General features: G+C 37.2%; 4 protein-coding genes, 2 long non-coding RNA genes and 1 pseudogene across 7 annotated transcripts; 6 read left to right on the top strand and 1 right to left on the bottom strand.

Annotated features, from left to right (window-relative positions):
- Positions 1-8,619: 8,619 nt before the first annotated feature.
- On the bottom strand, positions 8,620-9,923 carry LOC311624785 (CDK2-associated and cullin domain-containing protein 1-like; annotated as a pseudogene). Its single transcript has one exon. The product of its transcript is annotated as a CDK2-associated and cullin domain-containing protein 1-like (transcript).
- An 18,490-nt stretch (positions 9,924-28,413) lies between these two features.
- LOC311624355 lies at positions 28,414-33,736 on the top strand. The gene is made up of 3 exons (XR_014795296.1): positions 28,414-28,488; positions 31,953-32,091; positions 33,692-33,736. It is a non-coding gene; the product is annotated as an uncharacterized lncRNA (long non-coding RNA).
- A 27-nt stretch (positions 33,737-33,763) lies between these two features.
- Positions 33,764-40,132, top strand: LOC311624354 (utrophin-like). Its single transcript, XM_084887425.1, has 3 exons — positions 33,764-33,867; positions 38,034-38,169; positions 39,423-40,132. Exons 2-3 carry the CDS (start codon positions 38,059-38,061, stop codon positions 39,609-39,611), a joined length of 300 nt encoding a protein of 99 aa, XP_084743551.1. The 5' UTR covers positions 33,764-33,867; positions 38,034-38,058; the 3' UTR covers positions 39,612-40,132.
- A 4,272-nt stretch (positions 40,133-44,404) lies between these two features.
- LOC311624784 (utrophin-like) lies at positions 44,405-61,453 on the top strand (the record flags this gene model as incomplete). The annotated part of the gene is made up of 8 exons (XM_084888401.1): positions 44,405-44,416; positions 45,429-45,557; positions 48,020-48,211; positions 49,689-49,861; positions 53,270-53,408; positions 55,009-55,184; positions 59,355-59,490; positions 60,744-61,453. 8 exons carry the CDS (start codon positions 44,405-44,407, stop codon positions 60,930-60,932), a joined length of 1,146 nt encoding a protein of 381 aa, XP_084744527.1. The 3' UTR covers positions 60,933-61,453.
- Positions 61,454-69,690: 8,237 nt separating this feature from the next.
- On the top strand, positions 69,691-88,344 carry LOC311624783 (utrophin-like; the record flags this gene model as incomplete). The annotated part of the gene is made up of 7 exons (XM_084888400.1): positions 69,691-69,874; positions 73,347-73,485; positions 75,086-75,261; positions 79,431-79,566; positions 80,820-80,969; positions 85,527-85,655; positions 88,114-88,344. The coding sequence occupies exons 1-7, from the start codon at positions 69,855-69,857 to the stop codon at positions 88,342-88,344; spliced, it is 981 nt and encodes a 326-aa protein (XP_084744526.1). The 5' UTR covers positions 69,691-69,854.
- A 1,427-nt stretch (positions 88,345-89,771) lies between these two features.
- LOC311624118 lies at positions 89,772-95,214 on the top strand. Its single transcript, XR_014795257.1, has 3 exons — positions 89,772-89,955; positions 93,431-93,569; positions 95,170-95,214. It is a non-coding gene; the product is annotated as an uncharacterized lncRNA (long non-coding RNA).
- A 27-nt stretch (positions 95,215-95,241) lies between these two features.
- Positions 95,242-101,614, top strand: LOC311624869 (utrophin-like). The gene is made up of 3 exons (XM_084888456.1): positions 95,242-95,345; positions 99,516-99,651; positions 100,905-101,614. The coding sequence occupies exons 2-3, from the start codon at positions 99,541-99,543 to the stop codon at positions 101,091-101,093; spliced, it is 300 nt and encodes a 99-aa protein (XP_084744582.1). The 5' UTR covers positions 95,242-95,345; positions 99,516-99,540; the 3' UTR covers positions 101,094-101,614.
- Positions 101,615-144,179: the final 42,565 nt, after the last annotated feature.

Here is a 144,179-nt window from a genome sequence, read left to right as displayed (position 1 = left end):
CTGACGCCCTATCCACTGAGCCAAACAGGTTAGGGCTCTACAAGCAATCTTGTCTTGTGTACCACAGCCCCCACAGCTGTTTTCTCTTCTCCACTGATTCTCTGTTGTTGACACCTTCAGAATACCATCTCAGGCCAGCCTTTATTACAGCCTTTATTACGGCTAGACCTGTCCTCCCACAAGGCATGCCTTTTTTGAAGATAGATAGCAACCTTGTCTGCCCTCCTGCCGGGAAGCAGGTGTGAATGTAACTTCTTTGAAGGCGCCTTCAGACACCTTAGCCATTGTTCCTCTCTAGTGAGGTTGGATCTGTAAAACCTAAATGCCTGGTTGCCTAAATGGCAGGACACCTGTGTAGTCGCCCAATTTCCTCAGTGGCTGAACAGGCACAGGCACACAGTAAACAGACTCCATGCTGTGCTCTGACCCAGAGGGTGGAGGGGCCGTGCTGGCGCTCTGAGACATGCAGAAGCTCTGTCATCGCTTTGGGAGCATTTTAGGGTAAAACACAATGTGAATTATGTACTTCAGCAGGGCAATGCGCAGTATGGTTGATTTAACTCTCTCTAGATAATATATAAATGAAATAATTATTTCAGAAGGTTTCCCCCCTCATTTTGAATACATTTTACTTCATTCTCTGATGCATTCTAAACCTTAGATTTAGGAGCTTTGTTAGTTTCAGATAAGAAATGTAGCAATGTCATGGCTAGTCTTCCGCACAAAATGATTCATTTATGTTTTAGAGGTTAATGAATATTATAAAAGCAAATAAAATACAAGTCTTCTTACCTTAAATTACTGTTTTAATTCTGGTTTCACTTTTTTTTTTTTGGGCGGGGGGGGGGGGCTATGTCCTGGCTTAGAAATTGACTGCTTACAAGCTGTGGAGACTACAGAAGATGGGGGAGGAGCAAAGGAAAATGCCAAGAATTTCGCTGTAAACAAAATCTCAGGGCGGTGGCTGTGAACCTTGGAATCTCACTGTCTTCCATCCAGAGCTGCCAAGCTTCAGAGTTCCTCTGCCCTTGGCTCCGGGGCTGGGCTGGGCGAGGCCGTGCCAGGGAAAGGGATTGGTCCAGTGACCTCACATTCCTTTCCCCTGACCCACAGCAGGCGCTACCATCCACATGCTTACGGATCCCTGCTTTTGAGCAGTAATGGTCAATGTAGAATTTTGGCCTAAATTCTTTGATGCTTTGCTTTTCAAAACTACCATATTAATCATTCTATATCTGAGAATTTGTAAGTGTAAATAGGAGTGGGGAAATGGCTATTCTAGATAGTGCTTACAGTTTCTATGTCTTATTATAGAGTTTAAAAAATTTTCAATTACTGTTTATATTCCATATTATTCTGTATTAGATCCAGGTGTACAGCAGTGGTTAGACAATTATATACTTTACACAGTAGTCCCCCTGATTTTTTAAGTACCCACCTGGCACCATACATAGTTATTACAATATTATTTGACTATTACAACATATTCTCTATGTAATTTGCATCCCTATGACTAGTCTGTGTGACTTCCAATTTGTATTTCTTAATCCCTTCATCCCTTTCATCTGCCAGCCCCCTCCCCTCTGTCAACAATCAGTCTATTCTCTGTATCTATGAGTCTGGTTCTATTTTGTTTATTTTTTTCTTTAGATTCCATATATAAGTGAAATCATAGGTATTTGTCTTTCTCTGTCTTTTTCACATAGCATAATACCCCTGCTGTCACAAAAGGTAAGATTTCATTGTTATTTTTTTATGACTGAGTAGTATTACATTATGCATATGCACCACAAGTTGTTTATCCACTGATTTATTGATAGGCACTTTGGGTTGCTTCCATATCTTGCCTATTGTAAATAATGCAGTTTACAGTTTTTTGCATATGCAATAATGATAGACATTTATTTTAGAAATGCACTAATACGTTTTCAAAGGACTGAGGTCCCCAAAGAAGATAGAAATTAGAAATTGCCTAATTTAAGATATATATTCATATATTCATTGGTTCAATGAATATGTTCATATTTTAAAAAATATATATATTTTATTGAATTTTTACAGCGAGGAAAGGAGAGGGATAGAGAGTTAGAAACATTGATGAGAGAGAAACATTGATCAGCTGCCTCCTCCACACCCCCCACTGGGGATATTCCCAAAACCAAGGTATGTGCTCTTGACCGGAATTCATCCTGGGGCCTTTCAGTCCGAAGGCTGATGCTCTATCCACTGAGCCAAACCGGTTGGGGCAATATGTTTGTATTCTTCAAGTGGATGGAGGTGGAGAAACATCCAATTCTCCTGGTGCATTAGAAGCTCACAGTGCATCAGTGCAGTGATGTTTAATGACAGAAACTGCATGTGAGTGCTTTCACTGTCTAGGTCACTTCTTTACTGAATGATTGAATGAAAGGTGAGCTGACTTTTGGTATTTCTAAAAAAATGTTTTTATTGACTTTTAGAGAGAGAGGGAGAGAGAGGGAGAGAGAAACATCGATGTGAGAGCAGAACATCTATGATAGGCTGCCTCCTGCTCAACCCCACCTGGGATGAAGCCTGAAATCCAGCCACGCTCCCTGGCTCAGAACTGAACTAGCCACGTTTCAGTGAACAGGATGACGCCCAACCAACTGAGCCAAACCAGCCAGTGTTTGATATTTTTTAAATCTCAGGGGACGTTATTACAAGTGAAGTGAGACAATGTTTTTTCTTCCAAGGAAAGAGGAGCTGCTGGAGGGCGGAGCAGAGCTTCCTCTCTGGTGTTAGCAGCTGGTCATAGTGACCCTCTCCCTGGTGTGGCTGGCAGGGGCAGTTATGGGACGCTGCTCCAGACATTTTTAACGTTGGGCCTTTCCTTATTTATCTGGCTTCCTTCTGCTGCACTGGATTCAGTTCTTCAAACTGTTATTTTTGAACAGTTACTTTTCTTTTCTTCTTCATTTTTTTTTTTTTTTTGTAAAAAGCATGGTATAATCAATGCAAAAAAAAAAAATCAATCAGAAGTTTTGATTAAAAGTCCACAATGTATCCAGTGTCTAAAAAAGAAAAGCTACATATATATGCACATCTGTGTATATATATATATATATGTATATATATATATATATATATATATATATATATATATGTATATAGTTACATACACATACATTGTTTTTCATCACTGGTAGAGAGGTCAAGGTGGACACCCACTGCAGGCTAATGATCATGGCAGAACAGACGTGTGCTAAGTGTGGTTATCACTTAGGAGGCATGATGAATGTGCTGTGAGCAAAATCATGAAGTTCTCTACTATAACAAAGTTCCAGTGAGCCAGGTACCAGTAGAACAAGGCTGAGGACACCTGTACAAGATTTCATTAACCACAATGCTTTAGAGTGACAGTCTACACCCTCACACAGGAGGACTGATTCAAAGCAACCAAGAGCTAAAGGTCAGAACCCAAGTCAGTGGCTTTGAAACCCGGTCAATGGGAGTTTCACCCACCAGTTCGCTTTGCTTGGATCTCTAAGAGCTGATGGGCAGGACGTCTTGTTCTAAGCTCTACCATGCTTTCCAACAAACAAGCGCCACCGGGGACTAGACGTCAATGCTTCACCCTTGCTCTGGCCATGCTGGTGGGCTGCAAAATCTCCTGTCTGCCCTGACCTACCATTCATCATTAGCATTCCGTTTCCAGCCGTATCTCCCCACCACTTCACATGTGAATGATCTCCCCTGGACTGCATGGCTGTAACAGTGACAAACAGGACTAATGACAGCAATTACACTGCCATCTGTTCAGCAAAACGTGCCCTTCCAGGAGAATAGCCACAGCCTTAGTGCATTTAGTTCACAGCTACGAAATTAAAATGACATGAGGGAATCAATACAAAATATTTATTTTTTTCAAACCACAGAATCTGTCCCAGAGCCACACTATAAATTTTCCAGAATTGTAAGCTGTTAACGTTTTCCTAAACAATCCAGTCCAACCAGAAATGAAGATAATTCCCAACCAGGGTTACAGAGGCTTAATGTGCCTCTGGTAAGCATTTCCTGTAATTCTCCCACAGCCACATCAACAGAAGCAGAAACGGTGTATGCACTTGTGCCGCTCGGCTGTGGAAAGAGGTTCAAAACAGGGGCTTGGCCAGTGGAGGAGGGAACATGAACATGGCAATGACTTAGTTCGTAAACAGCAGGGGCAGATGAAAAATTATTCTCCTTGGAAAACAATAGGGGTTCTTTCACATTCAGGGTGGGGCAAAAGGAGGTTTACAGTTGTGAGTATGCGAAAGAATTTATTTGTAATTAATTATTGTAGTATTTATTAATTATTTGTAGTATTTTCCATACAAACAACGGTAAACCTACTTTGAGGCAAATTTCAACAAAGTAATAAAAATAATAAGAAACCCATTTCTCCATCAACTACTGTGACCTCTATTTTAACTTCTGATAAACATAAACTTCATCTTATGCAATCACACTGAAAACAGTAACACAACCAAAAAGGTCTGATCTCTTACAGGTGTCAGTCACAGAATTCACATTCTGATCTTCAATCTCAAGAGGCCTAGACTTGGAGTAAACATAATACTCTGAAGCTCAATGAGACACCATAAAAAAAATCAACTGAAAACATCCAAACAGTGACTGGATAGCTAACGTGGGTTATCTTGTGTTGGTTTTTTAGTTGTAAAGTTTTTTAGTATCTCAGATTAGTGTATATCCCTAAAACAATGTTCAGTTATTTTAACAATAGCTGCTTATTAAACTTCTAAAGGCCCGATGCACAAAGATTCATGCAAGAATGGGCCTTCCTTCTCCTGGCCACCGGCACTGCCCTCTCTATGGCAGGAGCCGCCTTCCACCTTCCCACGCTGCCCAGAGGCCCAGAGCTGCTGTGGTGGTGCAGAATGCCTGTGTCATCACCATGGCAACAACACAAGCCTTCCGCCCCCCCCCCCCCCCCTCCCGGCACCTGCAAATTAACAAGCCGTCTTTGTTGGTTTAATTTGCATATTCACCCCTGATTGGCTAGTGGGTGTTGCAAAGCTACAGTCAATTAGCATGGTACTCTTTTATTAGGTAGATTGACTTTTGGCTTAAGGGCAGTAATTCTAGCATGATAATCATGAAAATAATTGTGATAAAACAGAGTAAATACAGAAGAAATTACAGCCAGCCTCCATAAGATGATGACCAACCTGGAAGGTTACCCTGGGAGAGTAAACAGATTTATGCAAGACTAGGATACAAGTGCTCCTGCTCACTTCAGACCTGCAGAAACCATTGTGTCCGCTGGATCACCGTACTTCTGCTAGCGCGTGTGCACGGACCGCTACTCCGAGTTCTCTTTGTGTGAAGGGCGCTCGAATCCCTATGCAGTCAGCACAGAATACTGCAAGGTGATGTATGTGCCAACTCTTCCTGAGGAATTCTTTATGTGTGCAAATCTGCAACCCGGTGGGAAGCATGGAACAGGGGACCGGCAGCTTGAGGGGGCTGCACTGCTGGGGCTGCAGTGCAGTGGTCACAGTCTCAGGCATCCTTTCTCCTGCAATCTCTCTCACTCACAAATAGGTTTCCATCCTGTGCCCCAAAGAAATGGAGGAAGCTGCCTCAAACTTGTAAAAGGGTTAGGAAAAATGTAATAACACACAACTCCTGCATCCAGGTTGGTACTTCTTCTCACAGATTCTACATAAGAACTATGTGTGTCAGGGTTTGCTTTCTGCCCCACAAAAAACAAAGTAGTTGCTAGACTAGGGTACGGCCGTGACAACAGAGGGCATCAGAGGACCCTGTTACTGAAGATTTGAGCCAACTGTAAAGTACCGTCTCTCAAAACCATTATCTTCTATTTATACTTTTTCATGCCAGGACTCCAATGGGATTGGACTGGCTTGCTTTTGGAAGGGTTTAGTTGTAGGCTGCACACACACACTTGTCAATTTAGCCAAATCAACTTGTTGATAATCGACCTGCATGTACACTTTTCTGACTTGGGCCCCACACAAGTCAACTGGGTGGGGAAACTGTATACGATCCCGGCAAGAATAGGTAAACATGAGAAAATACTTTCTGGCAAACAATGCTTCGTCACAACAAACATGGAGGACAAATCTTATTTCTTCTCGTGGTGCAAACTAAGAATTTAGCAAAGAGCTCCAATTAAACAAGGCCAACTTTGGCTTGAAATAAAGAAATGGGTTCTTCATACTGCAATGTACCTCGGGGGTGAAAATGAGAAACGACAGGTCACATGGGCCAGGAGAACGTGGAGATGCCTCCTACAGGGCCTTCCCTCCGGCTTTGCAGGACCAACCCTTACCCAGAGTTGGCTCAGTCACTGCCCAAAACTTTAGAAAAACTAACTTTCACAGACTCTACTCTGCCCATTTTTTGTTTACACATATACTATAATAAAAAGAAGACAATATTATAAAATATTCCTCAATTTACTTAATACAAAAACATCCAAACGTTTTAATGCCAATTCACATCATAATAAAATGCGTTTATAGGGAAAGTTCTGTTGTTGTTGGCCAAACAATAGTCTCTCCCAGAAAAGCATTTGGGTATATTATTAAATTACTGGAGAACCTATCAACATTTTTCTTAAAAATCCAATTTTATTTCCGAAGAAGTTATTATTAAAACCACTCAGGAGAGACTTTAGTTGCAGGCGTTATTGATAAGCCTGCAGCAAGCAGTCCTTTGAGAAATAAAAGTTGGCCTTCGTGGTAAAATGGAATTTTTCCTTGGTACTAGAATGTTACTGGTGCAGCAAATCAAACTACTCAGGGCACAGGTAGTACCCGTGTATATTCTTACAGCAATTCAGTGTTCAGCAACACAATCCAAAACACTCACAGAATTAGTCTAACTCACGTCCTCCACAAAATCTATCAACTCTGGTTGACAAGTGCTTAGAAAAATAAAAGCTGACCACCTTTCCTTTTACTTCTCTGAGTAATGACTTCACACTGAGGACTTCCATTAGATGACTTACATGTTCCTAGGATCACACTTCTCTCTCTCCCACTCCCTAAAGTAGGGGTGTCGAACTCAATCAGAGAAGGGGCCAAAATCTAAAATCCAGCCTAAATCGCGGGCCGAATGGTTTACTGAACAGTCATAAACTGACAATGTCATAAACTGACAGCGGAGTGCAGTGATGACAGCGCGGTGCGGGCCACATTGCAAGGCCTGGCGGGCTGGATTTGGCCCGCGGGCCTTGTGTTTGACACATGTGCCCTAAAGAAAGGACAAACTGAATTGGCAGAGGCAACTCTAAAAAAAATCCTGCAATTCAGAAGTGTGACAGTATCTCTAACGTCTTCTTTTTCTGCTTCAAGTTCTCTGAAGAGGTGACTGTTAGTCTGACATAGCCTCATAGACTCAAGCATAGCACTCCATTTAGAGTCAAACAGAATTGAGAAGAAAGTTTTTTCCCGTTGGCCAAATCTTTCTATTTTTCTTTGCCTTTCAAGAACTCCTAGAATATGCTTCAAAGTCTAAATAACTAAATAACACTGTGGGTGTAGAAAAACAAAACACAGCTTGGCCACAGCCGGAAGGGGCCTCAAACACAGCAGCGCTACTTCTTTTCAGACTTAGACACATTGTTCACAAGATGCAGACTACAAACTTTAAAAAAAGAAAAAGTATTTATCCTACCCATTTAAAATGAATGGATCAGGAATCCCACACCACTGATTACATTGTGATTTAATAACCATATCCACTTCCTAGAGCATCGCGGGAGCCAGCTTTTTCTGTTGGATGATTCTCCACATTGAAAGGGGAGCTTTATTGCCGAAGTGCTGGCCACGCCTGGACTAGCGCGATGCCAATACGACAGCAGCTGGTGAAGTCATGTTAAGTGGCAGAGGGAATGGAAATGTTGGGTAAGAGTTGGCCCCTGACGTTAACATGAGTTTGCCATGGTGACGCGGGGGCAATCTGACCAATAGGCGACGTTTCGTTTTCCCACTCACTCAGCATCCTGCTATGAAGCCACTCCTGACATTTTGGAGGGTTAACCCAGGATACCATAAGCTTTTTCCGGAAGCATCTATGAGTTTGACAACATGGTCATGGAGTTGCAAAGTGCACAAAGCTCAAGGCACAGAGTAGAAAGAAGTTGTGAACTAATGGGTGAGAAGGGATAGCAAAAGCAGAATTAGCATTTTCCTTTCACAAGACTTTCTAAAGCTAAACAAAGACCAACTCTTTTAAAGGAGTTTGTTTTGGTTAGGGGTGAAAAATACTGTATTGTAATGATCTGCTCGATTTTAAAGCTAAACGTATCTTGCTGTGTGACATGACTATGCCGAGCGCCAAGTCCACAAATGAATAAAACAGTGCTAGAAAAATTCTTCTGCTCTTATATTTTTGGAGGAAGCTGCTGACTTGGGCTGCCAGATTTCACTTAGCAACGGTCACTTTCAAGATGCCTGTTCCTCATGGATTAATAGGTTTCATTAAAAGATTGTCCCATTTCAAAATCATCCCCGAGTCTAGCAGCAACTGACAGTTTTTTTTGTTAAAATTTTGTTTTGTTTTTTAAAATTACAAGTCAAAGAAGTCCGAAGTCCTCTTCTGAGAGCAGCCTTGGGAGAGCGCCTGAGATCAGGACCCGCTGTGCTGGGAAAAGTCTCTGCAGCTCCGGTGTGTCCTTGTGGCAGGAAGGAAAGTGCCTTCAACGCAGTCACTATCTGTAGCCTCTGGAACTCGCACAGGCTGAGGGCTGTTATAAGTCAGCTCATCCCCAGCTCTCTTCCGGGACTGGTCACCTCTCATAAAACCATTCTGCATGAGTTCTCTTTGAAGTTTCTGATCTTGAGCAGCATATTCAGAAAGTTCAGATTCCACCGCCGGAGGGAGGATATTTGGAATAAATTTAGAAAATAGAGTTGGAGCCATCTGAACCCATTCTGGTCGGAGAGTGTACAGGCCTTTCACAATGTTTGCCATAGTTGAAGGTGTGACCTGAAATGGTGTTGACTGGGCTTCTAAAAGTAAAGGCATCAGGCTGTAAATGTGCTTTTCTGCAACATGTTCCGTAAACAGCTTTATAAGGTCATCTTTTAAGTGTCTGTTAAGTTTTGTTTCGATGTAAAACTTATTCATATATATGAAAAGAGGCACAATGCTCTGCAATGCTCCCATATACTGTCCAAGAGCTATATTAAATCTTTCAATATAGAGATCTGGAGGGCTGGCCTGCAGCTCCTTTGAGACTTCTCTAAGTGATTAGGTATCTTTTTAATCAGATCACTATACATCTGTTCTGAGTGCTGCTGGCATACACATTTATACACACAACTGTATATCTGTTCATAGGATATGGGGATATAGTCACCAGGACTCTGGGTTAAAAGCTGATCTATGGCACCATCCAGTTTTGGCCAGTATGTGCTCTTATCATCTCCAATAGTTATAACATTCATGAGGAACTTGGAGGTGGACCTGTTGATGCTGATGGTGGAGCCGGGGCTGGGGGCGGGGACCGCCTTGGCCGCGGCGCGGCGGCGTCGCAGCTCTTTACCATCATGACCACCCCATTGGCCCCCGGCGGCGGCGGCGGCCCCCGGCGGCTCGCGGGCGGGGCTGGCGTCGGAGAGGGGCGGCGGGGGCTGCGGAAGCCGTCCACCGCGGCTCCCACTTGTGGTTCCGGGCGTCCATCATCGCCTCGTAGCTGCCCCCTCCTCCTCCGCCATGGTCTCCTCCCTCCTGCCGGCCGCCCAGCACCGCCGTCTTACAGGCACCGCCGCCCATCGCGGCCCCGGGCCAGGGGGCAGCGCGGCCTCCGCCAGCCACAGCGCCGGGGGCGGGGCGGGCGGCGGGGCGCCAGGTCGCTTGCTCTCTGCCGGGGTGACTCTGGGAGATGGGGGAACAGTTACTTTCCAACAGTTATATGACAGAACAAGCATTCATGTCGGCAGCAAGTTAAAACCATTAAACACCCTTAAGGAAACATGTGCTCACCCTTGCTGATTCCTGTGGAGTGTCCACTGGGAATCCACACCAGAGTTTGGACGTGGTAACTCTTATGGGGCTAATCTTGGTCCTAAAGCACTTAGTTTTGTAGATCTTAGTAATAATAACTACTGTTTACTGCATCCCAGCTCTGTACCTGTGCAAACATTATGTTTTCCAGGAAATTTTCAGGCAAGGTATTTGTTATTTTCCCCAGAGGCTTCTGAGGCTCAAAGAAGAGAAATGAGAAAGTTGGTGTTTAGACCTTAGTCTTCCTCTTCCTGGAGGCACGCTGTCTCCTAGGACTGAGGATGGTGGGGGGGCTTGTGGGGCTCTTGGTTGTGAAAACAGCTTTTCAGATGCCTGTCTGTGATCAGTTGGCCTGCATGGCTGGTGTCTGTTGCTTCCCTCTTTCTTTTCCCTCATCGTGAAGGGTAAGCAAGGACAGGCGTGTGTGAACACCCATGGGTGTCTTCACATGGTCTGTGTGTGAGAGAGAGGGAGGAAGGGTGGGGATTGATGCCATAAAACTTCCCTCATGCCAACAACGGGTATCGTGGAGGCCACTTGCTCTAGTCAAGGCTGGCGGTGACTAAAACTTCCTTGCAGCATGATGCTTCCGTGCAAATGTCAAAAAGCCTTGGCTCAGGAGACTGTCAGTTTCCTTATTCAAAACTTGATTTATTGAGTTGTCAGTTATATGGCAGTAGAGCTGCTGCTAACTCTTAAAAAGTTCGGAATGGAGACTGACAGTGCCAGAAGTGGCAGCTATTTAAGTGGGCAGGTCAAATTCTTCATGAACTCTATAAGAGTTTCATACTTTTCTCTCTTCTTATTTTTTAGATTTTTAAAAATGTATTTCAGAGAGAAAGGGAAAGGGAGAGAGAGTTGGAAATATCATTGGCTGCCTCCTGCACACCCCACACTGGGGATCGAGCCTACAACCCAGGCATATGTCCTGACCCGGAAGCCAACCCTGACCTCCTGGTTCATAGGTTGATTCTCAACCACTGAGTCATGCTGGCTGGACTCTCTCTTCTTGCACTTTTGTCTTCATGCACATCCCACCGCTACTTGTCCTGACCATGTCTTCTGTGGTAAGATCTTCAGATGCTGGAGCCAATAAAAGAAGAGTTACATCACCAAAGCAAGTAATAGCAAAGAGTAAGAGTAGCACGGGCCTATGGAACAGGGGCAGGCTGGCGAAAGAACAGAGGGAAAGGGAACTGTGGAAGGTGCACAGTGGGATGAAAAGGGCTTTCAAAGCCATGAATGGAAAATGGAGGAGGTGGTTGTGCAGGTGGAATAATATTAATAGGCCAGAAAGGCCTCAGCATATCGGCATGTGTTGCTTTCCATCTTCATCAGAGAATGACCCTGCAAACTAGAAAGTGTGGAATAGTCATTACTGAGAGTGCATTAGAGCCTGAATTCTGAGTTAGGTGGAAAAACCACACGGAACCTTCAGAAGCCTAAATCTGCATCCCAAGTCATCTGGGATTTTTACCCATGGTCTCAAGGTCACATCATGTATTTTGTGAGAAATTACCAGAAAAATGGAGATAGATGAAAGTCCTAATTAAAGGGGAGCATTTTTTAGAAGTTAAAGACCGGAAGTAAGATGGATATTGGTTCTTGGCTACAGATAAATGACCAACCAGAGGTCTTATATGTGCTTGGCAAAGGCTGTGTGGTTGCCAGGAATCAACATGGACACCACTAGTAAGCCTTGTCCAGACTCATTTCCTTTAAGGACTGATTTTCTTTAAATTTTTTTTTTTTTTTTGAAAACGGATGTTAGATTATTTGAATCACAGACTCAGAGCCACATTTCATGTTAGCTCATTTAGTTCAAATAATGCTACAAACCATCATTTTGACAAGCCTAGATTTCAGTACAGTATTTGAGAAAATCTCTTTTAACCTTATGGGAGGGAGATGGAAAGTTAATTGGATGCTAGTATTAGGTTGACTCCTACGTTTTGAAAAGTAATCTGGAAATTTGTTGAATAATGAATGACATGGTGTCCTCACAGGGGAACGCTCAGATAGTCACTGCCATTGTCTTTATTTTTTACCTGAGAAAACCCAACTATCTCCCCCCGCCAAAAAAAAAAAAAAAAAAAAAAAAAATCAACAGAAAAGGAATATTTCACTCTCAGATTACAAATAAGAGAGACCTGGGAAGGTTAGCTTCTCTCTCTCCCTCTCCTTTCATCTTTGAAATCAATAAAAATACCTTTTAAAAAATAAAGTAGAGAGACTAAAAATTCAAATAATTTTGTGAGCTAACAAGGCAAAGTTTATTGTTTGTAAATATCAACTCCTAATTGTAAGCAATACTAGCTACAGGAAATGTAATTTTGTGGAAGTTATGGGAATTTTGGAGTTTGAGTTAACCATACTCGTGTGAAGAATATAGTTACAAACAATCAAATAAATGACAAAAGAAACAAAACAACTCTAGGAAAAATAAAACTTAAAGAATTTTAGATGGCATTTCATGAATGTAATTATCTGCGGTCAAATATCAGTTACTCCCTTTGTTGTCATTCAACCCTACATTGTAAGAATACTCAGCTCTGTGTGGCATACCTACTGTAAGGACATTGAAAAGTTGATGTAGTTTCCAGAACATGTTGATCTAAGTGGGGAGTGCAATACTTGGATATCATGTCCTAGAGCCACCCTGGAAGGAATTGGGATGTTTAACCAATGGGAGACTAAGGGGAGCAATGGTGGTTGCCTTCAAATCTGGAAGTATTTTTTTTAAAATATATTTTATTGATTTTTTTGCCCTCCCTCCTTCCCTCCCATACATACCCTCCCTCCCCAGAGTTTTATGTCCATTGGTTGTACTTATATGCATGTACACAAGTCCTTCGGTTGATCTATTATCTCCTCCAGATCTCCCTCCCCTCCCCACTGTAATTTGACAGTCTGCCTGTTGCTTTACTGTCTCTATATCTGTATTTTTTGAACAGGATAGAAAACTTATATTTATCCCAGGTTTGGACGAGAAACAAAGGATCAGAGAAGGTGCACGGAAACAGAGCCAGCTTCATACAAAGGAAATGAAGAAGTCAGACTGATGGGTGGTGTTGTGGGACGCCTTGGAAGGAAATGACCATTACTTCTCTCCAGTGGTAGAGATCAAGTTGAACCTGCGGACTTGCATTCTTTAAGGGCCACTCCCAATGTTGCTGTCTCTAGAGTCTCTTTCCCTCCGCAAAACATTTCCTTTCTATCTGTTTTGGACCTCCCAGCACCATACACAGCATCGGCTATTGTGGGTGTTGGTATGTTGTGGATGAAAGCATGGAGCCGGGCAGCGGACAGTCCTGGGCTCTCAGATAATAGCTCCCAGCAGAACTAAGAACAACCTGTTTCATTCCCTCTTTATTTATTTCTGCTTTGAGTAGCTAACCGTAGAAGAAAATGTGTTCTAAATTGTGTAAGAACAAAAGATATTTCACTGTTTATACAGAGAAAAGCACTCCTGGCCCTCCTGCCCCCCCCCCCCCCCCCCCGGTAATTTGAGGTTTTAATCCTAGATACTGCTGACATTGAGGCAAAATAGCTTGGTTCATTGGAGGATGTTTTGAAATTTTTAGAATGGTCAGGAAACTGTCAAATCATGGGGGATCAAGTTATTCATGAAGAAAAATCATTATTTATAAAATTGGAATATTAAAAAAAAGAAATAAGTAAATGAAAATGATGCTATCAAAGTTTTGAACAATTGTCTTTTTTCCCCAGTAGCAGTAGATTTTGAGATGCAGTAGGTTGGATGTCACTGAGTAATATCCCCTTTGTTATTGTGTTCCATAGACTGATTTGAAAGTCATTGAGAAGTGGATGGAGGGTTGGAAAGACTTCTTAATGGAAGAGCAGGCTGTCCCAGGAGATGACGAAGGGCTACAAAGGCAGCTTGACCAATGCTCGGTGAGTCCTGCTGACCTAGGGGACCTGCCCTTATAAATAACATGTTCTTTTCCTTTATTGTTTGCAGCTATTATTAACATGGTTAGAATAGGACATGCCAGCACACGGAGATAAAATATCTTTCATTATAAAGCTTTCTTTGCTTTAGAGTTAATAAAAAGCTACTCATTATTTATATTTTATTTTTGGCCATGATTATAGAACTTTGGATAGAGAGAACAAGAGCTGTCGTTTTATGCCATGATGACAATCTTAGTGTCATAATCACCAATTGCATATTGCTCTTATTATGCCACATGGTGAAGCATTAAGAAAAACATACTTAATAGTTGAAATTTCCCAGTAATACTGCATACAGCTTAAATTTGGTGAAATCATTAGGCTTCTCTAAATTCATTAAAAGTGCTATACCCTGTCGAAACTGATTTGGTCAAGTGGATAGAGCGTCGACCAGCAGACTCAAGGGTCCCGAGTTCGAGTTTCATTCTGGTAAAGGGCATATACCTTGGTTGTGGGCACATCCCCTGTGGGGGGTGTGCAGGAGGCAGCTGAGTGATGTTTTTCTCTCATTGATTTTTCTGACTCTCTGTCTCTCTCCCTTCCTTTCTGTAAAAGATTAATAATATATATATATATTTTTAAAAAGTGCTATATCCTGCTGAGAATCAAGTATTTCCAATCTAATTTGGCAGATATCTATATGAAGCACCCAGGTGAAATGAATTTCTTGGGCACAATATTCCTGAAGCAGTTGAACTTTTGAGTCCCAACCATTCTGTTCTTACACTATTTGCAGGGATAAAAGCAAACTATAATTATGGCATACACTTCTATGGAAATGAACTCAACAATGTCTTAATTTGTATGTTCGGGCTTTTGTTAAAGACATAGATACAGTTGTATCATCGCTGAAAAACATGAAGGAAGTAGAGACACACCTTCAAAGTTGTCCAGTTTCTGGAATCAAAACCTGGGTGCAGACCAAACTGGTTGACTACCAAACCCAACTGGAGAAATATAGCAAGGAGGTAAGTTTTTCAGCTTTACTGTCCGTGTTTTTCAAGAGGTAGATGCCATTGACAACAGTGATTGTTATGGCCCATACAGTCTGAAAACCAGAGAGCATACTGATTGTCCAGTTTGGCTCCTCAGGGGGAATGAGCTTGTAGTACTTAGCAAAGAACAAGAAAGGTACTGCAGCTGGGATTGAGTGAGCCGGCGAGGTAGTGGGCTGGAGAGGGTGAGCTGTGAGGTGGGAAGGATGGGCTGTTTATGGCCTTGGAGACAAAGGCGGGGGGTTCTGTTTCAAGGATAACGTCACACAGAAGGCAACTTGTAGAGTTTTGAACAGGGAAGTGACATGTGACAGATCTCTCTGGATTCATCTGGACAGGCAAGATGCCATTGCAGCCTTAGGAGAGCATGGTTCCTGGATTGGGGAGATGGTGGTGGAGGCCATGAGAAATGTTAGGTGTGGACTGTGGTTTGTAAGTAGAGATGAGAGTCCGGTAATGGCCTGGAAGTGTGATATACGAAAAAGTGAACAGACAAGGACAGGCTAGGGATTTGCAAAAACGTTCACTTTGTGTGAATGGTGGTGCCATTTACTGGAATGGTGAAGACTCAAGGAGCAGAAGCTTTTGTTGGAGCAGGTGTCATGATGATTTCCATCTGGAAGGTTCAAGTCCAGATCCATGTTAGACATGCAGGTGGAGTTCCTTGGCACTTACCTGTGGAAAGAGGAAGGGGCAGAGGCCAAGGATGCTGAGAAGGGAAGGTCGGCCAGAGGAGAAACGCCCGGAGAGTGAGGTCCTGGAGGCGCTGGAGAAAGCTTCCCACAGAGCCTGGTGCTGCGGATTGCTGAGGCCCATGGGAACTGAAAAGCGAGCTCTAGACTTGTCAAATGGAGGCTTTTAAAGACGCAGAGAAACGGGGTGGGCGAGGGGCATGGGCATCCAATGGGATGCTTTTGTAATTTGTAAAAGTAAGAGATACTACAGGATATTTGCATGCTGGAAAGAAAGACCTTGCCTAGGAGGAGAAATAATGGTGCAGAAGAGATTGAGGGAACATCATTTCTGAAGTGAAGTCTGTGATTATGTGTGAGAAGGAACGAAATTTACTCTCTACGCGAAAGAATCGCTGATGCAGTGCTTCTCCCTGGTAATGGAAGGGAAAGGGACTATACTGACTGCTTCTCTTTTGTTAGTGAAGCAGCAGCAGAGTGAGGAAAGGGAATGTGAAATACAGGAATATTTCACAGACAGTCCTGTGGGTAGTAGATCTCTTAATACAGTGTTTCTTTGGTTAGTGTTTATATAAAAATTTCATATTGCATCCTTAATATTTTTTATGGTTTTTCCTCCCTCCCCCCAAATTGCTTATTTTGCATATGTTTAAACTGAAAGGAAAGTTGAAATAATGGTACAGAGAGCAGCCTCATCGCCATGTCTGAATTTGCCCATGGCTAGTGTTTTGCCATGCTTGCTTTCTCATTTTCTCCCCTGATCTCTCTAAATGCACACATGCATACGTACATACATATATTTCTTTTGTTTTTGGTTAAAAATGTACTTTGGACAAGGATTTGAAAATATCCTCACACTTCACCCCTCAGTGGGGACACTATTACATAAACCGCCACACCATGACCACACTTAAAAGGCAGTTAATAGTATCTTCCTGCTAAAAGCCTGGGCGGCCCTCTGGCTGCCAGGGATGGGCGCGTGCACCGTGGGCGCGCAGGTGAGCGGGCCGGGCTGGCCGCTGAGCGCGAGGGCGCCGGAGGAGGGTGGACGGGAGGCGCATCGGGGAGTCACCCCACGGGGCTGCGGGCCCCAGGGCTAACCATCAGGGCAAAGGGCACCCCCTCCTCCACCTCCACCTCCACTTCCATCACCACCTCCACCTCCCCCCGGGGGAAATGAGATTCAGCTCCCGTGTTGGGATACACCTGGGGCAGGAGCCACCCACACGCCACGTCCACCCCCCCAGCCTTGACCTGCGGTAGGGACATGTCACAAACCCCCCGGGTCACTGCCCGGTGCCCCACCCTGAGCTGCACCCCACAATGGAGCAGTGACTCGCGCCCGATGACGGACACAGGGCGTGGAACCCTGGTAGCCGGGCAACCTCTCCCCCACACAGACCCCTCCCCGCTCCTGCGGGAGCAGTCGTGGATGGAGTTGTCCCTCTCGAAGAGACATGTTTTGTTGTTTTCGGCAGTCCCCGTGCTGCGACCGGCCAGAGGGCGGCCCTGGCAGCGCTTTCCGCCGCTGCTGCCGCTGCCTCCGCAAGCGGTCCCGGCTATTCTGGCCCTTTTCTCGGCGCCACCGAGAAGAGGTAACCCGGGGCGGCCAGGGCGGCTTGGTTCCTTAGAGCCAGGCCATCACTCTCATCCCCTCACCGGCCCCCTGACCCGGGGCACCAGCTTAGGCCTGGAGGGAACCCTGGGAGGTCCAGGCGGGTTTCCTAGAGCCAGGCCCCCACCCTCACCCCCTCAGCAGCCCCATGTCCGCTGGGGCACGGGCCCTGCTGGGGTCCGGGACTCGGGGAAGTCCTGCAGCCCCACTGGGAACCGATTGGGCTCAGAGGGAACCCAGGGCGGTTTGGTTTTCGTAGAGCCAGGCCACCGCTCTCATCCCCTCACCAGCCCCAGAACCACTGGGCGTTGGCCCTGCAGGGCTGTGGGACTCCAGCGGCACTCAGGAGTGTTCCGAAGCCCCATGGGGCACCGGCTTTGACACTGCAACCCCATGGGTGCCCTCACAGACTCTGACAGGATCGAGAGGGAGCCAGATACCTCCACCGAGGACTTGGCAAATAGTGATACTAAGATATTTCTTCTAATTCCCTTTCAATGTGCACGAATCTGTGCACCAGGACACTAGTCTTACTAATAAAAGCCTAGGTGGTCCTCACATTATCACGCAGTCACAAGATGGCTGTTCGCACAGTGGGGGGCGGGGCCTGGCGGCACTCCAGGACTCAGGGCCATCCTGCTCATGCTGGCCCTTCAGGGTGGGACTTTGGGACTTGGGGCCATCCCACGGCTCTGGGGGGGGGGGGGGTCCTCAGTTTCCTGAGATTTTATTCGACAGGTCATTAGTTATCTAATAATTTAGCCAAATTTAGATTTCTCTAAATGTGTATAATCTGATGCTGTATGCTTGAATGGTTTTTTTTTTTTTTTTTTTTTTTTTTTTTTTTTTTTTTTTTTTTTGGGGGGGGGGGGGGAAGGAAATAGGGAAAATGGTTTGTAAGTGGCAGTGAGGAGCCAGGAAGGTGATGGATACATACATACAGACATACAGACATATACGTTCAGTTCTATGTCTGTCTCTATCTCCCTATCCACCTATTATACCACACATGACAGTACAGAATTAGTTGTGAGTTATTACTGGTTTAAATCATGAAACTGAATGTATGGGACATTTTTCAGAATCCTCAGCAGCAGGCATTTCTCCAGACTACTGCATTTCACTGAGTCCTAAAAAGGTTGAAGAACTTTGAGATAAGCATAAATGCTGCCAAATTTTTATTTTGCTAAGAAGGGACAGGCATATGAAATCAACCAACAAGCAAAAACCAGTTTATGTCATCTATTCTACCTAGCCAGGAACTCATGAAAGAAAGAACACTATCATGCCAGAAAACAGAAAATTGATAATTTCAGGGAGTTAATTACAATTTTGAGCTTTGCTCTTTCTGAAAAGTTTGCTAGTGTCTTTATTTATTTTTATTTTTGCATTTCTCTATGGATCCATGAAAATTATATAACTAACTAGTATCCAGAAACTAGCAATGAGAATGTTCTGGAAGGGGGGCCCAAGAACTGTGGGGTGTGTGTGTGTGGGTGTGTGTATGTGTGTGTGTGTGAAGCTGATCAGATTAAACTGCTGATCAGCCAGGCTTGGGCCAAGGCTGTGTGTATTGCTGGCAGCAGGATCTTAGTGTACCAGACTGGCCTGAGATCAAAGCTCCTGTTTGACCCCTTTCTATGTTTATGACTGTGATCCTGATGGAGAGTGCGGACAGGAAAGCCACTAAGCTGTGCCCCTTACTCTCGTGAGAGCCATCTATTCCTGTCCTGGCCGCTGGTGACTATCAGCTGCACAGCCAAGCAGCCCTGGCAGGTGACGCTGCCGTGAGGTTGAACTTGAGGGGGCGGGTGGATAGCGAGTGAGCATGGTCTCTGTGGCCGGCATCTCTCCCTAGTAAGAATGAGTTTGCAGTTAGAGGGAGGAGCTCTTGGGAAATACTTTAGGTTTCTCTGAAATTTTTAAGTTATTGAACCAAGTTGAGAAAAACACCTATTTTCTCATAACATTTTTGTATCTCTGTGGAATATGAAAGTATAGTAAATTATCAAAATAAAAAATGCGTAGAACAGTACTTTATGAACATCGTTAGTAACAGCTTCCTCTTCTATGCTTTTAAAATTAAAATTGTTACAGCGAATCCTGTTAAAAAGGAGAAAGTGGATATTTTGGTTGCATTTGTTTTCTACAATAAACAGTGCTACAGTAAAATTCCTTATGACATGTGCTTTTATTGCTTATAACATGTGCTTTTAGGTTAGATTCCTTAATTTGGGAAGTTATGCATTTTAAAAATTATAATAGACTAGAGGCCTGATGCACGGAATTTGTGCAAGAGTAAGTCTTTCTTCCCCTGGCTGCTGGCATCAGCTTCCCTCTGGCACCCAGGACCCAGGCTTCCCTCCAGCCATGGCAAGCAGGTTGTTTCTCTCACAACCTGGCTTTGTCCGGAAGGATGTCTGGTCTCATTAGCATATTGTGCTTTGATTATTATTGATAAGTCCAGATTAGATTAATATCCAAAATGTGAACTAGAATCACAGTTATCATTATTGTTTTCATTATTGCTTATATTTTCACAGCATCGGCAGAAAGTGTATAAAAGCTTTTATCTGAATTTTAACCGTAAAAGTCTGTTGGAAGTTACCACTGTATCATTAGCTATTAGAAACCTGTCATTTACTGTATTTACACTTGTTTATTTGGCCAAATGGCTTTTCCTTTCTAGGGTTCTAGTCATAAAAATAAATTGTCTAAACATCAAGAAAAAGAATTAAACCTGAAAAATGAATTAAAAGAAATGCAAGAATGGATTATGGAGGTGGAACGCCACCTGCATGAGGATTTTGAATACAAGTCACCAGAAGAACTTGAAAACGCTGTACAGGAGATGAGGGTGAGGCTGGGATAGTCAGTATCAGCAGGCTTTATCTCTCCCTTTAAAGTCAATCAATCATACAAAAGACCATCCATCTGTCTGTAAATCATGATTGTGCAATTGACTCTTGAACAACACAGGTTTGAACTGTAGGGGTCCATTTATACACAGATTTTAAAAAAGAAATACTGTAAATGTATTTTTTCTTTCTTATGGTTTTCTTCGTAACTTTTCCCCTCTCTAACTTACATATAACATACAAAATATGTGTTAATTGACTGTTTATGTTATTCGTAAGGCTGTTTAAGTTATTGGTAGTTAGTTTTGGGGGAGTCAAAAGCTATTTATGAATTTTGATCCATTGTGTTGTTCAAAGGTCAATGGTACATAATCCTTCATAGGAGGATTTCAAATTAAAAAAAAAAAAAAAAAGGAAGGGGAACTGCTGTGATTCTAATAAGGAAGGAAGTTCAACATGGCTCATGAGTTGAATCCATGTAAGGCCCTGTGACTTTCTTTATTTTAGAACCTGGGGAACCACAGAGACCGAATTAAAAAAATTCAGTAACATCAATCACATTCACAATGTTGTGCAATCATCACAACTATTTCCAAAAGTTTTCAGGAATAATTTTTTTTTTTTCATTAGGACCAAGAAAGACTTTCCAGTTTGCTTGGGGTTTATTCTTATTTCATCAGATGTGTTCTGCCAGTTACTACATGGGGCATATGCCGCATGTATATAAGTGGTTTGTTAGAACAGGTAGAGTTGCAGTAATCCATTGTCAAGGGATTTAATATCAGTTGGGGCCACAGGATATACTTCCCGTGAACTTATATTCCTATGGCAATAGTCTTGAACACTCTTTTTTTTTTTTTAAATATGAGAAAAGAACTGGGCATCATTCCCAAATTTCTAACCTTACTTCAAGTCTCCTTCAGTGTCCAAACCAAAAGAGATAGTGACTAAAGGCTATTTTAAAAAATTAGATTAAGCAACACATTGAATGTTTTAAGCCAAAGTTAACTTGTCTAAAAGTGTAACTAAAGCAAAAATCTCTCTGCAGATGTTCTTTAAAAAGTATTAGATTTTGCCCAGTTGGTGTGACTCAGTGGCTGAGTGTCAACCTGTGAACCAGGAGGTCACAGTTCAGTTCCAGGTCAGAGCACATACCCGGATTGCAGGCTTGCTCCCCCGTAGAGGGCTTGCAGGAGGCAGTGAATCAATAATTCTCTCTCATTATTTATTTATTTTTAAAATATATTTTATTGATTTTCTACAGAGAGGGATAGAGAATAAGAAACATCGATGAGAGAGAAACATCGATCAGCTGCCTCCTGCACGCCCCCCACTGCGGATGTGCCCGCAACCAAGGTACATGCCCTTGACCGGAATCCAACCTGGGACCTTTCAGTCCACAGGCTGACGCTCTATCCACTGAGCCAAACCGGTTTCGGCAATTCTCTGTCATTATTGATATTTCTCTCCCTCTCTCCCTCTTTGAAATCAATAAAAATATATTTTTAAATGGATTAGATGTAATCCATGCATTACTATATATGACAAAGGACTTTTATTATTCTTATATTTTCACAGAAGAATAATTTTTAGTGTAGCTTTTAAATATATGTATGTATGTATATATATACATATATGTATGTGTATATATATGTATGTATATATATACATACACACATATATATTGATTTCAGAGAGGAAGGGAGAGGGAAAGAGAGAAAGAAACATCAGTGATGAGAGAGAACCATTTGTGGGCTACCTCATGCAGGCCCCACACTGAGGATTGAGCCCACAACCCAGGCATGTGACTTGACTGAGAATCGAACCTTGATCTCCTGGTTCATTGGTCAGCACTGAATCCACTGAGCCATGCCAGCTGGGCTAGGGTAGATTTTTTTTTTTGCTTTAAAATTATTCAGTATATAAGGTATTTTAAAGGTAGCCTACTACATTAAGATGCTGATATTTTTATCATGGGCCCAGACTTTGAAAATATTTAATGTCAGTAAACATAAGTTAAGGATGACTTAGGTGTTAAAGTTGCCTGCCTGTTATTAAATGAAAATGTTTATGTGGGACTGTTTTCATTGGGGCATATAATGAGTGAGGATTTATAGCTAGTATTTAATTTAATTTAACTTTATTATATAATTTTTTCAAAATAAGTCTCTCTAGTGATTACCTAAATAGTGTTCTAAATTAGGTAGTTGAAATCACATAGAGGCTTTAATTTTGGTTTAGCTATTTTAGGAAAAAGAAAGACATTGGTTAGTGAGAAAGGGGGACAATTTTCATTTCTGTCCTTCCCTGGAACAGAGAGCAAAAGAGGATGTGCTGCAAAAGGAAGTCCGAGTAAATATATTGACGAACAACATCAAGTTAATAGCTAAAAAGGTGCCCTCTAGTGGCCAGGAATTGACTTCTAAATTGAATGTTGAGCTTGAGAATTACCAACTTCTGTGCAAAAGAATTCGAGAAAAATGCCAAGCACTTGAGGTATGCTATTTTTTTTCAGTGATGTGTTTCTGAGATTAAAACTTTGTAATGTACTGACAATTTCCATTTCTTGGAAAAAAAACTTGATTTTTTCCCCCCAAACACTGCATCATAAAGGAAAATATTTCTTGGCTAATAGATTAATAAAATGAAGCAGGGATAACAAAATATAGGGGATCAAGATCTGCCCTCAGTTAAGGTTCATGGGAAATTCATTTAACATCTTTCGACTTTACATTTTTAATATTTGAAATCAAGGTTTTTATATCACAGGTGATCTATAGGCAGATTCTATAGATTCTAGAACAGTGTACTGTGAACATCTCTTTTGTTTTTCCTGGTTAGTGCACAGACAGAAATGGAGATTTTTAAAATGTTTTATTTAGAGTGGCATCTACAGTTAGAATCACCTGAAAGGCAGTAGAGGAAGTAGAACTTGAATATGCTGGTAATTGACTGGGCATTGGGTTTAAGATGCAGATGATTCTGAGTTTTTTTTTTTTATTTAAAATAAAATTGAGTTCTTATTTGTTTCTATATTAGTGTGACTTTTATGTCATTAAAATAGTTTAGGAGCACTTCAATTTAAATTCAGCTCAACCTCAAATAAATGACCATGTTGAAGTATATCCTAAAATGGTAAAATGCGCGACTATAATATTTAAACTGAACTCTACCATTACTTGTTTGTTCTAAAACTATCAATATTTTGTGGTAAATATAATCATGGATAATTAAGACTAGTTAATAAGAAAACTACAACTCAAAACCTCACTCTTTAATATTAATATATTATTTAATGTAAAATACAGGAGGTTACTTATTTGAGAAATTAAAATTCTATAAACAGAACATATAGTGTTATGCATGCTTAACCTTAAGTCCTAGTGAATGATATTGGAATTGGACTTTACAACAGTTTTATAACCTTGGAGTAAAATATTATTTTGTATTTCCAATTTCCAATAGCCAGAAATATAGCCAGAGTTAGATTTTTTTTTTCTAATAATAGCATTTAGGATTTTTAAAGTCATGATTTTAAAAATGATAGACATTCCAGTTTTTAGTCCTGATATTTTCACGTTTTACCTTTGGAAAATGTTCATAAACTTTCATAAACTTAAAATATGTATCTGAGTGTTTTTTTTGAAACAAATATAAATGCCATTTGTTTATTTTCTTCTCTGATTTAAAAAAGTTATTGCAAACTTGATGCTATTTTACTCATCCCTTGAATCCAAATTGGGCAAAGAGAAAGCCCTTTGATCTCCGTAGTTAAACCATAGCTGTCAGTCTGGATAAGCCTTGTTCTGAAATGATTCCAGTTCCCGGGTTTTCACTGTGATGTGTGCGATTTGTCATGTTTTCTTTCTAAGGAACTCCAAAGAACTGAATGTGAAATGAAACTTGAAGTGGAAACTGTAATCAAAACTGGCAGACAAATTGATCAGAAGCAGCAGACCGACAACCCCAAAGTGCTGGACGAGCAGCTGACTTCTGTGAAGGTATTTTATAACAACCTGGATGTTCAGGCGAGGACAGCCCCGCCCCGCCACTTCTCTCTCTCTCTCTCTGTCTCTCTGTCTCTCTGTCTCTCTCTCTCTCTCTCTCTCTCTCTCTCTCTCTCTCTCTCTCTCTCTGTGTGTGTCTCTCTCTTGTGCATTTTATTTTATTTATTTATCTAAATATATATTTTATTGATTTTACACAGAGAGGAATTGAGAGGGATAGAGAGTTAGAAATGTCGATGAGAGAGAAACATCGGCCAGCTGCCTCTTGCACACCCCCCACGGGGGATGTGCCCGCAACCAAGGTACATGCCCTTGACCGGAATCGAACCCGGGACCCCTCAATCCGCAGGCCGACGCTCTATCCTCTGAGCCAAACCGGTTTTGGCTCTCTTGTGCATTTTAAAATTTAACTTCTGGGAGAAACTGTGTTTAAATTTTATAGTATTAATAATGTGTTCAGTGATTCCAATAATGTTTATTAATTTTTAAATGTGCTAATATTCCAATGAGTACAAATTGTATTGAAACTTATTTTTAATATTTAATCCAGATTCACTTTATATTTTCAATGACTATTGACATTTCAAAAGTAAACTTAAAAAATAATAGTCCCTGTTTAAACTCAAGTTATTGGCTTATACCAATATAAATTGAATTTAGATTGATATTTCAATTGAATAGGCTACTGAGCCGTGTTCAAACATCAGGTTCTAATAAATCTTATGTCACAAGAAGGTCACATTGGTATAGCAGGATTTAAAATCCTTTCAGGAAACAGCTATCATTTGGACATTTTAGTGAATCGGCCAGGAATGGTGCGCCATTTACTGACTGGATCCAACAGGCTGAGTGTCTTCTCTCACTGAGAATCTCAGTCTTGAAACCAGCGAAGTAAAAAAAAAAAGTGTGGAACTGAAAACTTGGCAGTATTAGAAAGCTGTGTTAGATTACATTTTAGATCCTTCTTGCATTATTAAATAGTAACTGAGTTTCTATAAGAGCCCAGAGAAAACCAGCTAAAATATTATCACTTTCAAACCAGTGAAAATGGGCAGTCCCTACATTTCCTGACTGTTTTCCTCACTTCTGCAAGATTGGGTTGTTGATTTTGATTCATTTTGAGGCGCTATACCACTGGATCACATTTCTCAGCGCATCATTTTGGCATTACACTGCGGAAGTTCTTTTTGAAATGTTATATTTATTTATTGACTGGGCAATATATGCATGGGAATGGCTCAGACCAGGCTCAATCCAGTGGCTGTGTCACCTGGGTCATGGTCTTCCCCTCTTCAGGCTTCACCATCCTCCTTCGGATCTTTAGTTTATATGGAGAGGCCTGACCATGTCAAAAAAAATGTCTAGTTTACAAATAACCAAATTTGGGAAGTGGATAAACTATGAATTATATTTTAGAAAAGCTCCCTTTTCAATGGCCATAATCCCAGCCACATTATAAATGTGCTGGTGTTCCCCCGAGGTCTGTTCTTGTAACACATAAATGCAGAACTCTAGATTAAACATCTTGTTATTTACACGATGATTTTGGTCTTGAGTTTTGGGTTCATTTAGGAATTGTAACCATTTTCAGAGTCACTAACTCAATGAACATGTATTTGTGATCATTTTACTATACTTTTGAACTTACAGGGGAATATCATTTTTCAGAAGCTCAATGTAGAGACAGTGAAACTATGAAAGAAGCTACCTCAATTCACGAGTAGATGAACTGTGGTTATTTGCAAATAGTAGCCAGCATTTATTAAATTGTAGCCATCTACAAGTAAAAGAATTCAACTCCTTAAGGACAAGTGTGTGGCCCATCACCTTTGTTATTTTGAAAGTTCTGATTAGAGGACACAGAAAATAGAATTATTAGGGCAGATAAGTAGTCCACTCAGTTTAGCTTAGTTTTCTCTGAAGTTAGGGTCTTAGGACCTTTTATTGTTTTATGTAGGATATTCATGTTCTATAATATTGTTCTCCAGCGTCAAGATTGTATATTGAATTACTGTATGTTATTTTAATCAAAACCCAATTAAATTTCTTGTTATGTTATCAATACTTATTTAACTTAGTTACATTTTTAACAGTGAGGCCCTGAGGTCTTAAATATAATTGTGAGATTTAAAAAATGGTGAAATAATAATGATATTAAAATGTTTCATTTCATATGGAAGTTTATGATTTGCAGCATGTTTTCCTGTCCTCAGTAACTCAGGAAAGAACCTGTTATGCTTTCCTGTTTGCTAAATGAGTTTCGGTGGCATTGGTCCTAAAGCGAAACATATCTGTTTAAGATTAGGCTGCAGACGAAAATTAGAATAGAGATTGATAAGGGTTTGCATAGCAAAGCAGGGCAAAAATATAAAAAATCAAAATACAGTTTTAAAAAATTTGGTTCCAAGTATTGTACTTTTCCACAAAATAATCTTGTGCTTTTTTTCCGGTTAATTGTGGGGATATTTTAAGAGATATACATTGTTATTTTTAATGATTTTACAGGAAATTCCCATTCAACAGAGGAGAAGAGGCCAACTAGCTTCTGGAATTAAAGCCTCACTTATTTCTCAAGAGTATTTGGTTGAGATTACCAAGCTTTTCCGTTCTATGGACGATGCTGAGTTATTACTTAATGCTCCCGAGCTAACCAGTCACCTGTATACAGACTTATCTGTTCAGGAAAATGTTCTGAAGGTAAATCTCCAGGCAGGGCCTTTGAATCGCTGCAGTTAATGTAGAAATAATGCAAGGAATTTGTCATTGTGCCTACCTAGATGATCTGTAGCTTTTAAATCTTGGACCAAAGATTTAATAATGTGTATGAACAATAAACCTTTCCTGTATTTACCAAAGAAATATTATAAAAAATTAATTTTTAAAAGTAGATGTGGATTTTTAGTATGCAGTTACTTTTTCCATCCTCAGAGACTTTTTTTTGATTTAAAAACTTCTAAAAAATTTCTATATTGATTAAAGTATCACATATTTGTCCTCATTCCCCATTTCCATCCCAAACCCCTTCCCAACTATGCCCCCACCCACCCTGTTGTCCGTGACCACTGGTTAGGCTTACATGCATGCACACAAGTCTTTTGGTTGATCTCTTCCCCTTACTCCAACCCTCTCCTACCTTCCCTCTGAGGTTTGACAGTGTGATCGATGCTTCCCTGTCTCAGGGTCTGTTTTTGTTCCTCAGTTTATGTTGTTCATTATTTCCCCTATGTGAATCAAACACCTGCACAAAACATATTGCCTTCTTATAAACTGGACTGCCAGTTGGATATGAAATGTCAGCATTAATCTTGTCACCTATCATGATTTGATATTGGCCAATGGTTGGGGTCTGGGATGGGATATTGATTGTAAGTTAATTAGGGATCTAGAAGTTTTCAGTTAATTCACAAAACTATTAAGTATCATTAAGGCTTGTTCATATAATCTGATTATACTTATGCTAGAGGCCTAGTGCATTAAATTGTGCACTTAGAGGTGGTACCTCAGCCAGCCTGCGCCCCCTCACAGTGTGGGAGCCCTCGGACATCCTTAGGCTCCTGCCACCCGCCACTGCTGCTGCACTTCCAGCCATGAGCCTGGCTCAGGGCTCTGGCTTAGCAGCACTTCCCCTGTGGGAGCACAGTGACCACCAGAGGGCAGTTCCTGCATTGAGGGTCTGCCCCTTGGTGGTCAGTGCACATCATAGCGACTGGTCATTCTACTGTTTGGTCAATTTGCATATTAGCCTTTTATTATCTAGGATATGAGGTCACAATAAAATTGCTGATAGAGTTGATGGCTTTGATTGACAGCTCATTTCTGTCATTTAAACTAGCATTTTAAATATATGAAAACATAAATGATTTTAGCTTAAGCACTTCATTACCTGTACAGAATGTTATAGAATTTTTTTATTTCTGGACAAATGCCACATGGGACATGTGCTAGGATCTTTTTTTCTCTCACCATTGGGATATCATGTAGTGTTCTTTACGCTTTGGTCAATACCGGGTATTATTATTATTATTTTTTTTAAGTTTCCAGTTTTGATTAGTAAATATTATTATATTTCATTATCTATTAAGTAAGTATTATACCATATACATTTTTCATCTGTGATTTCATTCTTTTTTACCTTTTTGCTGGATCTTGTTAATGTTTGGCAATATATTTGTAGAATATCAAAGTCCAACTGGACAAGCTCGGAGAGCAGATCACAGTCATTCACAAGAAACAACCAGATGTTACTACACAAGCTTCTGGACCTGAAGCTATTCAGATCCAAGAGACACTCTGTCATTTGGATTCCAACTGGAATGGAATCAACAGGATGTATAATGATCGTAAAGGGTATGTGTAAATTAAGTTAAATTTTAATTTAAAAAAATAACTATAAGCTCATGAGCCATGACAAAGGTCACATGTACATTAAGATTAATGAGAGTATGTTTCACATCCTTGGAAGAGGCTCTGTTTAATAAATTGTGTTGAGTGTAGTTCCTTAAAGAAAGAGGAAAGAGATTACATATAGGTAGGTGATCATTTGCAACATAATATCTTAATAATTAAAGGAAGCACCTTTAATTTTAAATATCTAAATAGTCTCCATTTTCTTTAAAATAACTTAAGGGTTTTCATTAATGTTCACTTTCCCAACATGTTGATGATTAATGTGAGAGACAGGAACAGATAATTGGAATCCATATATAACCACAAACTCTTTAAAATTAACTTGTTAAGTAAAATGATTTTGAGCCTCCGTCTTTCTAGATTTTGACCAAGCCTATTAATAGGTGGAATTAAAAAAAAAAACACGAGGAGATTTTTGGCAGTAACTGGGTATATAGTAGAAAGGCAAATAAGATGTGAAATAATAGCCCAATATAAAGTACCATGTAAGAGAAAGTTAACACAGAAAAGTACATCGGAAAACTTTAGAGACATATACACAAAAATTAGGCATCATGGTCTTCATCTTTTTTGTTTTGTTTTGTTTTGTTTTAGCCTATAATCACCTATGTGTGATTATATAATCTTTGAAAAGATATCTTTCAGTGGCCTTTTGGTATATTTATTTGTATGGATTTTTAAATTCATCTGTATGCATTTAGAGAATATTGTTTTAAGTATACCTTTATGCATACTTCTATCTAATTAGACTTGTTTATTAGATAAAGATTAAATTGTTAAAAGTAATAACATCTTAAGGCTCTGCATTGCATTATGAGATTGGTTATTATACTCTTGCCAACAGTATATGTGAAAGTTAACCGAACACTTGTTAACAAGGAAAGGTTGTTTGTTGTTTCTTTCAGACCTCTGCCAATTGTATAGTGAAGATTGCATCTCAATGGATTTTCAATTCTTTGTCAGCGACATTTCAATATTCTTACATATGTTTAATGGCCCCAGTGTTATTTCTTCTGTCAGTTGTTAGGTCATATCTTTGCTCAGTTTTCTATTATGGTATTACTATTTACTGATTAATTTGTAAGAGTTTTTTTTTTCTACATTAAGGATATTACCTATTCATGTTTCTTGTTTATTGCTTAGTCCCAGCTTTTCATATGCTGTCTAATTTTGTTAACGGTATTTTTTGATGTATGGGTTTAATTTTACATAATTATACTTTATGAGTCTTTTTCCTTCCTGATATTGGTTTGTTTCATGCTTACAAATTACTTTTTGTGTGATATTAGTTAAATATTTATGTATCCTTTAAAAACAATTTTTTTTGATTTAAAATGATCATTTAATAGCTAAGCCACCTGAATTTTATTTTTAAATATGTTTTGTATTAAGGCTCCAGGTGGGTGGTTCTATATACTGACTGTTCAGTATCAAGCCTAGGGACCCAGGTAGGCAATGGTAACGTCATCAGAAACCAGGAACTGAGGTGGTGAATGTTTTTGGGGAAAGATATCAATGCCAGTTGCAATATTTGAGAAAGCAAATTTGTATGTTTCTAGATTAAGGCTTGGATTTTGAGTCCTTTGACTCTCTGGAAGTCCATAGACCTTCACAATTCCATACTGCCTCCCATATGAACTGACCGTGATCAGAAAGGAGGTGATGACTTAGTGCCTCCTAGTTGAACATTTCTCTTTCTCTCTCTCTCTCTCTCTCTCTCTCTCTCTCTCTCGCTCTCTCTCTCTCTCTCTCTTTCTCTCTCTCTCTCTCTCTCTCTCTCTCTCTCTCTCTCTCTCTCTCTCCTGTCTCTCTCTCTCTCTCTCTCTTTCTCTAATATACGGATATACTGCTTAGATTTATTTGGTTTACTGTTTATATTCTCAGTGTCTTTGGAGTGCCTTTCTAGCAACATCTTTTCTTTATTATTGCAGCATCCCCAAAGCTGAAATTGTGGCTGTTATTTAGTTACTGCACATTTTTACCGAAGACGATAAATATTGTTTTAATGTTTTTTTCATAGTATTCTGTTTGAAGTGCTCTTAATTTTGTCATGCCCAATAGAATGTTGCTTGCTATGGGCACTTAACAAATATTAACTACATTTTCAAAATTATGTTCATGGGAGAAGGAAAAATAAACATTATTTTAGAGTTAGAGTTGTCAGGGATTATTTTATTATTTTTTAAAATAGTAATATCTTTTTATTATATAGAGTAAGAATTTTATTAATATTAAAATCTCAGGGGTATCTTCCAAGCCTTTCCCAGCACCACTTAACAAAATGAAAAGGCAGAAGGAAAGTGTTTAGGATCTGACTGCAGTAAAACTTATCCTTCTTTATACTTATTTTATACATTCTAAATATGACTAGCACTGGGCTTTGACTTTATCTTATTTCTAAAGGAGAGAGGATTAAATGGGCAACTCAGTAGTCCTTTGTCTCATTGCCTAACCTGGGCTTTGCAGGCACTTCCATACTGTACTATGGATTAGTCATTGCACAGAGGGTGTTAGTTTGCTAGAGTTACCTTAATAAGACACCACAGGCTGGGCGGCTTACTCAACATACATTTATTGTTTCCAGTTCTGGAGGCTGGAACTCCAAGATCAAGGCTCCAGCAGGGTTAGTTTGTATTGAGGCCTTTCTTACTGGCTTGCGGTTGGCCACCTTCTCCCTGTGTCCTTCATGTCTTTTTCTCTCTGCTTTTTTCGGACACAGTGAACGATATCTCTGGTGTCTCTTCCTTGACTTATTAGGATACCAGTTGTGTGGGGTTACGGCCCCACCCTTAAGACCTCATTTAAAAAAATTACCTCCCTGAAGGCCCTATCTCCAAATAGTCACTATAGGGGTTAGGGCTTCAACACATGAGTTTTGGGATCACTATTCAGTCCATCACACAGAGAATAAGGGAGGGAAAGGAAATTTTGAAGTATTTTGGCATTTTGGGTTCTGTTCTACCTGAGAAGTAAAACACCATAATTTTTTCCCTAAAAGAATAGAGTAATCATATTTGACATTTCATGGTATTAGAAATGTTAATTGTTGAAAGTTGGGTGGGTTAACTGCCTGTAGCTAATCCATCTTGATTTTCCAAACTGAAGAAGGCTGTCTTTCCAGGTAATAAGCTGCCTAGTATGTGTGCGTATGTGTGCAGGCATGTATGTGAAAGAAAGGGGGGTAGGATGGTGCTTGAGCCAGTTTCTTGGTACGACACCTTTCTCTAAAAGGAATCATTAACTGTAATCCATTACGAAAACTGATCTTAGAGCAGTGAGTTGTGAATTCACTGATTTTTGAAGCTTTCAGTTTAAATTAGATTTGAATTTATTTAGAAAAAAAATGTTTCAAAGCAGTCCTGGAAAGTTTGGAAACCTATTTTATGTTCATTTTTGTCCTCTAGTTATGTTGACAGGTCTATGGAAGAATGGATAAAGTTCCATTGTGATATAAATGACTTTGGTTTGTGGACAACGGAAGCTGAGGAGTTACTGGCTGATGCCTTGGCTCCAGATGGTGAGAAAGCCAGGGCGCACCAGAAGGTGAGTGCTCTCCATCACAGGATGCAGATCTGCTACTAACTGCCATATTCCTTCCTTCTTCTTTTTTCTTTTATTTCAGAGAGGAGAGAAGAGGGAGAGATAGAAACATCATTGATGAGAGAAAAATCATTGATCAGCTGCCTCCTCCATGCCCTCCACTGGGGTTGTGCCCTGTTCAGGAATCGAACTATGATCTCCTGGTTCATAGATCGATGCTGAACCACTGAGCCACACTGGCTGGGCCATATTCTTTTAGTATGTGGCATTTAAGATATATTTCAAAAGTTAGAGCTAAATATATGAATTTTTAGATGCATTACAACCTGCAAATTTTATTCCAAATCTATTTTTCAGTCATAAAGGCTTAGGAAACATTATTTACATTTTTAATTAAATTTTCATGAAATTTAATTAAAAATACTCTTTAGTGGCTAATATGAAAAAAAAATATTAAAAAAACTTATATTTATGCCCAGCCAGTGTGGTTCAGTTGATCTATGAACCAGGAGGTCATGGTTCGATTCCCAATCAAGGCACATGTCTGGATTGCAGGCTGGGTCCCCAGTGTGGGGCATGCAGGAGGCAGCCAACCCATGATTCTCTCTCATCATTGGTACTTCTTTCTCTCTCTCCTTTTCCCTCCCTCTCTGAAATCAATAAAAGTACATTTAAAAATTTTAAAAAATATATATATATATTTAAAATGACACACGTAAAATTTTGTACCCAAGACTAAGGCAGAAAGATATCAGCATACCTCACCCCTGTTTTCTGTACTTAGCACTTATTGCCACTTCGTATTTTTGATAATTATTATAAAAGTAAATTATTCGTGAGCTATGTCAGGGCAGCTGCTCATGTAAGTCTAATTCAGTCTTGGAAAATATAACAGTAGCAAAATCAGTTCTGCTAATAAAATAGGGCTTTAAACATAACGGTCGAAAAGCAAACAAAATTTCAATTTACCATTGTTAAAAGATTTTCTCTTTTATTATATTTTAAAAATGTATTTCATGGAGAAGATTCATGAGGCATTAACAAATACATTTATTTTTTCTCATATACATGTTATTTTTAGAAATATAGATGAGTGACTAAATTTAACTTTAAAATATTCTCTTTAAATCTGTTGCTTAAAAATTTAGAGACCAGTGAAGCAATGTCTCAAGAAAATGCAGTTTACCTATCTGTGGTAGGACATAAGGGCATATGGATTTATTTTTCCTTTTGATATATGCTTTCAAGCACATATTTGGGAAAAGTTAAGCAATCTAATTTAATCAAACCTGATTGATGCTTATGCTTCAGTTGTAAACAGCTCAGCTGCTATTTTCTCTATATTATTTATTACCCTGTTTCACCCTATGACATCCACAAGCGTGGGTGAGATTTCAAAATGGATTTTGTGTAGTGCGCTTACTGAAATTTAATGAAAATCTTTTTAAGTGCCTTTTTCATGAACATAATGTATCCCATGACTTTGTTCCTCTAGCTGCTAGAGTCTAGCATGTAAATTAATGCCTGGGAACCTGGGGGATTCCTTGCATCAGGAAATGTTAACTTAGTGTCAGAATTCATCTTGGGCTGTCCTCTGTTGTAGGCACTTGAGGAAAGCATTAGCAGTCACCAGCCCGGTGTTTCAGCCCTCAACGCCTCCTGGGACGGGGTTGTCCAGAGACTCGGCCCCACGGATGGGAGCGCCTTAAAAGACAAGCTGGACCGCCTAAATCAACGTTGGGCTGCGATCATCGCAGAGGTGAAGGATCGGCATCCAAGGTGACTGAGCCTCACTAAGCTAAGGGCACAAGGATAGACATTTAGGGCAGGGCCTTTTAAAGATACAATCAGAGAAGTCCAGAGTTCTCGTGTTGCCTGATATTACTGACAGTTAAGACCTGCACTGTCCATGTTATGCATTTTAGAACCCTCCTCCTAACTGAATGTTCAGGCTGTCCATGAAGTCCCACTTTTTGTGCAGTAGGATACACGTGAAACTTGCCTTGCTCTTTTTATTTCTGACTGTTGATTGTGATACGGTGACCATGTGGCAGGAACTGGAAGTAGTTGAAAGAACACTCTGGACTTCTGGTCTGAAGATCGGGGTTCAGGGTCAGGCTTCTCACTTGCTCATTTCCTGACTGGACCTTGGGATCTTCATTAGTAATCCTCTTGCTAGGTCGTTCTTAGTCACAGGGTGTGCTGTGCTCATATATGTGTCAGTGCTTGGCAAATAATAAATACCTCAACTCTTCCAGGTAACAGGATACATATGATGTATTGTTGTTTGTTCTTATGCTAAATTATGTTACAGTGTCCCAGATTTTATTAGGGTACCTTCTGGTTGTAAACACTTTTCCAGTGACTATAAAGTTCAACATTATACATGTGCTATATATTGCTTTAAAATTATTTTGAAGTTATTTTCCTGAGATGGTTAATAACTAATGGATAATTTCTAATTTGCTTAATACATTCTGTCTTATGAATGAGCTTTTTGGGGTGGGTTAATGGTAATTGTAGGCTAAAAGTTTCCAGGTACTTTTTCCTGCTAATCTTAACTCTGTAGATGATGTATTATTTTAGAACAATGCTAATATTTTGTGAACGGCCAACCTAATATCTTCTTAAGTCCAATACAGGCATACTTTGGAGATATTGTGGGTTCGGGTCCAGACCACTATAATAAATCCATCATCACAATAAAGCAAGCCACACATATTTTTGGGTTTCCCACTACATATAAAAGTTACATTTAAACTATACTGTAGCCTATTTAGTGTGCAATAGCATTTTGTCTAAACAATCCATTATGTACCTTAATTAAAAAATACTTTATTGCTAAAAAAATGCTGACCATTATCTGAGCCTTCAATGAGTCATATCTTTTTGCTGGCTTGAGGGACTTACCTTCAATTTGTAAGAAAATGCAATTCCTGTCAAACACAGTAAAATGAAACACAATAAAGTGAGGTATGCCTATATTATAACATAAAATATTCAAGTATGACTGTTTGGCCTTTGGTTGTTTTTTATAGAATAACAACATCTATCATTTTGTGTGTTTTGGTAAGAAGCAATAGCAGTTTGGGTGTCTTGGTTGAGAGTTTGCCACAGAGCGGAGACAGCGTTTGGCACCTTGTACACAGGCCCCATTTAACTCCCTCGAACTCTCTGCTAGTACAGGGTTGAGGAGCCTTTCCTCTGCCAAGGGCCATTGGGATATTTATACCATCATTTACAGGCCATGCAAAATTAACAACTTAAAAATTAGCCTGCTATATTTGGTCAAATGTTTAATTAACTCACCCCTAATGCCTTGGCAGGGCCAGACAAAATGATTTCTCGGGCCTTACAGTGCCCAGAGGCTGGGAGTTCCTCAGGCCTGCTCTAGGCCACCAGCAGGCCCATTCGTACAGCTTTACAAACTGAGGCTCAGAGAGGGGCGGTCCAAGGTCTCACACAAAGTTATTGATGATGCTAACTTATGCTCTCAAGTGCAGTTCTGTACAAACTTGGGAAGGCCACAGACCTCTAGCTGAGTTTTCTCTCTGTAAATAAGAACTGGGATATTTTCGTAGAGGAGTGTCATAAGAATTAAATTAGAGTGTTTGTGAAAAGCATCTTTCCTGCAATGCCCCCTACTGGGGCTCGAGCCTGCAACCTGGGCATGTGCCCTTGACTGGAATGGAACCTAGGACCCTTCAGTCCTCAGGCTGAAGCTCTGTCTACTGAGCCAAACTGACTAGGGGAAGAAGAAAAGATTTTAAGGAAAAAATGCTATGTTCTGATGAAGATGCAGTGTTGTCGCCAGGTGGGGTGATGAGCCATGGCATTTAGGCCTCTCAGGGGAAAGATCCTGAAACAGAGCTTTGAAGTATTTATACCATTTCCCATACATTCCGCCTGGGGAGGGCCTTCTAGGGAAAATAAGTAGAACAGGCAAAGGTGGGAGGGAGGCATGAAACAGTATGGCAGGGGAGAGACCTGCCAAGGTTAGAGGGAGACGAAGGTTCAGGGACCAGGGCCACGATTGGAAGCTGAGGTTCTTAGGATCTTCTATGCCATGCCCATGAGTTTACATGGGGAATCTTTCCAGCTTGAAAATTATCTATTTGCCAGGTCTTCTAAAGAAAAGGATGTACCCACTGGCATAGTAGATATTAGCAACAATACAGAAATTCTAAAGCTTTTTTCAAATGGATCTCTGTGAGCTGTGCTAATTATAGCTTCCAGAACTAACACATTGAAGCCACTACTTATTTTAATTTTTTTTTTTAAAGAAAAGAATAACGTACCTCTTCTCCAACATCTGATATTTTAACTAAAGTGCTTGTTTTTATAAATTCGTGGTTTAACATCACTTCAGTTAGTCATTTATCTTAACTCAGAGCCACGTTGGCACTTTAAGAGCTTAGATGTGTACTGTTATCATAGTCATCGAAAAAGCGCACGTTTCAATCTGTTTTGTATTGAGTGCCTGTAGTTAAATAACTGCACAGGTCAACAGCTCACAGTGTTATTTCTTAATGAGCAATTGTTGTCTACTGTTAGAACATGAATTTAAAGCTTGTTTTTATTCATAAGGATAACGTTTAAAATGTAGATTATATTTAGCTAGTCTACAGATGAAAATTTTGTGACTCAAATAAGCAGTATTGAAATAACTTGCTATTTTCCTTCATAGGTATATTTTCAAAATACTAAATTAGTCATGATTATGAAACATGAAACATTTAAATGCCAGCTTTTTTTTTTTCTTTTTTAAATGCAAGTCTATAATAGTATTTTAGGTGTTTCCAAAGTAGTTATTTTAGTGAAATACTCTTTGATACAGAGGGTAAATTACCTGTTTTGGTATTTTTAGTCTTAACAATAGTACTGTTCTTGATTTTTTTGTTTTTAATTTTGAAGCAGTATTTCCTCCTAATGGATACTTAAATTTAAAAACTTGTGACTTTCATTAGTTTTTTAAATATTAAAATACCCTCTTTTAAATATTACTGATTCTCTACTAAATATATATTTATTTAGAATATATATTTTTTTGTGGTTGAAAAGACAAAATTATAGCCATAAAAATATGGTGATACAATGTAATTTATTAAAAAATTGCATAATAATTTACATTATTAGCTATAAAATTAATGATACCACCCCAAGCTCTAAATAGCTTTCAAACCCTTTCTTAAAAATAAATAATCTTCTTTGTCATATGAGTTCTAATCATACTCTCATCTTCTGACACATGGATTATATACTTATAAATGTTATTCTTATAACATTTAAATGATCTAATTAAGACAGTTTCTTTTTTATATTTATAATAACTATTTGTGTCCTTATGTCCTTTAAAACTTTTCTTTATTTTCTAGATTTCTTTTTATGAGTAGGCTATATTTAAATATCAGTTTTACTTTAATGAACCAACTAGATTTCCATTTTCTAATACTTGTAAAAAAATTCCATTTTCAGTATCCTTTCTTTCTTTCCTGTGAATAAAGTGGAATAATAGTTGCCACCTAATGTTAATAATATCTCATGTAATGAAGTTTTTCTCTCTCTATGGAGTAATTATGTGCCTTTTCTTATACTTTTAGATCAAAACACTTTTCATGGTTCTTAAAAAGTCTATTATGTTGAACAGTGGGATCTAGCTTAAAAAATTCTTATTATTAAATTTCAATATAATATTCATGATGAGAGAAAATAACAGTCTTTAGTTTCAATGTTTTTGGATTTAATAAAGGAAGAATTCTTACATTATCAAATAATTGGCATTGCAGAATGTATACATTATTATTGACACATTAAAACGTATTGAAATAATTATCAGGAGTCATTTCATTTGCGGCTTACTTAGTACGGATATGCAAGGCAAATGTTTGCTTTTCTGCTTAATTGGATAATTTGTCCCAATATTTTTCAATAATATCTTCTTTTAGAATATATGGGAAAAATGAGCAAATAATGGAATATAAGAGTAGAACAGATGAGATTACCTGTTGGTTAACAAAGGCCGAGAATGCTGTGCAAAAGAGATCCACCACCGAGCTGGAAGAAAATTTCAAAGAATTAACGGTAAGTGGTTTGTCTCTACATTTGCCAATTGTTTTTTGATGCACGCACAGTTACACTAAAAATAAGATAAAATATTACAAGGAGAAAAAGGTAAGAAACTTTGTGCTTTGTGGTGTATGTCGTGAACTTTAAAGAGGGATATCTTGGACTTTCCCTCTAAAGAGCAGCTGTCTTTTGTTCTTGCAGAGGTAAGGCTTCCCTAATAGAAATGAGAAATCGTGTGGTCTCAGTATTAGACCTAAGGTTTTTAGGATACTTTAAGTAGACATTATCATTGTAGAATAAATTATTGCTTTGAAGTAAAGTTTTTGCTTTTGGATTTAGAAGATAATTGCTAATTACTAGCTATAAAGTTGAGTTTTGTAGAAACAAGAAAACTCTTAAGTGACTTGAGACCCAGGGTCATGGTTGTATTAATACAATCTTTTCTGTTTATCTACAACCTACAAGGGTTGTTTATAACTGTTTATTTATGCTACATATAAAATACGTAAGGATATATAAATAAATATAATCAAATAGCCATAAATTTTATATCTTTTTGTGTTAAGAATTGAAAGACTTATTGCAGAACATAAACATACTGTGTCCATATTTTTATTTTATAAAAGAAGAAATTGGGTGAGTATGTGAATGAACACAAAGGCATGCATCAAAGTTTGCCTAAAAGGATGCCTACTAGAGATTTTGTCTAAAGAAGTAAGATTGAGGCATTTTGGAAACTATTAGTAACAACAAAAAAATACTATGTGGGAAACAATTACTAAGTTTTCTTTTCAAAATGTGACATCAAATAGCCAACAAACTTGTTCCTGTTTTAACTACAAATTTCATTCATTTTCTTGGAATATTTGTGGGCCATTGCAAAGGGCAGGACAGTACAATAGGATCTGTAGAGATGAGGTAGAGAGAGATGCATCCAACCCTTTTTATGTTGTTTTGGCCTTTCATTGGAACGGACATCATTTGCATCATCTAAGAACAGAATGTTAAATTATCAATGTAGATAGGAGAGGATATGACTCTATTATGAGACAGGGAGCACCCAAGTGCACATTGCAGGAGGTTGGTCGTTCCCGTGTCAATTACAATTTGTTGAGATATGTTCAGGCTTCTTAGAAGTTTATTGTCTACTTAAGAAGTTAAAAATTTACATTTGTAAAATACCCAAAGTATGTTAGTTTCTAATATAGTTCTTGAACTTTCTCTAGTATGACACACTTCTAATCATACCTCTCTTCTGACACCTTTAGGACTTAAACCAGGAAATGGACGTGCAAGCTGAGAAACTCAGATGGCTGAATAGAACTGAACTGGAAATGCTCTCAGATGAAAGTCTGAGTTTACATGAAAGAGAAAAAATGTCAGAAAGCTTAAGAACTGTGAATTCCACTTGGAATAAGGTGTGTATTAAGAATTTCTTTATGGTAGAATCTCACTGATTTTACTGTACGTAGGCGAATTATGAATGTCCAAGAAGAACCAATGCTGACTGTGCAGAGAATTCCAACAAAAGCACTTTGGGAAATACTATTCTGGGATATTTAATTCATCCATGCAGTCATTCATTCCCTGAATAGGGTTTAATCGAACTTTCACTTTACGCCAGTCACCATTTTAATACAGCAAAGAGTATGTCACTCCTTCTAATCCAAAGAGTTTATTGTGGGGAGACAAGTAGCTAAGCAATTATAACATAGAGGGATCCATAGAGATATAAAAGTAGGGCATATACCTGGCCTTAGGGGGTAACTGGATGGCTTTTCAGAGGAGATCATTTCCAAGCTAGTTTGTAAAGCATGAATAAGAATTGGAAAGATGAACAGTGGGGGAAAGGGCACTGCAGAGAGAACAGCAGCAAGTGAAATGGTCTAGAAGAGACAGAGAATGAGCACAATGCACTTGGGTCCTGGAAGTGACTCAGCATGAAGTAACAAATGAGTGATGCTGGCAAACATCAGATCCTGGAGGCCGCACCATGCATCACAAGGAATTTAAGCTGTGTCTTGAGAACAGTTCATCGCTTTGAGAGCAGTGGGCAGCTGTCAAAGGTTGTAAAGCAGGAGAAAGTTACCTTTTGTAAGCTGACTATAGCTGCACTATAGAGATGGATGGAGTGATCCTAGGATGGATGTTCTTAGGATATCAGGAAGTCAAGTAACTCCTCTTAGCAAAACCCACTATCAGATCAGGATAGCTGATCTGGAAAGATCAATTATAGGGTCGGCAACTAAGTAATTGCGGATTTTTTAAAGAAAATCAAAGACAATTTTTTCATGGAACTAAATAACTTTATTCTGTAATGTATTGCCCATTTTGATCAATGACCTTTTGCCATCTTTCAGGCAGCATCATAATCCCACGTTCAAAAAACTTCTGGTTTTTATTAGCAAAAAACTGAATCAGGTACGATTTGACATCATCATCATTATTGAAATTTTTACCATTCAAGGAGTTTTGTAAAGATCGAAACAAAAAGTAATCAGATGGTGCAAGGTCAGGACTATGTGGTGGATGTGGCAAAACATCCCACGCAAGCTCCATTAATTTTTGCCGAGTGACCAAAGATGTGTGTGGCCTTGCATTGTCATGATGGAATACAACACCTTTTCGATTTGTCAATTCGGGCCGCTTTTCTTCAACTGCATTGTTTAATTTCGTTAGTTGTTCAATGTAGACATCAGAATTGATCGTTCGGTTGGGTGGTAAGAGTTCAAAGAAGACAATTCCTTTGTAATCCCACCAAACTGATAACAAAACCTTCTTTTGATGAATATCAGCTTTTGATGTTGTTTGAGTTGGTTCACCTGGCCTGCTCCACGATCTTTTCCGCTTGATATTGTTGTAAACAACCCATTTTTCATCGCCAGTTATCAGTCGTTTTAAAAATGGATCATTTTCATTACGTTTCTTTAGCAAATCGCAGCTGCTAATGCGTTGCGTTAACTGTGATTCTTTCAGTTCGTGAGGAACCCATGTATCGAGTTTTTGAACATAGCCAAGTTGTTTTAAGTGATTTTCAATGCATGTCTGTGATACATGAAGCTTCTCTGCAATCTCACGTGTTGTACTGTGACAGTCCGAATTGATTATTGCTTTGATTAGGGCGTCATCAACTTCAACTGGACGACCAGAGCGTTTTTCATCTTTGAGTGAAAAATCACCAGAACGAAATTTGGCAAACCAATTTTGACACTGCCGTTCTTTTAAGGCTTCGTCACCATAAACAGCACATAACTTTTTATGAGCTTGCGATGCGTTTTTCCCTTTGCGGAAATAAAAAAGCAAAATATGACGAAAATGTTCCTTTTGATTTTCCATTTTTCAACGAACGCCAAACGAAAACTACAAAACAGATCAAAAAACTTTTTTTACTGATTAACAGCTGAATAGCCAACTATCAAATAACAAAATGTGTTTTACATTTGTACTACGTCTGCAAACCTAAAAATTCAACTGAAGCCATATATGTGTGAAACCCGCAATTACTTAGCTGCCGACCCAATAGTTATTAACTCTGTAAAGGAGGTTTCAGGAGACAGATGATGACTTAGATTTGGACATGTCTGAATATCTAATTGCCAGACTGAAAGTATATTTTTGAGAGTCCTTGGCATCTTTAAACTCTGTGTGGTAGATGTAACCATTAGAAACCAGGACCCAGGGAGAGAAGCCTGAGTCAATGGTAGAAACCAAAACTCCTACCCTTTAGAATGTTAGCATTTGATGGATGGGCAGATGAGAATGAGCTTATAAAGGACACTTAGAAGGTCAGAGAGAGTGGGAGGAAAGTCAGGAATACAGACTGTTCAGAGTTCAAGGGAGGGTGTGTGACAGCATTAAATGTTACAAAGGGCCAAGACAGCTAAGGACTGAATGGCGTTCTTTTTTTTTAATTATAATTATTTTTATTTTATTTTATTTTTATTTTTTTTATTTCAGAGGCGATGGGAGAGGGAGGGAGAGAGAGGCATCAGTAATGAGAGAGAATCATTGATTGGATGACTGACTCCTGCATGCCCCCTGAGACCAGGGAATGTGCCCTGGCTGGGAAAGGAACCATGATCTGGTTCATAGGATGATGCTCAACCACTGAGCCACACGGCTAGGCTGGATGGCATTCTTGATAGTAATGTTGGTGGAGTAGGGTCTTAAGCAAGACTGCAGCGGTAGCAGAGCTATCACGTAGGGTAACACTTTCTCTTTAGGAAACAAGATCACCTTTATTTATATGGTACTCTTCTCTTTCCACTTGGCCGGATGCTATAGGTATCCGCTCTGTGGTGCTCCCTCTGTGGAAGTGCTCTGACCACCAGGGGGCAGCTCCTGCATTGAGAGTCTGCCCCCTGGTGGTCAATGCGCATTATAGTAACCGATTGTTCGGCTGTTTGATTGATTTGTATATTAGGGTTTTATTATATGGGATATATGTAACACTTTTCACATTGCAAGATGAACTGAAATTTTTCATCTGGTGAAAGAATGATGGAAATTGTAGTATTTGAAACTTAGATTTATTCCTTATTTATTGAAAGTTGTATGGAATACATTGTATGCAGTTTTCTAAGAATGAACTGGAATGGCATAGTCCTGAGACTATAAAAACTGAAAGAGTTGTTGGGAGATTTAAAAATGTATTTCTTTATTTACAACATATTGCTTATACTCTTGATTAATTGCTCTTAATTACCCTCCATGCTCTTTAAATTAAATAAAAATTAACAAATATTCATTGCAGTCTGAGAGAAACCTCATTCAATGCTTAAAGCATTGTGCAGAGCAGTGTAGTGTTTCATTTAATGAAAGTAACCCATAAATGCTGTAGTCATTCCTACCTTAGTAGTCTTCAGCAAGACCAGACAGTATTATGAGAGAAAAAGAAGAGTAGGAAAAACTTCTACCCAAATATCAATGCTCTTAAGAAATCAATGACATGGTTTTTAAGAGTTTAAGTAATTTTAAAAATGAACATCATTTGAACACTTCATAACATTGTAGGCTGAACTCTAGCTATAACTGACACAAAACATTAGGTAAGTTTAGCAGCTTTCAGGTGTATAATAGTGTTGTTACCTATAGTCGCCCCGCTGTACATTCGGTCCCTGGAACTTATCATCTTACACCTGGAAGTTTGTACTCTTGGTAACCAACATCTTCCAATTTTACCCACTCCTCAACCCCTGGCAACCTTAGTTCCACTCTGTTTCTGTGAGTTTGGTGTTTGTAGGCTCTACATATCAGTGAGATCATACAGTATGACAAGTGACTCCCCCCCACTCCCCTCCCCCCAAAGGTAAGGTCTTTATGTTATGAGAACTTACCATTTTCCATTATGGGTCTCCTTAGTATAATGGGTGGGACATTTTGTAATTGCCACTCCAATTAAAATATTACAGTTTGGTAGCCTGTTTGAAAGCTTTAAAAGACAAAAAATAAAATCACTAAAGTCTAAAATATTTTAACTGAGACTAATCTCTCATAATGATCACGGAAGGACCCACACATCATTGGGCTCCCCACAGCTGTGTTGCTATTGAGTAAAATTCTGCCATCCTGGAAAATTCTTCAAGTTCCCAGCAACGAACCTCTCTTTGGTGCTGGTTTGATATACCTCTTGGTTCTTGTTTGATATACCTCTTGGTTCTTAGACCTGATTGTATTGCCTTTGTACCAACTTATACGACCAGCTCAGTTCATCACTTATTTCTGACACAAGGTACAACATTTTTAATGATAATAGATTTTCCATGCATCAAAGTTCTGTAGCACATCTGTCAAAGGTTTGCTGTACACTGAAAATCACTACCTTGATATTTAACATTGGTACATAAGATACAGAAATATATTTGATGAAATGAATTAGGGTAGAAGATGAGTTTGCAAGGCAGGGCTTTGATGATAGAACTTCCCTTGCAGTTTCTTTGTTGAACTCCAGTTCCAGATCTGTTCTCACTCTTTCATTGTCACTGAATAACTTTTTTTTCTTATCGTTAGCTTGGCAAGAGATAAGCTATTAATTACTTGTAGAAAATTACATAGAAATGAATCGATATTCTATTTATTGTGTCGCCTCTACTTTGAAAGGCTATAGCCCTGTTTCTTGCAACTAATCTCAGAATTCTTTAACTTTAGTGTGTGCACATATTTTTTTTTTACCTTTCATCTTTTATACCTTGCAACTGAACTTAATACTAAGTATGAAGTATAATCTTAATTTTCATATTCTTTGGTATAAATGGAGGTTAAGGTAAGTTTCCGGATATCTAGGCTATTTAGAAATTAAGCTGAAGATATTATTTTGAGGATTTCATATAGCTTTTTATGCTCATTTTGGATCTCCCTTTATCTTCTTGTGTTTGCTTTTGTGAATGAAAAGAAAAAAAAATTAAGTTGTAACCCTGTTTTAGTGGTACTGTAGTTCAGCAACTATTGGAAAGTTAATATGGAATATATTCTTGTGATAGTTTTTTCATGTCTTAACATTTTAAGTTGAAGGCATTTGATTGCTAGGACATAATGGAAATGAATTTGACTGTACCTCATTGACCTAAAATATGACAATGAACAGAAATTATAGATGAACTTCATTTTATTCAGTACTGTTTATGAAACTAGTTAATAAGACTAGTTAATAAGAAAACTACAACTCAAAACCTCACTCTTTAATATTAATATATTATGTAATGTAAAATACAGGAGGTTACATATTTGAGAAATTAAAATTCTATAAACAGAACATATAGTGTTATGCATGCTTAACCTTAATCCTAGTGAATGATATTGGAATTGGACTTTACAACAGTTTTATAACCTTGGAGTTAAATATTATTTTGTATTTCCAATTTCCAATAGCCAGAAATATAGCCAGAGTTAGATTTTTTTTTTCTAATAATAGCATTTAGGATTTTTAAAGTCATGATTTTAAAAATGATAGACATTCCAGGTTTTAGTCCTGATATTTTCACGTTTTACATTTGGAAAATGTTCATAAACTTTCATAAACTTAAAATATGTATCTGAGTGGTTTTTTTGAAACAAATATAAATGCCATTTGTTTATTTTCTTCTCTGATTTAAAAAAGTTATTGCAAACTTGATGCTATTTTACTCATCCCTTGAATCCAAATTGGGCAAAGAGAAAGCCCTTTGATCTCCGTAGTTAAACCATAGCTGTCAGTCTGGATAAGCCTTGTTCTGAAATGATTCCAGTTACCGGGTTTTCACTGTGATGTGTGCGATTTGTCATGTTTTCTTTCTAAGGAACTCGAAAGAACTGAATGTGAAATCAAACTTGAATTGGAAACTGTAATCAAAACTGGCAGACAAATTGATCAGAAGCAGCAGACCGACAGCCCCAAAGTGCTGGACGAGCAGCTGACTTCTGTGAAGGTATTTTATAACAACCTGGATGCTCAGGCGAGGACAGCCCCGCCCCGCCACTTCTCTCTCTCTCTCTGTCTCTCTCTCTCTCTCTCTGTGTCTCTCTCTTGTGCATTTTATTTTATTTATTTATCTAAATATATATTTTATTGATTTTACACAGAGAGGAATTGAGAGGGATAGAGAGTTAGAAACGTCGATGAGAGAGAAACATCGGCCAGCTGCCTCTTGCACACCCCCCACGGGGGATGTGCCCGCAACCAAGGTACATGCCCTTGACCGGAATCGAACCCGGGACCCCTCAGTCCGCAGGCCGACGCTCTATCCTCTGAGCCAAACCGGTTTTGGCTCTCTTGTGCATTTTAAAATTTAACTTCTGGGAGAAACTGTGTTTAAATTTTATAGTATTAATAATGTGTTCAGTGATTCCAATAATGTTTATTAATTTTTAAATGTGCTAATATTCCAATGAGTACAAATTGTATTGAAACTTATTTTTAATATTTAATCCAGATTCACTTTATATTTTCAATGACTATTGACATTTCAAAAGTAAACTTAAAAAATAATAGTCCCTGTTTAAACTCAAGTTATTGGCTTATACCAATATAAATTGAATTTAGATTGATATTTCAATTGAATAGGCTACTGAGCCGTGTTCAAACATCAGGTTCTAATAAATCTTATGTCACAAGAAGGTCACATTGGTATAGCAGGATTTAAAATCCTTTCAGGAAACAGCTATCATTTGGACATTTTAGTGAATCGGCCAGGAATGGTGCGCCATTTACTGACTGGATCCAACAGGCTGAGTGTCTTCTCTCACTGAGAATCTCAGTCTTGAAACCAGCGAAGTAAAAAAAAAAAAAGTGTGGAACTGAAAACTTGGCAGTATTAGAAAGCTGTGTTAGATTACATTTTAGATCCTTCTTGCATTATTAAATAGTAACTGAGTTTCTATAAGAGCCCAGAGAAAACCAGCTAAAATGTTATCACTTTCAAACCAGTGAAAATGGGCAGTCCCTACATTTCCTGACTGTTTTCCTCACTTCTGCAAGATTGGGTTGTTGATTTTGATTCATTTTGAGGCGCTATACCACTGGATCACATTTCTCAGCGCATCATTTTGGCATTACACTGCGGAAGTTCTTTTTGAAATGTTATATTTATTTATTGACTGGGCAATATATGCATGGGAATGGCTCAGACCAGGCTCAATCCAGTGGCTGTGTCACCTGGGTCATGGTCTTCCCCTCTTCAGGCTTCACCATCCTCCTTCGGATCTTTAGTTTATATGGAGAGGCCTGACCATGTCAAAAAAAATGTCTAGTTTACAAATAACCAAATTTGGGAAGTGGATAAACTATGAATTATATTTTAGAAAAGCTCCCTTTTCAATGGCCATAATCCCAGCCACATTATAAATGTGCTGGTGTTCCCCCGAGGTCTGTTCTTGTAACACATAAATGCAGAACTCTAGATTAAACATCTTGTTATTTACACGATGATTTTGGTCTTGAGTTTTGGGTTCATTTAGGAATTGTAACCATTTTCAGAGTCACTAACTCAATGAACATGTATTTGTGATCATTTTACTATACTTTTGAACTTACAGGGGAATATCATTTTTCAGAAGCTCAATGTAGAGACAGTGAAACTATGAAAGAAGCTACCTCAATTCACGAGTAGATGAACTGTGGTTATTTGCAAATAGTAGCCAGCATTTATTAAATTGTAGCCATCTACAAGTAAAAGAATTCAACTCCTTAAGGACAAGTGTGTGGCCCATCACCTTTGTTATTTTGAAAGTTCTGATTAGAGGACACAGAAAATAGAATTATTAGGGCAGATAAGTAGTCCACTCAGTTTAGCTTAGTTTTCTCTGAAGTTAGGGTCTTAGGGCCTTTTATTGTTTTATGTAGGATATTCATGTTCTATAATATTGTTCTCCAGCGTCAAGATTGTATATTGAATTACTGTATGTTATTTTAATCAAAACCCAATTAAATTTCTTGTTATGTTATCAATACTTATTTAACTTAGTTACATTTTTTAACAGTGAGGCCCTGAGGTCTTAAATATAATTGTGAGATTTAAAAAATGGTGAAATAATAATGATATTAAAATGTTTCATTTCATATGGAAGTTTATGATTTGCAGCATGTTTTCCTGTCCTCAGTAACTCAGGAAAGAACCTGTTATGCTTTCCTGTTTGCTAAATGAGTTTCGGTGGCATTGGTCCTAAAGCGAAACATATCTGTTTAAGATTAGGCTGCAGACGAAAATTAGAATAGAGATTGATAAGGGTTTGCATAGCAAAGCAGGGCAAAAATATAAAAAATCAAAATACAGTTTTAAAAAATTTGGTTCCAAGTATTGTACTTTTCCACAAAATAATCTTGTGCTTTTTTTCCGGTTAATTGTGGGGATATTTTAAGAGATATACATTGTTATTTTTAATGATTTTACAGGAAATTCCCATTCAACAGAGGAGAAGAGGCCAACTAGCTTCTGGAATTAAAGCCTCACTTATTTCTCAAGAGTATTTGGTTGAGATTACCAAGCTTTTCCGTTCTATGGACGATGCTGAGTTATTACTTAATGCTCCCGAGCTAACCAGTCACCTGTATACAGACTTATCTGTTCAGGAAAATGTTCTGAAGGTAAATCTCCAGGCAGGGCCTTTGAATCGCTGCAGTTAATGTAGAAATAATGCAAGGAATTTGTCATTGTGCCTACCTAGATGATCTGTAGCTTTTAAATCTTGGACCAAAGATTTAATAATGTGTATGAACAATAAACCTTTCCTGTATTTACCAAAGAAATATTATAAAAAATTAATTTTTAAAAGTAGATGTGGATTTTTAGTATGCAGTTACTTTTTCCATCCTCAGAGACTTTTTTTTGATTTAAAAACTTCTAAAAAATTTCTATATTGATTAAAGTATCACATATTTGTCCTCATTCCCCATTTCCATCCCAAACCCCTTCCCAACTATGCCCCCACCCACCCTGTTGTCCGTGACCACTGGTTAGGCTTACATGCATGCACACAAGTCTTTTGGTTGATCTCTTCCCCTTACTCCAACCCTCTCCTACCTTCCCTCTGAGGTTTGACAGTGTGATCGATGCTTCCCTGTCTCAGGGTCTGTTTTTGTTCCTCAGTTTATGTTGTTCATTATTTCCCCTATGTGAATCAAACACCTGCACAAAACATATTGCCTTCTTATAAACTGGACTGCCAGTTGGATATGAAATGTCAGCATTAATCTTGTCACCTATCATGATTTGATATTGGCCAATGGTTGGGGTCTGGGATGGGATATTGATTGTAAGTTAATTAGGGATCTAGAAGTTTTCAGTTAATTCACAAAACTATTAAGTATCATTAAGGCTTGTTCATATAATCTGATTATACTTATGCTAGAGGCCTAGTGCATTAAATTGTGCACTTAGAGGTGGTACCTCAGCCAGCCTGCGCCCCCTCACAGTGTGGGAGCCCTCGGACATCCTTAGGCTCCTGCCACCCGCCACTGCTGCTGCACTTCCAGCCATGAGCCTGGCTCAGGGCTCTGGCTTAGCAGCACTTCCCCTGTGGGAGCACAGTGACCACCAGAGGGCAGTTCCTGCATTGAGGGTCTGCCCCTTGGTGGTCAGTGCACATCATAGCGACTGGTCATTCTACTGTTTGGTCAATTTGCATATTAGCCTTTTATTATCTAGGACATGAGGTCACAATAAAATTGCTGATAGAGTTGATGGCTTTGATTGACAGCTCATTTCTGTCATTTAAACTAGCATTTTAAATATATGAAAACATAAATGATTTTAGCTTAAGCACTTCATTACCTGTACAGAATGTTATAGAATTTTTTTATTTCTGGACAAATGCCACATGGGACATGTGCTAGGATCTTTTTTTCTCTCACCATTGGGATATCATGTAGTGTTCTTTACGCTTTGGTCAATACCGGGTATTATTATTATTATTTTTTTTAAGTTTCCAGTTTTGATTAGTAAATATTATTATATTTCATTATCTATTAAGTAAGTATTATACCATATACATTTTTCATCTGTGATTTCATTCTTTTTTACCTTTTTGCTGGATCTTGTTAATGTTTGGCAATATATTTGTAGAATATCAAAGTCCAACTGGACAAGCTCGGAGAGCAGATCACAGTCATTCACGAGAAACAACCAGATGTTACTACACAAGCTTCTGGACCTGAAGCTATTCAGATCCAAGAGACACTCTGTCATTTGGATTCCAACTGGAATGGAATCAACAGGATGTATAATGATCGTAAAGGGTATGTGTAAATTAAGTTAAATTTTAATTTAAAAAAATAACTATAAGCTCATGAGCCATGACAAAGGTCACATGTACATTAAGATTAATGAGAGTATGTTTCACATCCTTGGAAGAGGCTCTGTTTAATAAATTGTGTTGAGTGTAGTTCCTTAAAGAAAGAGGAAAGAGATTACATATAGGTAGGTGATCATTTGCAACATAATATCTTAATAATTAAAGGAAGCACCTTTAATTTTAAATATCTAAATAGTCTCCATTTTCTTTAAAATAACTTAAGGGTTTTCATTAATGTTCACTTTCCCAACATGTTGATGATTAATGTGAGAGACAGGAACAGATAATTGGAATCCATATATAACCACAAACTCTTTAAAATTAACTTGTTAAGTAAAATGATTTTGAGCCTCCGTCTTTCTAGATTTTGACCAAGCCTATTAATAGGTGGAATTAAAAAAAAAAAACACGAGGAGATTTTTGGCAGTAACTGGGTATATAGTAGAAAGGCAAATAAGATGTGAAATAAAAGCCCAATATAAAGTACCATGTAAGAGAAAGTTAACACAGAAAAGTACATCGGAAAACTTTAGAGACATATACACAAAAATTAGGCATCATGGTCTTCATCTTTTTTGTTTCGTTTTGTTTTGTTTTAGCCTATAATCACCTATGTGTGATTATATAATCTTTGAAAAGATATCTTTCAGTGGCCTTTTGGTATATTTATTTGTATGGATTTTTAAATTCATCTGTATGCATTTAGAGAATATTGTTTTAAGTATACCTTTATGCATACTTCTATCTAATTAGACTTGTTTATTAGATAAAGATTAAATTGTTAAAAGTAATAACATCTTAAGGCTCTGCACTGCATTATGAGATTGGTTATTATACTCTTGCCAACAGTATATGTGAAAGTTAACCGAACACTTGTTAACAAGGAAAGGTTGTTTGTTGTTTCTTTCAGACCTCTGCCAATTGTATAGTGAAGATTGCATCTCAATGGATTTTCAATTCTTTGTCAGCGACATTTCAATATTCTTACATATGTTTAATGGCCCCAGTGTTATTTCTTCTGTCAGTTGTTAGGTCATATCTTTGCTCAGTTTTCTATTATGGTATTACTATTTACTGATTAATAGTAAAGAGTTTTTTTTTTCTACAGTAAGGATATTACCTATTCATGTTTCTTGTTTATTGCTTAGTCCCAGCTTTTCATATGCTGTCTAATTTTGTTAACGGTATTTTTTGATGTATGGGTTTAATTTTACATAATTATACTTTATGAGTCTTTTTCCTTCCTGATATTGGTTTGTTTCATGCTTACAAATTACTTTTTGTGTGATATTAGTTAAATATTTATGTATCCTTTAAAAACAATTTTTTTTGATTTAAAATGATCATTTAATAGCTAAGCCACCTGAATTTTATTTTTAAATATGTTTTGTATTAAGGCTCCAGGTGGGTGGTTCTATATACTGACTGTTCAGTATCAAGCCTAGGGACCCAGGTAGGCAATGGTAACGTCATCAGAAACCAGGAACTGAGGTGGTGAATGTTTTTGGGGAAAGATATCAATGCCAGTTGCAATATTTGAGAAAGCAAATTTGTATGTTTCTAGATTAAGGCTTGGATTTTGAGTCCTTTGACTCTCTGGAAGTCCATAGACCTTCACAATTCCATACTGCCTCCCATATGAACTGACCGTGATCAGAAAGGAGGTGATGACTTAGTGCCTCCTAGTTGAACATTTCTCTTTCTCTCTCTCTCTCTCTCTCTCTCTCTCTCTCTCTCTCTCTCTCTCTCTCCTGTCTCTCTCTCTCTCTCTCTCTTTCTCTAATATACGGATATACTGCTTAGATTTATTTGGTTTACTGTTTATATTCTCAGTGTCTTTGGAGTGCCTTTCTAGCAACATCTTTTCTTTATTATTGCAGCATCCCCAAAGCTGAAATTGTGGCTGTTATTTAGTTACTGCACATTTTTACCGAAGACGATAAATATTGTTTTAATGTTTTTTTCATAGTATTCTGTTTGAAGTGCTCTTAATTTTGTCATGCCCAATAGAATGTTGCTTGCTATGGGCACTTAACAAATATTAACTACATTTTCAAAATTATGTTCATGGGAGAAGGAAAAATAAACATTATTTTAGAGTTAGAGTTGTCAGGGATTATTTTATTATTTTTTAAAATAGTAATATCTTTTTATTATATAGAGTAAGAATTTTATTAATATTAAAATCTCAGGGGTATCTTCCAAGCCTTTCCCAGCACCACTTAACAAAATGAAAAGGCAGAAGGAAAGTGTTTAGGATCTGACTGCAGTAAAACTTATCCTTCTTTATACTTATTTTATACATTCTAAATATGACTAGCACTGGGCTTTGACTTTATCTTATTTCTAAAGGAGAGAGGATTAAATGGGCAACTCAGTAGTCCTTTGTCTCATTGCCTAACCTGGGCTTTGCAGGCACTTCCATACTGTACTATGGATTAGTCATTGCACAGAGGGTGTTAGTTTGCTAGAGTTACCTTAATAAGACACCACAGGCTGGGCGGCTTACTCAACATACATTTATTGTTTCCAGTTCTGGAGGCTGGAACTCCAAGATCAAGGCTCCAGCAGGGTTAGTTTGTATTGAGGCCTTTCTTACTGGCTTGCGGTTGGCCACCTTCTCCCTGTGTCCTTCATGTCTTTTTCTCTCTGCTTTTTTCGGACACAGTGAACGATATCTCTGGTGTCTCTTCCTTGACTTATTAGGATACCAGTTGTGTGGGGTTACGGCCCCACCCTTAAGACCTCATTTAAAAAAATTACCTCCCTGAAGGCCCTATCTCCAAATAGTCACTATAGGGGTTAGGGCTTCAACACATGAGTTTTGGGATCACTATTCAGTCCATCACACAGAGAATAAGGGAGGGAAAGGAAATTTTGAAGTATTTTGGCATTTTGGGTTCTGTTCTACCTGAGAAGTAAAACACCATAATTTTTTCCCTAAAAGAATAGAGTAATCATATTTGACATTTCATGGTATTAGAAATGTTAATTGTTGAAAGTTGGGTGGGTTAACTGCCTGTAGCTAATCCATCTTGATTTTCCAAACTGAAGAAGGCTGTCTTTCCAGGTAATAAGCTGCCTAGTATGTGTGCGTATGTGTGCAGGCATGTATGTGAAAGAAAGGGGGGTAGGATGGTGCTTGAGCCAGTTTCTTGGTACGACACCTTTCTCTAAAAGGAATCATTAACTGTAATCCATTACGAAAACTGATCTTAGAGCAGTGAGTTGTGAATTCACTGATTTTTGAAGCTTTCAGTTTAAATTAGATTTGAATTTATTTAGAAAAAAATGTTTCAAAGCAGTCCTGGAAAGTTTGGAAACCTATTTTATGTTCATTTTTGTCCTCTAGTTATGTTGACAGGTCTATGGAAGAATGGATAAAGTTCCATTGTGATATAAATGACTTTGGTTTGTGGACAACGGAAGCTGAGGAGTTACTGGCTGATGCCTTGGCTCCAGATGGTGAGAAAGCCAGGGCGCACCAGAAGGTGAGTGCTCTCCATCACAGGATGCAGATCTGCTACTAACTGCCATATTCCTTCCTTCTTCTTTTTTCTTTTATTTCAGAGAGGAGAGAAGAGGGAGAGATAGAAACATCATTGATGAGAGAAAAATCATTGATCAGCTGCCTCCTCCATGCCCTCCACTGGGGTTGTGCCCTGTTCAGGAATCGAACTATGATCTCCTGGTTCATAGATCGATGCTGAACCACTGAGCCACACTGGCTGGGCCATATTCTTTTAGTATGTGGCATTTAAGATATATTTCAAAAGTTAGAGCTAAATATATGAATTTTTAGATGCATTACAACCTGCAAATTTTATTCCAAATCTATTTTTCAGTCATAAAGGCTTAGGAAACATTATTTACATTTTTAATTAAATTTTCGTGAAATTTAATTAAAAATACTCTTTAGTGGCTAATATGAAAAAAAAATATTAAAAAAACTTATATTTATGCCCGGCCAGTGTGGTTCAGTTGATCTATGAACCAGGAGGTCATGGTTCGATTCCCAATCAAGGCACATGTCTGGATTGCAGGCTGGGTCCCCAGTGTGGGGCATGCAGGAGGCAGCCAACCCATGATTCTCTCTCATCATTGGTACTTCTTTCTCTCTCTCCTTTTCCCTCCCTCTCTGAAATCAATAAAAGTACATTTAAAAATTTTAAAAAAAATATATATATATTTAAAATGACACACGTAAAATTTTGTACCCAAGACTAAGGCAGAAAGATATCAGCATACCTCACCCCTGTTTTCTGTACTTAGCACTTATTGCCACTTCGTATTTTTGATAATTATTATAAAAGTAAATTATTCGTGAGCTATGTCAGGGCAGCTGCTCATGTAAGTCTAATTCAGTCTTGGAAAATATAACAGTAGCAAAATCAGTTCTGCTAATAAAATAGGGCTTTAAACATAACGGTCGAAAAGCAAACAAAATTTCAATTTACCATTGTTAAAAGATTTTCTCTTTTATTATATTTTAAAAATGTATTTCATGGAGAAGATTCATGAGGCATTAACAAATACATTTATTTTTTCTCATATACATGTTATTTTTAGAAATATAGATGAGTGACTAAATTTAACTTTAAAATATTCTCTTTAAATCTGTTGCTTAAAAATTTAGAGACCAGTGAAGCAATGTCTCAAGAAAATGCAGTTTACCTATCTGTGGTAGGACATAAGGGCATATGGATTTATTTTTCCTTTTGATATATGCTTTCAAGCACATATTTGGGAAAAGTTAAGCAATCTAATTTAATCAAACCTGATTGATGCTTATGCTTCAGTTGTAAACAGCTCAGCTGCTATTTTCTCTATATTATTTATTACCCTGTTTCACCCTATGACATCCACAAGCGTGGGTGAGATTTCAAAATGGATTTTGTGTAGTGCGCTTACTGAAATTTAATGAAAATCTTTTTAAGTGCCTTTTTCATGAACATAATGTATCCCATGACTTTGTTCCTCTAGCTGCTAGAGTCTAGCATGTAAATTAATGCCTGGGAACCTGGGGGATTCCTTGCATCAGGAAATGTTAACTTAGTGTCAGAATTCATCTTGGGCTGTCCTCTGTTGTAGGCACTTGAGGAAAGCATTAGCAGTCACCAGCCCGGTGTTTCAGCCCTCAACGCCTCCTGGGACGGGGTTGTCCAGAGACTCGGCCCCACGGATGGGAGCGCCTTAAAAGACAAGCTGGACCGCCTAAATCAACGTTGGGCTGCGATCATCGCAGAGGTGAAGGATCGGCATCCAAGGTGACTGAGCCTCACTAAGCTAAGGGCACAAGGATAGACATTTAGGGCAGGGCCTTTTAAAGATACAATCAGAGAAGTCCAGAGTTCTCGTGTTGCCTGATATTACTGACAGTTAAGACCTGCACTGTCCATGTTATGCATTTTAGAACCCTCCTCCTAACTGAATGTTCAGGCTGTCCATGAAGTCCCACTTTTTGTGCAGTAGGATACACGTGAAACTTGCCTTGCTCTTTTTATTTCTGACTGTTGATTGTGATACGGTGACCATGTGGCAGGAACTGGAAGTAGTTGAAAGAACACTCTGGACTTCTGGTCTGAAGATCGGGGTTCAGGGTCAGGCTTCTCACTTGCTCATTTCCTGACTGGACCTTGGGATCTTCATTAGTAATCCTCTTGCTAGGTCGTTCTTAGTCACAGGGTGTGCTGTGCTCATATATGTGTCAGTGCTTGGCAAATAATAAATACCTCAACTCTTCCAGGTAACAGGATACATATGATGTATTGTTGTTTGTTCTTATGCTAAATTATGTTACAGTGTCCCAGATTTTATTAGGGTACCTTCTGGTTGTAAACACTTTTCCAGTGACTATAAAGTTCAACATTATACATGTGCTATATATTGCTTTAAAATTATTTTGAAGTTATTTTCCTGAGATGGTTAATAACTAATGGATAATTTCTAATTTGCTTAATACATTCTGTCTTATGAATGAGCTTTTTTGGGGTGGGTTAATGGTAATTGTAGGCTAAAAGTTTCCAGGTACTTTTTCCTGCTAATCTTAACTCTGTAGATGATGTATTATTTTAGAACAATGCTAATATTTTGTGAACGGCCAACCTAATATCTTCTTAAGTCCAATACAGGCATACTTTGGAGATATTGTGGGTTCGGGTCCAGACCACTATAATAAATCCATCATCACAATAAAGCAAGCCACACATATTTTTGGGTTTCCCACTACATATAAAAGTTACATTTAAACTATACTGTAGCCTATTTAGTGTGCAATAGCATTTTGTCTAAACAATCCATTATGTACCTTAATTAAAAAATACTTTATTGCTAAAAAAATGCTGACCATTATCTGAGCCTTCAATGAGTCATATCTTTTTGCTGGCTTGAGGGACTTACCTTCAATTTGTAAGAAAATGCAATTCCTGTCAAACACAGTAAAATGAAACACAATAAAGTGAGGTATGCCTATATTATAACATAAAATATTCAAGTATGACTGTTTGGCCTTTGGTTGTTTTTTATAGAATAACAACATCTATCATTTTGTGTGTTTTGGTAAGAAGCAATAGCAGTTTGGGTGTCTTGGTTGAGAGTTTGCCACAGAGCGGAGACAGCGTTTGGCACCTTGTACACAGGCCCCATTTAACTCCCTCGAACTCTCTGCTAGTACAGGGTTGAGGAGCCTTTCCTCTGCCAAGGGCCATTGGGATATTTATACCATCATTTACAGGCCATGCAAAATTAACAACTTAAAAATTAGCCTGCTATATTTGGTCAAATGTTTAATTAACTCACCCCTAATGCCTTGGCAGGGCCAGACAAAATGATTTCTCGGGCCTTACAGTGCCCAGAGGCTGGGAGTTCCTCAGGCCTGCTCTAGGCCACCAGCAGGCCCATTCGTACAGCTTTACAAACTGAGGCTCAGAGAGGGGCGGTCCAAGGTCTCACACAAAGTTATTGATGATGCTAACTTATGCTCTCAAGTGCAGTTCTGTACAAACTTGGGAAGGCCACAGACCTCTAGCTGAGTTTTCTCTCTGTAAATAAGAACTGGGATATTTTCGTAGAGGAGTGTCATAAGAATTAAATTAGAGTGTTTGTGAAAAGCATCTTTCCTGCAATGCCCCCTACTGGGGCTCGAGCCTGCAACCTGGGCATGTGCCCTTGACTGGAATGGAACCTAGGACCCTTCAGTCCTCAGGCTGAAGCTCTGTCTACTGAGCCAAACTGACTAGGGGAAGAAGAAAAGATTTTAAGGAAAAAATGCTATGTTCTGATGAAGATGCAGTGTTGTCGCCAGGTGGGGTGATGAGCCATGGCATTTAGGCCTCTCAGGGGAAAGATCCTGAAACAGAGCTTTGAAGTATTTATACCATTTCCCATACATTCCGCCTGGGGAGGGCCTTCTAGGGAAAATAAGTAGAACAGGCAAAGGTGGGAGGGAGGCATGAAACAGTATGGCAGGGGAGAGACCTGCCAAGGTTAGAGGGAGACGAAGGTTCAGGGACCAGGGCCACGATTGGAAGCTGAGGTTCTTAGGATCTTCTATGCCATGCCCATGAGTTTACATGGGGAATCTTTCCAGCTTGAAAATTATCTATTTGCCAGGTCTTCTAAAGAAAAGGATGTACCCACTGGCATAGTAGATATTAGCAACAATACAGAAATTCTAAAGCTTTTTTCAAATGGATCTCTGTGAGCTGTGCTAATTATAGCTTCCAGAACTAACACATTGAAGCCACTACTTATTTTAATCTTTTTTTTTTTTAAAGAAAAGAATAACGTACCTCTTCTCCAACATCTGATATTTTAACTAAAGTGCTTGTTTTTATAAATTCGTGGTTTAACATCACTTCAGTTAGTCATTTATCTTAACTCAGAGCCACGTTGGCACTTTAAGAGCTTAGATGTGTACTGTTATCATAGTCATCGAAAAAGCGCACGTTTCAATCTGTTTTGTATTGAGTGCCTGTAGTTAAATAACTGCACAGGTCAACAGCTCACAGTGTTATTTCTTAATGAGCAATTGTTGTCTACTGTTAGAACATGAATTTAAAGCTTGTTTTTATTCATAAGGATAACGTTTAAAATGTAGATTATATTTAGCTAGTCTACAGATGAAAATTTTGTGACTCAAATAAGCAGTATTGAAATAACTTGCTATTTTCCTTCATAGGTATATTTTCAAAATACTAAATTAGTCATGATTATGAAACATGAAACATTTAAATGCCAGCTTTTTTTTTTTCTTTTTTAAATGCAAGTCTATAATAGTATTTTAGGTGTTTCCAAAGTAGTTATTTTAGTGAAATACTCTTTGATACAGAGGGTAAATTACCTGTTTTGGTATTTTTAGTCTTAACAATAGTACTGTTCTTGATTTTTTTGTTTTTAATTTTGAAGCAGTATTTCCTCCTAATGGATACTTAAATTTAAAAACTTGTGACTTTCATTAGTTTTTTAAATATTAAAATACCCTCTTTTAAATATTACTGATTCTCTACTAAATATATATTTATTTAGAATATATATTTTTTTGTGGTTGAAAAGACAAAATTATAGCCATAAAAATATGGTGATACAATGTAATTTATTAAAAAATTGCATAATAATTTACATTATTAGCTATAAAATTAATGATACCACCCCAAGCTCTAAATAGCTTTCAAACCCTTTCTTAAAAATAAATAATCTTCTTTGTCATATGAGTTCTAATCATACTCTCATCTTCTGACACATGGATTATATACTTATAAATGTTATTCTTATAACATTTAAATGATCTAATTAAGACAGTTTCTTTTTTATATTTATAATAACTATTTGTGTCCTTATGTCCTTTAAAACTTTTCTTTATTTTCTAGATTTCTTTTTATGAGTAGGCTATATTTAAATATCAGTTTTACTTTAATGAACCAACTAGATTTCCATTTTCTAATACTTGTAAAAAAATTCCATTTTCAGTATCCTTTCTTTCTTTCCTGTGAATAAAGTGGAATAATAGTTGCCACCTAATGTTAATAATATCTCATGTAATGAAGTTTTTCTCTCTCTATGGAGTAATTATGTGCCTTTTCTTATACTTTTAGATCAAAACACTTTTCATGGTTCTTAAAAAGTCTATTATGTTGAACAGTGGGATCTAGCTTAAAAAATTCTTATTATTAAATTTCAATATAATATTCATGATGAGAGAAAATAACAGTCTTTAGTTTCAATGTTTTTGGATTTAATAAAGGAAGAATTCTTACATTATCAAATAATTGGCATTGCAGAATGTATACATTATTATTGACACATTAAAACGTATTGAAATAATTATCAGGAGTCATTTCATTTGCGGCTTACTTAGTACGGATATGCAAGGCAAATGTTTGCTTTTCTGCTTAATTGGATAATTTGTCCCAATATTTTTCAATAATATCTTCTTTTAGAATATATGGGAAAAATGAGCAAATAATGGAATATAAGAGTAGAACAGATGAGATTACCTGTTGGTTAACAAAGGCCGAGAATGCTGTGCAAAAGAGATCCACCACCGAGCTGGAAGAAAATTTCAAAGAATTAACGGTAAGTGGTTTGTCTCTACATTTGCCAATTGTTTTTTGATGCACGCACAGTTACACTAAAAATAAGATAAAATATTACAAGGAGAAAAAGGTAAGAAACTTTGTGCTTTGTGGTGTATGTCGTGAACTTTAAAGAGGGATATCTTGGACTTTCCCTCTAAAGAGCAGCTGTCTTTTGTTCTTGCAGAGGTAAGGCTTCCCTAATAGAAATGAGAAATCGTGTGGTCTCAGTATTAGACCTAAGGTTTTTAGGATACTTTAAGTAGACATTATCATTGTAGAATAAATTATTGCTTTGAAGTAAAGTTTTTGCTTTTGGATTTAGAAGATAATTGCTAATTACTAGCTATAAAGTTGAGTTTTGTAGAAACAAGAAAACTCTTAAGTGACTTGAGACCCAGGGTCATGGTTGTATTAATACAATCTTTTCTGTTTATCTACAACCTACAAGGGTTGTTTATAACTGTTTATTTATGCTACATATAAAATACGTAAGGATATATAAATAAATATAATCAAATAGCCATAAATTTTATATCTTTTTGTGTTAAGAATTGAAAGACTTATTGCAGAACATAAACATACTGTGTCCATATTTTTATTTTATAAAAGAAGAAATTGGGTGAGTATGTGAATGAACACAAAGGCATGCATCAAAGTTTGCCTAAAAGGATGCCTACTAGAGATTTTGTCTAAAGAAGTAAGATTGAGGCATTTTGGAAACTATTAGTAACAACAAAAAAATACTATGTGGGAAACAATTACTAAGTTTTCTTTTCAAAATGTGACATCAAATAGCCAACAAACTTGTTCCTGTTTTAACTACAAATTTCATTCATTTTCTTGGAATATTTGTGGGCCATTGCAAAGGGCAGGACAGTACAATAGGATCTGTAGAGATGAGGTAGAGAGAGATGCATCCAACCCTTTTTATGTTGTTTTGGCCTTTCATTGGAACGGACATCATTTGCATCATCTAAGAACAGAATGTTAAATTATCAATGTAGATAGGAGAGGATATGACTCTATTATGAGACAGGGAGCACCCAAGTGCACATTGCAGGAGGTTGGTCGTTCCCGTGTCAATTACAATTTGTTGAGATATGTTCAGGCTTCTTAGAAGTTTATTGTCTACTTAAGAAGTTAAAAATTTACATTTGTAAAATACCCAAAGTATGTTAGTTTCTAATATAGTTCTTGAACTTTCTCTAGTATGACACACTTCTAATCATACCTCTCTTCTGACACCTTTAGGACTTAAACCAGGAAATGGACGTGCAAGCTGAGAAACTCAGATGGCTGAATAGAACTGAACTGGAAATGCTCTCAGATGAAAGTCTGAGTTTACATGAAAGAGAAAAAATGTCAGAAAGCTTAAGAACTGTGAATTCCACTTGGAATAAGGTGTGTATTAAGAATTTCTTTATGGTAGAATCTCACTGATTTTACTGTACGTAGGCGAATTATGAATGTCCAAGAAGAACCAATGCTGACTGTGCAGAGAATTCCAACAAAAGCACTTTGGGAAATACTATTCTGGGATATTTAATTCATCCATGCAGTCATTCATTCCCTGAATAGGGTTTAATCGAACTTTCACTTTACGCCAGTCACCATTTTAATACAGCAAAGAGTATGTCACTCCTTCTAATCCAAAGAGTTTATTGTGGGGAGACAAGTAGCTAAGCAATTATAACATAGAGGGATCCATAGAGATATAAAAGTAGGGCATATACCTGGCCTTAGGGGGTAACTGGATGGCTTTTCAGAGGAGATCATTTCCAAGCTAGTTTGTAAAGCATGAATAAGAATTGGAAAGATGAACAGTGGGGGAAAGGGCACTGCAGAGAGAACAGCAGCAAGTGAAATGGTCTAGAAGAGACAGAGAATGAGCACAATGCACTTGGGTCCTGGAAGTGACTCAGCATGAAGTAACAAATGAGTGATGCTGGCAAACATCAGATCCTGGAGGCCGCACCATGCATCACAAGGAATTTAAGCTGTGTCTTGAGAACAGTTCATCGCTTTGAGAGCAGTGGGCAGCTGTCAAAGGTTGTAAAGCAGGAGAAAGTTACCTTTTGTAAGCTGACTATAGCTGAACTATAGAGATGGATGGAGTGATCCTAGGATGGATGTTCTTAGGATATCAGGAAGTCAAGTAACTCCTCTTAGCAAAACCCACTATCAGATCAGGATAGCTGATCTGGAAAGATCAATTAGTTATTAACTCTGTAAAGGGGGTTTCAGGAGACAGATGATGACTTAGATTTGGACATGTCTGAATATCTAATTGCCAGACTGAAAGTATATTTTTGAGAGTCCTTGGCATCTTTAAACTCTGTGTGGTAGATGTAACCATTAGAAACCAGGACCCAGGGAGAGAAGCCTGAGTCAATGGTAGAAACCAAAACTCCTACCCTTTAGAATGTTAGCATTTGATGGATGGGCAGATGAGAATGAGCTTATAAAGGACACTTAGAAGGTCAGAGAGAGTGGGAGGAAAGTCAGGAATACAGACTGTTCAGAGTTCAAGGGAGGGTGTGTGACAGCATTAAATGTTACAAAGGGCCAAGACAGCTAAGGACTGAATGGCGTTCTTTTTTTTTAATTATAATTATTTTTATTTTATTTTATTTATTTTTTTTATTTCAGAGGCGATGGGAGAGGGAGGGAGAGAGAGGCATCAGTAATGAGAGAGAATCATTGATTGGATGACTGACTCCTGCATGCCCCCTGAGACCAGGGAATGTGCCCTGGCTGGGAAAGGAACCATGATCTGGTTCATAGGATGATGCTCAACCACTGAGCCACACGGCTAGGCTGGATGGCATTCTTGATAGTAATGTTGGTGGAGTAGGGTCTTAAGCAAGACTGCAGTGGTAGCAGAGCTATCACGTAGGGTAACACTTTCTCTTTAGGAAACAAGATCACCTTTATTTATATGGTACTCTTCTCTTTCCACTTGGCCGGATGCTATAGGTATCCGCTCTGTGGTGCTCCCTCTGTGGAAGTGCTCTGACCACCAGGGGGCAGCTCCTGCATTGAGAGTCTGCCCCCTGGTGGTCAATGCGCATTATAGTGACCGATTGTTCGGCTGTTTGATTGATTTGTATATTAGGGTTTTATTATATGGGATATATGTAACACTTTTCACATTGCAAGATGAACTGAAATTTTTCATCTGGTGAAAGAATGATGGAAATTGTAGTATTTGAAACTTAGATTTATTCCTTATTTACTGAAAGTTGTATGGAATACATTGTATGCAGTTTTCTAAGAATGAACTGGAATGGCATAGTCCTGAGACTATAAAAACTGAAAGAGTTGTTAGGAGATTTAAAAATGTATTTCTTTATTTACAACATATTGCTTATACTCTTGATTAATTGCTCTTAATTAACCTCCCTGCTCTTTAAATTAAATAAAAATTAACAAATATTCATTGCAGTCTGAGAGAAACCTCATTCAATGCTTAAAGCATTGTGCAGAGCAGTGTAGTGTTTCATTTAATGAAAGTAACCCATAAATGCTGTAGTCATTCCTACCTTAGTAGTCTTCAGCAAGACCAGACAGTATTATGAGAGAAAAAGAAGAGTAGGAAAAACTTCTACCCAAATATCAATGCTCTTAAGAAATCAATGACATGGTTTTTAAGAGTTTAAGTAATTTTAAAAATGAACATCATTTGAACACTTCATAACATTGTAGGCTGAACTCTAGCTATAACTGACACAAAACATTAGGTAAGTTTAGCAGCTTTCAGGTGTATAATAGTGTTGTTACCTATAGTCGCCCCGCTGTACATTCGGTCCCTGGAACTTATCATCTTACATCTGGAAGTTTGTACTCTTGGTAACCAACATCTTCCAATTTTACCCACTCCTCAACCCCTGGCAACCTTAGTTCCACTCTGTTTCTGTGAGTTTGGTGTTTGTAGGCTCTACATATCAGGGAGATCATACAGTATGACAAGTGACTCCCCCCCACTCCCCTCCCCCCAAAGGTAAGGTCTTTATGTTATGAGAACTTACCATTTTCCATTATGGGTCTCCTTAGTATAATGGGTGGGACATTTTGTAATTGCCACTCCAATTAAAATATTACAGTTTGGTAGCCTGTTTGAAAGCTTTAAAAGACAAAAAATAAAATCACTAAAGTCTAAAATATTTTAACTGAGACTAATCTCTCATAATGATCATGGAAGGACCCACACATCATTGGGCTCCCCACAGCTGTGTTGCTATTGAGTAAAATTCTGCCATCCTGGAAAATTCTTCAAGTTCCCAGCAACGAACCTCTCTTTGGTGCTGGTTTGATATACCTCTTGGTTCTTGTTTGATATACCTCTTGGTTCTTAGACCTGATTGTATTGCCTTTGTACCAACTTATACGACCAGCTCAGTTCATCACTTATTTCTGACACAAGGTACAACATTTTTAATGATAATAGATTTTCCATGCATCAAAGTTCTGTAGCACATCTGTCAAAGGTTTGCTGTACACTGAAAATCACTACCTTGATATTTAACATTGGTACATAAGATACAGAAATATATTTGATGAAATGAATTAGGGTAGAAGATGAGTTTGCAAGGCAGGGCTTTGATGATAGAACTTCCCTTGCAGTTTCTTTGTTGAACTCCAGTTCCAGATCTGTTCTCACTCTTTCATTGTCACTGAATAACTTTTTTTCTTATCGTTAGCTTGGCAAGAGATAAGCTATTAATTACTTGTAGAAAATTACATAGAAATGAATCGATATTCTATTTATTGTGTCGCCTCTACTTTGAAAGGCTATAGCCCTGTTTCTTGCAACTAATCTCAGAATTCTTTAACTTTAGTGTGTGCACATATTTTTTTTTACCTTTCATCTTTTATACCTTGCAACTGAACTTAATACTAAGTATGAAGTATAATCTTAATTTTCATATTCTTTGGTATAAATGGAGGTTAAGGTAAGTTTCCGGATATCTAGGCTATTTAGAAATTAAGCTGAAGATATTATTTTGAGGATTTCATATAGCTTTTTATGCTCATTTTGGATCTCCCTTTATCTTCTTGTGTTTGCTTTTGTGAATGAAAAGAAAAAAAAATTAAGTTGTAACCCTGTTTTAGTGGTACTGTAGTTCAGCAACTATTGGAAAGTTAATCTGGAATATATTCTTGTGATAGTTTTTTCATGTCTTAACATTTTAAGTTGAAGGCATTTGATTGCTAGGACATAATGGAAATGAATTTGACTGTATCTCATTGACCTAAAATATGACAATGAACAGAAATTATAGATGAACTTCATTTTATTCAGTACTGTTTATGAAACTAGTTAATAAGACTAGTTAATAAGAAAACTACAACTCAAAACCTCACTCTTTAATATTAATATATTATGTAATGTAAAATACAGGAGGTTACATATTTGAGAAATTAAAATTCTATAAACAGAACATATAGTGTTATGCATGCTTAACCTTAATCCTAGTGAATGATATTGGAATTGGACTTTACAACAGTTTTATAACCTTGGAGTAAAATATTATTTTGTATTTCCAATTTCCAATAGCCAGAAATATAGCCAGAGTTAGATTTTTTTTTCTAATAATAGCATTTAGGATTTTTAAAGTCATGATTTTAAAAATGATAGACATTCCAGGTTTTAGTCCTGATATTTTCACGTTTTACATTTGGAAAATGTTCATAAACTTAAAATATGTATCTGAGTGTTTTTTTTGAAACAAATATAAATGCCATTTGTTTATTTTCTTCTCTGATTTAAAAAAGTTATTGCAAACTTGATGCTATTTTACTCATCCCTTGAATCCAAATTGGGCAAAGAGAAAGCCCTTTGATCTCCGTAGTTAAACCATAGCTGTCAGTCTGGATAAGCCTTGTTCTGAAATGATTCCAGTTACCGGGTTTTCACTGTGATGTGTGCGATTTGTCATGTTTTCTTTCTAAGGAACTCGAAAGAACTGAATGTGAAATCAAACTTGAATTGGAAACTGTAATCAAAACTGGCAGACAAATTGATCAGAAGCAGCAGACCGACAGCCCCAAAGTGCTGGATGAGCAGCTGACTTCTGTGAAGGTATTTTATAACAACCTGGATGCTCAGGCGAGGACAGCCCCGCCCCGCCACTTCTCTCTCTCTCTGTCTCTCTCTCTCTCTCTCTGTGTCTCTCTCTTGTGCATTTTATTTTATTTATTTATCTAAATATATATTTTATTGATTTTACACAGAGAGGAATTGAGAGGGATAGAGAGTTAGAAACGTCGATGAGAGAGAAACATCGGCCAGCTGCCTCTTGCACACCCCCCACGGGGGATGTGCCCGCAACCAAGGTACATGCCCTTGACCGGAATCGAACCCGGGACCCCTCAGTCCGCAGGCCGACGCTCTATCCTCTGAGCCAAACCGGTTTTGGCTCTCTTGTGCATTTTAAAATTTAACTTCTGGGAGAAACTGTGTTTAAATTTTATAGTATTAATAATGTGTTCAGTGATTCCAATAATGTTTATTAATTTTTAAATGTGCTAATATTCCAGTGAGTACAAATTGTATTGAAACTTATTTTTAATATTTAATCCAGATTCACTTTATATTTTCAATGACTATTGACATTTCAAAAGTAAACTTAAAAAATAATAGTCCCTGTTTAAACTCAAGTTATTGGCTTATACCAATATAAATTGAATTTAGATTGATATTTCAATTGAATAGGCTACTGAGCCGTGTTCAAACATCAGGTTCTAATAAATCTTATGTCACAAGAAGGTCACATTGGTATAGCAGGATTTAAAATCCTTTCAGGAAACAGCTATCATTTGGACATTTTAGTGAATCGGCCAGGAATGGTGCGCCATTTACTGACTGGATCCAACAGGCTGAGTGTCTTCTCTCACTGAGAATCTCAGTCTTGAAACCAGCGAAGTAAAAAAAAAAAAGTGTGGAACTGAAAACTTGGCAGTATTAGAAAGCTGTGTTAGATTACATTTTAGATCCTTCTTGCATTATTAAATAGTAACTGAGTTTCTATAAGAGCCCAGAGAAAACCAGCTAAAATATTATCACTTTCAAACCAGTGAAAATGGGCAGTCCCTACATTTCCTGACTGTTTTCCTCACTTCTGCAAGATTGGGTTGTTGATTTTGATTCATTTTGAGGCGCTATACCACTGGATCACATTTCTCAGCGCATCATTTTGGCATTACACTGCGGAAGTTCTTTTTGAAATGTTATATTTATTTATTGACTGGGCAATATATGCATGGGAATGGCTCAGACCAGGCTCAATCCAGTGGCTGTGTCACCTGGGTCATGGTCTTCCCCTCTTCAGGCTTCACCATCCTCCTTCGGATCTTTAGTTTATATGGAGAGGCCTGACCATGTCAAAAAAAATGTCTAGTTTACAAATAACCAAATTTGGGAAGTGGATAAACTATGAATTATATTTTAGAAAAGCTCCCTTTTCAATGGCCATAATCCCAGCCACATTATAAATGTGCTGGTGTTCCCCCGAGGTCTGTTCTTGTAACACATAAATGCAGAACTCTAGATTAAACATCTTGTTATTTACACGATGATTTTGGTCTTGAGTTTTGGGTTCATTTAGGAATTGTAACCATTTTCAGAGTCACTAACTCAATGAACATGTATTTGTGATCATTTTACTATACTTTTGAACTTACAGGGGAATATCATTTTTCAGAAGCTCAATGTAGAGACAGTGAAACTATGAAAGAAGCTACCTCAATTCACGAGTAGATGAACTGTGGTTATTTGCAAATAGTAGCCAGCATTTATTAAATTGTAGCCATCTACAAGTAAAAGAATTCAACTCCTTAAGGACAAGTGTGTGGCCCATCACCTTTGTTATTTTGAAAGTTCTGATTAGAGGACACAGAAAATAGAATTATTAGGGCAGATAAGTAGTCCACTCAGTTTAGCTTAGTTTTCTCTGAAGTTAGGGTCTTAGGACCTTTTATTGTTTTATGTAGGATATTCATGTTCTATAATATTGTTCTCCAGCGTCAAGATTGTATATTGAATTACTGTATGTTATTTTAATCAAAACCCAATTAAATTTCTTGTTATGTTATCAATACTTATTTAACTTAGTTACATTTTTAACAGTGAGGCCCTGAGGTCTTAAATATAATTGTGAGATTTAAAAAATGGTGAAATAATAATGATATTAAAATGTTTCATTTCATATGGAAGTTTATGATTTGCAGCATGTTTTCCTGTCCTCAGTAACTCAGGAAAGAACCTGTTATGCTTTCCTGTTTGCTAAATGAGTTTCGGTGGCATTGGTCCTAAAGTGAAACATATCTGTTTAAGATTAGGCTGCAGACGAAAATTAGAATAGAGATTGATAAGGGTTTGCATAGCAAAGCAGGGCAAAAATATAAAAAATCAAAATACAGTTTTAAAAAATTTGGTTCCAAGTATTGTACTTTTCCACAAAATAATCTTGTGCTTTTTTTCCGGTTAATTGTGGGGATATTTTAAGAGATATACATTGTTATTTTTAATGATTTTACAGGAAATTCCCATTCAACAGAGGAGAAGAGGCCAACTAGCTTCTGGAATTAAAGCCTCACTTATTTCTCAAGAGTATTTGGTTGAGATTACCAAGCTTTTCCGTTCTATGGACGATGCTGAGTTATTACTTAATGCTCCCGAGCTAACCAGTCACCTGTATACAGACTTATCTGTTCAGGAAAATGTTCTGAAGGTAAATCTCCAGGCAGGGCCTTTGAATCGCTGCAGTTAATGTAGAAATAATGCAAGGAATTTGTCATTGTGCCTACCTAGATGATCTGTAGCTTTTAAATCTTGGACCAAAGATTTAATAATGTGTATGAACAATAAACCTTTCCTGTATTTACCAAAGAAATATTATAAAAAATTAATTTTTAAAAGTAGATGTGGATTTTTAGTATGCAGTTACTTTTTCCATCCTCAGAGACTTTTTTTTGATTTAAAAACTTCTAAAAAATTTCTATATTGATTAAAGTATCACATATTTGTCCTCATTCCCCATTTCCATCCCAAACCCCTTCCCAACTATGCCCCCACCCACCCTGTTGTCCGTGACCACTGGTTAGGCTTACATGCATGCACACAAGTCTTTTGGTTGATCTCTTCCCCTTACTCCAACCCTCTCCTACCTTCCCTCTGAGGTTTGACAGTGTGATCGATGCTTCCCTGTCTCAGGGTCTGTTTTTGTTCCTCAGTTTATGTTGTTCATTATTTCCCCTATGTGAATCAAACACCTGCACAAAACATATTGCCTTCTTATAAACTGGACTGCCAGTTGGATATGAAATGTCAGCATTAATCTTGTCACCTATCATGATTTGATATTGGCCAATGGTTGGGGTCTGGGATGGGATATTGATTGTAAGTTAATTAGGGATCTAGAAGTTTTCAGTTAATTCACAAAACTATTAAGTATCATTAAGGCTTGTTCATATAATCTGATTATACTTATGCTAGAGGCCTAGTGCATTAAATTGTGCACTTAGAGGTGGTACCTCAGCCAGCCTGCGCCCCCTCACAGTGTGGGAGCCCTCGGACATCCTTAGGCTCCTGCCACCCGCCACTGCTGCTGCACTTCCAGCCATGAGCCTGGCTCAGGGCTCTGGCTTAGCAGCACTTCCCCTGTGGGAGCACAGTGACCACCAGAGGGCAGTTCCTGCATTGAGGGTCTGCCCCTTGGTGGTCAGTGCACATCATAGCGACTGGTCATTCTACTGTTTGGTCAATTTGCATATTAGCCTTTTATTATCTAGGATATGAGGTCACAATAAAATTGCTGATAGAGTTGATGGCTTTGATTGACAGCTCATTTCTGTCATTTAAACTAGCATTTTAAATATATGAAAACATAAATGATTTTAGCTTAAGCACTTCATTACCTGTACAGAATGTTATAGAATTTTTTTATTTCTGGACAAATGCCACATGGGACATGTGCTAGGATCTTTTTTTCTCTCACCATTGGGATATCATGTAGTGTTCTTTACGCTTTGGTCAATACCGGGTATTATTATTATTATTTTTTTTAAGTTTCCAGTTTTGATTAGTAAATATTATTATATTTCATTATCTATTAAGTAAGTATTATACCATATACATTTTTCATCTGTGATTTCATTCTTTTTTACCTTTTTGCTGGATCTTGTTAATGTTTGGCAATATATTTGTAGAATATCAAAGTCCAACTGGACAAGCTCGGAGAGCAGATCACAGTCATTCACAAGAAACAACCAGATGTTACTACACAAGCTTCTGGACCTGAAGCTATTCAGATCCAAGAGACACTCTGTCATTTGGATTCCAACTGGAATGGAATCAACAGGATGTATAATGATCGTAAAGGGTATGTGTAAATTAAGTTAAATTTTAATTTAAAAAAATAACTATAAGCTCATGAGCCATGACAAAGGTCACATGTACATTAAGATTAATGAGAGTATGTTTCACATCCTTGGAAGAGGCTCTGTTTAATAAATTGTGTTGAGTGTAGTTCCTTAAAGAAAGAGGAAAGAGATTACATATAGGTAGGTGATCATTTGCAACATAATATCTTAATAATTAAAGGAAGCACCTTTAATTTTAAATATCTAAATAGTCTCCATTTTCTTTAAAATAACTTAAGGGTTTTCATTAATGTTCACTTTCCCAACATGTTGATGATTAATGTGAGAGACAGGAACAGATAATTGGAATCCATATATAACCACAAACTCTTTAAAATTAACTTGTTAAGTAAAATGATTTTGAGCCTCCGTCTTTCTAGATTTTGACCAAGCCTATTAATAGGTGGAATTAAAAAAAAAAACACGAGGAGATTTTTGGCAGTAACTGGGTATATAGTAGAAAGGCAAATAAGATGTGAAATAATAGCCCAATATAAAGTACCATGTAAGAGAAAGTTAACACAGAAAAGTACATCGGAAAACTTTAGAGACATATACACAAAAATTAGGCATCATGGTCTTCATCTTTTTTGTTTTGTTTTGTTTTGTTTTAGCCTATAATCACCTATGTGTGATTATATAATCTTTGAAAAGATATCTTTCAGTGGCCTTTTGGTATATTTATTTGTATGGATTTTTAAATTCATCTGTATGCATTTAGAGAATATTGTTTTAAGTATACCTTTATGCATACTTCTATCTAATTAGACTTGTTTATTAGATAAAGATTAAATTGTTAAAAGTAATAACATCTTAAGGCTCTGCACTGCATTATGAGATTGGTTATTATACTCTTGCCAACAGTATATGTGAAAGTTAACCGAACACTTGTTAACAAGGAAAGGTTGTTTGTTGTTTCTTTCAGACCTCTGCCAATTGTATAGTGAAGATTGCATCTCAATGGATTTTCAATTCTTTGTCAGCGACATTTCAATATTCTTACATATGTTTAATGGCCCCAGTGTTATTTCTTCTGTCAGTTGTTAGGTCATATCTTTGCTCAGTTTTCTATTATGGTATTACTATTTACTGATTAATAGTAAAGAGTTTTTTTTTTCTACAGTAAGGATATTACCTATTCATGTTTCTTGTTTATTGCTTAGTCCCAGCTTTTCATATGCTGTCTAATTTTGTTAACGGTATTTTTTGATGTATGGGTTTAATTTTACATAATTATACTTTATGAGTCTTTTTCCTTCCTGATATTGGTTTGTTTCATGCTTACAAATTACTTTTTGTGTGATATTAGTTAAATATTTATGTATCCTTTAAAAACAATTTTTTTTGATTTAAAATGATCATTTAATAGCTAAGCCACCTGAATTTTATTTTTAAATATGTTTTGTATTAAGGCTCCAGGTGGGTGGTTCTATATACTGACTGTTCAGTATCAAGCCTAGGGACCCAGGTAGGCAATGGTAACGTCATCAGAAACCAGGAACTGAGGTGGTGAATGTTTTTGGGGAAAGATATCAATGCCAGTTGCAATATTTGAGAAAGCAAATTTGTATGTTTCTAGATTAAGGCTTGGATTTTGAGTCCTTTGACTCTCTGGAAGTCCATAGACCTTCACAATTCCATACTGCCTCCCATATGAACTGACCGTGATCAGAAAGGAGGTGATGACTTAGTGCCTCCTAGTTGAACATTTCTCTTTCTCTCTCTCTCTCTCTCTCTCTCTCTCTCTCTCTCTCTCTCTCTCTCTCTCTCTCTTTCTCCCTCTCTCTCTCTCTCTCTCTCTCTCTCTCTCTCTCTCTCTCTCTCTCTCTCCTGTCTCTCTCTCTCTCTCTCTCTTTCTCTAATATACGGATATACTGCTTAGATTTATTTGGTTTACTGTTTATATTCTCAGTGTCTTTGGAGTGCCTTTCTAGCAACATCTTTTCTTTATTATTGCAGCATCCCCAAAGCTGAAATTGTGGCTGTTATTTAGTTACTGCACATTTTTACCGAAGACGATAAATATTGTTTTAATGTTTTTTTCATAGTATTCTGTTTGAAGTGCTCTTAATTTTGTCATGCCCAATAGAATGTTGCTTGCTATGGGCACTTAACAAATATTAACTACATTTTCAAAATTATGTTCATGGGAGAAGGAAAAATAAACATTATTTTAGAGTTAGAGTTGTCAGGGATTATTTTATTATTTTTTAAAATAGTAATATCTTTTTATTATATAGAGTAAGAATTTTATTAATATTAAAATCTCAGGGGTATCTTCCAAGCCTTTCCCAGCACCACTTAACAAAATGAAAAGGCAGAAGGAAAGTGTTTAGGATCTGACTGCAGTAAAACTTATCCTTCTTTATACTTATTTTATACATTCTAAATATGACTAGCACTGGGCTTTGACTTTATCTTATTTCTAAAGGAGAGAGGATTAAATGGGCAACTCAGTAGTCCTTTGTCTCATTGCCTAACCTGGGCTTTGCAGGCACTTCCATACTGTACTATGGATTAGTCATTGCACAGAGGGTGTTAGTTTGCTAGAGTTACCTTAATAAGACACCACAGGCTGGGCGGCTTACTCAACATACATTTATTGTTTCCAGTTCTGGAGGCTGGAACTCCAAGATCAAGGCTCCAGCAGGGTTAGTTTGTATTGAGGCCTTTCTTACTGGCTTGCGGTTGGCCACCTTCTCCCTGTGTCCTTCATGTCTTTTTCTCTCTGCTTTTTTCGGACACAGTGAACGATATCTCTGGTGTCTCTTCCTTGACTTATTAGGATACCAGTTGTGTGGGGTTACGGCCCCACCCTTAAGACCTCATTTAAAAAAATTACCTCCCTGAAGGCCCTATCTCCAAATAGTCACTATAGGGGTTAGGGCTTCAACACATGAGTTTTGGGATCACTATTCAGTCCATCACACAGAGAATAAGGGAGGGAAAGGAAATTTTGAAGTATTTTGGCATTTTGGGTTCTGTTCTACCTGAGAAGTAAAACACCATAATTTTTTCCCTAAAAGAATAGAGTAATCATATTTGACATTTCATGGTATTAGAAATGTTAATTGTTGAAAGTTGGGTGGGTTAACTGCCTGTAGCTAATCCATCTTGATTTTCCAAACTGAAGAAGGCTGTCTTTCCAGGTAATAAGCTGCCTAGTATGTGTGCGTATGTGTGCAGGCATGTATGTGAAAGAAAGGGGGGTAGGATGGTGCTTGAGCCAGTTTCTTGGTACGACACCTTTCTCTAAAAGGAATCATTAACTGTAATCCATTACGAAAACTGATCTTAGAGCAGTGAGTTGTGAATTCACTGATTTTTGAAGCTTTCAGTTTAAATTAGATTTGAATTTATTTAGAAAAAAAATGTTTCAAAGCAGTCCTGGAAAGTTTGGAAACCTATTTTATGTTCATTTTTGTCCTCTAGTTATGTTGACAGGTCTATGGAAGAATGGATAAAGTTCCATTGTGATATAAATGACTTTGGTTTGTGGACAACGGAAGCTGAGGAGTTACTGGCTGATGCCTTGGCTCCAGATGGTGAGAAAGCCAGGGCGCACCAGAAGGTGAGTGCTCTCCATCACAGGATGCAGATCTGCTACTAACTGCCATATTCCTTCCTTCTTCTTTTTTCTTTTATTTCAGAGAGGAGAGAAGAGGGAGAGATAGAAACATCATTGATGAGAGAAAAATCATTGATCAGCTGCCTCCTCCATGCCCTCCACTGGGGTTGTGCCCTGTTCAGGAATCGAACTATGATCTCCTGGTTCATAGATCGATGCTGAACCACTGAGCCACACTGGCTGGGCCATATTCTTTTAGTATGTGGCATTTAAGATATATTTCAAAAGTTAGAGCTAAATATATGAATTTTTAGATGCATTACAACCTGCAAATTTTATTCCAAATCTATTTTTCAGTCATAAAGGCTTAGGAAACATTATTTACATTTTTAATTAAATTTTCGTGAAATTTAATTAAAAATACTCTTTAGTGGCTAATATGAAAAAAAAATATTAAAAAAACTTATATTTATGCCCGGCCAGTGTGGTTCAGTTGATCTATGAACCAGGAGGTCATGGTTCGATTCCCAATCAAGGCACATGTCTGGATTGCAGGCTGGGTCCCCAGTGTGGGGCATGCAGGAGGCAGCCAACCCATGATTCTCTCTCATCATTGGTACTTCTTTCTCTCTCTCCTTTTCCCTCCCTCTCTGAAATCAATAAAAGTACATTTAAAAATTTTAAAAAATATATATATATATTTAAAATGACACACGTAAAATTTTGTACCCAAGACTAAGGCAGAAAGATATCAGCATACCTCACCCCTGTTTTCTGTACTTAGCACTTATTGCCACTTCGTATTTTTGATAATTATTATAAAAGTAAATTATTCGTGAGCTATGTCAGGGCAGCTGCTCATGTAAGTCTAATTCAGTCTTGGAAAATATAACAGTAGCAAAATCAGTTCTGCTAATAAAATAGGGCTTTAAACATAACGGTCGAAAAGCAAACAAAATTTCAATTTACCATTGTTAAAAGATTTTCTCTTTTATTATATTTTAAAAATGTATTTCATGGAGAAGATTCATGAGGCATTAACAAATACATTTATTTTTTCTCATATACATGTTATTTTTAGAAATATAGATGAGTGACTAAATTTAACTTTAAAATATTCTCTTTAAATCTGTTGCTTAAAAATTTAGAGACCAGTGAAGCAATGTCTCAAGAAAATGCAGTTTACCTATCTGTGGTAGGACATAAGGGCATATGGATTTATTTTTCCTTTTGATATATGCTTTCAAGCACATATTTGGGAAAAGTTAAGCAATCTAATTTAATCAAACCTGATTGATGCTTATGCTTCAGTTGTAAACAGCTCAGCTGCTATTTTCTCTATATTATTTATTACCCTGTTTCACCCTATGACATCCACAAGCGTGGGTGAGATTTCAAAATGGATTTTGTGTAGTGCGCTTACTGAAATTTAATGAAAATCTTTTTAAGTGCCTTTTTCATGAACATAATGTATCCCATGACTTTGTTCCTCTAGCTGCTAGAGTCTAGCATGTAAATTAATGCCTGGGAACCTGGGGGATTCCTTGCATCAGGAAATGTTAACTTAGTGTCAGAATTCATCTTGGGCTGTCCTCTGTTGTAGGCACTTGAGGAAAGCATTAGCAGTCACCAGCCCGGTGTTTCAGCCCTCAACGCCTCCTGGGACGGGGTTGTCCAGAGACTCGGCCCCATGGATGGGAGCGCCTTAAAAGACAAGCTGGACCGCCTAAATCAACGTTGGGCTGCGATCATCGCAGAGGTGAAGGATTGGCATCCAAGGTGACTGAGCCTCACTAAGCTAAGGGCACAAGGATAGACATTTAGGGCAGGGCCTTTTAAAGATACAATCAGAGAAGTCCAGAGTTCTCGTGTTGCCTGATATTACTGACAGTTAAGACCTGCACTGTCCATGTTATGCATTTTAGAACCCTCCTCCTAACTGAATGTTCAGGCTGTCCATGAAGTCCCACTTTTTGTGCAGTAGGATACACGTGAAACTTGCCTTGCTCTTTTTATTTCTGACTGTTGATTGTGATACGGTGACCATGTGGCAGGAACTGGAAGTAGTTGAAAGAACACTCTGGACTTCTGGTCTGAAGATCGGGGTTCAGGGTCAGGCTTCTCACTTGCTCATTTCCTGACTGGACCTTGGGATCTTCATTAGTAATCCTCTTGCTAGGTCGTTCTTAGTCACAGGGTGTGCTGTGCTCATATATGTGTCAGTGCTTGGCAAATAATAAATACCTCAACTCTTCCAGGTAACAGGATACATATGATGTATTGTTGTTTGTTCTTATGCTAAATTATGTTACAGTGTCCCAGATTTTATTAGGGTACCTTCTGGTTGTAAACACTTTTCCAGTGACTATAAAGTTCAACATTATACATGTGCTATATATTGCTTTAAAATTATTTTGAAGTTATTTTCCTGAGATGGTTAATAACTAATGGATAATTTCTAATTTGCTTAATACATTCTGTCTTATGAATGAGCTTTTTTGGGGTGGGTTAATGGTAATTGTAGGCTAAAAGTTTCCAGGTACTTTTTCCTGCTAATCTTAACTCTGTAGATGATGTATTATTTTAGAACAATGCTAATATTTTGTGAACGGCCAACCTAATATCTTCTTAAGTCCAATACAGGCATACTTTGGAGATATTGTGGGTTCGGGTCCAGACCACTATAATAAATCCATCATCACAATAAAGCAAGCCACACATATTTTTGGGTTTCCCACTACATATAAAAGTTACATTTAAACTATACTGTAGCCTATTTAGTGTGCAATAGCATTTTGTCTAAACAATCCATTATGTACCTTAATTAAAAAATACTTTATTGCTAAAAAAATGCTGACCATTATCTGAGCCTTCAATGAGTCATATCTTTTTGCTGGCTTGAGGGACTTACCTTCAATTTGTAAGAAAATGCAATTCCTGTCAAACACAGTAAAATGAAACACAATAAAGTGAGGTATGCCTATATTATAACATAAAATATTCAAGTATGACTGTTTGGCCTTTGGTTGTTTTTTATAGAATAACAACATCTATCATTTTGTGTGTTTTGGTAAGAAGCAATAGCAGTTTGGGTGTCTTGGTTGAGAGTTTGCCACAGAGCGGAGACAGCGTTTGGCACCTTGTACACAGGCCCCATTTAACTCCCTCGAACTCTCTGCTAGTACAGGGTTGAGGAGCCTTTCCTCTGCCAAGGGCCATTGGGATATTTATACCATCATTTACAGGCCATGCAAAATTAACAACTTAAAAATTAGCCTGCTATATTTGGTCAAATGTTTAATTAACTCACCCCTAATGCCTTGGCAGGGCCAGACAAAATGATTTCTCGGGCCTTACAGTGCCCAGAGGCTGGGAGTTCCTCAGGCCTGCTCTAGGCCACCAGCAGGCCCATTCGTACAGCTTTACAAACTGAGGCTCAGAGAGGGGCGGTCCAAGGTCTCACACAAAGTTATTGATGATGCTAACTTATGCTCTCAAGTGCAGTTCTGTACAAACTTGGGAAGGCCACAGACCTCTAGCTGAGTTTTCTCTCTGTAAATAAGAACTGGGATATTTTCGTAGAGGAGTGTCATAAGAATTAAATTAGAGTGTTTGTGAAAAGCATCTTTCCTGCAATGCCCCCTACTGGGGCTCGAGCCTGCAACCTGGGCATGTGCCCTTGACTGGAATGGAACCTAGGACCCTTCAGTCCTCAGGCTGAAGCTCTGTCTACTGAGCCAAACTGACTAGGGGAAGAAGAAAAGATTTTAAGGAAAAAATGCTATGTTCTGATGAAGATGCAGTGTTGTCGCCAGGTGGGGTGATGAGCCATGGCATTTAGGCCTCTCAGGGGAAAGATCCTGAAACAGAGCTTTGAAGTATTTATACCATTTCCCATACATTCCGCCTGGGGAGGGCCTTCTAGGGAAAATAAGTAGAACAGGCAAAGGTGGGAGGGAGGCATGAAACAGTATGGCAGGGGAGAGACCTGCCAAGGTTAGAGGGAGACGAAGGTTCAGGGACCAGGGCCACGATTGGAAGCTGAGGTTCTTAGGATCTTCTATGCCATGCCCATGAGTTTACATGGGGAATCTTTCCAGCTTGAAAATTATCTATTTGCCAGGTCTTCTAAAGAAAAGGATGTACCCACTGGCATAGTAGATATTAGCAACAATACAGAAATTCTAAAGCTTTTTTCAAATGGATCTCTGTGAGCTGTGCTAATTATAGCTTCCAGAACTAACACATTGAAGCCACTACTTATTTTAATCTTTTTTTTTTTAAAGAAAAGAATAACGTACCTCTTCTCCAACATCTGATATTTTAACTAAAGTGCTTGTTTTTATAAATTCGTGGTTTAACATCACTTCAGTTAGTCATTTATCTTAACTCAGAGCCACGTTGGCACTTTAAGAGCTTAGATGTGTACTGTTATCATAGTCATCGAAAAAGCGCACGTTTCAATCTGTTTTGTATTGAGTGCCTGTAGTTAAATAACTGCACAGGTCAACAGCTCACAGTGTTATTTCTTAATGAGCAATTGTTGTCTACTGTTAGAACATGAATTTAAAGCTTGTTTTTATTCATAAGGATAACGTTTAAAATGTAGATTATATTTAGCTAGTCTACAGATGAAAATTTTGTGACTCAAATAAGCAGTATTGAAATAACTTGCTATTTTCCTTCATAGGTATATTTTCAAAATACTAAATTAGTCATGATTATGAAACATGAAACATTTAAATGCCAGCTTTTTTTTTTTCTTTTTTAAATGCAAGTCTATAATAGTATTTTAGGTGTTTCCAAAGTAGTTATTTTAGTGAAATACTCTTTGATACAGAGGGTAAATTACCTGTTTTGGTATTTTTAGTCTTAACAATAGTACTGTTCTTGATTTTTTTGTTTTTAATTTTGAAGCAGTATTTCCTCCTAATGGATACTTAAATTTAAAAACTTGTGACTTTCATTAGTTTTTTAAATATTAAAATACCCTCTTTTAAATATTACTGATTCTCTACTAAATATATATTTATTTAGAATATATATTTTTTTGTGGTTGAAAAGACAAAATTATAGCCATAAAAATATGGTGATACAATGTAATTTATTAAAAAATTGCATAATAATTTACATTATTAGCTATAAAATTAATGATACCACCCCAAGCTCTAAATAGCTTTCAAACCCTTTCTTAAAAATAAATAATCTTCTTTGTCATATGAGTTCTAATCATACTCTCATCTTCTGACACATGGATTATATACTTATAAATGTTATTCTTATAACATTTAAATGATCTAATTAAGACAGTTTCTTTTTTATATTTATAATAACTATTTGTGTCCTTATGTCCTTTAAAACTTTTCTTTATTTTCTAGATTTCTTTTTATGAGTAGGCTATATTTAAATATCAGTTTTACTTTAATGAACCAACTAGATTTCCATTTTCTAATACTTGTAAAAAAATTCCATTTTCAGTATCCTTTCTTTCTTTCCTGTGAATAAAGTGGAATAATAGTTGCCACCTAATGTTAATAATATCTCATGTAATGAAGTTTTTCTCTCTCTATGGAGTAATTATGTGCCTTTTCTTATACTTTTAGATCAAAACACTTTTCATGGTTCTTAAAAAGTCTATTATGTTGAACAGTGGGATCTAGCTTAAAAAATTCTTATTATTAAATTTCAATATAATATTCATGATGAGAGAAAATAACAGTCTTTAGTTTCAATGTTTTTGGATTTAATAAAGGAAGAATTCTTACATTATCAAATAATTGGCATTGCAGAATGTATACATTATTATTGACACATTAAAACGTATTGAAATAATTATCAGGAGTCATTTCATTTGCGGCTTACTTAGTACGGATATGCAAGGCAAATGTTTGCTTTTCTGCTTAATTGGATAATTTGTCCCAATATTTTTCAATAATATCTTCTTTTAGAATATATGGGAAAAATGAGCAAATAATGGAATATAAGAGTAGAACAGATGAGATTACCTGTTGGTTAACAAAGGCCGAGAATGCTGTGCAAAAGAGATCCACCACCGAGCTGGAAGAAAATTTCAAAGAATTAACGGTAAGTGGTTTGTCTCTACATTTGCCAATTGTTTTTTGATGCACGCACAGTTACACTAAAAATAAGATAAAATATTACAAGGAGAAAAAGGTAAGAAACTTTGTGCTTTGTGGTGTATGTCGTGAACTTTAAAGAGGGATATCTTGGACTTTCCCTCTAAAGAGCAGCTGTCTTTTGTTCTTGCAGAGGTAAGGCTTCCCTAATAGAAATGAGAAATCGTGTGGTCTCAGTATTAGACCTAAGGTTTTTAGGATACTTTAAGTAGACATTATCATTGTAGAATAAATTATTGCTTTGAAGTAAAGTTTTTGCTTTTGGATTTAGAAGATAATTGCTAATTACTAGCTATAAAGTTGAGTTTTGTAGAAACAAGAAAACTCTTAAGTGACTTGAGACCCAGGGTCATGGTTGTATTAATACAATCTTTTCTGTTTATCTACAACCTACAAGGGTTGTTTATAACTGTTTATTTATGCTACATATAAAATACGTAAGGATATATAAATAAATATAATCAAATAGCCATAAATTTTATATCTTTTTGTGTTAAGAATTGAAAGACTTATTGCAGAACATAAACATACTGTGTCCATATTTTTATTTTATAAAAGAAGAAATTGGGTGAGTATGTGAATGAACACAAAGGCATGCATCAAAGTTTGCCTAAAAGGATGCCTACTAGAGATTTTGTCTAAAGAAGTAAGATTGAGGCATTTTGGAAACTATTAGTAACAACAAAAAAATACTATGTGGGAAACAATTACTAAGTTTTCTTTTCAAAATGTGACATCAAATAGCCAACAAACTTGTTCCTGTTTTAACTACAAATTTCATTCATTTTCTTGGAATATTTGTGGGCCATTGCAAAGGGCAGGACAGTACAATAGGATCTGTAGAGATGAGGTAGAGAGAGATGCATCCAACCCTTTTTATGTTGTTTTGGCCTTTCATTGGAACGGACATCATTTGCATCATCTAAGAACAGAATGTTAAATTATCAATGTAGATAGGAGAGGATATGACTCTATTATGAGACAGGGAGCACCCAAGTGCACATTGCAGGAGGTTGGTCGTTCCCGTGTCAATTACAATTTGTTGAGATATGTTCAGGCTTCTTAGAAGTTTATTGTCTACTTAAGAAGTTAAAAATTTACATTTGTAAAATACCCAAAGTATGTTAGTTTCTAATATAGTTCTTGAACTTTCTCTAGTATGACACACTTCTAATCATACCTCTCTTCTGACACCTTTAGGACTTAAACCAGGAAATGGACGTGCAAGCTGAGAAACTCAGATGGCTGAATAGAACTGAACTGGAAATGCTCTCAGATGAAAGTCTGAGTTTACATGAAAGAGAAAAAATGTCAGAAAGCTTAAGAACTGTGAATTCCACTTGGAATAAGGTGTGTATTAAGAATTTCTTTATGGTAGAATCTCACTGATTTTACTGTACGTAGGCGAATTATGAATGTCCAAGAAGAACCAATGCTGACTGTGCAGAGAATTCCAACAAAAGCACTTTGGGAAATACTATTCTGGGATATTTAATTCATCCATGCAGTCATTCATTCCCTGAATAGGGTTTAATCGAACTTTAACTTTACGCCAGTCACCATTTTAATACAGCAAAGAGTATGTCACTCCTTCTAATCCAAAGAGTTTATTGTGGGGAGACAAGTAGCTAAGCAATTATAACATAGAGGGATCCATAGAGATATAAAAGTAGGGCATATACCTGGCCTTAGGGGGTAACTGGATGGCTTTTCAGAGGAGATCATTTCCAAGCTAGTTTGTAAAGCATGAATAAGAATTGGAAAGATGAACAGTGGGGGAAAGGGCACTGCAGAGAGAACAGCAGCAAGTGAAATGGTCTAGAAGAGACAGAGAATGAGCACAATGCACTTGGGTCCTGGAAGTGACTCAGCATGAAGTAACAAATGAGTGATGCTGGCAAACATCAGATCCTGGAGGCCGCACCATGCATCACAAGGAATTTAAGCTGTGTCTTGAGAACAGTTCATCGCTTTGAGAGCAGTGGGCAGCTGTCAAAGGTTGTAAAGCAGGAGAAAGTTACCTTTTGTAAGCTGACTATAGCTGAACTATAGAGATGGATGGAGTGATCCTAGGATGGATGTTCTTAGGATATCAGGAAGTCAAGTAACTCCTCTTAGCAAAACCCACTATCAGATCAGGATAGCTGATCTGGAAAGATCAATTAGTTATTAACTCTGTAAAGGGGGTTTCAGGAGACAGATGATGACTTAGATTTGGACATGTCTGAATATCTAATTGCCAGACTGAAAGTATATTTTTGAGAGTCCTTGGCATCTTTAAACTCTGTGTGGTAGATGTAACCATTAGAAACCAGGACCCAGGGAGAGAAGCCTGAGTCAATGGTAGAAACCAAAACTCCTACCCTTTAGAATGTTAGCATTTGATGGATGGGCAGATGAGAATGAGCTTATAAAGGACACTTAGAAGGTCAGAGAGAGTGGGAGGAAAGTCAGGAATACAGACTGTTCAGAGTTCAAGGGAGGGTGTGTGACAGCATTAAATGTTACAAAGGGCCAAGACAGCTAAGGACTGAATGGCGTTCTTTTTTTTTTAATTATAATTATTTTTATTTTATTTTATTTTTATTTTTTTTATTTCAGAGGTGATGGGAGAGGGAGGGAGAGAGAGGCATCAGTAATGAGAGAGAATCATTGATTGGATGACTGACTCCTGCATGCCCCCTGAGACCAGGGAATGTGCCCTGGCTGGGAAAGAAACCATGATCTGGTTCATAGGATGATGCTCAACCACTGAGCCACACGGCTAGGCTGGATGGCATTCTTGATAGTAATGTTGGTGGAGTAGGGTCTTAAGCAAGACTGCAGTGGTAGCAGAGCTATCACGTAGGGTAACACTTTCTCTTTAGGAAACAAGATCACCTTTATTTATATGGTACTCTTCTCTTTCCACTTGGCCGGATGCTATAGGTATCCGCTCTGTGGTGCTCCCTCTGTGGAAGTGCTCTGACCACCAGGGGGCAGCTCCTGCATTGAGAGTCTGCCCCCTGGTGGTCAATGCGCATTATAGTAACCGATTGTTCGGCTGTTTGATTGATTTGTATATTAGGGTTTTATTATATGGGATATATGTAACACTTTTCACATTGCAAGATGAACTGAAATTTTTCATCTGGTGAAAGAATGATGGAAATTGTAGTATTTGAAACTTAGATTTATTCCTTATTTATTGAAAGTTGTATGGAATACATTGTATGCAGTTTTCTAAGAATGAACTGGAATGGCATAGTCCTGAGACTATAAAAACTGAAAGAGTTGTTGGGAGATTTAAAAATGTATTTCTTTATTTACAACATATTGCTTATACTCTTGATTAATTGCTCTTAATTACCCTCCATGCTCTTTAAATTAAATAAAAATTAACAAATATTCATTGCAGTCTGAGAGAAACCTCATTCAATGCTTAAAGCATTGTGCAGAGCAGTGTAGTGTTTCATTTAATGAAAGTAACCCATAAATGCTGTAGTCATTCCTACCTTAGTAGTCTTCAGCAAGACCAGACAGTATTATGAGAGAAAAAGAAGAGTAGGAAAAACTTCTACCCAAATATCAATGCTCTTAAGAAATCAATGACATGGTTTTTAAGAGTTTAAGTAATTTTAAAAATGAACATCATTTGAACACTTCATAACATTGTAGGCTGAACTCTAGCTATAACTGACACAAAACATTAGGTAAGTTTAGCAGCTTTCAGGTGTATAATAGTGTTGTTACCTATAGTCGCCCCGCTGTACATTCGGTCCCTGGAACTTATCATCTTACACCTGGAAGTTTGTATTCTTGGTAACCAACATCTTCCAATTTTACCCACTCCTCAACCCCTGGCAACCTTAGTTCCACTCTGTTTCTGTGAGTTTGGTGTTTGTAGGCTCTACATATCAGTGAGATCATACAGTATGACAAGTGACTCCCCCCCACTCCCCTCCCCCCAAAGGTAAGGTCTTTATGTTATGAGAACTTACCATTTTCCATTATGGGTCTCCTTAGTATAATGGGTGGGACATTTTGTAATTGCCACTCCAATTAAAATATTACAGTTTGGTAGCCTGTTTGAAAGCTTTAAAAGACAAAAAATAAAATCACTAAAGTCTAAAATATTTTAACTGAGACTAATCTCTCATAATGATCATGGAAGGACCCACACATCATTGGGCTCCCCACAGCTGTGTTGCTATTGAGTAAAATTCTGCCATCCTGGAAAATTCTTCAAGTTCCCAGCAACGAACCTCTCTTTGGTGCTGGTTTGATATACCTCTTGGTTCTTGTTTGATATACCTCTTGGTTCTTAGACCTGATTGTATTGCCTTTGTACCAACTTATACGACCAGCTCAGTTCATCACTTATTTCTGACACAAGGTACAACATTTTTAATGATAATAGATTTTCCATGCATCAAAGTTCTGTAGCACATCTGTCAAAGGTTTGCTGTACACTGAAAATCACTACCTTGATATTTAACATTGGTACATAAGATACAGAAATATATTTGATGAAATGAATTAGGGTAGAAGATGAGTTTGCAAGGCAGGGCTTTGATGATAGAACTTCCCTTGCAGTTTCTTTGTTGAACTCCAGTTCCAGATCTGTTCTCACTCTTTCATTGTCACTGAATAACTTTTTTTTCTTATCGTTAGCTTGGCAAGAGATAAGCTATTAATTACTTGTAGAAAATTACATAGAAATGAATTGATATTCTATTTATTGTGTCGCCTCTACTTTGAAAGGCTATAGCCCTGTTTCTTGCAACTAATCTCAGAATTCTTTAACTTTAGTGTGTGCACATATTTTTTTTTTACCTTTCATCTTTTATACCTTGCAACTGAACTTAATACTAAGTATGAAGTATAATCTTAATTTTCATATTCTTTGGTATAAATGGAGGTTAAGGTAAGTTTCCGGATATCTAGGCTATTTAGAAATTAAGCTGAAGATATTATTTTGAGGATTTCATATAGCTTTTTATGCTCATTTTGGATCTCCCTTTATCTTCTTGTGTTTGCTTTTGTGAATGAAAAGAAAAAAAAATTAAGTTGTAACCCTGTTTTAGTGGTACTGTAGTTCAGCAACTATTGGAAAGTTAATCTGGAATATATTCTTGTGATAGTTTTTTCATGTCTTAACATTTTAAGTTGAAGGCATTTGATTGCTAGGACATAATGGAAATGAATTTGACTGTATCTCATTGACCTAAAATATGACAATGAACAGAAATTATAGATGAACTTCATTTTATTCAGTACTGTTTATGAAACTAGTTAATAAGACTAGTTAATAAGAAAACTACAACTCAAAACCTCACTCTTTAATATTAATATATTATGTAATGTAAAATACAGGAGGTTACATATTTGAGAAATTAAAATTCTATAAACAGAACATATAGTGTTATGCATGCTTAACCTTAATCCTAGTGAATGATATTGGAATTGGACTTTACAACAGTTTTATAACCTTGGAGTAAAATATTATTTTGTATTTCCAATTTCCAATAGCCAGAAATATAGCCAGAGTTAGATTTTTTTTTCTAATAATAGCATTTAGGATTTTTAAAGTCATGATTTTAAAAATGATAGACATTCCAGGTTTTAGTCCTGATATTTTCACGTTTTACATTTGGAAAATGTTCATAAACTTAAAATATGTATCTGAGTGTTTTTTTTGAAACAAATATAAATGCCATTTGTTTATTTTCTTCTCTGATTTAAAAAAGTTATTGCAAACTTGATGCTATTTTACTCATCCCTTGAATCCAAATTGGGCAAAGAGAAAGCCCTTTGATCTCCGTAGTTAAACCATAGCTGTCAGTCTGGATAAGCCTTGTTCTGAAATGATTCCAGTTACCGGGTTTTCACTGTGATGTGTGCGATTTGTCATGTTTTCTTTCTAAGGAACTCGAAAGAACTGAATGTGAAATCAAACTTGAATTGGAAACTGTAATCAAAACTGGCAGACAAATTGATCAGAAGCAGCAGACCGACAGCCCCAAAGTGCTGGATGAGCAGCTGACTTCTGTGAAGGTATTTTATAACAACCTGGATGCTCAGGCGAGGACAGCCCCGCCCCGCCACTTCTCTCTCTCTCTGTCTCTCTCTCTCTCTCTCTGTGTCTCTCTCTTGTGCATTTTATTTTATTTATTTATCTAAATATATATTTTATTGATTTTACACAGAGAGGAATTGAGAGGGATAGAGAGTTAGAAACGTCGATGAGAGAGAAACATCGGCCAGCTGCCTCTTGCACACCCCCCACGGGGGATGTGCCCGCAACCAAGGTACATGCCCTTGACCGGAATCGAACCCGGGACCCCTCAGTCCGCAGGCCGACGCTCTATCCTCTGAGCCAAACCGGTTTTGGCTCTCTTGTGCATTTTAAAATTTAACTTCTGGGAGAAACTGTGTTTAAATTTTATAGTATTAATAATGTGTTCAGTGATTCCAATAATGTTTATTAATTTTTAAATGTGCTAATATTCCAGTGAGTACAAATTGTATTGAAACTTATTTTTAATATTTAATCCAGATTCACTTTATATTTTCAATGACTATTGACATTTCAAAAGTAAACTTAAAAAATAATAGTCCCTGTTTAAACTCAAGTTATTGGCTTATACCAATATAAATTGAATTTAGATTGATATTTCAATTGAATAGGCTACTGAGCCGTGTTCAAACATCAGGTTCTAATAAATCTTATGTCACAAGAAGGTCACATTGGTATAGCAGGATTTAAAATCCTTTCAGGAAACAGCTATCATTTGGACATTTTAGTGAATCGGCCAGGAATGGTGCGCCATTTACTGACTGGATCCAACAGGCTGAGTGTCTTCTCTCACTGAGAATCTCAGTCTTGAAACCAGCGAAGTAAAAAAAAAAAAGTGTGGAACTGAAAACTTGGCAGTATTAGAAAGCTGTGTTAGATTACATTTTAGATCCTTCTTGCATTATTAAATAGTAACTGAGTTTCTATAAGAGCCCAGAGAAAACCAGCTAAAATATTATCACTTTCAAACCAGTGAAAATGGGCAGTCCCTACATTTCCTGACTGTTTTCCTCACTTCTGCAAGATTGGGTTGTTGATTTTGATTCATTTTGAGGCGCTATACCACTGGATCACATTTCTCAGCGCATCATTTTGGCATTACACTGCGGAAGTTCTTTTTGAAATGTTATATTTATTTATTGACTGGGCAATATATGCATGGGAATGGCTCAGACCAGGCTCAATCCAGTGGCTGTGTCACCTGGGTCATGGTCTTCCCCTCTTCAGGCTTCACCATCCTCCTTCGGATCTTTAGTTTATATGGAGAGGCCTGACCATGTCAAAAAAAATGTCTAGTTTACAAATAACCAAATTTGGGAAGTGGATAAACTATGAATTATATTTTAGAAAAGCTCCCTTTTCAATGGCCATAATCCCAGCCACATTATAAATGTGCTGGTGTTCCCCCGAGGTCTGTTCTTGTAACACATAAATGCAGAACTCTAGATTAAACATCTTGTTATTTACACGATGATTTTGGTCTTGAGTTTTGGGTTCATTTAGGAATTGTAACCATTTTCAGAGTCACTAACTCAATGAACATGTATTTGTGATCATTTTACTATACTTTTGAACTTACAGGGGAATATCATTTTTCAGAAGCTCAATGTAGAGACAGTGAAACTATGAAAGAAGCTACCTCAATTCACGAGTAGATGAACTGTGGTTATTTGCAAATAGTAGCCAGCATTTATTAAATTGTAGCCATCTACAAGTAAAAGAATTCAACTCCTTAAGGACAAGTGTGTGGCCCATCACCTTTGTTATTTTGAAAGTTCTGATTAGAGGACACAGAAAATAGAATTATTAGGGCAGATAAGTAGTCCACTCAGTTTAGCTTAGTTTTCTCTGAAGTTAGGGTCTTAGGACCTTTTATTGTTTTATGTAGGATATTCATGTTCTATAATATTGTTCTCCAGCGTCAAGATTGTATATTGAATTACTGTATGTTATTTTAATCAAAACCCAATTAAATTTCTTGTTATGTTATCAATACTTATTTAACTTAGTTACATTTTTAACAGTGAGGCCCTGAGGTCTTAAATATAATTGTGAGATTTAAAAAATGGTGAAATAATAATGATATTAAAATGTTTCATTTCATATGGAAGTTTATGATTTGCAGCATGTTTTCCTGTCCTCAGTAACTCAGGAAAGAACCTGTTATGCTTTCCTGTTTGCTAAATGAGTTTCGGTGGCATTGGTCCTAAAGCGAAACATATCTGTTTAAGATTAGGCTGCAGACGAAAATTAGAATAGAGATTGATAAGGGTTTGCATAGCAAAGCAGGGCAAAAATATAAAAAATCAAAATACAGTTTTAAAAAATTTGGTTCCAAGTATTGTACTTTTCCACAAAATAATCTTGTGCTTTTTTTCCGGTTAATTGTGGGGATATTTTAAGAGATATACATTGTTATTTTTAATGATTTTACAGGAAATTCCCATTCAACAGAGGAGAAGAGGCCAACTAGCTTCTGGAATTAAAGCCTCACTTATTTCTCAAGAGTATTTGGTTGAGATTACCAAGCTTTTCCGTTCTATGGACGATGCTGAGTTATTACTTAATGCTCCCGAGCTAACCAGTCACCTGTATACAGACTTATCTGTTCAGGAAAATGTTCTGAAGGTAAATCTCCAGGCAGGGCCTTTGAATCGCTGCAGTTAATGTAGAAATAATGCAAGGAATTTGTCATTGTGCCTACCTAGATGATCTGTAGCTTTTAAATCTTGGACCAAAGATTTAATAATGTGTATGAACAATAAACCTTTCCTGTATTTACCAAAGAAATATTATAAAAAATTAATTTTTAAAAGTAGATGTGGATTTTTAGTATGCAGTTACTTTTTCCATCCTCAGAGACTTTTTTTTGATTTAAAAACTTCTAAAAAATTTCTATATTGATTAAAGTATCACATATTTGTCCTCATTCCCCATTTCCATCCCAAACCCCTTCCCAACTATGCCCCCACCCACCCTGTTGTCCGTGACCACTGGTTAGGCTTACATGCATGCACACAAGTCTTTTGGTTGATCTCTTCCCCTTACTCCAACCCTCTCCTACCTTCCCTCTGAGGTTTGACAGTGTGATCGATGCTTCCCTGTCTCAGGGTCTGTTTTTGTTCCTCAGTTTATGTTGTTCATTATTTCCCCTATGTGAATCAAACACCTGCACAAAACATATTGCCTTCTTATAAACTGGACTGCCAGTTGGATATGAAATGTCAGCATTAATCTTGTCACCTATCATGATTTGATATTGGCCAATGGTTGGGGTCTGGGATGGGATATTGATTGTAAGTTAATTAGGGATCTAGAAGTTTTCAGTTAATTCACAAAACTATTAAGTATCATTAAGGCTTGTTCATATAATCTGATTATACTTATGCTAGAGGCCTAGTGCATTAAATTGTGCACTTAGAGGTGGTACCTCAGCCAGCCTGCGCCCCCTCACAGTGTGGGAGCCCTCGGACATCCTTAGGCTCCTGCCACCCGCCACTGCTGCTGCACTTCCAGCCATGAGCCTGGCTCAGGGCTCTGGCTTAGCAGCACTTCCCCTGTGGGAGCACAGTGACCACCAGAGGGCAGTTCCTGCATTGAGGGTCTGCCCCTTGGTGGTCAGTGCACATCATAGCGACTGGTCATTCTACTGTTTGGTCAATTTGCATATTAGCCTTTTATTATCTAGGATATGAGGTCACAATAAAATTGCTGATAGAGTTGATGGCTTTGATTGACAGCTCATTTCTGTCATTTAAACTAGCATTTTAAATATATGAAAACATAAATGATTTTAGCTTAAGCACTTCATTACCTGTACAGAATGTTATAGAATTTTTTTATTTCTGGACAAATGCCACATGGGACATGTGCTAGGATCTTTTTTTCTCTCACCATTGGGATATCATGTAGTGTTCTTTACGCTTTGGTCAATACCGGGTATTATTATTATTATTTTTTTTAAGTTTCCAGTTTTGATTAGTAAATATTATTATATTTCATTATCTATTAAGTAAGTATTATACCATATACATTTTTCATCTGTGATTTCATTCTTTTTTACCTTTTTGCTGGATCTTGTTAATGTTTGGCAATATATTTGTAGAATATCAAAGTCCAACTGGACAAGCTCGGAGAGCAGATCACAGTCATTCACAAGAAACAACCAGATGTTACTACACAAGCTTCTGGACCTGAAGCTATTCAGATCCAAGAGACACTCTGTCATTTGGATTCCAACTGGAATGGAATCAACAGGATGTATAATGATCGTAAAGGGTATGTGTAAATTAAGTTAAATTTTAATTTAAAAAAATAACTATAAGCTCATGAGCCATGACAAAGGTCACATGTACATTAAGATTAATGAGAGTATGTTTCACATCCTTGGAAGAGGCTCTGTTTAATAAATTGTGTTGAGTGTAGTTCCTTAAAGAAAGAGGAAAGAGATTACATATAGGTAGGTGATCATTTGCAACATAATATCTTAATAATTAAAGGAAGCACCTTTAATTTTAAATATCTAAATAGTCTCCATTTTCTTTAAAATAACTTAAGGGTTTTCATTAATGTTCACTTTCCCAACATGTTGATGATTAATGTGAGAGACAGGAACAGATAATTGGAATCCATATATAACCACAAACTCTTTAAAATTAACTTGTTAAGTAAAATGATTTTGAGCCTCCGTCTTTCTAGATTTTGACCAAGCCTATTAATAGGTGGAATTAAAAAAAAAAACACGAGGAGATTTTTGGCAGTAACTGGGTATATAGTAGAAAGGCAAATAAGATGTGAAATAATAGCCCAATATAAAGTACCATGTAAGAGAAAGTTAACACAGAAAAGTACATCGGAAAACTTTAGAGACATATACACAAAAATTAGGCATCATGGTCTTCATCTTTTTTGTTTTGTTTTGTTTTGTTTTAGCCTATAATCACCTATGTGTGATTATATAATCTTTGAAAAGATATCTTTCAGTGGCCTTTTGGTATATTTATTTGTATGGATTTTTAAATTCATCTGTATGCATTTAGAGAATATTGTTTTAAGTATACCTTTATGCATACTTCTATCTAATTAGACTTGTTTATTAGATAAAGATTAAATTGTTAAAAGTAATAACATCTTAAGGCTCTGCACTGCATTATGAGATTGGTTATTATACTCTTGCCAACAGTATATGTGAAAGTTAACCGAACACTTGTTAACAAGGAAAGGTTGTTTGTTGTTTCTTTCAGACCTCTGCCAATTGTATAGTGAAGATTGCATCTCAATGGATTTTCAATTCTTTGTCAGCGACATTTCAATATTCTTACATATGTTTAATGGCCCCAGTGTTATTTCTTCTGTCAGTTGTTAGGTCATATCTTTGCTCAGTTTTCTATTATGGTATTACTATTTACTGATTAATAGTAAAGAGTTTTTTTTTTCTACAGTAAGGATATTACCTATTCATGTTTCTTGTTTATTGCTTAGTCCCAGCTTTTCATATGCTGTCTAATTTTGTTAACGGTATTTTTTGATGTATGGGTTTAATTTTACATAATTATACTTTATGAGTCTTTTTCCTTCCTGATATTGGTTTGTTTCATGCTTACAAATTACTTTTTGTGTGATATTAGTTAAATATTTATGTATCCTTTAAAAACAATTTTTTTTGATTTAAAATGATCATTTAATAGCTAAGCCACCTGAATTTTATTTTTAAATATGTTTTGTATTAAGGCTCCAGGTGGGTGGTTCTATATACTGACTGTTCAGTATCAAGCCTAGGGACCCAGGTAGGCAATGGTAACGTCATCAGAAACCAGGAACTGAGGTGGTGAATGTTTTTGGGGAAAGATATCAATGCCAGTTGCAATATTTGAGAAAGCAAATTTGTATGTTTCTAGATTAAGGCTTGGATTTTGAGTCCTTTGACTCTCTGGAAGTCCATAGACCTTCACAATTCCATACTGCCTCCCATATGAACTGACCGTGATCAGAAAGGAGGTGATGACTTAGTGCCTCCTAGTTGAACATTTCTCTTTCTCTCTCTCTCTCTCTCTCTCTCTCTCTCTCTCTCTCTCTCTCTCTCTCTCTCTCTCTCTTCTCCCTCTCTCTCTCTCTCTCTCTCTCTCTCTCTCTCTCTCTCTCTCTCTCTCTCCTGTCTCTCTCTCTCTCTCTCTCTTTCTCTAATATACGGATATACTGCTTAGATTTATTTGGTTTACTGTTTATATTCTCAGTGTCTTTGGAGTGCCTTTCTAGCAACATCTTTTCTTTATTATTGCAGCATCCCCAAAGCTGAAATTGTGGCTGTTATTTAGTTACTGCACATTTTTACCGAAGACGATAAATATTGTTTTAATGTTTTTTTCATAGTATTCTGTTTGAAGTGCTCTTAATTTTGTCATGCCCAATAGAATGTTGCTTGCTATGGGCACTTAACAAATATTAACTACATTTTCAAAATTATGTTCATGGGAGAAGGAAAAATAAACATTATTTTAGAGTTAGAGTTGTCAGGGATTATTTTATTATTTTTTAAAATAGTAATATCTTTTTATTATATAGAGTAAGAATTTTATTAATATTAAAATCTCAGGGGTATCTTCCAAGCCTTTCCCAGCACCACTTAACAAAATGAAAAGGCAGAAGGAAAGTGTTTAGGATCTGACTGCAGTAAAACTTATCCTTCTTTATACTTATTTTATACATTCTAAATATGACTAGCACTGGGCTTTGACTTTATCTTATTTCTAAAGGAGAGAGGATTAAATGGGCAACTCAGTAGTCCTTTGTCTCATTGCCTAACCTGGGCTTTGCAGGCACTTCCATACTGTACTATGGATTAGTCATTGCACAGAGGGTGTTAGTTTGCTAGAGTTACCTTAATAAGACACCACAGGCTGGGCGGCTTACTCAACATACATTTATTGTTTCCAGTTCTGGAGGCTGGAACTCCAAGATCAAGGCTCCAGCAGGGTTAGTTTGTATTGAGGCCTTTCTTACTGGCTTGCGGTTGGCCACCTTCTCCCTGTGTCCTTCATGTCTTTTTCTCTCTGCTTTTTTCGGACACAGTGAACGATATCTCTGGTGTCTCTTCCTTGACTTATTAGGATACCAGTTGTGTGGGGTTACGGCCCCACCCTTAAGACCTCATTTAAAAAAATTACCTCCCTGAAGGCCCTATCTCCAAATAGTCACTATAGGGGTTAGGGCTTCAACACATGAGTTTTGGGATCACTATTCAGTCCATCACACAGAGAATAAGGGAGGGAAAGGAAATTTTGAAGTATTTTGGCATTTTGGGTTCTGTTCTACCTGAGAAGTAAAACACCATAATTTTTTCCCTAAAAGAATAGAGTAATCATATTTGACATTTCATGGTATTAGAAATGTTAATTGTTGAAAGTTGGGTGGGTTAACTGCCTGTAGCTAATCCATCTTGATTTTCCAAACTGAAGAAGGCTGTCTTTCCAGGTAATAAGCTGCCTAGTATGTGTGCGTATGTGTGCAGGCATGTATGTGAAAGAAAGGGGGGTAGGATGGTGCTTGAGCCAGTTTCTTGGTACGACACCTTTCTCTAAAAGGAATCATTAACTGTAATCCATTACGAAAACTGATCTTAGAGCAGTGAGTTGTGAATTCACTGATTTTTGAAGCTTTCAGTTTAAATTAGATTTGAATTTATTTAGAAAAAAAATGTTTCAAAGCAGTCCTGGAAAGTTTGGAAACCTATTTTATGTTCATTTTTGTCCTCTAGTTATGTTGACAGGTCTATGGAAGAATGGATAAAGTTCCATTGTGATATAAATGACTTTGGTTTGTGGACAACGGAAGCTGAGGAGTTACTGGCTGATGCCTTGGCTCCAGATGGTGAGAAAGCCAGGGCGCACCAGAAGGTGAGTGCTCTCCATCACAGGATGCAGATCTGCTACTAACTGCCATATTCCTTCCTTCTTCTTTTTTCTTTTATTTCAGAGAGGAGAGAAGAGGGAGAGATAGAAACATCATTGATGAGAGAAAAATCATTGATCAGCTGCCTCCTCCATGCCCTCCACTGGGGTTGTGCCCTGTTCAGGAATCGAACTATGATCTCCTGGTTCATAGATCGATGCTGAACCACTGAGCCACACTGGCTGGGCCATATTCTTTTAGTATGTGGCATTTAAGATATATTTCAAAAGTTAGAGCTAAATATATGAATTTTTAGATGCATTACAACCTGCAAATTTTATTCCAAATCTATTTTTCAGTCATAAAGGCTTAGGAAACATTATTTACATTTTTAATTAAATTTTCGTGAAATTTAATTAAAAATACTCTTTAGTGGCTAATATGAAAAAAAAATATTAAAAAAACTTATATTTATGCCCAGCCAGTGTGGTTCAGTTGATCTATGAACCAGGAGGTCATGGTTCGATTCCCAATCAAGGCACATGTCTGGATTGCAGGCTGGGTCCCCAGTGTGGGGCATGCAGGAGGCAGCCAACCCATGATTCTCTCTCATCATTGGTACTTCTTTCTCTCTCTCCTTTTCCCTCCCTCTCTGAAATCAATAAAAGTACATTTAAAAATTTTAAAAAATATATATATATATTTAAAATGACACACGTAAAATTTTGTACCCAAGACTAAGGCAGAAAGATATCAGCATACCTCACCCCTGTTTTCTGTACTTAGCACTTATTGCCACTTCGTATTTTTGATAATTATTATAAAAGTAAATTATTCGTGAGCTATGTCAGGGCAGCTGCTCATGTAAGTCTAATTCAGTCTTGGAAAATATAACAGTAGCAAAATCAGTTCTGCTAATAAAATAGGGCTTTAAACATAACGGTCGAAAAGCAAACAAAATTTCAATTTACCATTGTTAAAAGATTTTCTCTTTTATTATATTTTAAAAATGTATTTCATGGAGAAGATTCATGAGGCATTAACAAATACATTTATTTTTTCTCATATACATGTTATTTTTAGAAATATAGATGAGTGACTAAATTTAACTTTAAAATATTCTCTTTAAATCTGTTGCTTAAAAATTTAGAGACCAGTGAAGCAATGTCTCAAGAAAATGCAGTTTACCTATCTGTGGTAGGACATAAGGGCATATGGATTTATTTTTCCTTTTGATATATGCTTTCAAGCACATATTTGGGAAAAGTTAAGCAATCTAATTTAATCAAACCTGATTGATGCTTATGCTTCAGTTGTAAACAGCTCAGCTGCTATTTTCTCTATATTATTTATTACCCTGTTTCACCCTATGACATCCACAAGCGTGGGTGAGATTTCAAAATGGATTTTGTGTAGTGCGCTTACTGAAATTTAATGAAAATCTTTTTAAGTGCCTTTTTCATGAACATAATGTATCCCATGACTTTGTTCCTCTAGCTGCTAGAGTCTAGCATGTAAATTAATGCCTGGGAACCTGGGGGATTCCTTGCATCAGGAAATGTTAACTTAGTGTCAGAATTCATCTTGGGCTGTCCTCTGTTGTAGGCACTTGAGGAAAGCATTAGCAGTCACCAGCCCGGTGTTTCAGCCCTCAACGCCTCCTGGGACGGGGTTGTCCAGAGACTCGGCCCCACGGATGGGAGCGCCTTAAAAGACAAGCTGGACCGCCTAAATCAACGTTGGGCTGCGATCATCGCAGAGGTGAAGGATCGGCATCCAAGGTGACTGAGCCTCACTAAGCTAAGGGCACAAGGATAGACATTTAGGGCAGGGCCTTTTAAAGATACAATCAGAGAAGTCCAGAGTTCTCGTGTTGCCTGATATTACTGACAGTTAAGACCTGCACTGTCCATGTTATGCATTTTAGAACCCTCCTCCTAACTGAATGTTCAGGCTGTCCATGAAGTCCCACTTTTTGTGCAGTAGGATACACGTGAAACTTGCCTTGCTCTTTTTATTTCTGACTGTTGATTGTGATACGGTGACCATGTGGCAGGAACTGGAAGTAGTTGAAAGAACACTCTGGACTTCTGGTCTGAAGATCGGGGTTCAGGGTCAGGCTTCTCACTTGCTCATTTCCTGACTGGACCTTGGGATCTTCATTAGTAATCCTCTTGCTAGGTCGTTCTTAGTCACAGGGTGTGCTGTGCTCATATATGTGTCAGTGCTTGGCAAATAATAAATACCTCAACTCTTCCAGGTAACAGGATACATATGATGTATTGTTGTTTGTTCTTATGCTAAATTATGTTACAGTGTCCCAGATTTTATTAGGGTACCTTCTGGTTGTAAACACTTTTCCAGTGACTATAAAGTTCAACATTATACATGTGCTATATATTGCTTTAAAATTATTTTGAAGTTATTTTCCTGAGATGGTTAATAACTAATGGATAATTTCTAATTTGCTTAATACATTCTGTCTTATGAATGAGCTTTTTTGGGGTGGGTTAATGGTAATTGTAGGCTAAAAGTTTCCAGGTACTTTTTCCTGCTAATCTTAACTCTGTAGATGATGTATTATTTTAGAACAATGCTAATATTTTGTGAACGGCCAACCTAATATCTTCTTAAGTCCAATACAGGCATACTTTGGAGATATTGTGGGTTCGGGTCCAGACCACTATAATAAATCCATCATCACAATAAAGCAAGCCACACATATTTTTGGGTTTCCCACTACATATAAAAGTTACATTTAAACTATACTGTAGCCTATTTAGTGTGCAATAGCATTTTGTCTAAACAATCCATTATGTACCTTAATTAAAAAATACTTTATTGCTAAAAAAATGCTGACCATTATCTGAGCCTTCAATGAGTCATATCTTTTTGCTGGCTTGAGGGACTTACCTTCAATTTGTAAGAAAATGCAATTCCTGTCAAACACAGTAAAATGAAACACAATAAAGTGAGGTATGCCTATATTATAACATAAAATATTCAAGTATGACTGTTTGGCCTTTGGTTGTTTTTTATAGAATAACAACATCTATCATTTTGTGTGTTTTGGTAAGAAGCAATAGCAGTTTGGGTGTCTTGGTTGAGAGTTTGCCACAGAGCGGAGACAGCGTTTGGCACCTTGTACACAGGCCCCATTTAACTCCCTCGAACTCTCTGCTAGTACAGGGTTGAGGAGCCTTTCCTCTGCCAAGGGCCATTGGGATATTTATACCATCATTTACAGGCCATGCAAAATTAACAACTTAAAAATTAGCCTGCTATATTTGGTCAAATGTTTAATTAACTCACCCCTAATGCCTTGGCAGGGCCAGACAAAATGATTTCTCGGGCCTTACAGTGCCCAGAGGCTGGGAGTTCCTCAGGCCTGCTCTAGGCCACCAGCAGGCCCATTCGTACAGCTTTACAAACTGAGGCTCAGAGAGGGGCGGTCCAAGGTCTCACACAAAGTTATTGATGATGCTAACTTATGCTCTCAAGTGCAGTTCTGTACAAACTTGGGAAGGCCACAGACCTCTAGCTGAGTTTTCTCTCTGTAAATAAGAACTGGGATATTTTCGTAGAGGAGTGTCATAAGAATTAAATTAGAGTGTTTGTGAAAAGCATCTTTCCTGCAATGCCCCCTACTGGGGCTCGAGCCTGCAACCTGGGCATGTGCCCTTGACTGGAATGGAACCTAGGACCCTTCAGTCCTCAGGCTGAAGCTCTGTCTACTGAGCCAAACTGACTAGGGGAAGAAGAAAAGATTTTAAGGAAAAAATGCTATGTTCTGATGAAGATGCAGTGTTGTCGCCAGGTGGGGTGATGAGCCATGGCATTTAGGCCTCTCAGGGGAAAGATCCTGAAACAGAGCTTTGAAGTATTTATACCATTTCCCATACATTCCGCCTGGGGAGGGCCTTCTAGGGAAAATAAGTAGAACAGGCAAAGGTGGGAGGGAGGCATGAAACAGTATGGCAGGGGAGAGACCTGCCAAGGTTAGAGGGAGACGAAGGTTCAGGGACCAGGGCCACGATTGGAAGCTGAGGTTCTTAGGATCTTCTATGCCATGCCCATGAGTTTACATGGGGAATCTTTCCAGCTTGAAAATTATCTATTTGCCAGGTCTTCTAAAGAAAAGGATGTACCCACTGGCATAGTAGATATTAGCAACAATACAGAAATTCTAAAGCTTTTTTCAAATGGATCTCTGTGAGCTGTGCTAATTATAGCTTCCAGAACTAACACATTGAAGCCACTACTTATTTTAATCTTTTTTTTTTTTAAAGAAAAGAATAACGTACCTCTTCTCCAACATCTGATATTTTAACTAAAGTGCTTGTTTTTATAAATTCGTGGTTTAACATCACTTCAGTTAGTCATTTATCTTAACTCAGAGCCACGTTGGCACTTTAAGAGCTTAGATGTGTACTGTTATCATAGTCATCGAAAAAGCGCACGTTTCAATCTGTTTTGTATTGAGTGCCTGTAGTTAAATAACTGCACAGGTCAACAGCTCACAGTGTTATTTCTTAATGAGCAATTGTTGTCTACTGTTAGAACATGAATTTAAAGCTTGTTTTTATTCATAAGGATAACGTTTAAAATGTAGATTATATTTAGCTAGTCTACAGATGAAAATTTTGTGACTCAAATAAGCAGTATTGAAATAACTTGCTATTTTCCTTCATAGGTATATTTTCAAAATACTAAATTAGTCATGATTATGAAACATGAAACATTTAAATGCCAGCTTTTTTTTTTTCTTTTTTAAATGCAAGTCTATAATAGTATTTTAGGTGTTTCCAAAGTAGTTATTTTAGTGAAATACTCTTTGATACAGAGGGTAAATTACCTGTTTTGGTATTTTTAGTCTTAACAATAGTACTGTTCTTGATTTTTTTGTTTTTAATTTTGAAGCAGTATTTCCTCCTAATGGATACTTAAATTTAAAAACTTGTGACTTTCATTAGTTTTTTAAATATTAAAATACCCTCTTTTAAATATTACTGATTCTCTACTAAATATATATTTATTTAGAATATATATTTTTTTGTGGTTGAAAAGACAAAATTATAGCCATAAAAATATGGTGATACAATGTAATTTATTAAAAAATTGCATAATAATTTACATTATTAGCTATAAAATTAATGATACCACCCCAAGCTCTAAATAGCTTTCAAACCCTTTCTTAAAAATAAATAATCTTCTTTGTCATATGAGTTCTAATCATACTCTCATCTTCTGACACATGGATTATATACTTATAAATGTTATTCTTATAACATTTAAATGATCTAATTAAGACAGTTTCTTTTTTATATTTATAATAACTATTTGTGTCCTTATGTCCTTTAAAACTTTTCTTTATTTTCTAGATTTCTTTTTATGAGTAGGCTATATTTAAATATTAGTTTTACTTTAATGAACCAACTAGATTTCCATTTTCTAATACTTGTAAAAAAATTCCATTTTCAGTATCCTTTCTTTCTTTCCTGTGAATAAAGTGGAATAATAGTTGCCACCTAATGTTAATAATATCTCATGTAATGAAGTTTTTCTCTCTCTATGGAGTAATTATGTGCCTTTTCTTATACTTTTAGATCAAAACACTTTTCATGGTTCTTAAAAAGTCTATTATGTTGAACAGTGGGATCTAGCTTAAAAAATTCTTATTATTAAATTTCAATATAATATTCATGATGAGAGAAAATAACAGTCTTTAGTTTCAATGTTTTTGGATTTAATAAAGGAAGAATTCTTACATTATCAAATAATTGGCATTGCAGAATGTATACATTATTATTGACACATTAAAACGTATTGAAATAATTATCAGGAGTCATTTCATTTGCGGCTTACTTAGTACGGATATGCAAGGCAAATGTTTGCTTTTCTGCTTAATTGGATAATTTGTCCCAATATTTTTCAATAATATCTTCTTTTAGAATATATGGGAAAAATGAGCAAATAATGGAATATAAGAGTAGAACAGATGAGATTACCTGTTGGTTAACAAAGGCCGAGAATGCTGTGCAAAAGAGATCCACCACCGAGCTGGAAGAAAATTTCAAAGAATTAACGGTAAGTGGTTTGTCTCTACATTTGCCAATTGTTTTTTGATGCACGCACAGTTACACTAAAAATAAGATAAAATATTACAAGGAGAAAAAGGTAAGAAACTTTGTGCTTTGTGGTGTATGTCGTGAACTTTAAAGAGGGATATCTTGGACTTTCCCTCTAAAGAGCAGCTGTCTTTTGTTCTTGCAGAGGTAAGGCTTCCCTAATAGAAATGAGAAATCGTGTGGTCTCAGTATTAGACCTAAGGTTTTTAGGATACTTTAAGTAGACATTATCATTGTAGAATAAATTATTGCTTTGAAGTAAAGTTTTTGCTTTTGGATTTAGAAGATAATTGCTAATTACTAGCTATAAAGTTGAGTTTTGTAGAAACAAGAAAACTCTTAAGTGACTTGAGACCCAGGGTCATGGTTGTATTAATACAATCTTTTCTGTTTATCTACAACCTACAAGGGTTGTTTATAACTGTTTATTTATGCTACATATAAAATACGTAAGGATATATAAATAAATATAATCAAATAGCCATAAATTTTATATCTTTTTGTGTTAAGAATTGAAAGACTTATTGCAGAACATAAACATACTGTGTCCATATTTTTATTTTATAAAAGAAGAAATTGGGTGAGTATGTGAATGAACACAAAGGCATGCATCAAAGTTTGCCTAAAAGGATGCCTACTAGAGATTTTGTCTAAAGAAGTAAGATTGAGGCATTTTGGAAACTATTAGTAACAACAAAAAAATACTATGTGGGAAACAATTACTAAGTTTTCTTTTCAAAATGTGACATCAAATAGCCAACAAACTTGTTCCTGTTTTAACTACAAATTTCATTCATTTTCTTGGAATATTTGTGGGCCATTGCAAAGGGCAGGACAGTACAATAGGATCTGTAGAGATGAGGTAGAGAGAGATGCATCCAACCCTTTTTATGTTGTTTTGGCCTTTCATTGGAACGGACATCATTTGCATCATCTAAGAACAGAATGTTAAATTATCAATGTAGATAGGAGAGGATATGACTCTATTATGAGACAGGGAGCACCCAAGTGCACATTGCAGGAGGTTGGTCGTTCCCGTGTCAATTACAATTTGTTGAGATATGTTCAGGCTTCTTAGAAGTTTATTGTCTACTTAAGAAGTTAAAAATTTACATTTGTAAAATACCCAAAGTATGTTAGTTTCTAATATAGTTCTTGAACTTTCTCTAGTATGACACACTTCTAATCATACCTCTCTTCTGACACCTTTAGGACTTAAACCAGGAAATGGACGTGCAAGCTGAGAAACTCAGATGGCTGAATAGAACTGAACTGGAAATGCTCTCAGATGAAAGTCTGAGTTTACATGAAAGAGAAAAAATGTCAGAAAGCTTAAGAACTGTGAATTCCACTTGGAATAAGGTGTGTATTAAGAATTTCTTTATGGTAGAATCTCACTGATTTTACTGTACGTAGGCGAATTATGAATGTCCAAGAAGAACCAATGCTGACTGTGCAGAGAATTCCAACAAAAGCACTTTGGGAAATACTATTCTGGGATATTTAATTCATCCATGCAGTCATTCATTCCCTGAATAGGGTTTAATCGAACTTTCACTTTACGCCAGTCACCATTTTAATACAGCAAAGAGTATGTCACTCCTTCTAATCCAAAGAGTTTATTGTGGGGAGACAAGTAGCTAAGCAATTATAACATAGAGGGATCCATAGAGATATAAAAGTAGGGCATATACCTGGCCTTAGGGGGTAACTGGATGGCTTTTCAGAGGAGATCATTTCCAAGCTAGTTTGTAAAGCATGAATAAGAATTGGAAAGATGAACAGTGGGGGAAAGGGCACTGCAGAGAGAACAGCAGCAAGTGAAATGGTCTAGAAGAGACAGAGAATGAGCACAATGCACTTGGGTCCTGGAAGTGACTCAGCATGAAGTAACAAATGAGTGATGCTGGCAAACATCAGATCCTGGAGGCCGCACCATGCATCACAAGGAATTTAAGCTGTGTCTTGAGAACAGTTCATCGCTTTGAGAGCAGTGGGCAGCTGTCAAAGGTTGTAAAGCAGGAGAAAGTTACCTTTTGTAAGCTGACTATAGCTGAACTATAGAGATGGATGGAGTGATCCTAGGATGGATGTTCTTAGGATATCAGGAAGTCAAGTAACTCCTCTTAGCAAAACCCACTATCAGATCAGGATAGCTGATCTGGAAAGATCAATTAGTTATTAACTCTGTAAAGGGGGTTTCAGGAGACAGATGATGACTTAGATTTGGACATGTCTGAATATCTAATTGCCAGACTGAAAGTATATTTTTGAGAGTCCTTGGCATCTTTAAACTCTGTGTGGTAGATGTAACCATTAGAAACCAGGACCCAGGGAGAGAAGCCTGAGTCAATGGTAGAAACCAAAACTCCTACCCTTTAGAATGTTAGCATTTGATGGATGGGCAGATGAGAATGAGCTTATAAAGGACACTTAGAAGGTCAGAGAGAGTGGGAGGAAAGTCAGGAATACAGACTGTTCAGAGTTCAAGGGAGGGTGTGTGACAGCATTAAATGTTACAAAGGGCCAAGACAGCTAAGGACTGAATGGCGTTCTTTTTTTTTAATTATAATTATTTTTATTTTATTTTATTTATTTTTTTTATTTCAGAGGCGATGGGAGAGGGAGGGAGAGAGAGGCATCAGTAATGAGAGAGAATCATTGATTGGATGACTGACTCCTGCATGCCCCCTGAGACCAGGGAATGTGCCCTGGCTGGGAAAGGAACCATGATCTGGTTCATAGGATGATGCTCAACCACTGAGCCACACGGCTAGGCTGGATGGCATTCTTGATAGTAATGTTGGTGGAGTAGGGTCTTAAGCAAGACTGCAGTGGTAGCAGAGCTATCACGTAGGGTAACACTTTCTCTTTAGGAAACAAGATCACCTTTATTTATATGGTACTCTTCTCTTTCCACTTGGCCGGATGCTATAGGTATCCGCTCTGTGGTGCTCCCTCTGTGGAAGTGCTCTGACCACCAGGGGGCAGCTCCTGCATTGAGAGTCTGCCCCCTGGTGGTCAATGCGCATTATAGTGACCGATTGTTCGGCTGTTTGATTGATTTGTATATTAGGGTTTTATTATATGGGATATATGTAACACTTTTCACATTGCAAGATGAACTGAAATTTTTCATCTGGTGAAAGAATGATGGAAATTGTAGTATTTGAAACTTAGATTTATTCCTTATTTACTGAAAGTTGTATGGAATACATTGTATGCAGTTTTCTAAGAATGAACTGGAATGGCATAGTCCTGAGACTATAAAAACTGAAAGAGTTGTTGGGAGATTTAAAAATGTATTTCTTTATTTACAACATATTGCTTATACTCTTGATTAATTGCTCTTAATTAACCTCCCTGCTCTTTAAATTAAATAAAAATTAACAAATATTCATTGCAGTCTGAGAGAAACCTCATTCAATGCTTAAAGCATTGTGCAGAGCAGTGTAGTGTTTCATTTAATGAAAGTAACCCATAAATGCTGTAGTCATTCCTACCTTAGTAGTCTTCAGCAAGACCAGACAGTATTATGAGAGAAAAAGAAGAGTAGGAAAAACTTCTACCCAAATATCAATGCTCTTAAGAAATCAATGACATGGTTTTTAAGAGTTTAAGTAATTTTAAAAATGAACATCATTTGAACACTTCATAACATTGTAGGCTGAACTCTAGCTATAACTGACACAAAACATTAGGTAAGTTTAGCAGCTTTCAGGTGTATAATAGTGTTGTTACCTATAGTCGCCCCGCTGTACATTCGGTCCCTGGAACTTATCATCTTACATCTGGAAGTTTGTACTCTTGGTAACCAACATCTTCCAATTTTACCCACTCCTCAACCCCTGGCAACCTTAGTTCCACTCTGTTTCTGTGAGTTTGGTGTTTGTAGGCTCTACATATCAGGGAGATCATACAGTATGACAAGTGACTCCCCCCCACTCCCCTCCCCCCAAAGGTAAGGTCTTTATGTTATGAGAACTTACCATTTTCCATTATGGGTCTCCTTAGTATAATGGGTGGGACATTTTGTAATTGCCACTCCAATTAAAATATTACAGTTTGGTAGCCTGTTTGAAAGCTTTAAAAGACAAAAAATAAAATCACTAAAGTCTAAAATATTTTAACTGAGACTAATCTCTCATAATGATCATGGAAGGACCCACACATCATTGGGCTCCCCACAGCTGTGTTGCTATTGAGTAAAATTCTGCCATCCTGGAAAATTCTTCAAGTTCCCAGCAACGAACCTCTCTTTGGTGCTGGTTTGATATACCTCTTGGTTCTTGTTTGATATACCTCTTGGTTCTTAGACCTGATTGTATTGCCTTTGTACCAACTTATACGACCAGCTCAGTTCATCACTTATTTCTGACACAAGGTACAACATTTTTAATGATAATAGATTTTCCATGCATCAAAGTTCTGTAGCACATCTGTCAAAGGTTTGCTGTACACTGAAAATCACTACCTTGATATTTAACATTGGTACATAAGATACAGAAATATATTTGATGAAATGAATTAGGGTAGAAGATGAGTTTGCAAGGCAGGGCTTTGATGATAGAACTTCCCTTGCAGTTTCTTTGTTGAACTCCAGTTCCAGATCTGTTCTCACTCTTTCATTGTCACTGAATAACTTTTTTTCTTATCGTTAGCTTGGCAAGAGATAAGCTATTAATTACTTGTAGAAAATTACATAGAAATGAATCGATATTCTATTTATTGTGTCGCCTCTACTTTGAAAGGCTATAGCCCTGTTTCTTGCAACTAATCTCAGAATTCTTTAACTTTAGTGTGTGCACATATTTTTTTTTACCTTTCATCTTTTATACCTTGCAACTGAACTTAATACTAAGTATGAAGTATAATCTTAATTTTCATATTCTTTGGTATAAATGGAGGTTAAGGTAAGTTTCCGGATATCTAGGCTATTTAGAAATTAAGCTGAAGATATTATTTTGAGGATTTCATATAGCTTTTTATGCTCATTTTGGATCTCCCTTTATCTTCTTGTGTTTGCTTTTGTGAATGAAAAGAAAAAAAAATTAAGTTGTAACCCTGTTTTAGTGGTACTGTAGTTCAGCAACTATTGGAAAGTTAATCTGGAATATATTCTTGTGATAGTTTTTTCATGTCTTAACATTTTAAGTTGAAGGCATTTGATTGCTAGGACATAATGGAAATGAATTTGACTGTATCTCATTGACCTAAAATATGACAATGAACAGAAATTATAGATGAACTTCATTTTATTCAGTACTGTTTATGAAACTAGTTAATAAGACTAGTTAATAAGAAAACTACAACTCAAAACCTCACTCTTTAATATTAATATATTATGTAATGTAAAATACAGGAGGTTACATATTTCAGAAATTAAAATTCTATAAACAGAACATATAGTGTTATACATGCTTAACCTTAAGTCCTAGTGAATGATATTGAAATTGGACTTTACAACAGTTTTATAACCTTGGAGTAAAATATTATTTTGTATTTCCAATTTCCAATAGCCAGAAATATAGCCAGAGTTAGATTTTTTTTTTCTAATAATAGCATTTAGGATTTTTAAAGTCATGATTTTAAAAATGATAGACATTCCAGTTTTTAGTCCTGATATTTTCACGTTTTACCTTTGGAAAATGTTCATAAACTTTCATAAACTTAAAATATGTATCTGAGTGTTTTTTTTGAAACAAATATAAATGCCATTTGTTTATTTTCTTCTCTGATTTAAAAAAGTTATTGCAAACTTGATGCTATTTTACTCATCCCTTGAATCCAAATTGGGCAAAGAGAAAGCCCTTTGATCTCCGTAGTTAAACCATAGCTGTCAGTCTGGATAAGCCTTGTTCTGAAATGATTCCAGTTACCGGGTTTTCACTGTGATGTGTGCGATTTGTCATGTTTTCTTTCTAAGGAACTCCAAAGAACTGAATGTGAAATGAAACTTGAAGTGGAAACTGTAATCAAAACTGGCAGACAAATTGATCAGAAGCAGCAGACCGACAACCCCAAAGTGCTGGACGAGCAGCTGACTTCTGTGAAGGTATTTTATAACAACCTGGATGTTCAGGCGAGGACAGCCCCGCCCCGCCACTTCTCTCTCTCTCTCTCTGTCTCTCTGTCTCTCTGTCTCTCTCTCTCTCTCTCTCTCTCTCTCTCTCTCTCTCTCTCTCTCTCTGTGTGTGTCTCTCTCTTGTGCATTTTATTTTATTTATTTATCTAAATATATATTTTATTGATTTTACACAGAGAGGAATTGAGAGGGATAGAGAGTTAGAAATGTCGATGAGAGAGAAACATCGGCCAGCTGCCTCTTGCACACCCCCCACGGGGGATGTGCCCGCAACCAAGGTACATGCCCTTGACCGGAATCGAACCCGGGACCCCTCAATCCGCAGGCCGACGCTCTATCCTCTGAGCCAAACCGGTTTTGGCTCTCTTGTGCATTTTAAAATTTAACTTCTGGGAGAAACTGTGTTTAAATTTTATAGTATTAATAATGTGTTCAGTGATTCCAATAATGTTTATTAATTTTTAAATGTGCTAATATTCCAATGAGTACAAATTGTATTGAAACTTATTTTTAATATTTAATCCAGATTCACTTTATATTTTCAATGACTATTGACATTTCAAAAGTAAACTTAAAAAATAATAGTCCCTGTTTAAACTCAAGTTATTGGCTTATACCAATATAAATTGAATTTAGATTGATATTTCAATTGAATAGGCTACTGAGCCGTGTTCAAACATCAGGTTCTAATAAATCTTATGTCACAAGAAGGTCACATTGGTATAGCAGGATTTAAAATCCTTTCAGGAAACAGCTATCATTTGGACATTTTAGTGAATCGGCCAGGAATGGTGCGCCATTTACTGACTGGATCCAACAGGCTGAGTGTCTTCTCTCACTGAGAATCTCAGTCTTGAAACCAGCGAAGTAAAAAAAAAAAAGTGTGGAACTGAAAACTTGGCAGTATTAGAAAGCTGTGTTAGATTACATTTTAGATCCTTCTTGCATTATTAAATAGTAACTGAGTTTCTATAAGAGCCCAGAGAAAACCAGCTAAAATATTATCACTTTCAAACCAGTGAAAATGGGCAGTCCCTACATTTCCTGACTGTTTTCCTCACTTCTGCAAGATTGGGTTGTTGATTTTGATTCATTTTGAGGCGCTATACCACTGGATCACATTTCTCAGCGCATCATTTTGGCATTACACTGCGGAAGTTCTTTTTGAAATGTTATATTTATTTATTGACTGGGCAATATATGCATGGGAATGGCTCAGACCAGGCTCAATCCAGTGGCTGTGTCACCTGGGTCATGGTCTTCCCCTCTTCAGGCTTCACCATCCTCCTTCGGATCTTTAGTTTATATGGAGAGGCCTGACCATGTCAAAAAAAATGTCTAGTTTACAAATAACCAAATTTGGGAAGTGGATAAACTATGAATTATATTTTAGAAAAGCTCCCTTTTCAATGGCCATAATCCCAGCCACATTATAAATGTGCTGGTGTTCCCCCGAGGTCTGTTCTTGTAACACATAAATGCAGAACTCTAGATTAAACATCTTGTTATTTACACGATGATTTTGGTCTTGAGTTTTGGGTTCATTTAGGAATTGTAACCATTTTCAGAGTCACTAACTCAATGAACATGTATTTGTGATCATTTTACTATACTTTTGAACTTACAGGGGAATATCATTTTTCAGAAGCTCAATGTAGAGACAGTGAAACTATGAAAGAAGCTACCTCAATTCACGAGTAGATGAACTGTGGTTATTTGCAAATAGTAGCCAGCATTTATTAAATTGTAGCCATCTACAAGTAAAAGAATTCAACTCCTTAAGGACAAGTGTGTGGCCCATCACCTTTGTTATTTTGAAAGTTCTGATTAGAGGACACAGAAAATAGAATTATTAGGGCAGATAAGTAGTCCACTCAGTTTAGCTTAGTTTTCTCTGAAGTTAGGGTCTTAGGACCTTTTATTGTTTTATGTAGGATATTCATGTTCTATAATATTGTTCTCCAGCGTCAAGATTGTATATTGAATTACTGTATGTTATTTTAATCAAAACCCAATTAAATTTCTTGTTATGTTATCAATACTTATTTAACTTAGTTACATTTTTAACAGTGAGGCCCTGAGGTCTTAAATATAATTGTGAGATTTAAAAAATGGTGAAATAATAATGATATTAAAATGTTTCATTTCATATGGAAGTTTATGATTTGCAGCATGTTTTCCTGTCCTCAGTAACTCAGGAAAGAACCTGTTATGCTTTCCTGTTTGCTAAATGAGTTTCGGTGGCATTGGTCCTAAAGCGAAACATATCTGTTTAAGATTAGGCTGCAGACGAAAATTAGAATAGAGATTGATAAGGGTTTGCATAGCAAAGCAGGGCAAAAATATAAAAAATCAAAATACAGTTTTAAAAAATTTGGTTCCAAGTATTGTACTTTTCCACAAAATAATCTTGTGCTTTTTTTCCGGTTAATTGTGGGGATATTTTAAGAGATATACATTGTTATTTTTAATGATTTTACAGGAAATTCCCATTCAACAGAGGAGAAGAGGCCAACTAGCTTCTGGAATTAAAGCCTCACTTATTTCTCAAGAGTATTTGGTTGAGATTACCAAGCTTTTCCGTTCTATGGACGATGCTGAGTTATTACTTAATGCTCCCGAGCTAACCAGTCACCTGTATACAGACTTATCTGTTCAGGAAAATGTTCTGAAGGTAAATCTCCAGGCAGGGCCTTTGAATCGCTGCAGTTAATGTAGAAATAATGCAAGGAATTTGTCATTGTGCCTACCTAGATGATCTGTAGCTTTTAAATCTTGGACCAAAGATTTAATAATGTGTATGAACAATAAACCTTTCCTGTATTTACCAAAGAAATATTATAAAAAATTAATTTTTAAAAGTAGATGTGGATTTTTAGTATGCAGTTACTTTTTCCATCCTCAGAGACTTTTTTTTGATTTAAAAACTTCTAAAAAATTTCTATATTGATTAAAGTATCACATATTTGTCCTCATTCCCCATTTCCATCCCAAACCCCTTCCCAACTATGCCCCCACCCACCCTGTTGTCCGTGACCACTGGTTAGGCTTACATGCATGCACACAAGTCTTTTGGTTGATCTCTTCCCCTTACTCCAACCCTCTCCTACCTTCCCTCTGAGGTTTGACAGTGTGATCGATGCTTCCCTGTCTCAGGGTCTGTTTTTGTTCCTCAGTTTATGTTGTTCATTATTTCCCCTATGTGAATCAAACACCTGCACAAAACATATTGCCTTCTTATAAACTGGACTGCCAGTTGGATATGAAATGTCAGCATTAATCTTGTCACCTATCATGATTTGATATTGGCCAATGGTTGGGGTCTGGGATGGGATATTGATTGTAAGTTAATTAGGGATCTAGAAGTTTTCAGTTAATTCACAAAACTATTAAGTATCATTAAGGCTTGTTCATATAATCTGATTATACTTATGCTAGAGGCCTAGTGCATTAAATTGTGCACTTAGAGGTGGTACCTCAGCCAGCCTGCGCCCCCTCACAGTGTGGGAGCCCTCGGACATCCTTAGGCTCCTGCCACCCGCCACTGCTGCTGCACTTCCAGCCATGAGCCTGGCTCAGGGCTCTGGCTTAGCAGCACTTCCCCTGTGGGAGCACAGTGACCACCAGAGGGCAGTTCCTGCATTGAGGGTCTGCCCCTTGGTGGTCAGTGCACATCATAGCGACTGGTCATTCTACTGTTTGGTCAATTTGCATATTAGCCTTTTATTATCTAGGATATGAGGTCACAATAAAATTGCTGATAGAGTTGATGGCTTTGATTGACAGCTCATTTCTGTCATTTAAACTAGCATTTTAAATATATGAAAACATAAATGATTTTAGCTTAAGCACTTCATTACCTGTACAGAATGTTATAGAATTTTTTTATTTCTGGACAAATGCCACATGGGACATGTGCTAGGATCTTTTTTTCTCTCACCATTGGGATATCATGTAGTGTTCTTTACGCTTTGGTCAATACCGGGTATTATTATTATTATTTTTTTTAAGTTTCCAGTTTTGATTAGTAAATATTATTATATTTCATTATCTATTAAGTAAGTATTATACCATATACATTTTTCATCTGTGATTTCATTCTTTTTTACCTTTTTGCTGGATCTTGTTAATGTTTGGCAATATATTTGTAGAATATCAAAGTCCAACTGGACAAGCTCGGAGAGCAGATCACAGTCATTCACAAGAAACAACCAGATGTTACTACACAAGCTTCTGGACCTGAAGCTATTCAGATCCAAGAGACACTCTGTCATTTGGATTCCAACTGGAATGGAATCAACAGGATGTATAATGATCGTAAAGGGTATGTGTAAATTAAGTTAAATTTTAATTTAAAAAAATAACTATAAGCTCATGAGCCATGACAAAGGTCACATGTACATTAAGATTAATGAGAGTATGTTTCACATCCTTGGAAGAGGCTCTGTTTAATAAATTGTGTTGAGTGTAGTTCCTTAAAGAAAGAGGAAAGAGATTACATATAGGTAGGTGATCATTTGCAACATAATATCTTAATAATTAAAGGAAGCACCTTTAATTTTAAATATCTAAATAGTCTCCATTTTCTTTAAAATAACTTAAGGGTTTTCATTAATGTTCACTTTCCCAACATGTTGATGATTAATGTGAGAGACAGGAACAGATAATTGGAATCCATATATAACCACAAACTCTTTAAAATTAACTTGTTAAGTAAAATGATTTTGAGCCTCCGTCTTTCTAGATTTTGACCAAGCCTATTAATAGGTGGAATTAAAAAAAAAAACACGAGGAGATTTTTGGCAGTAACTGGGTATATAGTAGAAAGGCAAATAAGATGTGAAATAATAGCCCAATATAAAGTACCATGTAAGAGAAAGTTAACACAGAAAAGTACATCGGAAAACTTTAGAGACATATACACAAAAATTAGGCATCATGGTCTTCATCTTTTTTGTTTTGTTTTGTTTTGTTTTAGCCTATAATCACCTATGTGTGATTATATAATCTTTGAAAAGATATCTTTCAGTGGCCTTTTGGTATATTTATTTGTATGGATTTTTAAATTCATCTGTATGCATTTAGAGAATATTGTTTTAAGTATACCTTTATGCATACTTCTATCTAATTAGACTTGTTTATTAGATAAAGATTAAATTGTTAAAAGTAATAACATCTTAAGGCTCTGCATTGCATTATGAGATTGGTTATTATACTCTTGCCAACAGTATATGTGAAAGTTAACCGAACACTTGTTAACAAGGAAAGGTTGTTTGTTGTTTCTTTCAGACCTCTGCCAATTGTATAGTGAAGATTGCATCTCAATGGATTTTCAATTCTTTGTCAGCGACATTTCAATATTCTTACATATGTTTAATGGCCCCAGTGTTATTTCTTCTGTCAGTTGTTAGGTCATATCTTTGCTCAGTTTTCTATTATGGTATTACTATTTACTGATTAATTTGTAAGAGTTTTTTTTTTCTACATTAAGGATATTACCTATTCATGTTTCTTGTTTATTGCTTAGTCCCAGCTTTTCATATGCTGTCTAATTTTGTTAACGGTATTTTTTGATGTATGGGTTTAATTTTACATAATTATACTTTATGAGTCTTTTTCCTTCCTGATATTGGTTTGTTTCATGCTTACAAATTACTTTTTGTGTGATATTAGTTAAATATTTATGTATCCTTTAAAAACAATTTTTTTTGATTTAAAATGATCATTTAATAGCTAAGCCACCTGAATTTTATTTTTAAATATGTTTTGTATTAAGGCTCCAGGTGGGTGGTTCTATATACTGACTGTTCAGTATCAAGCCTAGGGACCCAGGTAGGCAATGGTAACGTCATCAGAAACCAGGAACTGAGGTGGTGAATGTTTTTGGGGAAAGATATCAATGCCAGTTGCAATATTTGAGAAAGCAAATTTGTATGTTTCTAGATTAAGGCTTGGATTTTGAGTCCTTTGACTCTCTGGAAGTCCATAGACCTTCACAATTCCATACTGCCTCCCATATGAACTGACCGTGATCAGAAAGGAGGTGATGACTTAGTGCCTCCTAGTTGAACATTTCTCTTTCTCTCTCTCTCTCTCTCTCTCTCTCTCTCTCTCGCTCTCTCTCTCTCTCTCTCTTTCTCTCTCTCTCTCTCTCTCTCTCTCTCTCTCTCTCTCTCTCTCTCTCCTGTCTCTCTCTCTCTCTCTCTCTTTCTCTAATATACGGATATACTGCTTAGATTTATTTGGTTTACTGTTTATATTCTCAGTGTCTTTGGAGTGCCTTTCTAGCAACATCTTTTCTTTATTATTGCAGCATCCCCAAAGCTGAAATTGTGGCTGTTATTTAGTTACTGCACATTTTTACCGAAGACGATAAATATTGTTTTAATGTTTTTTTCATAGTATTCTGTTTGAAGTGCTCTTAATTTTGTCATGCCCAATAGAATGTTGCTTGCTATGGGCACTTAACAAATATTAACTACATTTTCAAAATTATGTTCATGGGAGAAGGAAAAATAAACATTATTTTAGAGTTAGAGTTGTCAGGGATTATTTTATTATTTTTTAAAATAGTAATATCTTTTTATTATATAGAGTAAGAATTTTATTAATATTAAAATCTCAGGGGTATCTTCCAAGCCTTTCCCAGCACCACTTAACAAAATGAAAAGGCAGAAGGAAAGTGTTTAGGATCTGACTGCAGTAAAACTTATCCTTCTTTATACTTATTTTATACATTCTAAATATGACTAGCACTGGGCTTTGACTTTATCTTATTTCTAAAGGAGAGAGGATTAAATGGGCAACTCAGTAGTCCTTTGTCTCATTGCCTAACCTGGGCTTTGCAGGCACTTCCATACTGTACTATGGATTAGTCATTGCACAGAGGGTGTTAGTTTGCTAGAGTTACCTTAATAAGACACCACAGGCTGGGCGGCTTACTCAACATACATTTATTGTTTCCAGTTCTGGAGGCTGGAACTCCAAGATCAAGGCTCCAGCAGGGTTAGTTTGTATTGAGGCCTTTCTTACTGGCTTGCGGTTGGCCACCTTCTCCCTGTGTCCTTCATGTCTTTTTCTCTCTGCTTTTTTCGGACACAGTGAACGATATCTCTGGTGTCTCTTCCTTGACTTATTAGGATACCAGTTGTGTGGGGTTACGGCCCCACCCTTAAGACCTCATTTAAAAAAATTACCTCCCTGAAGGCCCTATCTCCAAATAGTCACTATAGGGGTTAGGGCTTCAACACATGAGTTTTGGGATCACTATTCAGTCCATCACACAGAGAATAAGGGAGGGAAAGGAAATTTTGAAGTATTTTGGCATTTTGGGTTCTGTTCTACCTGAGAAGTAAAACACCATAATTTTTTCCCTAAAAGAATAGAGTAATCATATTTGACATTTCATGGTATTAGAAATGTTAATTGTTGAAAGTTGGGTGGGTTAACTGCCTGTAGCTAATCCATCTTGATTTTCCAAACTGAAGAAGGCTGTCTTTCCAGGTAATAAGCTGCCTAGTATGTGTGCGTATGTGTGCAGGCATGTATGTGAAAGAAAGGGGGGTAGGATGGTGCTTGAGCCAGTTTCTTGGTACGACACCTTTCTCTAAAAGGAATCATTAACTGTAATCCATTACGAAAACTGATCTTAGAGCAGTGAGTTGTGAATTCACTGATTTTTGAAGCTTTCAGTTTAAATTAGATTTGAATTTATTTAGAAAAAAATGTTTCAAAGCAGTCCTGGAAAGTTTGGAAACCTATTTTATGTTCATTTTTGTCCTCTAGTTATGTTGACAGGTCTATGGAAGAATGGATAAAGTTCCATTGTGATATAAATGACTTTGGTTTGTGGACAACGGAAGCTGAGGAGTTACTGGCTGATGCCTTGGCTCCAGATGGTGAGAAAGCCAGGGCGCACCAGAAGGTGAGTGCTCTCCATCACAGGATGCAGATCTGCTACTAACTGCCATATTCCTTCCTTCTTCTTTTTTCTTTTATTTCAGAGAGGAGAGAAGAGGGAGAGATAGAAACATCATTGATGAGAGAAAAATCATTGATCAGCTGCCTCCTCCATGCCCTCCACTGGGGTTGTGCCCTGTTCAGGAATCGAACTATGATCTCCTGGTTCATAGATCGATGCTGAACCACTGAGCCACACTGGCTGGGCCATATTCTTTTAGTATGTGGCATTTAAGATATATTTCAAAAGTTAGAGCTAAATATATGAATTTTTAGATGCATTACAACCTGCAAATTTTATTCCAAATCTATTTTTCAGTCATAAAGGCTTAGGAAACATTATTTACATTTTTAATTAAATTTTCGTGAAATTTAATTAAAAATACTCTTTAGTGGCTAATATGAAAAAAAAATATTAAAAAAACTTATATTTATGCCCGGCCAGTGTGGTTCAGTTGATCTATGAACCAGGAGGTCATGGTTCGATTCCCAATCAAGGCACATGTCTGGATTGCAGGCTGGGTCCCCAGTGTGGGGCATGCAGGAGGCAGCCAACCCATGATTCTCTCTCATCATTGGTACTTCTTTCTCTCTCTCCTTTTCCCTCCCTCTCTGAAATCAATAAAAGTACATTTAAAAATTTTAAAAAATATATATATATATTTAAAATGACACACGTAAAATTTTGTACCCAAGACTAAGGCAGAAAGATATCAGCATACCTCACCCCTGTTTTCTGTACTTAGCACTTATTGCCACTTCGTATTTTTGATAATTATTATAAAAGTAAATTATTCGTGAGCTATGTCAGGGCAGCTGCTCATGTAAGTCTAATTCAGTCTTGGAAAATATAACAGTAGCAAAATCAGTTCTGCTAATAAAATAGGGCTTTAAACATAACGGTCGAAAAGCAAACAAAATTTCAATTTACCATTGTTAAAAGATTTTCTCTTTTATTATATTTTAAAAATGTATTTCATGGAGAAGATTCATGAGGCATTAACAAATACATTTATTTTTTCTCATATACATGTTATTTTTAGAAATATAGATGAGTGACTAAATTTAACTTTAAAATATTCTCTTTAAATCTGTTGCTTAAAAATTTAGAGACCAGTGAAGCAATGTCTCAAGAAAATGCAGTTTACCTATCTGTGGTAGGACATAAGGGCATATGGATTTATTTTTCCTTTTGATATATGCTTTCAAGCACATATTTGGGAAAAGTTAAGCAATCTAATTTAATCAAACCTGATTGATGCTTATGCTTCAGTTGTAAACAGCTCAGCTGCTATTTTCTCTATATTATTTATTACCCTGTTTCACCCTATGACATCCACAAGCGTGGGTGAGATTTCAAAATGGATTTTGTGTAGTGCGCTTACTGAAATTTAATGAAAATCTTTTTAAGTGCCTTTTTCATGAACATAATGTATCCCATGACTTTGTTCCTCTAGCTGCTAGAGTCTAGCATGTAAATTAATGCCTGGGAACCTGGGGGATTCCTTGCATCAGGAAATGTTAACTTAGTGTCAGAATTCATCTTGGGCTGTCCTCTGTTGTAGGCACTTGAGGAAAGCATTAGCAGTCACCAGCCCGGTGTTTCAGCCCTCAACGCCTCCTGGGACGGGGTTGTCCAGAGACTCGGCCCCACGGATGGGAGCGCCTTAAAAGACAAGCTGGACCGCCTAAATCAACGTTGGGCTGCGATCATCGCAGAGGTGAAGGATCGGCATCCAAGGTGACTGAGCCTCACTAAGCTAAGGGCACAAGGATAGACATTTAGGGCAGGGCCTTTTAAAGATACAATCAGAGAAGTCCAGAGTTCTCGTGTTGCCTGATATTACTGACAGTTAAGACCTGCACTGTCCATGTTATGCATTTTAGAACCCTCCTCCTAACTGAATGTTCAGGCTGTCCATGAAGTCCCACTTTTTGTGCAGTAGGATACACGTGAAACTTGCCTTGCTCTTTTTATTTCTGACTGTTGATTGTGATACGGTGACCATGTGGCAGGAACTGGAAGTAGTTGAAAGAACACTCTGGACTTCTGGTCTGAAGATCGGGGTTCAGGGTCAGGCTTCTCACTTGCTCATTTCCTGACTGGACCTTGGGATCTTCATTAGTAATCCTCTTGCTAGGTCGTTCTTAGTCACAGGGTGTGCTGTGCTCATATATGTGTCAGTGCTTGGCAAATAATAAATACCTCAACTCTTCCAGGTAACAGGATACATATGATGTATTGTTGTTTGTTCTTATGCTAAATTATGTTACAGTGTCCCAGATTTTATTAGGGTACCTTCTGGTTGTAAACACTTTTCCAGTGACTATAAAGTTCAACATTATACATGTGCTATATATTGCTTTAAAATTATTTTGAAGTTATTTTCCTGAGATGGTTAATAACTAATGGATAATTTCTAATTTGCTTAATACATTCTGTCTTATGAATGAGCTTTTTTGGGGTGGGTTAATGGTAATTGTAGGCTAAAAGTTTCCAGGTACTTTTTCCTGCTAATCTTAACTCTGTAGATGATGTATTATTTTAGAACAATGCTAATATTTTGTGAACGGCCAACCTAATATCTTCTTAAGTCCAATACAGGCATACTTTGGAGATATTGTGGGTTCGGGTCCAGACCACTATAATAAATCCATCATCACAATAAAGCAAGCCACACATATTTTTGGGTTTCCCACTACATATAAAAGTTACATTTAAACTATACTGTAGCCTATTTAGTGTGCAATAGCATTTTGTCTAAACAATCCATTATGTACCTTAATTAAAAAATACTTTATTGCTAAAAAAATGCTGACCATTATCTGAGCCTTCAATGAGTCATATCTTTTTGCTGGCTTGAGGGACTTACCTTCAATTTGTAAGAAAATGCAATTCCTGTCAAACACAGTAAAATGAAACACAATAAAGTGAGGTATGCCTATATTATAACATAAAATATTCAAGTATGACTGTTTGGCCTTTGGTTGTTTTTTATAGAATAACAACATCTATCATTTTGTGTGTTTTGGTAAGAAGCAATAGCAGTTTGGGTGTCTTGGTTGAGAGTTTGCCACAGAGCGGAGACAGCGTTTGGCACCTTGTACACAGGCCCCATTTAACTCCCTCGAACTCTCTGCTAGTACAGGGTTGAGGAGCCTTTCCTCTGCCAAGGGCCATTGGGATATTTATACCATCATTTACAGGCCATGCAAAATTAACAACTTAAAAATTAGCCTGCTATATTTGGTCAAATGTTTAATTAACTCACCCCTAATGCCTTGGCAGGGCCAGACAAAATGATTTCTCGGGCCTTACAGTGCCCAGAGGCTGGGAGTTCCTCAGGCCTGCTCTAGGCCACCAGCAGGCCCATTCGTACAGCTTTACAAACTGAGGCTCAGAGAGGGGCGGTCCAAGGTCTCACACAAAGTTATTGATGATGCTAACTTATGCTCTCAAGTGCAGTTCTGTACAAACTTGGGAAGGCCACAGACCTCTAGCTGAGTTTTCTCTCTGTAAATAAGAACTGGGATATTTTCGTAGAGGAGTGTCATAAGAATTAAATTAGAGTGTTTGTGAAAAGCATCTTTCCTGCAATGCCCCCTACTGGGGCTCGAGCCTGCAACCTGGGCATGTGCCCTTGACTGGAATGGAACCTAGGACCCTTCAGTCCTCAGGCTGAAGCTCTTTCTCCTGAGCCAAACTGACTAGGGCAAAAATTGATGATTCATGTCTTCATTTGAAGAGAGCAAAATTAAATAAAGATGAATCGGAGGACCAGAATGCTGACTAGGAAAGGACCTTGGGAAAATACTTCTGTGACAAGTATTAAATGTTATTGAGAGTCATGAATATTTTAGATTTATTTTTAATAGATGGTGAATATAAGTTTAGAATAAACTGAGATCATGTTACTGAGCATACATCCAAAAGCAAATGTTGGGGAAAGACCAAGATCTTGCACTTGATATCATTCCTTTAAACACACACACACACACACACACACACACACACACACACACACACATATATATATATATATATATATATATATATATATATATATATATATAGTTGATTTCATAGAGGAAGGGAGGGGAGAGAGAAATAGAAACATCAACGATGAGAGAAAAACCATTGATTGGTTGCTTCCTGCACACCCCATACTGGGGATCAAGCCCACAACTCTGGCATGTTCCCTGACCAGGAATCGAACCGTAATCTCCTATTTCATAAGGATACACTAACCATTGAGAAACACTGGCCTGGCTTTCTGCTCATTCCTTTAAAGCAAGGTCTACCCTTAACACTGACTTCTCTTGCGAACAAAATATTCTCTGCCTTTAATATTTCTGTAAGCTCTTCTACCACTTTTCTTTATAATTGAAAGCTGGTGTTCCCCTTAATTGCCTAGTTTACTTAAATTTAATTAAATTTAAGTTTAATGTGTCCATTTTCCTCACCTGGCAGCCATTGGGAACCAAACAATCAGAATGTCAGCCAAAGACTTCTAGTATGGCACCCATGGGACACTGGATGAACAGGAGCCCTGCCACACAGCTGGTGGCAGGGAGAGGTGGCAGCCTCTTCACTGTGTCCAAAGAATTGCTTCTCCATCTGTCAACAACTTCTCCTTAGAAGGGAATACAGCCACTAGTCCACCCTCTCACCAGCTAACTGCTTCCTCCTGATCTGCTAGGCACTCTCTTATTTTCCTCATTAATTTAAGCATCTGACCTCCCTTTAATTTTCCATCTTTTCTTCAGTTGTCATTTTTGGTGTGGATATTGATAATTTTTTATTTTTTCACTGCCAAGTGTCTGTATTTACTTTATCTATAAAAGTCTTTATCTCTAGTCTGTTTCCAAGTCCCATAGCCTTGGCCCTACCTATCAGTTCATGACTCGTGTCATCTTGGCGCTCCTGAGACACTCGATCTTCAAGAGACCAAGGGCAGATGTTCTCCAGAGCACACGTATTGTTTTACTACATTCCACCTGCCCATGTGCATTATCTCTCAACAGGGCCCATTTGGAGGCCAGTTCTGACAAATGGAGCGGGTTGCTGATGTCTCTAGAAGAACTGAACAAATGGCTGAATATGAGAGTTGAAGCGCTCAAACAACAAATGCCTATCGGAGGGGATGTTCCAGCCTTACAGCTCCAATATGATTATTGTAAAGTAAGTTGACCACATAAGGTAGGTATCTTTTAAAATTAATTTAGATTTTGGTGAAATAAATACTCAAAATAAAATTCTAGATAAATATCAGTTGAACCAAGTATCACAGATTCCCCCCACCTCCACTTCTAAATTTCAATATTTATACATTTATTTTAAATTGTATTAATTGCTTCCATTCATTTCAAATTAATTTTTCTCTTCGTATTTAGTTAAATACGAAGAGAAAAATGTAATGTTTAAAAAAAACCTTACATCTGAAACATAATATTGCTCTTAGGTAATTATGAAATTTATCTAACTTTCCAATAGTTTTAAAATATTAATATTTTATATTGGGGATTTTTTTTTACTATATGTAAATCTTAAATTTAAAAGTCATAGAATCAAAGAATTACAGACTTTATAATAAATTAAAGTGAAAAAAATAAGGACTTGTAGTAGTAAGAAAATAGCTTATTTTCTTACTTTCGTCTTATAGCAAATAATAGTAGTATTTAAGATCATTTTATTTTTTCTTTTTCTGAACTTAGATCTTTTTTTTAAGTTACATTTTCATTCTGCTCAAATTTCTGTCTTTGTGCAAATGTGTACTTCTCACTGATAAGCAGATATACTGAAATGTTATCAACTGACAGATTAATTCTTAGAGCCTTGCATTAGTTCTTTGCCTTATTGACTTTTAATTCATTTATTATTCCTTCATACTAATTTCTCATATTACATATCAGGTTATTCTGTTATATATTTTAATCTCCCCACATGCAATGCAAGTTCTAAACCTGTGTATTTTAATGTGATGTCAGAATGTTATTCCTATTTAAAAAATGGCAAACACCAACATACACATCTTTAAAGGGAGGTATTATCTATGTAATATAATGCTTCAATGCAAAATGATAAGACCATGAGATTTATTTCATTTTGAAGCTTTCTGATAAGGTTATTCAAATTACGATTTGGGTAAACTTTCTCTTTCTACTTAAAAAGAGAATATGATAAATAACTCAAACATGAATTACTATTTCTTAAATTTTCTATTTAATATTTTCAAACTGCAGTTCACTCCAGGTAAAGTGATACAGTGGATGAGGGAGGACTGCTGTAATGGTTTTATAAAGGTGGGGACTGATTGAACTTGCTTCCTTGCTGATGGGAATGATCCTGTAAAGTGGGAAAAGTTAGTGATGCAGTGGGGAGGGTACCACTCAGGAACAGTGACGGGTGGAGAAGTTTTAGGGAGAAGGGCAAAGAGTTCATCCATTTTAACAGGCACCTGTCTGACTTACTTTATTTTGAACCACACAGTACTATTTAGAGAAGTTGAATTAATTTGACATAATCTCTCAACGCTAAATTAGAACATGTAAAGATTATGAGATGAATGTGTTTCACTTCATTTTCATACCAATGTGACCTCTCAGTTATGTGAGGGCATTCTTCGTTCATTCCACACCCTTTCTCCAATAGAATGCATGATTGAGTTTAGAAAGGGAAACCACACAAGAATCACTGAAAGTGTATGGTTCAGGTAAAATTTCTTGTTGGTTTGTCAATTCCCTCAGGTATCTTCTGACCTTTGATTAACCCAGTGTAATTCTTATATTCAAATCTCATAAGGGTTTGAACATTAGGAACTTAAACTGAATTACCAAGATACATAGGCAAACGTATTAAAATAATGAATTTGAACATTATCTTTAAAATGGCGACAACCCACCATAAAATTTAATGTGTGCGCGCATTTCCCCTGGTAAAACAATCTGAGATTCCTTCTGCAAACTGTAACTTCAAGGTCTTGCTGTGTTATGAAGCTAGTTAACGTGAGAAATTGACCTCTTGGTACAAGTGCTTAAAATTAATTTCCAAGTTCTCCTCCTACTTTGCCCCCTATGTTGACTTCCTTTTTATCAAATATTGAATGCATGGCCCCATACAGTCTGTTAGTAAAGAGAAGTAGCAGTTCTCTAAGTGAGCGTGCACCTGCCTGCCATACTCCCATTTAGTTGTGTGCAGTCTAGTCTGTCACCTGAACCTGACAGGTATAAATGGAACCTCACCCCCAAGGGTTTATCCAAGTCTAGAGGGAGAATCAAAGTAGCCTAATAGCTGGTGGTGAAATGAACAGTGGACCACAAATACAATCAAGAAACAGAGGTCTGTAAAACCAAGTAGCACAGGCCACCTCTTTATTCAGCCCAATCCTAAGGAACTAACTGCCGCTGAACATATTTAGCCCAGAGACAAATTTATGTATCTCACGGTTCATTTCTTTATTCAGGAAACTTCTATATTACATCTGATGTTTGCCAGATACATTGCTAGATACTGGGCATGCATCAGTTTATGACTGTTCCTGCTCTCACAGATGTCCCCCTCTAGCAGCAGAGATACGTTTGAAAACAAGTAATGAAAATAGAAATCAAAAGTGCTGTAATGTGAGCTTGAACACAAGCCAGGGAGGCCCAGAGGAATCGTGATTATTTGTACTTGGGAAGACTGGGTAGGACTCCATAGAGCAAGAGGCCTTTGAGCTAGAAAGTCACCATAGAATAAGAATACACTACAGATTTTTACAAAAACTTTTGGCAGAAAAATCCTTGAAATTAACCAGGGTATGAACCAGAGTATGCAATGGAGGTCTTGCTCGTCTCCCTTTTTTATTACATGTAGAATAAGACTGAATATATTTGCTGGATAAAGAAATACACTATGTATGCATGTATTTTAAAAATGGAAGAAATATTATTTTACCACTATAAGAAGCTGAAGGTTTCTATCTTAATTTTAGCATTCATGCTTATTTTCCTGACTGAGGCATCATTTTTGTATGCCAATGTGATGGAACCAAAATAAATTTATATAGTGTGTGTTCACTTAGGGACATTGACCAATATTTTTAAAGCACTGTGTAAGGATATTTTTTTTTCAAACATTTCATCTGTATGCCAATGAAAAGTAAGCTTGTTTTCTTCCCCCTTTTCATGTGGTTTTATTAGTGCTATCGAATTTAATGACTGTCCAGCCCCATTTGCTGTCATTTTATGACTGCAGATCCATATATGCTGATTTAGGTTTGAAAGCAACTTGGGGGGGAAAGGAAATTGAATTCTAACAGATTCTCTTTATGTGATATCAATTATTTTTTTTTCCTGTTTACATTCTTCAATGAACAGTGCTTTTGTGATACCAAAAGCTAAGGAAGCCTGACGTACCAGCAATATTTCTGTTCTAGGTCCGATGCCTTGTGTTTAGGGCCATGCAGTCACTGTCAGGCAGGGCTTTGCTCTTAGAAGGGCCTGCACTTGGTTACCTGCTCTGCTGCCTCTTTAAATTCTGAGCACTATTGGACCAGGCACTGTGATTTCAGTTCTCAAAGAGCTCTGCAGAGTCTGTACCCGGACCTGCTTGCATTGAGAGGGAAAACATTCATGTCTATATTTTGGTATATATAAACCAACACTTTTACAATAATGAAAGCCCTTTCAAAATTATTTTACCCCCACACCCTCTTTCTCTTCCAATAAGTAAGCCATTCTGAGCCCCTTACATGATCCTCATTGTGACTTGTGATGGCTGCTTCTTAGTGTCAGCTGGGTTGTGATTAGTGGTTTCTTTCTGGTCCTCTCTTTCCTGTGGACGCATTCAGTGTTCTTGTGTTCTATCTCTTTACCTGACTTCTAGGTCACCGCTCTTTCCTCATATTCTTCTCACCTCACTGTTCATGGTGAAACAAGAAGCTGTTGATTGACTTGTGAGACTTTCTGACTTAAGCCACAGCAGTCCCTTCTTTATCCCTTCTTATCCTTTAGTCCCTGCTCTTCCCACTAAATTGCTGCCGGTGGGAGGAATGTGCCCAGGCCTTCAGGCACTTAGAGTTGAATGAGGAGTGATTTTCTCTGCTGTCTGGCAAGTGATAGGAACCCAAGAGCACCCTGAGTTTGAAAGGACAGAGAAGTGGCCGGAAAGGTGGGCTCTGCCAAAGCTTGGCTCATAGAAATCATCGCGAAGGAAAACTGATTTTTCTTAGTTACCTTCTGGTGTTTGAATCAGATGTTCATTAAGCTGACATCCCTGGGCTTCGTTTGGTTTGCATGAGCATGCAGAAGTTACATATACCAGGGAAAACAGACACTCGATTACCTCACCTCTATTTTGTTTACTAAAATTGCTTTCTCCCTTACCACCTTTAATCTAATTCCAATTTCGTTTTCATTTACAGTTCACATATTTCTTTTAACAGGTAGCTTGCAACCCCCTCCGCCTCCTGCCCTCACCTGTGTATTTCCCCAGTGCCCTATGTATACCCTTCTCAAAGGTTTGTGGCACTTTCTATATCCTCACTAGCGTTACTTTTTTCCTCTTTAGTAAAAATTCCTTGAGAGTTAGGATCATGGCTTACTAATTGCTGTCTTCTCTTGTGCCTGGCATGTTACCTTACAGATTATACAAATTGTTTTTACATTTTTATTTTGGTGGAAATTTTTGTCGGAAAATTCTGTTATGCTCTCATGCCATCTTAGAAAGGGAGAGAAGTTTAATATTTTCTTACGGCCGTGGGACAATCATGTTGCTTTCCATTTATTATTATTGACTCTTGAGTTTATCTGAGACTATATTTCATTATACGAAACTTTTAAATATAGTTTACATTTAATTTTTAGAAATTGTTCTGTCTCTTTCTTCTTGTTAACCTGATTCTAGTCTGCTGCTTGTAGACAAAGCTTCATTTTACCTGTATGTGTCTGCAGGGGGCTTGCAGCTCTTTCCGCATAGGTACTAGGAGTGGAACATGCGTAAGCTTTGTGACAGCACTTTTAGGTCAATGGCCAAGGCTTGAGTCCCCAAAGGAGCTAGATGTCAGCTGTATGGAGATCGTTCTTCAAATACCACTGTCTTTGAGATGCCTCTGTGACCACTTATATGAAATATTAGTGACCCCCACACCTGTGCTAACCTCCTCTTTCCCTCTGATTCTGGGTGGTAGATGGCTACAATAAAGAACCATGCTTCTCAGTAGCTTCCTGTGCAGAGGGTGGCTGCTGTTCCCCTCAAGAGAGTCAGTATAACAATGGGATGTGGTGGAAGTGATGTGCAGATTCTAGAACTGCACTGACTTATATGGTAATCTTTAGCCACAGGTGACCATTTATCCTTAAATGAAATCAGTTACAATTAGGTAAAATTTAAAGTTTAATTTCTCAGTTATATTAGTCGTATGTCAAGGTCAAAATAGCACAGGCAACTAGTAGTTACCATATTGGATAGCATAGTTTTAAAGCGTATCTATCATTGCAGAAGGTTTCATTGGGCAGAGCTGTTCCAGAATCTATCCATAGAGATCTTGCAGCTTTCACTCTGCCCTTTGGGAACTCTGGTTACTGTGATTTAAAGAAGCCCAAATCCAGCCTGTTGGGCAGGGCAATTGGAGACCAGGTAGAGGAAACTGAGTTGTTCCAGCCAGACATGTGAGTGAGGCCATCTTGGACTTCCACCCCATTCAAGCCAGAGATGACTGCAGGCTCTGGAGTAACCTCTGCTGGCACCAGCTAGGTTGCTAGTCAAATTGCCAGCTCATAGAGTCATGAAAAATAAATCATGATTGTTTTAAGGCAGTAAGTTTTGATGGGCTTGATAACAAGAGCGAAAATGGATATAACCTTCAAGATAATCACTACAATAGTTTTGAAATTATTTGAAACTATGCCCTATGCAGTTATGTCATGATTAGGATGTGGCAAAAATGGGGCAGATGAAATGAGCTCACATACCACTATATTTTTAGTAAGATCAGTTCCTTGTTTATCTAGGGAGAAAAAAAGAATATTTGCTATGAATAAAATAATGGCCAACAGCAAACTGAAATACTTAGTGCTTATTAGCTGACAGATGATAGGAGAAAACTCACTTTGTTTCTGAAAATTATTCAACAATAATTTGCAAAGTAGATAGTTCAAAAAATGCAGAGCTACCTGGAATTCAATAGTTATTCCAATTTAAGATAATAAGATTTGGGAACTTTGGGATATTTTGGTTGGCCACATTTTGTGATTCCACATAGTATTTAATTCTGAAAGCAGTCCTTTTTATTCATTATTTACCAAGCACATATTCAGTAACAATCCTATATAATAAAAGGCTAATATGCAAATCAACCAAAGGGCATGACAACTGGTTGCTATGATGCACACTGACTACAAGGGGGCAAACTCTCAATTCAGGAGCTGCCCCCCTGGCGGTCATTGCGCTCCGATAGGGGGAGCATCGCTCATCCAGAAGCCAGGCTCATGGCTGGTGAGCGCCTAAGCCAGCAGGTGGACATCCCCTGAGGAATTCTAGACTGCTAGGGGACACAGGCGGGGCTGAGGGGCTCCCCTCTCCCCCAGTGCAGGGATGCCATGCACCAGGCCTCATTCATATATATATATATATATATTGAAATTGAGAAGAACTTCAAATGATTGAAAAGTGAGCCTTACTCTGGAAGAACTGACACTATATTTAGGATGAGTTCTGTTAGGAATACAAAATGCTCTGGAAACACTAACATATGGGATAAAAACACTCAACATGTGGAATGAGTTATTACTTAGCAGGTGAGAGGGGATAAGGTTAGGAAATAAATAAATTACCTTCAGCACTATTTCAGAGAAAGAACAGAATTAAAATGTATAGCACAGTGGCTTTTAGTATATGTCCAGAGTCACATGATCATCATCACAATCTAGTTTTAGAACATTTTCATTATCCCAAAAAGAAACCCTTTACCCATGACCAGTGACTCAGCCATCTCCCCTCCTAACTCCTAGACCTAAGTAACCACTAATCCACTTTTTGTTTCTATACACTTAATTAACTGTTTCCACATTTTATAATGGCATTTATATCTGTTTTTTTCACTTAGCACAATGTTGTCAAGATTCATCATGTTGTAGCATGTATCAGTATTTCATTTTTACTGCTGAATAAGATTTCAGTATATGCATATACAACATTTTATTCACCCTTTCACCAATTGATGGATATTTAAGTTGTTCCCACATTTTGGCTATTATGAATAACATTGCTGTGAACATTCATGTACAAGTTTTTATGTGGACTTATACTTTCAGTACTCTTGGGAATACCCTAGGATTAGGATGGCTGGGTCATATAGTAACTCTATGTTTAACATTTTAAGGATTACCACACTGTTTTTCAAAGTGGCTGTACCGTTTCATTATTCCACCTGCAGCATATGAGGGTTCCAACTTCTTCACATCCTTGCTACTACTTGTTATGATCTGAAAACAGAACTGTTTTGAATGAAAATATAAAGTCATTAAAATAGGAAAAATTCCAATTAGATGATGTTATTCTCACTTGAGACAGCCCATATGTCACGTGATATCAGAACCTACAGCTGAATGCCACTTTGTAGCTGTGTATACAAAACAACTCTGTTGGAGTCTAATTATCTTATCATAATGTTCACCAGGTGCTTAGGAAATGCTGTTTTTTTTCATGTCTAACTGAGAGGTAAAGGATGGTGAAGTGATTGTATGTGTAATGCTGTTGAAAGTTAAGCCCATTTATGACATGCAATTAAATGTAATGGAAATAGAACAAATTGATTCACAAAATTAAATTTTCAAATAGATACCATTAAATGTATGCTGTCCTCTCGGACATTTGGCTATTGAGTTGGCATTGGTGCTCCGGCCGCACATTTTTCCTTACCTGGCATGGTTCCCACCTGCCCACTAATACACTTAATGAACTGTTCTACTTCTATTCCTTGGCATATCAACGGAGTTCATGAGACAGTTCCTGACAACAGCCTGTGGAGAGCAGATTGTTTTATGAAGTGCTGGAGTTTAATGTGGTCAGGAAGGAAAATTGGATTCTCCAGTGATGTGCAGCTTTCAAAGACTCAGATTTGTTTTTCACAAATCCAGGCGACCTGACAATTACAGTATAAAATGGAAGATGCAAGTCTGACAGTCACTCCTCCACCCCTTGTCAGTGGCTTCCCAGCGCCCACCTCTCAAACTCGGCTGTCGCTGCTCTATCTGTAGTAAATATTTGTCGTTTCCTGAATGCTCACTGTCACACTCTCTTATTCTGCTGATGTCTAGGTTCCTCTGTTGGGAGTACAGATAGAGGCATCACCTTCACCAGGAAGCATTTCAGAGCCATCTAAGCTCTGTTAGGTCCCAAGCCATCGATTTGGGTGCCTTTTCCACCTCGGTGGATAAAAACAGGAAAGGTCCTTGGCCTTGTGGAGATTATATTTTATCTGAAAAAAAAAGACAGAAAACAAACAATAAGCATAACTAAATACCTGCCTTGCAGAGTACAAGATGATAGGTGTAGGAAATACACCAATGGCGCCGCATAGTGATGGGGATGGGACAGGTCGTGGAAAGGTGGAATGCTCCATTAAATGAGCGGGGGGGGGGGGGGGAGCTTGCTGAGAAGGCCTCATGGGATGAGGGATCTGCCCTGTGGATATCTTGGGAAGGGCTTCCCAGGCAGAGCCCACTGCCAGCGAATGAAATGACCCATGGTGAGATCATCTGAATGAAATTGATAAAATTCCAGCCATCAAGGAAGTTGACCAGTTTTCCCCAATATCTTTTCTGTAGACAAATACATTTTTCCATTTGGATTTTTTGGAATTCTAAAAGAGTCTGGAGACAAACTCCTTTGCCACCTCCCCTCCTTACACTCCTACCCAGTACACACTTTGAGGACCAGTGCCAATCTAGAGCGCCCAGTCAGAACTTCTGTATGCCTCAGTGTGTGAGTCACATCTTTCTCTACCTTAAGATCCGGATTCATCCTCTGTGGCAGGGGTCCTCAAACTTTTTAAAGTGGGGGCCAGATCACGGTCCCTCAGAGAGCTGGAGAGCCAGACTATATGAACTACTAATTCCTACTGTAACACCTCGGCTGTGCTCACTGCCCAAAAAACCTGGAGGGCCGGATCAGACTCCTCTGCGGGCCACATGTGGCCCGCGGGCCGTAGTTTGAAGACCCCTGCTCTGTGGAATATATGCCCCATAATCGCTTCCTCGCACGATCTTGCTTTTGTTTTTCTTCTCTGAGTAACATTCCTTTATGTTCTGGCTTCCCTTAGCTTTCTACTTCCATCCATATCACCACCGAGTTGGTGTTTCCTGGGTTTTATTTATGCTAAGTCTCTAAATACTGTCCACGAACCCTCCACCCTATTTGATAAACCAGAGTGAGGAGTTCTTCTTCAAGCAGCTTGTGTTCAGTGGGTGCATTCCTGGTCCTACCCTTTCAAAAAGAAGGAATCTAGCGAAGCCTTTGAACACCATTTAAAAGCCTTTGAACACGTTAAAAACCACACGTAATGGTTAGGATTGGGCTTGGGAGATAAATACCCCTGGCCACTAAAATTTTGAGAGACACTCTGCCACATTTCTCTTTTTCATTGCTTTCTTTTAGGCAGCATGTTTTCTCATGTCCTCATTTTATATTTCTAGTTGATTTTGGGAGCAAACACTAGGGGCATTTTCATTCATCTGGAGTTTCTTGCTCTAATAGTAATCTATGTTAAAGGAATAATTGATTCAAGACCTGTAAATGAGTGTGTGTGTGTGTGTGTGTGTGTGTGTGTGTGTGTGTGTGTGTAGATAGACAGACAAATAGATATGTATATATTTATTTCTAGATCACAAGTATATCTTCTTCTTCTTCTTCTTCTTCTTCTTCTTCTTCTTCTTCTTCTTCTTCTTCTTCTTCTTCTTCTTCTCCTCCTCCTCCTCCTCCTCCTCCTCCTCCTCCTCCTCCTCCTCCTCCTCCTCCTCCTCTTCTTCTTCTTCTTCTTCTTCTTCTTCTTCTTCATATCAGAAATTTTAACTCTCTTAAGATCATCTTGTTTTCCTGGAGTGTCACTCCATGGGACTTTCCCGCAACCTGCACTTCTTAACTAGAGAAGGTGGAGGTTTTGTTGCTTTCCCCCCAACATAGTTATTTCATGCTCATTGATGATAATTGATCTGGAGTTAATTGCCTAGTGCTTGCTTCATGGTCAGTCTTTGCTTATATAAATAATAGGAATGACACATGTTACCTATGGACTTTAGAAAAGTTTTATTTCATCTTATACCCTGTACATTATTACTGTGTCTAAATTGTGAGTTGCTGTTCACTTTTATTCTTTTAGTTTACATTTTAAATCCAAGTCATAATTGTACATAGTTTAAAAGTCAAAAATACTGACAATACTTATCACAGAAAAACAGCATCTGTCACTTCAGCTCTGCTTAGCCCTCCCCACCTGTGATGGTCTTTTTACTTCGTTACCAGTGCTTTCCGGTGTTTCACTCCAGTTTTCACATCAGATGAATATGCTGGCATCTCTAGATTTTTCCTTTTTATTTGCTTTGGAAAATGAGGACTTAAATGCCTAGAAATACCTCATTGTCCCAACATAGTATGTCAAATGCTATGTTGTGGTCAGAAGGAAAGACTGCATTGATTCTAAAATACTATTAGAGTGTATGTTTTAGAAAGTGAAAAAATGAATTTTCATAAGGTGTTGACAAGAAACTTCATGTAAAGCAAAGTATCAGAGCCAGAGGGTGTTTATGTGCGCAATTTAAGAGGATAACAATACTAACAATAATTTTGACTTAGCTATAGTATTAAAATAGCACATAAGAAAATCCTCACTTGTACTTATCTGGCGATAGCCATGAGTTGAGTTTTATTGTTTTTAAATTTTAGTCAATTAGAGTTTTAGTCACCAAGCATTTTATAGGAGCAGGGTGAAATTTGAACCCTACCTAAAAGAATAAAAGTACTGAAGACAGACTTTTCTGAGAATCATAGAGTTGCATGAAAAACCTCATGGGGAAAAACTGTAATTGCCTCAGCATGAGAAAGGGAATATATTTTAAGATAATTGGACACTGTCTTTTATGTGTTCTCTCTGGTTTAGTTTTGATTTCATGTACTTTAATTTGTTTCAGTCTCTTAATTTGGTTCTTAATATGTCCTAAAGAATGTAAACACTTCTAAGAATATCACTACTTTAGAAATTGCCTTCTTCTGTACCGCTGGATATAATATTTTGTCAGTCTTATTAGAAAAAAGTGTTTTAGAACAGGCTATTATATTTTAACAACATGACCTAAAAGTACATTTTGTGTAAGTTCAGTATGCTATTGCAATTCTTTGTAAATTGTTTTTGTTTTTTTGTGGTTGTTTTTTTTTTTTTTTTAAGTTCTATGGGAATCATCTTTTTGTTTTTATTCATGTGTAATCATTCATATGTGTAAAATTGATATTTTTCACTTCTAACTTTGCTTAAATGCTGTAAGTACTCATTCCCGTTACAAGTGTGGTGAGAAGTTTAATTTAAGATGTTCCATTACTTGCTGAACACTTTAGTTTACAAATTCAACTTTTGCTTCTCTTTTCAAAGGCACTGAAACGTGAGTTAAAGGAAAAGGAATATTCTATCCTGATCGCGATAGACAAAGCTCGAGTTTTCTTGGCTGATCAGCCAATTGAGGCCCCCGAGAAACCAAGAAGAAATCTACAATCAAAAGCAGGTGAGATTGGCTTCCTTAGTACACCATAAAAACCCATGCGAGGAGAACAAATAACCAAAATCACATAGGAAATGGCCCTCTAGTATTTTAGACTTCGGCATTATTTCAGGATTGGACATTTCATTTCTTTTCTTCTGGAAATAACTGAATCAAATTTTATTATTTAACAAATGTCTAGCTTCTTAAATTAAAAGATGAAATGACTGTATACCTCAATATTATTTTTTCAAAAGAAAATTAACTTAAGAAAATTTTATTTATTAAAAAGCACATTGGAACTAAAAGTAATTTCTTTAAGAAATAAAAATGGACATGTCTTAAATAAAAATGTACATGTCTTATATTTCAACAAATCACATAGTAAATAATTGCAAATAGAAAATGTTATTTAAATACAATAGTACATGTATGAAATATTTAAAAACTATAGATTGTTATAAATTTGTATTTTTCAAGATTACTTTTTAAAATAAGACATTCAAGTGCCTTTCTGTTACAAGCATGACAGACTTTATTTAATTTAAAAATAACAACCTGTACTCTTTATGCACTGTGGTTAAAACGGAAATAGTAACTATCTTACCAGCACATAGGCATAAATCACATACATTTTGGCGCCAGCATATGTCCTTATTATGACATTTCATTGTTGGCAATCAAAGCATTTTGATGCTTTTAAAATAAACACTGCATTCAAAATAGTCCTCACTCACACACCTCACATAGTAAAAGCAGACCTGAACACAGCCTCCTGCTGTGTCCTGCAGTGGGATTCCAGAGCATTTTCGCTTGTAAGGGAAGTACGTTTGGAAAAGACTCCCTTTAAATGTGGCTGGAACTGGACCAGACATTTGGACAGGTTGCTGTTTTCCCACTCAGCCTTTCTCAGGGAAGTTCTGCTTCAATCTGAATAAATTTCCCAAAGCCATGATTTCCTCAACCCTTTGATATCTAGTTTTATCTGTGTGTTTGTGGGACATGCGCGCAGCAGCACGCTCACTTTCTTTTCTAGAATTAGCTTCTATTTTCTGCTGTATTAACACTGTCTTCCCAGTTAGCCTACTGGGGACCCAAGTCATTTTTGAGTCTCCACCTTTTGACAGCTCCACAGTCTCAGCCTTGTTATTTCTATCTTTGAAGAATTATTTCCTCCGAGTACCCAGTTACATATGAATCATACACACACGTACCATATACATGTGAGTGCATGCAAATACAGACATGTACATAATAGGTGCTTACTGCATAGCTGCTGCATGAATGGATGCCTGAGCTGAGCGCTCTTGGGTATGGTAGGAAGTGATTAGGCTCAGGCAGAGGGATGACCATGCCGGGCAGGACCAGCAGAAGCAATAGCCCAGCATCCAGGGCTGTGCATCCGTGAAGTCAGTCAGCCTAGCCTGGGGCCAAGGGCTGGTCCCTGGAACGGAGGTGAGGAGCTTGTATGTGCTGTCTGCTTCGGATTACAGAGGCCCTGGAAAGTGCAACAGAACATTCCAAGTTAATGCAGCAAGAAAGAAGGGGCTATTGTAGTTGTATTTTTATTTTACTTGTCTCTCCTTATTCAATGTAGAGTCTACCTTAAATCTGCTTTTCTCATCTCCTTGCTTCCCTGGCATTTTGCAGAGAACAGAGGAAGCATTTTTATAATAAGCTACTTCATAGCAGTGAACAGGTGTTATGTCACTAGTGCTTCACTTTGCTGTAAATTTTCCTCCTTAGCGGTCAGTCAGTTTAAGGGGTTGAAAAACACACATTACTTTTTTGAATTCTTATTTTGCTATTACACTCTAGATGTTCCTAAGCCTCATTTTCTTAATACTCTATTTGATAGGTAAGGGGGGGGAATCATATAACTTTATGACTTTTTTTCTTTTTACGATGGACAATTTCCATACTTTCTCCTTTCCTGGTATTATTTTATGTTATTATTATTATTATATTTTTTTGCAATGCTGGCTGATTTTACCCGCTGTTAAAAGTAAATGAAAGAAAATTATCCATAATAGGTTTTATACTTCTGTTGTTTACCATGACTCCATGCCATTGTTATCAGAAACAGAGTATTTGAACATTAGTTATCTTGTGTAACGCTGTGTAAAGCACTCATTGTTGGAGGGGATGGAGCAGGTTAGAGGTAATATCATGGTTAGTTTTTAAATCATCACCCAAGGATGAAGGTTTTTTCCATTGATTTCTACAGAGAGTGTGTGTGAGAGAGAGATGATAGGGAGGGGTGAAGGGGAGGGAGGGAGAGAAACTTGCAAATAAAATGTCATGATCATTAAATGAATAAAAATATGAAATAAACATAAAGTTTAGTAGAAGTTGCATTTATATTGATTCTCAGTATAACATAAGGTTCCATTAAAAAGACGGCAGTAATTATTTCCTTGCATCTCATTAAATGAGACCAAATAACACATAACCTAAATATTTAGGCTAGTAAAACTAATGGGTATTTTTTCGCACTGCATTTTTTGTCTCACTAATAACAGATATATTAATTAGAACCCCATTTATTGTGAATGACAGACACCCTCCTTCTGTAATCATGGGCACACGGAGAACGTATAACCCCCATAACCAAATTACAGTAAGGGCAAGGGCACAGCTGGCCACAACAGCAGGAATGCCACCCAGAAGCCTTCTCTCCATGTCTTTCCTTCTGCCTCTTCATACGGGTTTTCAGTGTCTTAGCTTTCCTATCACCATCTGCCTCATACCCTCATCCCAGGTAGGGAGAGCCCTGTTTTACATCCAGCACATTCCAGGGAGGGCTCTGGCCTACAGCCTGCAGAGTGTGGAGCTCAGGGTCTGGTGAGATTGGCAGACCCCCCTGTATGAACATAATGTTAGATGGAGGAAGAATCAACACCCAGAAAGAGAGAGAGAGGAGAGAGAGATGTTTGTAAACATAGATGTTCACAAGCCAACATTTATCCCACCCTACAGTGTGACAGGCATTGTGCTGACACCGCACCTGCCTTGATTCCCGTAATTATCATAGCAACTCTCTGAGGTGGGAGTACTCTTACCAGCCATTGGGTGGATGAGAAAACTGAGTCTTTGAGAGGTTTGGAGGACACCGTTACCCATGTGACAGAGCTGAAATACCAACTCAGGCTTGTCACTAAACCTGCTGCTCTTAACCACCATAGAATACTAACTTAATTATTCCCAATTATCAAAATGCTTCTAGATATTCAGTAGAAATAAGATTTATTTTCTTTATTTTTCTACTTAAAAATTTACAATAATGACATTTTTAGTCCTTGCCACATGGCTTGGTTGGTTGGAGCATCATCCTGTGCACCGAAAGGTTGTAGGTTTGGTTTCTGGTCGGGGCACATGTCTAGGTTGCAGATTCTATCCCAGATCAACGTTTCTCTCTCACATCTCCTTTTCTCCTTCTCTCTCTTTCTCTTCCTTTCTTTCTCTCTCTTCTTCTTTCTGTAAAATCAATAAAATATATTCTCAGGTAAGGATAAAAATATAAATAAATAATAATTAAATGTCCATAACTCTTTGCCTTGCCCTTTACTGTTGCTTTTTCCTTAATGAAATATCAGGTTGCCTAATAGAATGACATACCAATTTATGTATTTCCTGGCACCAAGGGAAAAGGCATTTAGACAATATTAGACTTTGTCTTTTTAATTTTCACATAAAAACTTGGAAGATAAATTGCTTTCTGGCCTATAGACAAACACAATAGTTTAATTAGCTCCTTAAGTCCAAATTAGATTAGTAAAGTTGTCACGTGTGAAAAAGCACAGAAAAATATAATGTTGCTTTCTTTCCCAGTGTTCTTAACTACAAAGCAGCAATGTGTTTCTTCCCAATTTAAAGTTCTACAATACATATATGGTTAAATGTAATGAACCTATACTTTACCGTAATATAATGAGCCAGCTCAGTAAACCCATTGATTGGGTAAAAATCTCAAAATGTTTGGGCTTGCTAATGAATACCATTGTAATGAAATCGGATTTAAAGAAAGAAATCAACATTCTTGATGAAAAATGATATGATAACCAAGATTGGTTTGATGGATGCAATATTTTATATTAATTGTTCACTTCTGTTATGTTCTGTGGTCATTGTTACAACCATCCACAAATCACATTTGTCTAATAAAAAGATGGTAATAATTTACATGTATGTATTGCATTGCTATCAACATCTGGGATGTTCTTTTCAGATTTTAACTTAAAGAATAGGGGGATACTAATCTCTTTTAATGTTGTGGTGTATTTATTTTGTTGTTCCTCTTAGAATGTTGAATCTTCAAGAGTGACCTAGAGGGTTATTTTGGCAGTTTATAAATATGAGCCATAACTTAAATTCTTTGTAATAATGGCTAAGCTGGGCAAGAATGGGAAGCTCAGGACTTCTTTTGTAGCTTGAGCAATGGGCTGGTATGTCCCACAGGGAAGCAGCCTGGGGAGAGATGGGCAGCAGTGTAGCAAGAAATGGAAGACTGTTAATCTAAGACTCCTGCCCTTTGGCTCTTGAAGGAAAAAGGGTAAATTTTTTTTGTAAGTCAATAATATTGTACGGAGCTTTGTACATTTATTCAACAAGTACTTAGGTATGCCTACCAGGTGCCAGGTGATATTCTAGATAGATCCTGAGGATGTAGCAGTGAACAAAACATCCTTGACCTCCGGGAACTTACCCTTCTAGCTTCTCTTTTTCCCTTTCAGCATCACTCTCCTGCCCCCCATGACCTGCCCCTCTTTGTCCAGCAGATTCCTGACTTGAATAAATTACAAAACTCTAATTACTACCGTTAGAGTGAGGATATTCAGGGAATACTCAGTTACTGAAAATTGAAAGCTGGGTCTTAGGTTACTTAACGAGGTCTTTTTCAGGGCCTCTCAGTAATTCTTGCTCCTTTCTTTAGAGGTTAATCTTTTTTTTTTTAAATATATATTTTATTGATTTTTTATTTTTTTAAAGAGATGAAGGGAGAGGGATAGAGAGTTAGAAACATCAGTGAGAGAGAAACATGGATCAGCTGCCTCCTGCACACCCCCTACTGGGGATGTGCCCTCAGCCAAGGTACATGCCCTTGACCGGAATTGAACCTGGGACCCTTCAGTCTACAGGCCAATGCTCTATCCACTGAGCCAAACCTGTCAGGGCGAGGTTAATCTTCTTAATAGTCTGTTCTTTCTTCCTCAGCTTCATGCTGGGTTTGTGTACTTTTCCCTTTTAACAGGGACACTATAACTTGTAAGTATTTGGCCTCTCTTTCTACCTTCATTAACTTCTGGTCAGAACTGCTGTTGATCTCACTCCATAGTGTGATCTGTATTCCTATTTCCTCTCCACCCCCAGACAACCCCTCTCCCCCAAATTAATACCTTGCATTTTGGTATTGTGGAAAACGTTCTTTTCTTTGGAGTTTGCTTTTTCCTAAATGCATCTGTTCATATTCACACGCCCTCTTCCCCCCCCCCCCCCCGCCCCACATACACACACACACACACAGGATTTAAGAAGTCCCTTGGCAGCTGGATGGATCCATATCATTTCTATCATATCCCTGCTGAAAGATTTGGGCTACACATTAGCAGTTTAATGTACTTTGACTAGTCTCTTACTATTGTCATCTTTATAATTTATTAGATGAATGTAATTAGAATCATGAAAGTAATCAACTAATGGTACTTGATGATGTACTTGTAATCAGGTTGATAAAGAATTGTTGTCATTTGCCACCATACATAATAGGCAATGGGCAGGATCCTCTTAAACACTGATTATTTCAAATAAATTAGGTTGATCTTAATCATGTAATCAGAAGAAATTTTAAAAAGAATTTATTTCCCATTTTTTTTATCAGAAGCATCTTTTGGACACGGAGAAAAAGAAGGAAAGAGGAGCAGGGAGAAATAGAGGGGAGTGAGGAAAGAGAGAGTGAGAGAGAACAAGTTGAGTGCCCAGAGAAATGGGGCTGCATTGTTTTTGCCCTTGAATTATTGTTTGCTAATTAACTTGGTTTGCTATGTGAAAAACTCTATAGATGTCTAAACTTCCCAGATTTAATAATATAATAATAAAATGAACGAAATCAATGAACTCTTTTGAGGCCCTATTGTGGGCAGGCATGTGCCAAAAGCTTTATACTTATAGATATTAACTGAGATTCAAAGAGATAAGGGGCCTAAGATGAAATAACTAGCTAGTATTGGAACTAACATATGATGTTCTAATCTCTTCTTGTCCAAATTGTTCAGCAGTGAAAAGCTATTCTGGAGAATTATTTTTCTATATGTGTTTTTCTATATTTGTTTTCCTTAATATTTTCTTTTCATCTTATGGTGAAATACAACTGTATGAATATAATGCATTTAAAAAGATACATGCAAATAGTACAAACAAGATAGTTGAAATTAGGATACTTGAAATACTTTTTAAAACATTCTCTCTCACAGTATAACATTTTTTAAAAATGCTTTACTTGGGTATGAGGAGAAGAAAAAATAAATGGGAAGGGTTTCACTTAAAATTATGAAGTTATGCATTCTCAATAAAGATTAAAGCTAAAAATTCCATTCAACTGAACTCAATTCATTAATTATATATTTAGGACAACCAATGTCTAGACTGAGACCTGCAAAACCAAGATGGAAGGAAATGAAAGATGAATCACATAAAGCTTTAATATCTATAGAATAAAACGTCACAATGGAGATAATAGTTGGCAGTGCCATAATTGACAAAGAAAATACAATTAATATGGGACATCTTTATTGCAAGCGCAGGACTGGCTCTAATAGATTACTATCATTAGTTCATAAGAGTATGAAAGCTATAGTTAAGGAGAGCTAGCTGAGTTTGTCTCCCTAGGAAGCTGGATGACCTCGAGTTCATTTTATGGTGATTTGTAATATTTGTGAGGTGCAGAGGAAGTTGCTAATGTGACTGACACAAAAAGGTAGTGTTATCACAATGAAGATTGTGCATTTATATCTTAAAGTAATTTACTGTTTGACTTGATTGTATGTTTCTGACCTGCTTCTCTGTTTCCAGTGGTCAAACAGGAAACCTGTCCGACCAGCTGGCTAGGGAAGAAGGCATCCTTGGGTACTGATGCAGTGAGGCCCAGGGGTTTGGCTGGTGATCTGTGTAACCTGACTTGAGAGTGTCTGCTTATGTGCATCCAATTCCTCTGCCCTTTTGTTGTCAGTTTCTCATGTCTTTGTTTCTGACCCTGGGCTTTGAACTTGACTTTCGTTTCTGTCATTACCTTTTCCTAGTCTTCTAGACTCTCTGTTTTTTTGCCCCTGTCTTTTGGCAGGACTTTGCATTATGCCTTCCTTTTCCTGTCTGAAAACCTAACTTTACCTCAGACATTCTGGAAGCCCTCTGGCCTATGAAATGTTTTGGATTGTCCTTGAAATCATACATCTTTCTTCTGAGACGTTGTTTATGTGCCACACTAATCCTGGACTACAGAAAACATCCTGTATTAAAGATGAATGCCAAACAAACTCAGCTAATATACTTTTCTTCAGTTACTTTTTGTTGTTGTTGTTGTTGTTGTTGTTTGGAACATGATAAATTCATCTTCTTTTTGCATAGTTTTCCCTCATAACTTAAAGCTATTTCTCTCCTAATTATACTCCCAATTTCTCTCTAGGACAATGAAATGAAAAACTGTATTTGGTTTTTATATAGCATGTGAAATTCATGTGAAAGAAAAATTATGTTTTAACTTGTGACATTTCAAGGTTTGCAAATATATTAAAATTTAGAAGTTGCCAAAATCACTGGCCCACTTATTATTCTGTAGCTACTTTCTTCTTTTGAGATGCATCAGGGCATTCTTAGAAGAGGTATAGAGACACTCTTCCTTCCCCTGCTTGGTGTAACTCTGCCTCCCTGTACCCTGGAAGCAACATTTCAAACAATGCTCTTCACACTTGGCTATAAGGAATACAAAATTGATTAAGCTTCCAAATATATATATTTTTTAAATCGCAGAATTGACTCCTGAGGAGACAGCCCAAAAGATTGCGAAAATGCGCAAAGAGGCTTCAGAAGTTAAAGAAAAGTGGGAGCGTCTAAATGCTCTAACTATTAACTGGCAAAAGCAAGTGGACAAGGCGTTGGAGAAAGTCCGAGACCTGCAGGGAGCCATGGACGACCTGGATGCGGACATGAAGAAGGCAGAGGCCATGAGGAATGCCTGGAAGCCCGTGGGCGACTTACTCAATGACTCGCCGCAGGATCACATTGATAAAACCATGGTCAGCATCACTGCATCAGATAAGGGATTTAAAGAGAAGTTTTGTGGCTAAATATGAACAAGTAAATTGAGCCAAATATACAACTTGTTATAAGGGATTGTCTTTGTTTTGTTTTGTTTATTGTTTAAAGTATTATATACAGTAGTACATATATCTTTTTTTTCTCATTGACCTTCCCCCAGCTTCTCCTACTTATAAGGGATTGTTATAAGGTCAGTGCCATTACAGCCTCTGCCAAAATCGGGATATAGAAGATTTTCAGTCACAACAGATGCTTTCCTCTGCCCCTTGTCATCAGAATCCTCCCTCAAAATAGCAGCTCTGACTTTTCCCCCCATAATTTACCTTATTTGTAACAAAATAATTTTTTTTATTCCACTGTGCATCCCTAAACATTTGCTTAGTTTTTAAGAAATATTTTAAAGTCCCCTTTAATCTCTAATATTCCCCCTCCATCTTTTTGCAATGCAACTGTTAAGGCAGCTGAACTGTTTGTTTTATAGTGTTTCTCACAGCTTGGAATTTGCAGAATGTCATCCACATGGTGTAATCTGGCAGATTCCTCTCTACTCTGTATTTGCTGTAAATTGGCATTGAATTTAAGTTTCAATCAAAAGTATCCTGTTTTACTGGTAATTCTTATCTACATATTTTATCACATTGTATATACATGATAGATATACTATATATTGTATATATATATATATATATATATATATAGCATATCTATACTATATAATATACTCAACTAAACATTTGAGTATATCAATGAAAGATTCGTTTAGGTATAAATTCTGTTTGTGGTCAGGAATTGCCCAAAGTTACGGTATTAGACCTATCATTTGGGCCCACTTTGATACAGTATTCTAGAACATATTCAGAAATGAAGTTGATGGGATTTAATCAGTTAGAGACACAAATAACAGATTTAGAGTATAGTGTGGTTTGTAATAGCATTCTAAACTATATTCTGTCTAGTTAGAAATCAAATCAAAGAATGAACTAGTGACAAATCAGAAGTTGTTAATTGATAATATCTATCATGAATAGGATTTTTATGGCAAAAGACATCCCTCTTTTGTGCACAGATATTGAATAATGCTTTCCCTTTGTTTGTAAACATGTGGCTGAATAGGAAGAGAAGAAAAGTCTAGTTAATTAACTGAATGGTTAGATAAATTAATATATATGTGTTGTGGGGGATGGGGATAATAGTATTTATGTGCCTAAAACTTTCTCAGCAGTTTACATGGCTACCTCTTTTAATCATCACAGTAATCCCACAAGATAGGTGTTATTTTATGCCCATTTTACAAAGGATGGATTTGAAGATATTGCTCAAGCCTGCATGGCTAGTAAGTGGTAGAGTTTTCATGATGTTTCTTGCTCTTCACTTTCATTGTAGAGACCTCATTCATAATAACATAATTAAACACAATTTTGATCACCTATTTAAATTCAAAGCTTTAAAAGTTACATATTAAAATTTAAGCTTAAAAATATTATTACTGAAAAAGTATTGGTTCCTGCCATCTTTCATTTTAAATATACATACCTTTCCAGCCACCCAATGAGTTAAGAGAGTTTCTTCCTACAACTGTAGTATCTTAAAAACCATGTCCATGGGTAGATCTGAGTTTCAAATAACCAAGTGAAAATAAAGCTCCTTTGGAAGTTGCATACTTCTTATATTTTATTTTTTATTAATCCTCACCCAAGGATATTTTTTAAAATAATTTTTTAAGAGACTGGAAGGAAGGGGAGAGACACAGAGAGAAATATTGATGTGGGAGACATATCAATAGGGGTTTTTTTTGCCCTTGACTGGAATCGACCCTGGGAACCTTCAGTCCATGGCTGATCCTCTAACTACTGAGCCAAACCAGCTGGGGCTACATCTTGTATATAAAAAGTGGTTTTATACACTGAAGATCTTCAAGTCAGTGGTCTACAAAAGCATGCTCGTTTGGACTGCATGATGTCTTTTGGTTAGAGCAAGAATTTATCCATTTGAATTTGTAAGTATCCGTTTTTTTGTGTGCATGTGTGTGTGTGTGTGTGTGTGTGTGTGTTTTTAAATCGGTAGTTTTTTTTTTTGTTTTGTTAATATATTTTATTGATTTTACAGAGAGGAATTGAGAGGGATAAGAGTTGGAAACATTGATGAGAGAGAGATATCGACCAGCTGCCTCTTGCACACCCCCTACTGGGGATGTGCCAGCAAGAAATGTATGTGTCCTTGACCGGAATTGAACCCGAACCCGGGACCTTTCAGTCCGAAGACCGATGCTCTATCCATTGAGCCAAACCCGTTTCGGCTGTAAGCATCCGTTTTCAATATAGAATGATTAGTGTTGGATGACAATAAACAGTTGTATCAGGTTATTAAAGGCCAAAAAGGATTGGAGTTGTTAATCTTATTTGATTAGAGAAATTATCCAGCGCTGCATCCAAATCCTTTTGTTCAAATCTCTGCTTACGTGGAAAGCTAGAAAAGTTACAATTAATATTAAGAGAAAGGAATAAACGGTGGATTAATATATTTTTACATTTTCCTAGGGAAAAAAATAAAAACCCAAGTCTTACAGTTGGGGCATTTTATATGTGTTCTCACATATATCCCAAATTCCATCGAAGCTACAGGCAGATGAAAACAAGTACTGATTATTGCTAAATGTTATTCAATATGCCAAAGCAAGTGAGAAACTAAGTCTTTGGGGTAATCAAATACTTTCAACTCCTTAAAATCACCTTGTCTTTCTTGTTTGCATAATCACAGCTGATGGGAGACCAGTCTGGGATTCACATCTGCCAACAGGCTGCCAGACAGGGCCTTTAATACCTGCAGATGTTTCTGTTTTTACGGCCAGAAGACCACATAGATTTTTATTCTCCTATAGGAAAGTGCAGTCAGAACATGATAAATTGCTTCTTTATAATAGAACACATGGCAGAGCTGAGATCATTTTAAAACTTGCTTTATTTCTAGCCCCTTAATTTGGAAGCTTCTACAAACCGAACTATATACTTCTTTAAGAGATTTCTTATTGCCATAAAACACCTGACCACCTCAACAGAAACAAAACCTACAGACCTTGCTTGTCATAGGTCTTTTCATGATTTTTACCTGTGGCTTGTAAGAGAAAAACACTGTTTTATCATTTTGGAAGATTTTAAAATCTGTGGTAATGTTAGAATCTAATTTTAAAATTTTATCTTCTAAAAGGCATCTTTTTGAAGGTCATTTAAAATGTTATAAATCAGAATGTTTTCTAGCATTTTATTTTTAATCTTTAATATCTATATGTTGGTGTTTTACAGAGATATTGATTTTAAAAGCAGATTAAAATTGGGTCCTCCAAGAAGAGAATATTAATGTGTAATATTAAAATCACAACTGAAGAAAGCTTGAAGGGTTTGAGTTCTGTAGGTACTCTGAAAATGAATCTGAGGGACACCAGGTTTCTTCCAAGTCCAGGCTGAAAAATTCTCTTTCCCCATCCTAACTCCCACTTCTCTCTGTCCCGTGGGTCTGTCTCAGTGATTCATTCCTTAGGCCTATGTTGTTAACAAAATCCCTTTGTTGCCTATAACTGCGTTCCTTGCTGGGCTGTGCCAGTATGTGTGTGCATTGTCTGACATCAGCCATGGAGAAAAGCTGTCACAACTCTGGGTTCTTTCTTTTTCCGTTTTGCAGCAGTTCACATATCTTCGTGGGCTTGCCTTCTTCAACCGATTTTGAAATGTTGAGTTCTGGCGATGTCTCTTACCTTTGCAGGTTCATTGTTTCAAATGTATGGGCTGCTCCCTCCACCATCTGTATTTTTCACTCCGACTCTGGCCACAGATCTGTCCCTGCTGAGTCCCCACCTTAGCTTCTTTATGTGCTTTTGGGCATATTCAAAATTTTGAAACACTGAAGCATATTCTCTGATTTGTGTAGAATTAATTTCTTTTAAAAAGTTATATTCTTAATAGTATTCTGATGTTTATCAATCATAATGATTATTGTTAGCCTTATGTGCCTTATATAAGGAAGAGTTCTGTAGGGTAACTAGAAAAGTTTTGGAGAAGAGAAGGAATGAGGGAAATAGTTAAAGGGGCTTTCTTTTTATACTCATAAGGAGGAAGCCAAATTAATACTTGTAGTGTTTTAATAAAATGTTATAGTCCCCAAAGCACTTTAATATACATATTACTTCATTCAACTTGGAGCAATGAAAGAGGAGAAGAAAAGGCATATGTCTAGTCTCTTAAGAGTGGGGATTAGAACCTGAGGTCTGATGCCAGTAGGATATTCACAACACCTAATACCCATAAATTAAATTTAGAACATAGTTAACTCTAATCTTACGATGTACCAAAACAATAAAAGTACACAGTTCTATTTTTAGAACCCATTCTGTTCCCAACCCCTTATTGGCTTAATCTTGCTTAAAAAATAATTGTTGGGGTCTGTGTCAATAGAAAGGAAGTCTGCCCCTCTTGTATTACAAACCTTGTGCTGAATTTTGCCAGGTGCCTATCTCAAGAAGCTTCCATTCTACGGGGGGAGAAGGGGCAGGGGAAGCATTAGGAAAATGGATGCTTATACTTTTATGTACTAAGCTCTGATGAGGAAAGATATGTAAAATACATAACAATTGGATGGTATGGCATCAAACAATCAGAGTGGCCTCCATTATAAAACCCAGTTTGTGTTTCAGACAGGTCCTAGTTGAATGTCCTGGCTGGGTTGAAAAGGCAGAGAGAATCCTGGGAAATCCCTGGGAGGGGCCTGAAGGAAATCTTTTCAGATATGGTGTGTATGTGAGCACTTGAGTGGAGTCTTAAAGGATCTAGGCAGATAGTTGGAAAGGGAGAACTTGAGCATAGAGGCAGGTAAAATTATGTGAAGAATGGAAAAAAGGTAGGGTTTCTATTGTTCTGCTTGGTCTCATAGGACAGATGACTGTCATGGTCCTAAGTATTATTATTTTTTCTTTCTCTCTCACATACCCTCCTCATCCCAACCCATACCACCTCCGTACTGTGCCCGAGGTGGCATTTGTCAGTTCTAAGCTTCATTTCCCTCCTTTCCTGTAGACTCCACTCTTCCTACCTCACATCTAATCTCAATGATCACAAATGCTTTTGAAAGAGACAACCTACCTCTCCTGTACATATAGGCATCAGTTTTGTGGTTAAGGAAGATGGTTTTACTGGCCACTTTTAAACTTAATTTTCAGTGAAAACTTGTTAAAATCAAGTTGCATCAGTGAAAAAAATATTAAGGTAGCCATTTGAAGAAAGAAAAGAGAAGGAAATATGGAAGAAATTTAAAGATAAAATCAAGACTAGAAATTAGTAAAGTAGATTATAGTGGCAGATATTTTCTAGACTAAATCATGAAAATTTATCATGAAAAATTTGAAGGAAATACATAAT

Source organism: Pipistrellus hanaki (genome assembly GCF_964339955.1).
Source record: "Pipistrellus hanaki genome assembly, chromosome: 6".
NCBI lineage: Eukaryota > Metazoa > Chordata > Mammalia > Chiroptera > Vespertilionidae > Pipistrellus > Pipistrellus hanaki.
This window is presented reverse-complemented; position numbering and strand designations above follow the sequence as displayed.

What these genes read in the sequence shown, in the direction of transcription:
- LOC311624354 (XM_084887425.1), top strand. Translation starts at nt 38,059, where the DNA reads ATGGAATATAAGAGTAGAACAGATGAGATTACCTGTTGGTTAACAAAG. An exon ending in AAAATTTCAAAGAATTAACG is followed by an intron (nt 38,170 to 39,422) that starts GTAAGTGGTTTG and finishes TGACACCTTTAG; the next exon opens with GACTTAAACCAGGAAATGGA.
- LOC311624869 (XM_084888456.1), top strand. Translation starts at nt 99,541, where the DNA reads ATGGAATATAAGAGTAGAACAGATGAGATTACCTGTTGGTTAACAAAG. An exon ending in AAAATTTCAAAGAATTAACG is followed by an intron (nt 99,652 to 100,904) that starts GTAAGTGGTTTG and finishes TGACACCTTTAG; the next exon opens with GACTTAAACCAGGAAATGGA.